The 121,896-nt window shown below is 38.4% G+C and overlaps 3 protein-coding genes and 2 non-coding genes across 5 annotated transcripts; 1 reads left to right on the plus strand and 4 right to left on the minus strand.

The window, feature by feature from the left end:
• The first annotated feature begins 68,258 nt into the window (after positions 1–68,258).
• mrps5 (mitochondrial ribosomal protein S5) lies at positions 68,259–101,116 on the plus strand. Its single transcript, XM_085296303.1, has 12 exons — positions 68,259–68,326; positions 69,915–70,067; positions 74,016–74,141; positions 74,673–74,786; positions 75,234–75,353; positions 78,362–78,396; positions 94,819–94,909; positions 95,544–95,590; positions 97,238–97,295; positions 99,137–99,199; positions 99,386–99,522; positions 100,522–101,116. The coding sequence occupies exons 1-12, from the start codon at positions 68,278–68,280 to the stop codon at positions 100,744–100,746; spliced, it is 1,218 nt and encodes a 405-aa protein (XP_085152429.1). The 5' UTR covers positions 68,259–68,277; the 3' UTR covers positions 100,747–101,116.
• Positions 101,117–101,994: 878 nt separating this feature from the next.
• Positions 101,995–102,088, minus strand: trnai-uau (transfer RNA isoleucine (anticodon UAU)). The gene is made up of 2 exons: positions 102,051–102,088; positions 101,995–102,030 (listed from the first exon to the last, which is right to left on the minus strand). It is a non-coding gene; the product is annotated as a tRNA-Ile (tRNA).
• Positions 102,089–102,429: 341 nt separating this feature from the next.
• trnai-uau (transfer RNA isoleucine (anticodon UAU)) lies at positions 102,430–102,523 on the minus strand. The gene is made up of 2 exons: positions 102,486–102,523; positions 102,430–102,465 (listed from the first exon to the last, which is right to left on the minus strand). It is a non-coding gene; the product is annotated as a tRNA-Ile (tRNA).
• Positions 102,524–103,773: 1,250 nt separating this feature from the next.
• On the minus strand, positions 103,774–109,709 carry LOC146560820 (myelin and lymphocyte protein-like). Its single transcript, XM_085296309.1, has 4 exons — positions 109,566–109,709; positions 106,268–106,435; positions 106,049–106,171; positions 103,774–104,586 (listed from the first exon to the last, which is right to left on the minus strand). The coding sequence occupies exons 1-4, from the start codon at positions 109,656–109,658 to the stop codon at positions 104,512–104,514; spliced, it is 459 nt and encodes a 152-aa protein (XP_085152435.1). The 5' UTR covers positions 109,659–109,709; the 3' UTR covers positions 103,774–104,511.
• Positions 109,710–111,311: 1,602 nt separating this feature from the next.
• LOC146560821 (myelin and lymphocyte protein-like) lies at positions 111,312–119,976 on the minus strand. The gene is made up of 4 exons (XM_085296308.1): positions 119,849–119,976; positions 115,202–115,366; positions 113,492–113,653; positions 111,312–112,850 (listed from the first exon to the last, which is right to left on the minus strand). Exons 1-4 carry the CDS (start codon positions 119,933–119,935, stop codon positions 112,776–112,778), a joined length of 489 nt encoding a protein of 162 aa, XP_085152434.1. The 5' UTR covers positions 119,936–119,976; the 3' UTR covers positions 111,312–112,775.
• Between the last annotated feature and the right edge of the window lie 1,920 nt (positions 119,977–121,896).

A 121,896-nucleotide genomic window follows, 5' to 3' on the forward strand; every position in this document is an offset into this window, starting at 1 on the left:
TTGTACCACTGTTCCCCTTGCTGAGCTTCGCCTGTCACAGTTCATGTTCAGTGTTTCACAGCATCATACTCGCCTAGCTTGACATTGTACATTTCATACTCATTTGCTATAGTCTCATTTCTAGCTTTAAGATTTGTAACCCTTGTATTCACCTCGTCACAGTAAAGTACGTAAAAGTAAAGTTCTTGTTCACATCATTCTGAGCCTCCACTTTGACTCTGCTTTTGGGTCCACATCATGTTCTGGCCTTGACAGATACAGTTTAACATTAGAAAGATGCATATAGTCTAATAAGGAACCACATACAGTGGGGCAAAAAAGTATTTAGTCAGCCACCGATTGTGCAAGTTCCCCCACTTAAAATGATGACAGAGGTCAGTAATTTGCACCAGAGGTACACTTCAACTGTGAGAGACAGAATGTGAAAAAAAATCCATGAATTCACATGGTAGGATTTGTAAAGAATTTATTCGTAAATCAGGGTGGAAAATAAGTATTTGGTCACCTCAAACAAGGAAAATCTCTGGCTCTCACAGACCTGTAACGTCTTCTGTAAGAAGCTTTTCTGTCCCCCACTCGTTACCTGTATGAATGGCACCTGTTTGAACTCATCATCTGTATAAAAGACACCTGTCCACAGCCTCAAACAGTCAGACTCCAAACTCCGCCATGGCCAAGACCAAAGAGCTTTCGAAGGACACCAGGAAAAGTATTGTAGACCTGCACCAGACTGGGAAGAGTGAATCTACAATAGGCAAGCAGCTTGGTGTGAAAAAATCAACTGTGGGAGCAATCATCAGAAAATGGAAGACATACAAGACCACTGATAATCTCCCTCGATCTGGGGCTCCACGCAAGATCTCATCCCGTGGGGTCAAAATGATCATGAGAACGGTGAGCAAAGATCCCAGAACCACACGGGGGGACCTGGTGAATGACCTGCAGAGAGCTGGGACCAAAGTAACAAAGGTCACCATCAGTAACACACTACAACGGCAGGGAATCAAATCCCGCAGTGCCAGACGTGTTCCGCTGCTGAAGCCAGTGCATGTCCAGGCCCGTCTGAAGTTTGCCAGAGAGCACATGGATGATACAGCAGAGGATTGGGAGAATGTCATGTGGTCAGATGAAACCAAAGTAGAACTTTTTGGTATAAACTCAACTCGTCGTGTTTGGAGGAAGAAGAATACTGAGTTGCATCCCAAGAACACCATACCTACTGTGAAGCATGGGGGTGGAAACATCATGCTATGGGGCTGTTTTTCTGCCAAGGGGACAGGACGACTGATCCGTGTTAAGGACAGAATGAATGGGGCCATGTATCGTGAGATTTTGAGCCAAAACCTCCTTCCATCAGTGAGAACTTTGAAGATGAAACGAGGCTGGGTCTTCCAACATGACAATGATCCAAAACACACCGCCCGGGCAACAAAGGAGTGGCTCCGTAAGAAGCATTTGAAAGTCCTGGAGTGGCCTAGCCAGTCTCCAGACCTCAACCCCATAGAAAATCTGTGGCGGGAATTGAAAGTCCGTGTTGCTCGGCGACAGCCCCAAAACATCACTGCTCCCGAGAAGATCTGCATGGAGGAATGGGCCAAAATACCAGCTACTGTGTGTGCAAACCTGGTAAAGACCTATAGTAAACGTTTGACCTCTGTTATTGCCAACAAAGGTTATGTTACAAAGTATTGAGTTGTATTTTTGTTATTGACCAAATACTTATTTTCCACCCTGATTTACGAATAAATTCTTTACAAATCCTACCATGTGAATTCATGGATTTTTTTTTCACATTCTGTCTCTCACAGTTGAAGTGTACCTCTGGTGCAAATTACTGACCTCTGTCATCATTTTAGGTGGGGGAACTTGCACAATCGGTGGCTGACTAAATACTTTTTTGCCCCACTGTACAATTTAATATGCATTATTTTTCCTCGCTTCAGTAAAAGTAATAACATGTCATGATTGTAGCAGTCTTGAAGGTCTGTGTGTGTTTGGGTGACTCAGAGAATACAAAGCAGTAGCGACTCTGGGCTTGTTCTGTTCTGAAACTGCTATCACAAAATGTGTTTGTGTGATGTTTTAATTCAGTTAATTGTTAATCTGAACATGTTGATTTGCTTCATTGCTACATAGCCTGAAGTAATATACTGCTCTAAATTTGTTTTTTTCCATCAGAGTGCAAAGACTCTGAAAGGTATGACTACAGCAAAAAGGCTCAGAGACTATGGAGCTGGTAAGATTATACCAGTCCTATTCTCTGAGCACCACCCACTGATAGTGGGGGATATTTCTTTTTTTTATTATTATTTATTGTGCTGATGTTCAGCAAATCAGCAGCAGCATTCAGAAGAACAAGGCAAACATTTTGGTGGGAAAGGTTACGAAATGCTTGGCTGCTGAATCAAAATGCCATGGTTGGGTGCGCGAGTACTATTTTTTTGTATTAATATTTGAATTCCTTTTCAGTTTTGTATTCTTTCTGTAGTGGCTATTACTTCATGATTATATTAATCTTGAAGTTTTATTAGCTATGTTTGCTACCTTTCACATTCTGAAAAAAAAAAACAACACAAACAACACGAATGCCTGCGACATGGGAGGTTAGCAGTGGATAGAAAGCAGATAAACCAACAACAAACAGAAAGACACAGGGCTTAAATACAGAGGGATAACAAGGTAATAAGGCACAAGAGGAGAGCACAGTTGGGAGCAATTGCAACTAAGAAGACCAGGCAAAGCAAAACTTAAAACACAGGACATTATCATACTCTCAGTATCGGGACTTTTCTAAATGCATGATTTCAAACAAACTTTGAAATCCCTTCATTACATTTTCTTCTTTTCCGTGTTATTCTTAAGAAAGAAAATTCCATTCCATGTAAACACTGAATACAACTTTCACTCACAGCCTCCAAGGCCAGACTCTCAGCGAGAGGACTGTTTAGAATCATTATTATAGTCTTTTATCCATTATATCAAATTAACTCTAGATAATATTCTGAACAATATTAAGCAGTTAACCATGATTAACTATCAGCAAAATCACGTGTCAATTATGATTTTGTGTTCAACAAGTACATCATACTTAATACCATTTCTCTTATTCAGAATAGCTCAATACTTGTTTAAAGTAAATCTTTAGCGATTTAGATTTTCACAGACATTGTAAATGCAAGTCAGAGAATGCCCATGAACTTAAAAACATTCTATTATGACAGCCAGTCATCCGTTTTTAGATGTGTAATGGAGGCAGTAATGTCTAAGGCCAAATGCTGTCCATTTTCAGCTGATAAATATTGTGCGAATAGTGTTGAGTTTGAAAGCTCTTATCCGGGACTCCACTAAGACTTTACCTTTCTTCTGTGAAAATACTGGAACTGTTTTTTTATGTTGCTCTGTGACACATTACTGCGAAGCTGATGTGTGTGAGGAGACAGATAAGAGTCTTCAATCAAGCGTCTGCTTAAGATTTCTTCCTTTCTGCCTCTATTACATGTTTTTTGTCACATTTTATGGGACTAAACACTCTATATTCAAATACGCATTCTGTCACGTGACTATACATTGCAGATAAGGTACCAGTATGAATCGATGCCTACACTATGAACGCTGTTCTCATGATCATATACCTTGACCAATCAGTGAATCCAAAATTTGCATTTAGAGCTGCATAAATACATCCCTGAGTTAAGGTGACACATTTGAAGGCATTCAAGAGACATTGCATCATAAGAGTTGAATGTAGATACAGATGGCTGAACCAAGGACCGGAAAACCTAAAAACAGTACCACAGCCAGTGGTATGAAATATTATGTAGGTTAAATCATTTACAATATTTACAGGAAAAGATTATGTTACCAGTAATTATCACTGTCGTTAAAGTCATTCAAATAACAGCTAAGGCCTTTGTGTTGGACTTTGCATGTTTTCGATTTACATAGATGAGTTTCTTGTGGGTGCTTCCTCCCACATATCAAGGACATGCATGTTAGGTTAAGATTAATTGGCCCTACTAGGATGAGAGACGTCCAAAAACAAGTATTCTCTTTAACACAATGAAAGCTCTATAATGACTGTAAAAAAAGAAAAAAAAAAGAACTAACGTTAGCCTAGTGCAAGTACCTTGTTATAGTTGTGGTAGCTACCTGGGTTATGTGCCACTTCAGTATCTTCGATGTACTATTGCTGTGTGATTTATTACCATTACTGAAAGCTACTCGCCACCAAGCTAACATCTTATGTTAAGATGTCTATTCAGGGAGATTCGGGCTTAACAGGCAATTGGTAGAGAAAAAACATACAAGAATTTGCAGGATGTGATTGCATTCATGTAGTTGTAAAAAATAAATAAATAAATAAAAACACACATGAAAATATATTAAGTAGTCCAAAGTATTCAGAATGTTACTCACATTGAGTAACTTAACAGAATATGTTACAAACTACATTTTGGGCCATGTATTCTGTAATCTGTAGTAGAATACATTTTAAAAGTAACCTTCTCAACACTGCTCATACTCAAAACAGACCAAAACACTGAAACCAGGCAAATGCAGTGATCCTTTGTTGACTTTAGCCATTAGATCAACTTTAGAGTACAGATACAGATGAAAGAGAGGGAACTAAAAGTCAAAGAAAAGTTGCAGAACTTTGATGGGAATCACACTGTGTATCCAACAACTGCAGAGGTGCAGATGAATACCTGTGATGTCTGTTGTTTTGACAGCAGACAGATGGGAGACTTCCTGCTAATTGGCCAGATGTGTGTAATAACACATTACATGTTGTTGTGTGCGTGTGTGTTTACTTTCTGCTGGCCCATTTTTTAAATATCAAACAATAGAGACCAACCATAGAGATAGAAAGCACGCCTCAAAGACACATCATACACACACGCAACAAGAACACATGCAGAAATAATCACACCACCGGCAATAAATTGCATGTACTGTACTCACAGCAGGATACAATCAGGGACATCAGTACACACATAGGCATACATCACAGTAAGAGTTCTTCCCACCATCTCTGCAGTTAGATAAAATGTCAAGCATGTGATTCTCCTCCCCGCAGTATGAGACATATGGCACATTATACTTACAGTTTACAAACAGTAATGAAATTAAAAAAAAAAAAAACAGCACCAACAAGCAGCTAATGCTTTCAAACATACTTTACATTTATCTTCAAGTCACGTGAAATTTAATGAAGTCGCAATTATTTAAACTGCATTTTGCTCTATTAAAACTTATCATCTTTGAGATAAACAGGACTGAAATATGCCTTAACACTTCTGACTCACTATCAGCTGAGTCACACTTAGACCCGCTGAGATCATTTTATGCAGTCAATGTGCAGAGAGACTTTATGAAAGACAAATTGAGTGGAATCATTAAAAAATACTACCCCGCTGATGGTCATTAATTTGATTCACAATGGTCATCGCAGCTCATGATTTAATCTTTTCTTTGGCCAAAGAGCTGAATGGATTTAAGATTATTTCATTTTATTTGTGTCAAAAAAATCCCAGAAGGAAGGAAAATAAGGAAACTGGGAAAATCTATCTTTTAGTATTTTAAAAATATATATATCCTTTCACTGTTAGTAGTGTATATTAACAACAGCTGGTGAGAGTCGTTCTTAGCAATTGCAAAAATTCGAGTGTCAATAGCCAACTATGGTTATAACATTTTCAGCATTTGATACATTATGGGACTGAATATGTTTGAGATGTAAGGAGAGGGAGAATACTTTCACTTTGATACATTTTAACTGCTCATTGTTTTTAGATTTAACTGGGCAAGTACTGCTGCCTTTCTTACCTTTAGCTGTAGTGGCACTCTCAGTTGGTACTGGCTTTCTCTGCAGGACAATAAATATTCCTGTCACGTGAGGTGCTGTGGCAGGCAGGATAAGGACCCAAATGCAGGACTCGGAACACAAGAGGGCTAAACTGAGAGAGGCAGCTTTATTGGCTGTGGCAAAATCTCGAACATTACAAATGGGAAAAAACAATACCTAAAGTGGGAAGCTAGGAACTCAGAATTAAACAACTAGAAAACAATAACATGAGGTGCTCGGAATCACGAGGTGACACAAGGACCACTGCAAAAATACACATGACAACAGAAAACACAGGGATTAAATGTACAAGGGAGTAATGAGGGAATGAGACACAGGAGGAGAGCACTGCTAGGAATAATCTGATATAACGAGACAGGGAGCAAGGAAAACTGAATACACTTAGCACAGGACAAGAAACTATCAAAATCAAACAGGAACCAAGAGACATTCACATAAACATAGACTTGACACTGAGACATATACACTTATTGCATTGAGCTGCAGGTAGAAGGAGTAAAGAATGATGTATTTTTTTCCTCTGAAACTTTTCATCATGACAATATACGGCACAAGCAGTACTTTGCCCATCTAAGTCTAATTGCAGAAAAAAGCAGTGGCTGTGCCATGTGTAGTAATCATCACTAAATGACCCTCACAGCGAAGACTACTGTCAAAGGATCTCCAGCTTTTACACTGCCCATTATCTTCTAAGAAAATTGCAAAGTAGTATGCATGCTTGAGGAAAAATAAATAAATGTGAAAAATGAAGTAAGCGCTTACGAAGCAGCGTATTAGATACGTCTGCTATAATGATGACACATTACTGTTAGACAATGTTATGTGAAAAATGCATCTGAATATATTTTCTAATGTACAAAGAGAGGCGAAGGCCTAAGGCAAATTAAGCAATGCAGATGTCTCCTGCCTTCACAAGCATCATACAGCAGCTTAAATGGACATTAACTTCCCCATAAGAATATCCAAATGGGCAGACAAGACACCCACAAAGAATATCTGTAGCACTCACTTTGCTGTGAAAACCAGATGAATTTTACTGACTGTTAGGAAGCTCAACTAAAGGGATTATTTTAGGGTAGATATTTGCTGTGCTGTGTAGATGCACTGTAACATGCAGAAAACTGACATGTATTGTACTGACAGTGATGAATAGGACACCACCAAGTCAAGCCCTTTAGGTTGACGAAGTGTGCATGCAAATTTGACATAATTAATATAATATATACATATATATATAAATTAGTAATATTCACTAATATTCATATCGTTAACACAAATAAATTCTTAATAAATTCTGGTCTTACCCACAGCAAAACAGGACAAAATCTGTTGCCTAAACCGACCACATGTTGTACTCATTCAGTGCATATGGTATATAATGTTTTTCATACTGAAAAAATAATTGCCAGGCAATATGTAGGCAGCAGCTAAATTACAAATGAAAATTTATTGATTTATTATTCTAGGGGAAAGGTTTGCTCTTGTTGAGTTTTACCTTGAACAGTTTTAAAAGACTAGAGTATGATGCTGTCGCAAGGGTGAAGTGAGGATCAAAATGCAGATGCAAGAAAGCAATGAATGACCTGAAAGCAAACTTTTACTGGACAATGTAAACTATTCAAAGAAAGAAAAATCAAACAGGCTGTACAAACAGAAATTCAAACAGTAACATCAAAGTCAGGAGATCCAAGAAAAACAGGGATACACAAACAGGAACATAGTGACCATTAAAAACTCAACATTTGCATTTTCACCGTCTTAGTTTCAAAATACCACTTATGGCACTAGAGTCACAGGTCTGACTATTAAACTGCTCTTAAACAACTTAATCATAAGTCACTGGTCATTGCATGCTTGGTCAAAATCCTCCAATTTGAAATATAGTATGACCAAAATGGACATAAGTTTTATTACCACAAATTAATTAGTATGCAGATCATACTAATCTACCATATTATAACAAAACACCTTGATTATATAGAGTATGGTAGGATATAGTCATGAAAAATCTGAACTGTCTTAAACCCAGATATCAAAAGTGTAAATAAAAGATGAATGAAAGAATGAATAACATATGAATATTTGAATGTTTTAGCCAACATTTACATCTCTAGCCTATAGGGCATGGAAACAACTGATACAGCTGGCCGTGAATTCCAGCAATCACATTTATCTGAGTGGGAGGTGAAATTTCAGTGTTTTAATATGACACTTGTAATCACCTAGAGGCCTCATACATATACAAACACTCACACGCACAATCTCAGAGACACCAACTCAATCCTCAACACTTAAGTGGCCACCCACGGGAGGCTTAAATCACACAACACACACACCTATGAGTCACTGTTTGACCTTGGCAAAAACCGCACTGCTGACAGTGTAAATCTGCTGGTTGCCTGATGGAACACAGATGAGAAGGGAGAACACAAGGCCAGTTACAGCCATTTTCTAAACCAGTTAATCACACCAGAGATTCTCCATATGTCATTAGGTAAATTTATTTACTGATGTTAATCAAATTTATCTTTTTATTCCTAAAGTGGTGTTCAAAAATTAAAACGAACCTTGTGACAACCAAACCCTTTCGCATTTTCTATATTTACACTTGAAAAAACCACTAAAATAATCAATAATCAATTAATCTTCTCTAATAAAGAAATAAAAAAGAAATGCAAGTTTATGTTTTAAATAGATTTTATAGACCAGGTGTATGGACCAACCCATTTGTATGTATAAAATGTGTTTCATATGAAATGTTGCCTCCTCTGAACATGATGCAAACAGTCTTTTGCCTGTACAGCACAAGTCTTGTTGAGCAATTGCTCCTGGATGAGCGCAGATGTGCAGTGTTCATTAGTTGTGGCTGCCTCTGATGAAAATGTCAACCCAGCATGTTCCAGACATGTTCAATACTAGACATATTGGGACTAAATGTCTGCCAATGACATGTCTACATATGCTTCTCATCCAGAAAGACCTGCACTACTTTGGCAAGGTTGAGGCCCACATTCAAGAACAATCAGATCAGAAATTGTGCTCCCATGAACATGCAAGGCTACAGCAAAAGCTTGGACACACATCCAACATCCAGCATGCCAGTATGCCTCAGTCAGCTACAATCAGTCATGGCACTGATGACACTGTTATGCATACACTGAAATTTATGTTGCAGTAATGCAGTAAATCGAACCAATTTTGATGTGTACAGTTGAGTTAGTTTGTAATTGGAGAACAAATTACTAATGTGCCATTTACCAAAACCCATTAACTGAAACCGCAAACTACTTATAGAACATCTCTTGATGCATGCTCAATAGTCCATGTAAGGAAATCCCAAAAAGTTGATTATGTTTATCTGGATGTGACCTTTTCATTGGGAGAAACGTTTAGTCTCTCACCCAAAATGACGACTTCAATCCCCCCCCCCCCCCCACTGAGACTAGAGAATCTCTTAGTTTCAAAGCACTTCTGGGGGGCTTTTAATAAGACTAGCCTACACAAATAGATATTGTTAATATCATGTCATTATTAAACCTGATAGATTTTTAATCAATGTGGTATCACCATTTTCCAGATCTCCCAGATCCATGTGGACAAAGACTCTCGGAGCTGTTAAACTTTTCAGCTGGACACCACACTCACACTCTGGGCAATCTAATTGGAATATATATGAAAAACACGTTTTCATAACTGGCTTTTGGCCACAGAAAATCACATAAATAAAAGGATTTTAACCAGGGCTGTCGGCATTAGTTACAATGACGCGGCATATCTCTGCTAACGAGTTAACACGGATCACCCTTTGCATGGGGCTGGACGGCGTCAACGCGTTAGCGCGGGTAGCTCGATTAACGCATTAGCGCCATCCAGCCCCACACACAGAGTGATCCGAGTTAACTCGTTAACGGAGATATGCTGCGTTAAAGCGGTTTTGGCATTAACATCATTTTAACGCGAACAACACTGACAGCCCTAATTTTAACACAGTTACATGTGTGCACTGAATTTCTGATCAAATTGACCAAGCCGCATATTCATTTCAACTTTCTGCTAAAAGACTTTCATAGTTTACACAAGTTCTACACAATAAAAATGTCCTTATACCATTTTCCCTTGTCTGCTGACAGTTAGGATTTGCAAGACCAAGTCAAAACAGTAAATCTGATGACGTCTGGCAGTATGAGTGCGAGATCATGACCAGTCATCCTCAGATGATGAGCTTTCTTCCCTTCGTGTATTGGAGCCCTTAATAATCTGGTGACCTTTCTCTGACATTTGCACATATTAGCATTACTCTAAATTGTCTCTGTAGGCATTATATGGAGGGTGATGTATATAGGATGGAAAGAGCTACATGACATGTACATGCACGCAAGTTTTGACACTGAAAAAGAAAAGGCACATGAGTCATGTCTGTGTCAGAGTTTCATAAATAAAAAGTAGATGAAAAAGATGTCGACTGAATGCACCAGGAAATGATAATCTCTCTTTCTCACACGTTCACACACTTGACCTTGCAAAATTTGCTCTGCACACAACCCCATTATATAGGCTGGTGTAATTAGATAGGTCCATCCTGTGGGACATTTACTCTCTTCCACCCACCCACACACACACACACAGAAACAATATACTGCACACTATGTCATACAGTAGATGCCCGCATTATGGAACACATGACACAGCAGATATCTACAAAGTTAAACTTTAACCAAACACATGCAGTCATTTGTTTTTACTTTCCTTTATTCTATCTCTATTCATCTATGTGGTAATACAGGCTGAAATGAAGACAGTCCAGTCCTGTCATTAACAATATCACACGCTGCCCAGGGACAGACCACATCACCATATTTTGACAATTCTTTCTTAATTTAAAGAAGAAAAAAAACACACATGCATGATTCAGACATGTTTGTGTGTTAGGCAGACCACCATTCATGTTCACATTCACACCGACAGTCAATTTAGAATCACCAATTACTGTAACGTGCATATTGTTGTTAGTTAGAATACCCAGAGAGAACCCACTCAGGCACAGGAAGGACATGCAAACTCCACACAGAAATACCCCAGGCACTGTTAACAAAAAAAAAGATTTTACAGTGCAAAAAGTCTGCAGTGTCTAAGCCTTCAGGTAGTTACTAATTCTTTATTGATTTCTCCATCAACAAAGAATTAATAACACTTTATTTCTGCTAATGTGGTGTACTTCTGTAGATAGAATGCTGTTTTCAACATCGATTGCTGATTACCCTTGAGTACTGCCTGAGGGGATCCTTTGTCTCTATACAGAATGTTTCCAAGTCATATAAGGAATGAACTGCAAAAGTTGTTCTCTATGATGTTATGTGCTTTAGAGCTGAATTGTATTTGACACAATTGATGGATAAACCACAAAAAGACACAGAACTGAGGGGAGGTTGGAGGGAAATCCAATTTCGGAGGACACGGGACATTGCTTGTCACTATCCGTCAGCATTTTATACATTTGGCCTCGGAGACAGCAGCAGTAGGAATGCTCGTCCTCTAAGGCTGCGCCAGTGAAGCTTGTATTTCAACTTCATAATGTCCTGATGGCAAGAGAGCGACATAGACAAGAAAGAGTAGAGATAGGGCACCAGTTATAAAGTGGCTGGGTCTGGGCCATCTATCTGTCTGCATGTCTTTTTATCTAGCAACTCTATTCTGTCTGATTGACTTGATTTAAGGCTATATTTAAGGGCTAAGACAAAAGCCTTATTTGAATTTAACTCTAACAAGCAAAGTTGAAAAGTAAATGGCCAGAACGAGTTTTAATAAGGGGCCATTAGCTATAATTAAATGTTGGTTTGCACTGTTGGCTTCATTAGAGCACCACAAGCTTATGTAATGGTTATGATGTTGCATTAATGCAAGAATAAATGATGAGTGGCTACTAAGCACACCATCAAATTGAGTCCACAAAGGTGAAAGGAAACTGTAGCAAACACTGAAGGCTTGTTAAGGTAATAATGCACAGCCACATTTAGAAATCTATTCTTACAAGCACATTGCACTAGTACTGGTGTAACTACTGTATGCAGGCCCAGCTAGGAGAGAGTCTGGCCTACCTATGATCCTGAAGTGGATAATTGGTTAAGTATAAGATAACTGGTTAAGCATCTAACAATCTCTGTGCTTCTTTGTTTTGTTTGTTTGTTGGATTTGAGGGGTGGTTGCATGACCTGAAGCTCTCAAGCAACCTTGTCTGTATCTGTTATCACAGCAGCTGTATTACAGAGTTATCTCTTCATCATCCTTTTTGGATGATATTGCACTCAAAAACCATGAACCCGTTTCAACTTGTTCATCAACCAGCACTGTAGTGTTTATCATCTGAACTGACGTCTCTACTGGAATAAAGCGGTGAGCTGTTTTTTAATGCAATTCTAGTGTGTCTAAGTGGTGCATTATATATTTGAAAATATATATTATTTGCCACTTTAAATCAAACAGCCATGATTGTCCTGGAACATGGAACTTACACCTGAGCTGCTGAATTGCCAAGAGACCAGGCAAAGGTATTTATTTTGGCAATTTACTGTGTGCACATGTTTGCCAAAGCTGGGCTATTTTTCCAAGGTAGAATTTATTGGATACAGCTGAATAAACACAGCTTTTTAAACCATATTATTAATTCACTTTAAATCATATTATTAATGCTTCAGTGCAACAATGTGTGGACTCCTTTTATGGTGTTTTTGTTTTACTCACTATCACTACACTTCCTGTATTCCACTCCTGCTTGTAAAGTGAAGGTTTTCAGTGCAAAATTTAATCAAAGTACATGTCGTTTTTTCTCTAAATTGTAATTTCTCAAAGGTAACAGATAGGTGTCGCATTGGGGTAATATGCAATGCTAAAATTCAAGGAAGTGAGGCTGTAATGTAAAGCCCCCGCATGGCTTTGCTATAGCGAAGTATTGAGTAATGCAGGCTGGAGACCAATGCGGCCATGACAAATTGAGGCTGCTTTTGAATTCCTTAAACCATCAGCATCTCTGAATCAGGGGAAATAGGCCTGTCAGACTTGCGTGATAGATTAAAGCAGTCTATATATATATACAGTATATGTATTTACTGAGATACACTTGGCTTCCATTTTATAGCTGTCAGGCAGTGGGTGTATATTAACATGATAATTTGCTTCAACACAGGTTTATGCTCATTTATGTGTGGGTCCACATGTGTAAATATATATGCACTCTGCAGCGGTTAACGTGTGGATGTGCATGCATGTAAGTCTGTGTGTGTGAGAGAGGGAGCATGCTTGACATGCATGAGGAGAACACTGGCACAACACCTTTAGTTACTGCTATCTTACACATGCACTCAGACCAGGCAAGCTGCTCATGCATTTATAGATGAAAGTAAGGTTTGAGGCTGGCTGAAGACAACATTGTAGATGGAACAGATGTGTTATGAAGACATGGTGTATAAAGCAGAACAGTAGATATTGAAAAAATTAATGAAAAAGAGAAAAAATGTAGCGATCAAGTTGTTCAGAGGAGGGGAGAAAGAAATCAGATTAAAGAGGAAAAAAGATCATGTGAAAAATATAGATTTAGAAAGTTTCTAATGACAGGACAAGAGAATAAACAACATTTTGGACTGCATGAAAAGACTTAATGTATGCAGGTTTATCTCTTAACAGACACATGATTTTCCATTACATTACCATACATGTTCATAATGGTTGATTTCAAAGCTTTACACACGATATACTTCAAAGATGTATTAATGCAAAGCCCCTGAAAGGATAAAAGGATGCAGGATTTCCACCAAGCAGCATCAATTTGTCGACTATCAACTAGCAACTACAACAAGGACAAACTGCTCAGTGAAATTATTTATCTCCTGGATGCTGATTTTTTGACAGACTCAAAACCCTCAGGAATGTCAAGCAGTCATAATAGGAGTGGTGGGGTTGCCCGTTTATATAGTGTCCTCAAATCAGGGCAACATGCCTAAAAAAATTATATAAACTGAACATGGTGGCCATGAGATGTAAGTAAATTATATAATGCAACATTGAAATGTAGGGAAACAGGGAAACGTAGAACAGAAATTACCTTTTTTTCCCCCATGATTACTAGATATTAGTAAAGATACATTTGCAAATAAATAAATAAGAAGAAGAAAAGACAGGTGGAATAAGAGCAAGGGAGAGAGTTGCTAAGGAAAGACAATAAATGACAGAGAAAACACAAGAGATAAAGAGCAAGAGAGAAAATCAATATCTAATTCTGCAGGCAAATATCCTCACAAACAGAGCTGAACCTTGAGAGGTGATCCGGTTCATTGCTTCAGCCGGTATTTGATGTTAAGTGTGAATATTCTACACTGTGCTCTCTAATTGTTCCAGAAATGAACATTGCATGATGGATTAATTTTTACTCACCTTCCTGCATCTCTGACCATTTTCCTTTGGCCTTCGCGGATTAAAATCTGTTGGTGATAAGTGGCAATCAGAGAAATCAGATGAAAGGACTAATGAAATTAAACATTGCTTCAGACTATATCCAATGACCACATATATTATAGTGGCTAATTTTGAAAAGCTGTACAAGTAATTCTTTTCAGTGGAAGAAATATCAAAATTATGGTATTAGCCTGACATTGTGCTTTGATTGGAACAGTAGTATCCCGGTTCACTGGCAGTTCTGATGGCCAATCTCCTTGTTGAATAAACTTGTGCTCCATCAGGAATATAAAGGTATTTAAACCCATAATAAAAAGTGGTATGATCTCTTGTTCTCAAAACAGGTAACATTACACAGACTTTGGATATGTTGAATTGATTTCTTTTAATATAAATATCAAAGAGAAAAAAGAATGAGGAGTTTACTATTTGTTGCATCATCCCTATGTTGCACCAAAATCATTTTGCTGGGTGGAAGAATGAACAAATAAAGCATCATAAATAAGTATAAAGTGTAGAACTTTAAATAAACAGAAACAAAACAGAAAACAGAAACAAATATAGTAGCATCATTTCAGCATATTACAAATATATCTAGTATTCTTATGAATTTTTATGACAAAAACTTATCAATATCAACTATATACATCAACAATGAAAGGAACACTTGACATTTAACTCTTAGTATACCCACAATAGGCATGTTAACAAACTAGGTCACCATAACTAATGCACACACACTCCCTTGCTTGCTTTGGAATTCATATGAGTACATATACATTTAAACCTAATGTGTCTGTAACAGGTATTACAATTAAACAACATGAGATATGCATTAAATTATTGTCTCAACGACTTTGGACCAGTATCAGAAAGTTCTAGGTAAGACTATGGAGCCTTGAAAGGATCAGCAGAGAAGGAACCACACAATGATAGAATAGATGTGATTTGAGTAGAAACTGTATTGAAAGTTGTAAAGTTTACAAACCCTGCCTGTCTAAAGCCGGCTTCCTACAGTGCACAAACGCACATTAAAGGGCCCAAAAATAAAATCAAAACAATATCCTCTTTAAGGAAATTCTCCAAAGAGTTTCAATTAAAGAGCTTCCGCTCCCGTTGCTCAGTCCACTTCTCTTTAGAAAGAGAAATTAGAGTTCCTTGTGTGTGTGTGTGTGTTTCTGTCCATTGGTTCGAACACTACCCGGGTAGATTTTTAAAGTGTTAGTCTTATCTGTATCAAGGAAGGTAGTAATAGTCCTGAGGTTCGCTGAAGATGGATCCCACGGCTGGCCACACCGCACTCGGGTCCGTCGACAGTCACTCTCTCGGGATTGGCTCGCCACTGAACCCACAGGGTTCAGATCTCAAATGATCCAGTCCTGGTCAAAAACCAATCGGAGCTCGTGGTGAGATAGCTCGTCCAGCTGACGCAGCTTCCCACGGCCGTATTTCACAGATCTCAGATCCAGGATCTTTCAGCTAATTTGGCGGTTGCCTCGTGAGTAGCGGTTGCCTCGTGAGTAACGGTTGCCTCGTGAGTAATGACTTCCACAACAGGAAATGTTGACTAACAGAAAGTCATCTCAAGGCATACTCGCCTCCTAGCGGCGGGGAGGGAAAATTACACCTCCAACCTTATGCAGCAGCACAACCCACAAATCTGATGTGGGTTACACTCTCCCCTCCTGAACTCTTGCACGTCCCTGTGCATGACAAGGTTCACACAAATGTTTCTTGGGGGGAAAGGCAAGGGAAGAAGCAGGTGCTTCACCTTCATTTACCATGTCATTCCACACATCGGTCAACCCTTGGAAGAAAGACTTCACCACGGTGACAATTGGTTTCCCCAATTCAGTGTAGTCGAGCCTCATTGGTGGTTGACGATCCAGCTCAGACCTCCTGACATGGATATCAGCGTTAACCCGTTCCTCTACTTCACCACTCGCCTCTTGTCCTTCAGTTCCAGGATCATTCATCACATCCTCCAACCTGTCCGGGAGGACTGGGATCTCTTTAGGTTGGTCCTCACTTAAATTCTTGGCCTCGTTAAACAACTCATCTTCTCCTGAACTGCTATCCAGCGGCATCCTTTGTCCCTCAGATTCAGTGGATGCACTATCATCCATCTTTGCTTCTCCCACAGATTCATGGAGTTCAGGTGCTGGTACGTCCGCAGCAGGAGGTGAGGTCTGACCATCATCTGGAGTCTGCTCATCGCCACATTGATCTGTTTCATGGTAAATTGATGTGGCATCAGGCATAACATTGGCACCTTCCGGAACATCCGTTGACTCAGCGGAGATTGATGTCAGGTTATTTTTGGCGTGACTGGAACCTAGGTCTCTTGGGACATTTTGCCTTGCAGCACCCCCAGTCGTCTCAGAGACTGGTTGTGTTTCGAACCAGGCAATGGGAACAATGTCCTCCTCGTCTGAAGACTGGTCAAGCTCCGTTGTGCTGTTGGGAGTATTCTGACGTGTCCTAGGCTTTCTAGCTCGTTTGGGCTGAGCACGCTCCTCCGTTGGTGCGGCAAGAAATCCGCATGGGAGTAAGAGGTCACGATGCAGCGTGCGCTTGGGACCCTCGCCATTCTCTGGTCTAACTGTATAGACTGGGAGATCTCCAGCTTTCTTTACTACCACATGGACTGTGGACTCCCACTTATCAGCGAGCTTGTGCTTTCCTCGAATACGCACGTTTCTGACGAGTACTCTGTCGCCAACGCCTAAAGCAGAAGGACTCACTCGCTTATCAAACCGAATCTTATTCCTCTCAGCTACCTTGGCAGCAGTTCTTGTGGCAACTTTGTAGCTCTGCTCAAGGCGAGATTTAAGGTCTTGTACGTATTGGGAATGTGACTTGTGTTGCTGTCCTTTCACTGGTAACCCAAATGCAAGGTCGACAGGCAACCTTGGCTGGCGTCCAAACATTAGTTCATATGGTGTGAACCCAGTCACCTCACTTCTGGTACAGTTGTACGCATGGACCAACGGCTTTACAAAGTCCTTCCAGTGAGATTTTTCTTGACTTCCCAGAGTGCCAAGCATGTCTAATAGAGTGCGGTTGAAGCGTTCCACCGGGTTGCCCCTCGGGTGGTATGGTGTTGTTCGCGTTTTGCGGATGCCCGCAATCTGACAGAGTTCCTTGATCAACCGCGACTCAAAATCAGGACCTTGGTCACTGTGCAGCTTCTCTGGGAATCCATAATGGATGATGAAATTGTCCCACAACCACTTTGCAACTGTTCGAGCCTTTTGATTTTGTGTCGGTCCAGCTACAGCATACTTGGTGAAGTGATCAGTGATCACGAGGATGTCCTTTGTGTTGCTTCTGTCTGGTTCAACAGACAAAAAGTCCATGCATACTAATTCGAGTGGTCGCGTCGTTGTTATATTCACCAGAGGTGCAGCTCTCTCGGGTAGAGCTTTCCTGCACACACACCTGGTACACGTCCTTATTTTCTTCTCAATGTCCAAAGCCATTCTTGGCCAGTAGAATCTAGCTCTGACTAGATCCACTGTGCGTTCCTTTCCCGTGTGACCCATGTCGTCGTGCAGACTGGTCAATACCACGTCCCGAAGTTCCTCAGGCAAGACTAACTGATGTTGTGGGTGTCCCTCTTCTAGGCGTGTTCTATAGAGGATGCCATTTCGGAGCTCAAACTTGTTCAATTCTCTCAACAAGAGAGGCAGATCTGGAAGCTCGGTTCTTAGACTAGATGGTGGTTTCACTCCGTGCTCAATCTGGGAAATGACATGCTTAATGCACTGATCAGCTCGTTGCTTGTCTCTGAGGTCCTCTTCTGAAAGGTTTGGGATGATGGGTAGTCCTCCAAGCCCGTCCTCATGACCAAAACTGTCAGGCACCGCATCTGCAGAAATGGCCAGGCTTTCAACCAGGGAGATACTACCATCACAGTCCATTGCATTGTCGGCGCAATAGACAAGTTGTCTCTCACAAATGGCTTGAACGACCTCTGGATTAACCATTTCAATGTCTCCTGGGTCAGATAGGTGATGTTGAGTGAAACGACGTATCCTGTCCCACTCTTTCTGAGATGGTAGGTCATCACGCAGATTGCCGTGAGGGCGTCTCGACAATGCGTCAGCATCTCCATTTTGTTTCCCAGGGCGGTACTGGAGCTTAAAAGAGAAGGTGGAGAGTGCAGCCAGCCACCTATAGCTGGTTGCATCGAGCTTGGCAGAAGTAAGTATATAAGTGAGAGGATTGCTGTCAGTGACCACCGTAAACTGATTGCCATACAGATAGTCACTGAACTTCTCTGTCACAGACCACTTTAATGCCAGGAACTCAAGCTTGTGAGCCGGGTAGCGGGATTCACTACGTGATAACCCTCTGCTAGCGTAGGCAACAACACGCAGCTGCCCCTCCTGCTCCTGATACAAGGCCGCTCCGAGGCCGGTGGAGCTTGCATCCGTGTGTAGGATGTAGGGCAACGTGGGATCTGCAAAGGCTAGAACTGGGGATGTTGTCAGTTTGTCTATAATCATTTCAAAGGCCTGCTGGCAAGCGGGTGTCCAACGGTCCAGAAATGGTTCTTTTGGGTGGTAGTACTGCCCACTCTTGTCTTTTGACTTGGGATGCTTCTGAACAGGTGGGTACCCCGATGTCAGGTCATTCAGAGGCTTTACTATGCTTGAATAGCCTTTGATGAACTTCCTATAGTACCCGCAGAATCCCAAGAAGGCTCTCAGCTCTTTTAGGCGGTGAGGAACTGGCCAGGTCCTTAATGCTGCTATCTTCTCTGGGTCTGTTTCCACTCCCCGCTCCGACACCACATGTCCCAGATAACGAACCGAAGACTGGAAGAACTTGCATTTTTTTGGAGACAGCTTCAGCCCGTACTCCTTCAACCGGTTGAGAACCTTGATGAGTCTGGCTTCGTGTTCTTCTAAAGTCTTTGAAAAGACTATCAGGTCATCCAGAAAAACTACAACCTCCTTCAGGTTCATGTCGCCCATGCACTTTTCCATCAGCCTCTGGAAGGTACTTGGGGCGTTCGTCACTCCTTGAGGCATGCGATTAAACTCCCAAAAACCAAGCGGGCAGACAAAGGCAGTCTTGGGCTTATCAGCTTCATCAACCTCAATCTGGTAATAACCAGACTTGAGGTCGAGAACACTGAACCACCTGGAACCAGAGAGTGCTGTGAAAGTGTCGTCCATCCTTGGGAGTGCGTACGCATCCTTCACTGTCTGCAGGTTCAACTTCCTGTAATCAATACAGAGGCGAACTTGACCATTTTTCTTCCTGACCACAACAATAGGAGATGAAAATGGAGACTCGCTCTCACGAATCACTCCAGCATCAAGAAGTTCTTGAAGATGTTTTCTGACGGCTTCCACATCATTTGGGTGGATTGGCCGGGCCCTGTGCTTGAATGGTGTTTGGTCAGACAGCTTGATGTGATGCTTTACTTTATCTGTCCTCCCAAAGTCAATATCATTCATGGCAAAGACTTCAGGCATGCCATTTAGCTTTTCCACAATTCTGTCTCTCCACTCTGGAGAAATGTGAGATTCCCCAAAGTCAAAGACCAGCTTAGGTTGATCAGGGGACTTGGATCCAGGTAGCTTGGTTGGCTCCTGACCCTCCGTCGCACTCTGTTTGTGCGGTAGAATAGCCTGGATTGCATTGAGCTCAGCAATCACGCTCTTGGCCGGAATAGTGATGTCGTGCTCAGACGCATTAGAAATCACAACTGGTAGCCTGCATGGGGATCTGGTCGGTATGTTAAGGAGGCAGGTCTTTACTAGAAGTCCTCCAGGCAGAGATGATGTAGGGTACTCCACAATGGCACACTTCTCCGATTGGAGTCCCTTGACTGCTACAGTTCCCTCTAAAACAACAGTTTCTCCAGCCGGAACAACCTTCTTGTCTTTCCCATGCATCCTCACCACTCCAATGTTACTGTCATGACATTGTTCATGTCGCAGTTGTAATACTTTCAGCACAGTCTTGTAGCCATCTGCTGAAGTGTGGTGGATCACTGGACCTTTCTCTTTGTGCATGTTATATGCCACATCAAGGGTGTTAGTACCAATCAGTACATGAAAGCCAGATGTTCCACTGTCTGGGACCACTAAGGCCAAGGTTGGGACATCACACTCCTTCCCCAGGAATTGTTCTGGGAAGGTGATGGTGATTTTAATGTAGCCCAAATAAGGCACGGGTAACCCATTGGCACCTTCAACTTCCAATAGATCATACAGTGGCTCTATCTGTGTTTTGAACAGATGTTGATCAAAGAAGGACTTGGTAACCGTAGTCACTTGTGAACCTGTGTCCATCAGACAGTTAAACTGTTTATCTTGGATCATCACTTGGCATGTACTCTTTGTACCTATCAGTTTTGGGGAAACCTTCGAAAGGTGTTTCCTGACATTACACTGGTTCAAAGCAGCACTTAATTTAGGTGTAGCGTCTTTATTAACAGGGCGCTGGTGAGTTGCTACAGCCTCAGTTTGCCCTACAACTGAGGCTACATCTAAAAATTTTCATTGGGAGTTAGATGGTCGGTTGCATCCCAAAGACGCTGCTTTTCTTTTAGCTGACTTCTTTTTTCATCAACGAGAGTGGGGTTTGGTTCGTTAGTGCAAGTTGAGGAAATGTGGCCATCCTGACCACACTTGAAACAATACCAGGCTTTTGGCCTTGCATTCTGTTTTGGGTTGGATGACTTCCAGCTTGGTGCTCTAGGGTTAAGTTTAGGTGGTAGTGGTTGGCTGGATGTGTGCTCAGCGCTCCCCTTGGGTTTCGAGGTCTTTTGGGGTTTCTTTGACATCAATGCGGTAAGCTGGCTCTGAAGAGATGCGACCTGCTGTTTGAGTTCCGTCAATGTGTTGGACTCGGATGGGATCACTACTTGCTGGCTGCAGGCACATGTGCTTTGCGAGCTAGTAATGGCCCGCTGTCGATTTGAGCCGAGGTGCTTCTTCATGCGTGTGACTTTGGCTGCATGTCTATCCTCTTCAGTACGGATCTGTAACAGGAGCTCTGCAAACGCTGGAGGGTGACTTTTCTTTTCTTCTAGGTTGAGGTCAGAGAGCAAGATGTTGTCCCAACAACCGCGGCAGAATTGCTTGAGAATATATTTGTCTGCTTCTTCAGCAGCAATTCCTCCCCTCTTAACAGCAAGGTTTAGAACAGCCTGGAGGCGGCAGAGGTAAGACGAAGCCTTTTCACCAGGATCCTGAAGAGTGTTCATAAACTGGGCGAAAAGTTCTTCGCCATCTTCAACAGTTCCAAAGGCTGCATCCAGCAGTTGAAGGTAAGTTTCAGGGGTAGCTTCAGGACTTAGCCTTTTAACAATATCTGCTGCAGGGGAGAGCAAGCTTTCAACCATTTTCCGAGACTTCTGAAGATTGGACAGAGTGGGATCTTTCCTGAGAAGCTCAGCATGTGATCGCCATGTGTCGTAGTCGGTCTCATTACTGGGTCTTGGGGTTTTTCCTGAAAATGGGTGGAGCTTGATGGGAAAATGTGGATATGTGTTACAGTCACTTTTCCTTACAATGTGTTCAACGATGACCTTTTGAACTTCAGGTAGATGCAGGTCACTCTCCCTGATGGGTAGATTTTGCCTCAGGATGGTAGGTGGCTTTGGTTTGGGGCAATCCTGACCGGAATCTGTTAAGGAGGGACTTCTGAACATCCGGTGCTCTGAGGTTTCAACTGTTTCAAGAGATGTGTCGAACGGTTTGGCTACAGATGCCTCATCAATGCTGTCTGTTCCAATTGCCTCACTGATCTCTGACATCATGTCTCTCAGCACTTCTTCGTAGTCTTTCCCACTTAATTTTGCCAATTTCTTTATCTCATTGAGGTAGGTTTTGGTAACATTGCAGCCAACCTTCGTAGTGTAAATGCTAGCCAAAGCTTGAACGAGATACCTGACACTTGGGTTCTCTTTGAGTTCATGTGTGTAAGGCAAAAGAGAAGATAAGGCTTCAATGGCGGCACCATCTTGATATTCAATAATCAGGTTTTTATAAAACTCTGATTCAGCATCAGTTACTGAAACAAGCCTAAAAGAACCAAATTTCTTCAGAAAGTCTATAATCTCCTCATCTTCTGGCGATTCAAGCAACCCACTCACAATCACTGCATTAGGGACTTTGATACCTGAGTTAGCTATGAACTCCATCTTTGGCAATGACAAACAACTTTTAAACAACTTTTTTTTCATACAATTCCCCAAACTTGAGATATGTTTCACTGCTGACACTTAACTAGGCTCCTGGCTGGCTCGCCACTTTTGTAACAGGTATTACAATTAAACAACATGAGATATGCATTAAATTATTGTCTCAACGACTTTGGACCAGTATCAGAAAGTTCTAGGTAAGACTATGGAGCCTTGAAAGGATCAGCAGAGAAGGAACCACACAATGATAGAATAGATGTGATTTGAGTAGAAACTGTATTGAAAGTTGTAAAGTTTACAAACCCTGCCTGTCTAAAGCCGGCTTCCTACAGTGCACAAACGCACATTAAAGGGCCCAAAAATAAAATCAAAACAACATCCTCTTTAAGGAAATTCTCCAAAGAGTTTCAATTAAAGAGCTTCCGCTCCCGTTGCTCAGTCCACTTCTCTTTAGAAAGAGAAATTAGAGTTCCTTGTGTGTGTGTGTGTGTGTTTCTGTCCATTGGTTCGAACACTACCCGGGTAGATTTTTAAAGTGTTAGTCTTATCTGTATCAAGGAAGGTAGTAATAGTCCTGAGGTTCGCTGAAGATGGATCCCACGGCTGGCCACACCGCACTCGGGTCCGTCGACAGTCACTCTCTCGGGATTGGCTCGCCACTGAACCCACAGGGTTCAAATCTCAAATGATCCAGTCCTGGTCAAAAACCAATCGGAGCTCGTGGTGAGATAGCTCGTCCAGCTGACGCAGCTTCCCACGGCCGTATTTCACAGATCTCAGATCCAGGATCTTTCAGCTAATTTGGCGGTTGCCTCGTGAGTAGCGGTTGCCTCGTGAGTAACGGTTGCCTCGTGAGTAATGGCTTCCACAACAGGAAATGTTGACTAACAGAAAGTCATCTCAAGGCATACTCGCCTCCTAGCGGCGGGGAGGGAAAATTACACCTCCAACCTTATGCAGCAGCACAACCCACAAATCTGATGTGGGTTACATGTCCATGCATGAATATACTAAGTGAAGTTACATGCACAAGTACACATGGACAAAACATATAGACACATGGTCAAATCATTCTAACACCTGACTCACACATGTGCACATGTACATATACAGGCATAAAATTGCATTGTCACATAATCCCAGCTGCTACTACCCTGTTACTCCAAAATATTAAAATTCCATTTTATTCAGCTATCTTGTTTGATCATTATTGAATCTATCTAGAATATTCAACAAGTCCATCTCAGTTATAACTTGACGTGGAGAGATGGTGACTGAGCCATGTAGCATGGCAACAGGAATTTCAAAAGACTCAGTGCTGGGATTATTTTTCCTCCCTCTGTAAAGAGACAAGGTCAGATATTGTCACATTTTTCAATTCTTATTCAACTGCTACCACCTCTGCCTATAATTTCCCCACATCATTATAGTTTACCATTGACAGCAGTAGCATTGGTAGGTAAGGTGTGACTGAAAACACCTTTACATCCAATGGGATCAATCCATTCTTCCATTCTGACTACTCTGCTTCTTTTCCACTGGTTCTCCATCCTGTTCACAGCGGAGAGATAAACTGGCCAGCTAAGTCAGCAAAGCAGGGCTCTCTTAACTTTCCTATTAGCATGAGAGCAAACCTTTTCACACTGCTTATACATTTAACTGATGAATCACACTATTCTAAATACTGCCTTTTGGGGGGTCTAATCCAATTCAACAGACTGTGGGTACATTCTGTTTTTACTTTCATTCCATTCATTATTCTTCCCTGTACCTAAAAATAACACAGGACATGAAAGCACATCATTTTTATGATACGAAGAAAATCTAAACAGTCATGTTACATTGCTGTACATGATTTTAGTTGTGTGTTTGTCAAATTACACGTAGCTTTTGTGTCTAGTTATGTTGAATGACAAAGTAGCTCTGGACAAAAAGATCATATACTATCCATTACTAAAGTTCTTCTGAAGATTTGGCAAAGTTATTTGGGAAAAGTAAAACGTTACTAGTACTTACAGCTTTCAGCCTCAAATATTATCAAATAACTATCAGAAAAAAATAGCAGTAAGAATTTCAAAATGTCAGTGAACATGTTAGAATCATTTATTGAGATTCTGATTGCACAGAGGAGGTGATCCTGCACACCTCACCTAATACACATGCACTCAGTCAGAGATGCTGACTGTGAAATGAGTTGAATCCACTGTGACTGAAGCAAGCCCATCAGGCTTTGGAAGGTTGACTCTCTTTCATTTTTTTCTGCTGAAAGTCACATGGTAAACCGAATCTCTGCCACTCCAGCTACCTGCTTGCGTGTATATACTGAACTGTGTAGACTCACCAATTCTTTGTGTCTGAACAAAAAAGACAGTGAGTGAGATGTGTGTGGGTGAGGGTCAGAGCTGCAGTGGGATTGTTTAACTAGGTGGGAGTGCATGTACTTTTGTATACTGCAGATGCGTGTGCGTGTCCTGTGTGGGCTTTGCACAGCTTCCTTCTGCCCTCTACTGATTGCAGCGCACTTCCCCAGTCTTGTCAAAGAGTGAGATGACTGACAGTGGTGGCTCTACAAAAACAGTAGAAGTATATACATAAATGAAAATGTGTGAAAGCAGGCGGAACCTCTGATCTGAGCCAAAGGGACAGTGAGAAGGGAAAGATCATTAACGAACAGTGCATCTGCTTTTTGGTGATTGATGATTAATTAGACTTTTCATTTAGGATCTTTTCACACCTGTGCAGTTTAGTCTGTTAAAATTGAACTTTGATGTGGGGTTTTTGTTGTTGTTTTTTTGTTATGGCTTGTTTCTGTAAATGTAATTGCATTCGGATGCAGATCAAAAAAGCCACAATGTGACCCTTTGGATAAATGGCCCAGTTCCAAATGAACTCAGAGTGGTTAATTTATGATAAGAACATGATAAGGACTTGATCCAACTCAACTACCAAGTGACTAATGGCGCAAGTTTAAGTATATGCCTTCACGTAGCCGAGCATTATTTGCATTCTACTATGCAGCAAAGCACCGTAGATGTATAGAGTACAAAAACTATAGCACCTACTGTGTCCTAACAAATGTAAGGAGTAAATTCTTCATGATATTCACTACCCCAGAGCACAGCACCTTCTTCCTATATTTACTCTAGCTCCTCCTGTTGCAGATACATCTGAGCAATAAAATAAGGAGAGATCATTAGAAAGAATACAGAATTCAATTAAGCTATTTGGCGATTAGACTGTCATGGCACATCACAGCAGAACCAAATCCCAGTGGGGATAGGAAATGGGGCAATTCGCTGACCCTTCAGAGTCTAGATACTGGTGGTGGAGACGAAGAGGCTTGGATGGAGCTCGAGTAACATAGAAGAGGCTGAGATCAGCAGGAGGTGGGTTTAAAGGGAGAATGACAGATGAGATTTAAAGTACGCTAAGTGGAGGTTGATTGCCCTGAAGAAGGCAGACAGAAAGATGATTGGACTAGTCCAGTGATGTCGCAATCAGCTTGACAGCATGAGAAAGTGGATGTGCCGTCCCCGAGTCCAGTCTGGAATGATTACAATAGAATAAAATAACTAATAAAGATCAAATAAACTATGACAATCAAGTGGACCAGTATAGCAAAAGGCCCACTTGGGAAAGTAAATCTGTTGGGCATTTTTCTTGGCCTTCAGACAATAATTCTGATTGCTACAGTGCCAGACAGGACACAAAAAAAAAAAAAAAAAAAAAAAAAAGAGAAAGTGGATGTGATGTAAAGCTTAAATTAGCCACCAAAAACCCGGAAAGAAGACAGATGTGTTATCACAGATCTTCGTTACTGAACTTATGCACAAGCTTCATTAAGCAGACTGATGATCTAGAGACACATTTTGGTTGGCTTAGAGTTTTGCTTGTGTGAAAAGAAACCAAACCATATGAAAAAGCAACAAATTTTGATCAACTGCTATTTGTTAATGGACCAAACCATTAACAAATAGCCTTACCCTCACATTTTTGCCTTTCTGATTAAACATTCACACAGCTTCCTGAGTTAAAACTTAGCAGATGACTCCCCATCATGCCTTGATAATACTCATGATACCAAGTGTGTATGTGATGTACAGTTACAGGAAGTTGCACATTCTTCTGACCCATCTTCCAAAGTTTAGAAAATAATCATCTAAGGTGTCACAGACAAAATAGTATGAGCTGGATCAGTCATTAACGACCACAAACCACAGAGAAGCTTCACAAAGCTCAACAAGAAACAGGAACCTTATTTTGAACAGTGACAGAACAAAGTACACCTGAGCAGAGTTGTTTAGAGTTGTTTATGCTTCACATTATAGCAAATCGATGTAACAACCTCAGCAAAGCAAAAGCAGGGTTTTTATTTCTCTACATGTGCAACAAGAACACAGGCGGTTATATTAAAGGGTCAATGGGTGCACCCAAAGCTATAGTTGTACCCAAGTAAAAATGGCTATTGCTGCAATACGGTTTCAAATTTTATTTACAAAAAGAAAAAATTCTCACTCACAACTCAGAAACTTGAGCGACTTAAAAATGTGCAACCTGTTAAACCCTAGATGAGCTACAGAGCTACTACATCACAGGTCCACATTAGCTCTTGACAGCCAAAAAGAGACTTACAGGTTCTGTTCAGAAAACTCAAATTTAAACTTTTAAAGCAGCAGCCTCACAGTATATTTCATTTCTGCTTTTTTTTTTACCAAATGTGCAGCTACAATAATGAAGACAAGGCTAGTGAAGGCAGATATCTTTCTTATAATTAACAAACAAAAGTCCCTCATTAGAGGTATGTTGTGATCACATTACAGGACAGCGTGTGACAGGGAATGACAACACACATAATATTAATTAAATCACAGCAAGGAAAAAAGGAACTTGATTGGAGGTGGAGAGGAGTTGCAAATCAACCTCCAGAGGTAGCAGCAACTGTAGACAAGCAAAAGCAATTTGAAATGCATGGCCACCAGAGTAATTACTTGAGCTTCCATTCAGATCAACTGTTATCAGGATTGCAGGCTAAGCTTGACTTTGTAACTGGTTTTGGTGATGAGATGCAAAAGTTAAGGTCACCCTCATTAAACTCATGAACGAGCCTGCATTGCATTGCTATTGGCAATGGACATAAGTTGTGGAGAGCATAACTGTCCAATACGCTTGTAAATCTGTAAATAATAAAGCACTGGATTAACACCATGAACATTTGTTTTCAAGCCATCTGTCACAGTTTCTGTGCCAGTTCTTTTTATTTTTTGCCAGTCTGCCCTGGTCTCCTGCCACTCTCCAGCCTTCCGAGTCCAGATCATTGCATCATTAACACTCTGCATTTTGTTTTGTTCTTCCTCCCTGGTACAGATGTCTGTCCAGCTGTAAGCTTTCACAAATTCTTTAAAAAGTCAGTTAAACAAATTCTGCTGGTCTCCATCCTTAATTATCCCAAACAAATACACATTACCCATTAGGGCACCCCAGCTGTCAACCTTTCGACAAGATAGTGACAGGGGAACCAAATTTTTTCAGTGGATGTGTTTTTAACACCAATCCTGCAATCATTAGTATGCCATACTTGAAGTAACACCATGTCTTGGGAAGGTCTTCCATCAAAACATATAAACATGATACATGAAAACTCATGGGTGTTTCATCAAATTTTAAAATGTATTCAACCCTCTGTAAGATTGGAAGCCATTAGTGAAATAACATTTTCTGGAGATAAAACACTTTTTATTACCGTCAGTCAGTAATGCAAAACTGGTATTTCTTAGTCCTATTGTTGCACATCTGATTCCTGCTACATTCATTATCTTGGTCCGTTTTATTGTATTCATTTTGGTGTCCAAACTGTCAGATCTGCACAAACACAACAAACCAGCATATAAAGCCATCGCTTGGCACATACTGTAGATTATACATATTATAGTTGATGTCATCAGGGAAACAGCAGGTCTGTTTTCCATTTGTCTGTCAGAGCTATGTGGCTGAGCTGCCATCTTTTTAGACAAATGACTCCAAAAATGCTGAGGAAAAAAGAAAAACATAAAATGCAGATCCCTTCATCCATATGCAACCAGGTAGATGATAGATGGGTCTGTTTACACCCTTGGAGAGAAGGATGGAGGGAGATGAGGATGGATGTAGTGAAAAAGCAACAGACAGGAAAGCAGGGGCAGAGATAATGAGACAGAAGAAGGAGGAGGAAGAGGTGAAAAATCAAAGAAGGACAGAAAGATGAAGCAGAATCTTCACAGAGAGATGGAACAAAGGGGAAGCCAAAAGAAGAAAAAAGTGAATGAAGAAGTGATGGAGCATAATAATTGAGCAAAAATGTTAAAGAAACAAGTGAAGTCACAAGTTGGAGTGAAGATAGGATCGAGATAAAAATGGTTCTGCCAGCAGGAGGTGAACAATAGTGCTCGAGTTAGGTGACGCACGCATGACATAAAGAGGAAGACAAGGACAAAAAATGAAGACTGAGAGAGAAAGGCAGATAAAGAAGGATGAGCTCAACCATTGTGGCAGTTGATTCACTTCATCCAAGGAAACTAAAAACTTATTCTCAAGTCAGGTTAAATTTAAAGATTATAAGATGCATTTCTGCTAATGGCATGGGCTTAAATTCAACAAGCAGGACTTAAGCATTCAGTAGTTAAAAGTGTCACTCTGTATATGTTTTTGTTGCAACTTTTAGACATGCCTCTAAAGCTTCACATGTTGGTTTGATTTATTTTCACATTTTTGATCATGCTGCCATACAATGTTTTTAAGTGTACAATACATACGTATTCACATGTTATTACACTATTCGCAAAAGTAAGGATTTATTTTGTTTGTTTGTTTGCTTCTTGTTCTAGCTTCTGTTCTGTGCAAAAGAAAATCTTAAGTAGAGAACATACAGAAGCTCAGTGACACTGTCCCACTAAATGACTTGTGTAGAAATCACACATAAAGTCCTACAAGGACCTTAACATGATTGTGATTCTGTCACATGAAAAAACAGTTAATATTGAAAGCACTTTGACTAACAATGGCTTGGAAATGCTAAAATAGGAATAGGGCCACTATTGTTGGAGCATATAGCCCCAAAAATATGATGACTTGTTAAAGAAGATATTGGAGTTTCTGCCTGTTGATGATTTATTGGCCAAATAATATGACTCAAGCTTAGGCACAATGCCACAAATCACAGAATATAATAGTAATAAACTTTGGTTAGATCCACTGTTGAGTTAATTTAGAGGGGCACTAGCCTCCAGACAGTACCTTTGCATCATTCAGTTTAAAAAAAAACTTGTAATCTTGTAATCTCCTTTAGTCAAAATCAAATTTAAGTGCTTTCTTCAGGCCAGACGTGTTCTTCTAGATTGTTAGCTGCCTCAGTGGCTGTCAAGTAAATCTGGCTTGTTCAGATTAAATATTAAATAGCAACCCAGTTTTTAAGGTGTCACATTTCTCAGCAAAATATAGATAACGACACTGCATGAAAAGTAGCCAAAATCTGCCGTTTTTTTTTGTTTTTTGTTTTTAAGAGGTGATCTTATTGTATGTAGGCATGTTAGAACAATTCAAACTGGTTGAAAGAGTGACGCTATCTATCACGACATGATGGCAAAAACTGCACCACAAAGGTTAGAGATCCAGTCAGACCACAAGCAAGGAATATTAATGAGTTTATTGCAATGAAGAAACTGAATGTATGCATTTTTGTTTTTCAAAAATATGACATTTAATTGAGAACTAATTTAGTTAATAAATCATAGTAATTTATCAAATAAACAAATAGTCACCTTCCTTTCCACATAGATTAGTACTACCAGACTATGTTTATTCATATAAGAACCATTTTTAGCTATTTATGCTTATATACATGTAAATTCTGTGTCTTCTTTTGCATGGTACATTTCATGTGTCTGGATTGTAACAGCCATTACCCCTGATGTCAGTATTATAAGCCTGTGAAATGGTGCAGATATTTTTTCTTGGCATTCTTACGCTTCACTCAACACTTCACTCTGTTTTTCAGTGAGTGGATTTTCAAAATACTTGCTGATGTGGTTTATCCTTAAGGTCTCTGTGTGTATCTTAAGATTAAAAACAATGAATTGGAGTTGAGTTTGTATTAAACTAACAAAGACCAAGTTCTGATGTTGCACAATACCAAATGTGATGATGTTGGTACATAAGATTAGATTGTAATGGTGTTGTTTGTCATTTATATTAACATTTATAATTTCTAATATGTGATTCACTGCATTTAATTTAACTAAGACTAGACTGTTTTACAGAACACAAAGATCATATGGCATTTTCTCGTTTATTTCTCTTCTCTTTTGCTGCTATTGCCCTTTCCCCTCATTGACCTGGTTATCCTGTGTTGGCAGATGGAAATCATAGGACCTTTGAGCATTTTTTCTCCTCTATAGCAAGATGTCGCTTACTGTATTTTTAACACCCTAACAGTTATTTGTAGAAGGAGGTGAAGGCCTTAAAGCATAAATGGACTGGATTTGTATAGTACTTTTTCATGTCAAGTGCAATTCTTTGAACAGTCTCTAAGACAGGTTACAGACTATTCAAAGGATTTTACTTGACATTTATTTTGCATTCATCCAGTCACACAGAGCAAAATTACAATATATGTTTGTTAGGTACAACAACACAGAGGTCACAAAATGTTGAAGATCTTAAGATCAAATGCAGAACATTTTACGATTAGACATTAATCTGTGACATGCCTGAGAATGACCCAGCCTGCCAGAAAGCATTCATGTAAAGGCTTTTGTTTAAGTATTAGCCACACAAGAGTTGTGTACACAGCAAAATGTGTGCTTAATTATAGTTTTTACACCTATATTTACACTAGAAATTGTGAAACTCTCAGTCTTGCTTTTATTGGGTCATACAGTAACTATGTCTGCATGCACAGATTTCTAAAGAGACATGTAGTTCACAGAAACCCTTTTTTAATGTTTCATAAGAGATATTCAAATTCATTTAAACCACCCAAGCCACAAACTTTCTTACCATGCCACAGCAACTTTCACAGTTAGCAAATTTACTGGACTGGCTCAAAGATACTTGACTACAATAAAGAGCCAAAGAATAAGAGTGGAAGGATGTTCTGTTTTATCTATTTTCATGCTCTGTCTGCTCGCATGATGATCGACAGCACACGTACTGTTCATTAAGTTCAGCCTTGTTTAACAGAAAAGCCATCTGTTAAACCAAAAGTAGAAATTAATGGCATGAAATTTATTGTTTACACAGAAGTTATGATGTGAATTGTGCAAGAAAGCAGGTTTAATCTATTTCATGATGGTAGCAGGTCAAGCTTTAAATTAAACTATTGAAACAATAGGTAAAAAGTGGATCTCATATATATCAGATCTTTACCATTTATCATTGATAATTGATCCTAATTTGAAACTTGTAGATGGTAAATCTAAACAAAACCCCATACTCTTTTCTCTCCCTCAGCATTATTCTTCAGCTGTACATGATGAATGAGGGGGGAATTAACCTTTCATTACTTCCTACCAATATATTTTCATTTGTATAAATAATGAATGTCATTAATGTATCTTGACAACTGTTTCAGGCAAATCTTGTTTTGGCAGTGTTTCTTTTTTTCCCTTGGAGGGAACTTTGTGAACAAAGGGGACCCAGAGCAGGTTTTATAATGGATAGGTCACTAGAATGTCAATCAGTCACTGTAGAAAATTCACATTATGCTAATCACCTTTATGCTAATTAACTTTATGATAATCCTCTTAAAGTACACAGGCTTAACCAAGATCAGTTATGAATGTGTAATTATTTGTGTTTTCAGGTGTATCTTTTGATGCATGTATGGAGAACATGGATGCCATGTGACTGGGTCAAAGTGTGTTACTGTAAGCATGTTTGTAGAATTAAATCACTCTGCATGAAACTTTTCATTCCCCTGTGACACCATAGCCTATTCAGAGAGCCAAGATTGGCCTACTACTAATCCTAAGGTCTTATAAAATTATTAATGTGCTTTTTTCATTTCCCATGTTGTGGGGAACATAAAGTACTGTGTAAAATCACTGAGCCACTCCCATTACTGTATAGTTTGCTTCCGGGGAGAAAGATTTTGATGACAGTATAAAAGGGCACCTAAATCAAGATGAACCAGGTTTTTTGGACTAAAAATGTACATCCTGGCCTTCAGTTGATTCAATTCAATTCAGTTTTATTTATATACTGTCAAATCACAACAACACATGTTATAAGGTCAAGACCATACAATAATACAAAGAAAACATCTGCTGATTGGCAAAGCCTTATCAGAAACGGTCTCAGTTGAAGGGGTGCTGTCAAAAGCTATTCATACTGTAGGGAAACAGGAAGAGAGGGCTGAGGTATTCCAAATTACAGAGGAACTGGAATGAAAATCGGTGGCAAAAGGTCTTATGGAGTGATGAAGACAAATTTGAAATATCTGATTTGAATCATCGTCAGTATGTGTGGAAAAGGCAGCCAAAATATAGAAAAGGACATGAAAGCACAACAGTTAATGTCTACAGCCACCTTTACAACATGGTGGAGGATTTTGGGCCACATTTCAACCAGTGCTGGTCAAAGCTTGTCAAAACTGATGAAATTATGAATACAACAGATTTAATTTTCAAAATGAGATGAAACCGAACGCACTGTCAATGCAGTAAATGTATACCTTCATAGAAAAACTAAGCTACTCCCCAGAGCCCAGCACTGTTAAAGTGCGGGATCATATTGATAAAGCAAAAAACAAAAGGTGGTCAACATCCAAAGAGTTTTAAATGTCCTTCAAGAAGCCTGGAGAACTATTTCTTAAGAGTTGCTTGTTAAAGTTCAGTCTTTTAGTGAATTACCATTTTGAATTTTCTGAGCAAAATATAAAGAAAAAACAGTTGTCTCAAAAGTTCTCACAGTACTGTGTACATATGTACACATATGGTGAGGAGCTTCCTCACCTTTGGGGATATAAAATAAGACACCATAATGTAAACCATTAGCACTGGGAAAACTGAAGTTGTGATGAGGTTAAGAATAATGCAGTGTGGTTGTTGGGAAACATGATTTCTATAATACAGATAGACATTTTTTGTCTCATTTTTTGGCAACTCAGCCCACTGAGAATATAATTTAGGATTTATTATTTAGTCTGATTATTATTTAGTCTGATTATTATTGTGTCTGATTATTACTTAGTCTGATTTACTTGAGGGTTGAGTTTTATATCTCCTCTTTGTTTCATAAATTTTAAATGTGTTATTTATATACTTCTACTACGTCTAGAAGATATCAGGTTTAGCATAAATGTAGCTTTCGAGCCTAAAAAAGAAAAAGAATTGGTCTATTTTCATAAGAGGCATTATTTAATTAATCTTGAAGTGAAAAACCTGCAATAGTTGACATTCAGAGGCTAAAACTTATCTCTCATGTCATTGTTTCCTCTGCATCAATACTGTGAACCAATATTAGGGAGGGAGAAATGAATATTTCACAGTTTGTCTGTCTACGAGATTAAATTTTCACCCCTGCAGGGGATGGTGACTATTAAATCTAGAAAAGCAACTGGGAACAACAACACAATCCCAGGAATAAAAATACTTTAAAATAAAATCCAAGGCAATAAATTGGTTAATTCCATTAAATAAGATAATTACAATCAATTTGTGAGTATTACATTGTTCAGAAGGGAATTTCATTCTTTCAGTCAGTCTTACATGCACTGAAATGTGGCTTTAGGGACAGGAAACAAGTAAGTCTGCTCGAGTATGTAAAAATACATCCTGAAAATGACTGGTTCATCACCTTGGTTTATTTATTCTTGCAGAATTGCAATATCCTCTGGGTGCACATGAATGTCCAAACCAAATTTCATGCAAACCCATCCAATTCCCAAAGTTATGGAGACATTTTCCTCAAGGTTATAAATGAGAATCTCATATTGGCACTAGAGGAAAATTAATTTCACTACAGTTCACAAATAAACCTTTTAGTGATATTAAACATGAAGTTGACTGAGCTTATCTTTTATTGACCCTAAACAAAATCTATACAAATTTTAAAGGGATTCCATCCTATACTGGAGGAAATATAGTAAAAATATTACAGTCTGCACTAAAGTACCAAACTGGTAGATAAGACTACAGCACTTAAATCGCTTTAGTCACTATGTCCCTAAGTCCCTACCAAATATTCTTCCCTGCACTACTCATTAGTTTATCCTCTGTTATCATACTTGACAACCATTTAGTGAAGCATGACAGCTGATTGAGATTTCATGTATAATTACAATAGAGATATTTTTCCCTTGGTCTGACCAGAATACATTCATTAGCAGCAATGAGCTCTCACATAGCTCCATGCTTACCACAGAAGTACATTTACATGGTTTTATAGTATATGAAGACAAAAGAGCGGTAGCAAACTGCAATAGATCACATAACCTAATCTTTCAGAATTACAGCATTTCTCAAGCTGTCATGATTAATAACCACTCAAAATGTCCTGGTTGTACAAAGTGAGATGATAAGTGATTCTACTGGCTATAAAGACTGACAGCAGATTTTCATGGGGGGTTTTTTCTTCTTTTTTGTCAGCACTTCTATCAGCATTCAAAGGATATCTAATCACAAACCAAAATAAATGTTCTGAAGTTGTCACAACAAAATAACGATGTATGTATAGATAAATTTCAAACTTTACATTTCATGACATTTCTCAGTATGTAACATATCTGAAAGCAGAAAGTAGTTAATATGCAAGATTATACAACAAATAAGCCAAATGTGTTCCACTGCCAGTCTGAAACCATTAGATTTAAATTAAGACTGGAGGTTATTCAGATGAGTAAGATATATCCATGATCCTGTGTGCACAACCACACCTAAGAAAATAGATCATTAGCTTTTTATTCTGTAGCTGCAGTTAATTGTGTAATTTATATAGACCTGGGCTGGATGTATTTTCATAGAAAGAAAAGCTTTGATAGACACTAAATAGATCTTTCAGACTCACAATGAAAAGATCAGTTTTTAATATTACAAGGCTGCAAACATAATGTTCTTCCTCATTTGAAATAGTTCTGTATAAAAACCACATATACTGTGCAGCACAGCCTACAATAGCTCCACTTATCATTGAGGTGACAGGCACATAATAACATGGCTGTATGGCTAATGGCTCCCACACACTCAGGGCTTAAAATGTATTTCTCTGACTATGTAACTCCTGCCCTCCTCCTTCTCAAACATGATGGGATAATACATCCAACAAAGGCAATGATTCAGGGGTAATGACTTGCGTCAGTGTAGATGGACTTTTTCTTACCCTCCAGCTAAAACCTTTACAAAATTAGTTTTATGCTTTTGTTTGCTGTCAGATATATTTTCATAAGCGCATAGATTTGTAATTTGTTGTGCAGGTAACAACTGTAATTTAAATCTAGTGTCTATACTGATTGTGTTGCTTTTTATCAATATATAAGACCAAATCACAACAGCAGTTGCCACAAAGGGGCTTTAGACTTTAAGGTAAAGACACTGCAGTATCCTGGAGAAAAAAAGGACAATCTGCCTTTGAACAGAAGAAAAACTCCAGGAAAACCAGGCATAGGGAGCAGCAGCCATCTATCCAATTGAGGTGGGGCAGGGGCAAAGAGAAAAACAAATGTGTTTAGGTTTCTGCAGGTTATAGTTTTTGGTTTCTTTTTGCACCTTATTTTTCACATTTCTGCATTCAGCCTAATAAAGCTTGCTTGTTGGTAAACTTATCCTGCCTCCACACTTATGATACATCATCCTCATACCCTGAAGACGCTGATGTATTTTTTTCAGGACATGTGTGCAGTTTAATTCACTGGTTTGTGTCATCCAACGTCATAGATAGATATAGTTGGGCATCATCTGCATATTGATAAAAATGTATGTATAAAATACAAAAATATTGGTCCCAGCACAGAACACTGTGGAAGTCCGTGGCTAACTTTCATGTGTGGAAAAAGACTCCCCATTTATGTTCACAAATTGCAGTCTATCAAAAAGATACATTTTAAACCACTGAGGTACATTTCCTTTAATAACAACAGTATTTTCTATTCTGTGTAGCAAAATATTGTAATGACATTGTAAAGGACAAGCACACAGAGATGAATGCAGTGTCATGGGCCATAAGAGCTTTCACTAATGCTGTTTCTGCGTTAAAATGCACTCTAATTCATGACTGAAATGTTCAAATAGCTTTGTTTTTCTGTTTTTCAGTAATAAACAGTAAAATGTCCAAACTTTGTAGATGGCTTATGAGTTCTCTGCCAGTAAGAAATGGTCAGGCAAAAGAGACCTTTCAGGAAGACTGTTATATGATCAGTTTCTATGCTATATGTCAGGACAACATGCAGAGAGTGATTAAAACAGCGGACCAATAGAGTCTAATGATAAGGTAAATGCAATGTCGAGGCTGTCATTTTTAACATATATATGAATGGTAAAATCATCCACTATATTTATTTTATCAGAACCGAACACTAAAGAAAATAAACAGTCTAAGAACTAGGTGATAGATAACAAAGAAAACACATTTTTTTTCAGTTAAGGCGAACAAATGTAAGAGTGAGGCTTTCAGATGAATTATAACTCTGTCTAGATCTGTTTTTATTACTAAGCTAGAATGAAAGATTACTACCACTCCTCCTCGGCCTGTGCTATGAGCATTCTCACAGTTAGCACAGCTTGAGGGTGTTGATTCATTTAAATTAATTCTGTTGCAGCCAGATGTGTTAATGCAAAATGAATCAATACTTTTGATGAATTATTAAATTGTGTGCTAACCAGGACTTAGAAGAGAGTCACCTAATGTTTAATAGTCCACATTTAATTATTTTGATCTTAGTTAAAACTGAAAAAGTTATTTTTCCCCCTATCTTTGTGATTTTCCATGATTAAAATATTTTGATGATAATTCATTTATTTTTAGGTGGTCTTAGAGCAGATATAGTCTCTCGGGGGGTTGCGTTTTGGAGGTTATGGCGGCATTCTGTTGAAATATAAGGTTTTGCAATCTTAAAGGCAGTCTTACAGTTGGGCCAGCTACTTGAAAAATGATTGTGTGTGTGCGTTTTGTGAAATTTTATTAATTATCTTGATAATTAATAAGACTGTAAGTCAAACTGTACTTAGAACTTAGAAAAAACATATTGAACTCAATTTTTTAACAACAACTGATCTGGAAGCTTAAAAAAATGGAACAAAAACAAATTGATTTATTTTTCAACACCTTTCAATGATTCCATATTCCCTCAACCTATCTTTTCATCAAGTCTAAAGCTTGTAACTCACTTTGATCTCTAATTTACCCTCTGAAGACTTCATTCCAGGATTGATAATAGATTTTACCATTATTCCAAAGTGATTCCTTCAACTTTATCCACACACATGTGCAAAAGTCCTGAGTTACACCTAGTTACCTCCGCCAAGGAGTTTTGCTAGTGTTTGTGCGGTTGCATGCACGTATCTGTCGTGTGTACCGTCAACATATATAAAGTACCATATAAGATTTTAAATATCATATCATTTATAAACTCTGACCTCTCCGCCAAGGCCATGAGATTGATCTTAAGGTTAAGGTGATAATAATGCTATGTGAACGTATTTAAAACAATGTTGCATCCAAATGTCATGTCACAATTGACATCTCTGATCTCACTTTTAAATTGAATATCTTCCTGTCTTTCAAGTTAACTCCAATATGCAAAGGCAATGCAAATTCAAGAGAAAAAGAATGATCTGCCAGGCTATTTAGAAATATACTGCAGTGTAATATTATACATTTATAAGTTCAATTTATGCATCAATCGCTATCTCTTATCCATTACCTACTCCAAGATGATGTTTGTGTAACCAAAGTAAACATCTGCCATGCTATCCTTGTCAGATTTTTACTGATCTATAAAATTTATAACATACATTTAAACAGAATGAAGAAAAGGTAAGAAAAGGCAGAGGTTTGTGCTCTCAGTATGTATGACAAAAACTGAATTTGTACAGTTCTAAGGAGCCAGAAAGTCTTGGGGAATAGTTGCCCAAGCTTCTCGAAAACATTCCGAAGCTATTCTTTCAATGTTGGCTGCCAGCTGTTACATGCTGATGATGATTTGAGCCAAACATTTGGTTTCATCACTACATAACACCTGTTGCCACTGATTTTCAGTCCAGTTCTTTTGCAATTTGGCATGCATTGGCCTTTCTTTCCTGTAGATGGATCAGCTGAAGGGTCAGATGCATCTTTCAGGTCCTGTGAAAGACATTTGCTCGATTTCTTTTCTGTTTCTTAAAGATGTGACATTTATATACTGTTCCTCTGCTAAATAGTTTTTTAGGCTTGTTTTGTCCACTACTTTTTAAGGACACACTGCACAATAAAAAGATTGGTGTTGAAGTCATTACGTCAAATAATGTATTACATATTGACCGTGCTTTTGTCCTGGCAGCCCCTAATAACAATCCTCCTGCTGCTATTCGCGCCTCTGATTCCATTCTTTCATTTAAATCACGATTAAAAACGTACCTGTTTGACCGAGCGTTTTTGGTTAATTAGTGCATATTCCCTATATTTTATCCCTATGTCATTTACCTTTTATTGATGTTACACTGTATAAATTCCCCCACCTTATAGGTATGAATACTCAGTGATTTGATCTCCCAATTACACTCAGATGTTTTATTTCGTCTTTTACCTCTATTGCTTGTCTTCATAGCGTTTCTTAATGTTACTTTATTTATACTCTGTTATGGTCTTATATCTGTTATGTTTTAACCTGTTGTTTTGATGTAAAGCACTTTGATGTACCTTTTGGTTTTATATGTGCTATATAAATAAAGCTGTATTGCATTGTATTGTATATTTCTCATTACTATTCTTAAAGGTAATGCAGTAAATTAGCCAATTACTTATTGGAGAACATCATTCGTTACACTACTCATTACATTACTTTCATGTTGACTTGATACAAATAGAATGTCCTTAAAAAAAATGATCAATAATTACTATTTACCACTATATAAACATTTCACTACAGTTCTGCACAACAACACAAATCCTATTCTAACACAAAAATCACCCCAAAGAGACAAAATGATCACCAGAGTCATTCTGCCCTGGTGGCATTTTACATGTTCTTTCTTGCTCATATCCACCACTCAGACGTTGTAGACCACTCCACAATTTTCCTCCTCCTCCTTCAAGCAAACTGAAATCTCTAGAGTGCAAAATCCAATGTCCAAAGAAATAATTTGAAAGACCTTGAGAAAACCTAGATTCCACAAGACCACTTTAAAATGATATAAGAATTTCAGGATCTTTGGCAGCATTAAGAAATAGTAGTTAAAGAATTTTGCACACTGCTGTATGGTGGTGGCATCACTTCTTTGCCTTTAGTTATCGATTAAGCAGAAAGCTTTTCTGTGCTTGAGCTGCAGATATGCTCTAAAAATCATTTGATCAGTGAAAAGCTTTGTTTATGAACATACTGCTTATAGTATGTTCATATGATGTATTTATGACTGTATTGTGTTTTTACCTTGTAAAGCACTTTGTGACACATGTCTGTGAAATTTGCCATATAAATAAACTTTACTTACTACTCACTATGCTGCTACCTAACAAAAGCAGCAAACTACAAGAACAAAAATCTTCTGAATCAATATTGTTCACATCAATGTGACAGACATTGAATGAAAAGACTATTTATTCAGACAGAACGGAAACTGTGCCTGAGGTTTATGAAAGCGACAGTGAGAGAAGGACAAAAAAGAGAAACTGCAGGGAAATTATTTAAAAAAACTGGCATTTCTGGCAAGTTCTAAGGTGAGTCAGAGATTGAGCACAAAGCCACTTTCTGCTAAGTATGAACAGACCCTGAATCTATCAATTCAGAAAGAATTTGCTTCTACTGTATACAAAGAGGGGAATAGAATAGAATAGAAAGTACTGTCTGCCATGGAGGAAAATTAGCTTTATACACCAATAAAGTGCACAAAGGGAAAAGAGCTGAAAATGCTACCAGTCACAACACCAACAAGGAAAAAGCTGCTGCATTACAGTCTAGAGCAAAAGAGATGACATGGAGAAAATAATTAACTGAAGCAAAGACTGTGAGCTACTTCATGAAGCTTGAACTACAGTTTCCAGGCACAGGTACTTAAATTGCATAGTTATCTTGTTGCAACACAGTTCCAATGCACCCTTTCAATCATGGAAACTTATATAAGTTGTCAGTGACGTGTTCTCTTTGCACACTATCCAGAATGTCAGTGATTTAGTAGTTCATCTAGATCATGATACATCACAGTTCACAAATTATTGCTCATAAAAAAACTAATGTGATTTGACTTGGACTTTTTGGGGTAAAAACCCATTACAAGATCGTCAGAACTGAGAGGTAACATAGCAGAAATACTTCAGTGCAGTTCTTAAGTAGAATGTTTATTTTTCCTTTTATTTTACTTTACTCCCTAAATGTTAACACAAATGTTCTCTCTACTACTTTCTAATCTTACATTTTCAAAACAAGCTTCCAAGTTTTGATTTAAGACATTTGAGGGGAGTTATTTCCTGGCACTGTAGCTCTTCAAACACCAAACCAAAGCCAACCTAAACTGGGGGAAAATAACAAATAAAAGACAATCCCATTGGTGTATCCATTGTTGGTGCTTATTGCACACAAAGAGATAAAAGAGGCAAAAACACATGACCCGTGTATTAATTGTGCTATACTCAGGTTAAAGATGGGCAGAACTATCTGGAATACCATTTATGGTTCAAATGTCCTCAAGTTTTGGAATATAGTACTTCAACATCCAGCCAGAGCTGCAGAAGAGGAGCAAGGATAAAGGGAGAAATGTTTTTTAAGTGGCAGGTAATTTAAAATAAGTCTGTAACAGCTCAATAAATATAATCAAACACACAAATTATTTCTGTACAGTGTGTCACATAATGTGTCTGCTAGCAAAAGGTACAGCTGCTTTATTTCCCAGAGGGAGAAGATAATGTGAGATAATTTAGATAACTCAGAGATGGAGACAGATGTAAGAAAGAAAGGAGAGGAAAGGGTTTACTGACTTTTTTGCTATCTAAAGGTTACATGATGGTACAAAGTGTAGCGTTACATTAGTTAGTTTGCAACATATCGCTGGAATGGAGCAAAGAGCTGTGGCAGTCAATGTAAGTTTGAATAAATTCCAACGGTACTGTGTTCTGAATGATGGATGAAGGGGTGGATGACAAACATCCGCTACATGGTCCTTCAGTTGGATGGGCTAAAAATGCCTTTTATCAAAGAAACCTTTGAATGTGATGCATGTAAATGTACAATGCATAATGTGGCTTTTATCATTCATAAAGTCAATGTGCTCGATCGATGGCATGAAAAGGAAAAAGGTCAGGCTACTTAGTGGTAGTTAACTGCAATCAGATGTTTTCCATACAGAACCGAGTATCTTAACACATCAATCACCATGCTGCCTTTTAATGCCAGAACCCATTTATGAGCACTGGTACTTCCAAAAAGCAGCTGGGCTTGTTAGTTGTCATGCAAAGGTACTGGCTTCAAAGGTTGCACTGAACCCAGGACATGATGACACATTAGAAACGCTCTTGATTTGATTGCTGATTTCCATTTGGCTGCTGTTTTGAATACTGTTGCTGTGTCACACTGTCACAGCTCACTGGAGGTCTCTTGAAGGGAATTTTAAAATTTGATTCTTACTGTGAACCACAAAAATACTGAAAACTGAAGTTGTCATTATAAGTTGTATTATCCAATTTTACGATTTGACAATAAGCTCATTATACTGTACATACCATTAAGCTTGCACATATTTTTCTAAATCAACACAGTATGTATAAAAGACTCCTGTTGTCCTGTTGTGCTGATGTGAATACAGCTGGTAGGTAAACAATACAACTAGCTATCTTACAAGATTTTCTACAGTATGATAGCTGGGATTGGTTCAGACAGTAGGACTTTCTTGTTGGAGAAATATATAAAATCAAGAGTGATATATATACAAAACAAGAGAAAGGCACAAAAGAGAGAACAAAGTGATAGAAAACAGTCCTATTCAGAGCTCTTTGTTAATGCAGACTCACCAGGAGTTCGAATATTTGATATTAGCATGTTCTCTAAATATTCATTAGCGGGAATTCTGTGACTGAACTAGACTTCAGGGGATAAAGTTGGATGGAAGCAGCAGATCTCTATCAAAAGAGGAAAAACTGGCCTCTCTGTAAATTCAGAATTTTGCCATTTAGTTATCTTTTGTATATTTTTAACTGGTTAGCGAGCCTATTTCTGCCCTTTTTTGGGTGGGTAGGTCATTTTTTTTCATATTCTTTTGTCCTAGCAGCATGTCCACAGAGATGTTTCTAAAATATTTCTAACATTTTATTAGTTTTATCATGCATATACTTCTATACTTCTGTCTTTGTCTCTGTGCCAATCTGTGTGTGTATGAGTGTCTGTGGATCCTCTTAGTGATAAACTGTATAAATCGCTGTCCCCATTGATTGTTTGGATGTTTGCGTGATAACTCAGACATGCTACAGAGAGCCATAAGAGCCATAAAATCAAGGGGGAAAGATCGTGTATGCCATCAAAGGAACAAGGTTTCAAAATGTTCAAATGCAAATGCAATGAATGTATACAAGTGCATGTGTATCTAAATGTTTTTAGATTTAGAAAACCTTTGGGGGGAAAGAAAGGAGAGGGTTAAATTATAATGTGCATTTTATTAGGACATTAAAGGTTTGCAATTCTACACTTCTTCTAAATTTACCCATATATGGCAAGCACATACCCCGTCATGCGCATATATAGAGCAACACGATGTGTTGTGGTCCACTAAATCTTGATATTATTACGGTGTAGTGAACATGAATTTGTAGGTCTCGTATACATTGCTTACTATTTAAGTGTATGTGTGTGTGTGTGTGTGTGTCTCCGTGTGTTAGATGAAAGTAAAGGACATCTTGCCATTATCATGCTGCACTGAACCGTGGCTGTGCCCAAAATTGCTCAAAGGTCAAATTAGTTCCATTTGAAAATAATAAGGAATGAGAAAAGCTGTTTGGGCTTTTTGTTAGTGTGTGCGCGCGCGTGTGCGTGTGTGTGTGTGTGTGTGTGCATGTGTGTGTTTGTAAGGGAACCAAGAATCTTTATCACCTCAGTGTTAATTCAAGATGTTTTATGGCATCCATAAAGCGTCAGCAGATGGCATGATGGCCTCCTCTCCTGCAGTTCACTGTTTACTGTCCTGTTGGTTAAAATGGCTTAAACCATAAATGACTAATGATGATGGCTGCATATCTGTGTGTGTGCTTACATGTGTGGATATTTGCTTAGTTAAGTGAATGAGCTGCTGGGCACAGTTTCAGCATTATGACATCATTTGCCCTCAGCTAGACAAGAACATCCAAAACTGATTCCCTGGACCGATGACGAAACATCATTTTTGTGTTTGTGTCTCTTAAAAGGTTATAGAAGACTGTGTTCCTCATCAAGAGACTGATGAGGCATGACTTTCAATATATATGTGTAGGTCTATATGGGATTAAAGTAAAATATATGTTTCATTGAGTTTATTCAGTTGTGGCTGTAGTTACATCCACCCTTAAAAATGAGAGATGAAAGCATGTTTTTCAGTCTTTATACAGGGACTACAGCCCCAGTTGGAGACCACTTTGAAAGCCGATTTCACTGTCTATCTGAATTATGGGTTTGGGTGAACAAAAAGCTTTAGTTGGTACAAATGCATTTCAGGATGTTTCCTTGACAACACAGTCAGAGTTCAGTACCTGTGAGAGGAGTTTAGAGAAGGTTATGCAAAGCAACAGCTTTAATTCAAAAATCAGTGCAGAAAGACAGTGAATCCAGTAGAAAGGCAATATGTAACAGTGTGGTTTGAAAATCAAGAGACAGTATTGACATTTTGGAGAAGTCAAAGGAATCTTAGCACCCCTAAAAGAGGCCTAAGCTTCCTTAGTAGTAACTTTAAGCGTTATTAAATACAATAATGATTATGCTGCATTGCATCATGCAAAACAATAATAATATTTGTAATTAATGATATTAAAGGTACATGAGAGTGCCTGCTCTCATCAGTACAACTGGTTTAATCCTCTATCTTTAATCTATAACAGGTTGTATAAGATGATTGTTAAATCATTTACCATCGTTTCCCAATCAGACACCATTGTGAAGCAGACTGCCACTTTGCCATCCACAAAAAAAGAAAAAGATTTCAGAATAGAATGCATATGACGAACATCTTCCCACTCACAAGGCTCTGATCTTTTCTTTGATTTGTTGAACAAGACAAACCCAACATATGAAAGATTATTTTCCTGTGTTCTGATTATTGTCTTGAGAGATTATTTCTATATGTTGAACACCAGTGCTACAAAGTAGGACTCCACTTTATTCAGGCAACTTTAGGGTTAAAGGTGGTTCCCTCCTTGTCCTATAAAGGCACCATATTGCCATAATGTTTTATGCTGTAGGCTTTGTAGCTCTGGAGCAAGCTATGTTCCAGATTAGAGATCAGCTGGTATGAAATCACTCCCTGCTGGCCAATCAATTCCCCAAAGAGTAGTGTCACCATTCCTGGAAGAGCCCTCAGATCTCTCTAATACTAAACTACAATCACACTGCTGCTTTGCAGATGTGTTGCTTACAGTCTTTATTCAGTCTTTATATCTTCATATTATGTTTTTTACCTGCCTTTGTAAAATTAGACACTCTGCTGCCAGTTGACATCAAAAAATGTAATTAATCAGATGATGCTAGCCAGTATTGGTCAAGTTACATGAAAAAAAGTAATTAGTTACTAATTAATGATTACTTATCCAAAAAACGAATCCTGTTACTTTACTGATTACTTAATTAGATACTTTATTACTTAGTAACTTTTTAAAAACATGATACACAACTTGAATACCTAATAGAGCAATAGAGCTTTCAGCCCAATTCTATTTTTTCTGCATAATCCATCATATAAAATGTAATCAAATGAAAAAGTCTCTTTTTAAAAATTGTTTTATTAGTTTTAATCTTTTAACTTTATGCACATTGCATCTAGCAAAAATTAAATTATATGGAAGAAGAAATTTGTTTAACATTTAAACCTATTTTCTGCATATTCCAGCATATTCAATAAAATAATTTTTTGTGTTTATCTCGCTCTTTCAGATTGATGCAAGTAAAACACAGCAAAAAATAAATAAAATCAAACACTCAGCTGCACTGAGTCTTGTTGCTCTTAAATCTATTTTCACCTGTTTAACAGGAGTGGGGCAAGTGGAGGTTTGCCCGGTGCCGCAGCAGTCATGTCAGTGAATTTCACATTGCCGTGCCAGTTTGCTAGATGCTTGCTCAGATTTGAAGTTACATTTTTTGCTGTAGAAAGAAGTTTTCCTCCCATGCTGAGTACAGCGGACGCTAATGTTTTTGTAACTTTTTAGAGAATCAAACTCTGCATGGTTGCACTCCATATTATCCATATGATCCATTGTTGATCTACACACGTCTGTTGCTGCAATGGACGTCACACGCACTTACATCATTGTCATGAGACTAACAAACAAAATAATGGTTTAGAAATGCAGTAGCACAGCGTGCTTGTGGGAAAGCAACAGTAATCAAATTATTTTTTTCAAGTAACGAGTAAAGTAAGGGATTACTATTGCAAAAAAAGTAATCGGATTACAGTAGTGCCCATCTCTCATGCTAACACAACTCCTTGCATGTGAATGTGTGGAGGAAGCCCTGGGATAATTTAATTGATAACCAGCTTGGTGTGACCCTGACTGCTGATGGTAGGCTCACTGAATGCAGATAATTGAAAGATACCCTTGATATGTAAGCTTGTTTCATAGTGTAAGGCCTTGGCCACTAAGAAATCCAGAGCAAAAGATAAAGTAGACCTCTTAAACATTACATATATATGCTGAGTAACAATCTAGTTTTTGTAGCCTGAAACTTTGAAGAAGCTTAAGTGCTATAATCAAAAGCACCAATTCAGCAATTAATTTCACTATGTAGTCTTGTTTTTCAATGTCTGTTTCAGGGATGAACTTTGTCAATCAGTCCAACTTAAGCCAATCAAAGTTAAACATAAAGCTCAGTTTAAGTAGGGAGCAGAAACGTCCCTCAGCAGTTGTCCCATTGTCAGTGCTAATTTTAAAGGTTGATAAAACTGTTGCTGTTAAAACCCCGCCTGAAGCACCCCCTGTGCCAGTAACACACAGACGCTGACTTTCCCTGTGCAAATATAGTTTTGTAATGGGAATATATCACTACAAGCCAAATTCAAAACCGCAATGTCAGAAGTTACATGACACGTGCTCTCACTTGCTTTGTCCCCACCCCAGTGTCTGTTTTAATGATAGGCTGTGAAGCATTAGCGCCAAGGGTGTCAAAGTTCTGCTCGGCTGTCAGAGCTCCTCTGTGAAAGTGTAGATAGATACAAAACGTGACTATAATTACAACACTTGTCATTTATGTAGAACAAAGCAAACCGGGGAATGAGAAGAAAATTGAAACACAGAAAGAGAGAAACCCAGCTGAGATGGAAGAGATATTCAGGTAGAAGCTTATACTATTGTTCCTCTTTGTAAACAGCATTATGAGCACTGCATATGTTCTTTTAATGGCAAATAGATTTCAAATATGCACATACAATTTACTAATTTCTGGATTTACACTGCTTAGTTAAATTAGATTTAAGCAGATGTTTGTAAGTTGTCCAGATTGATTGATTTTGCAGCATGTTTCACAGTATGAAAAAAATGTAATGTCACATGTAAAGACCCAATATCTCATTTAAAAACATGAGGACTTACATATAAGCTTTAAATTTCCAGTTTATCAAACACCACTGAGCCGTTCTCACCTTTTAATACAACCTGTCTTCTTCCTCCTTCTTTCTCCATCTCTGAGTGAAGTTAGCTGTTTTTTATTTTCTCTCCCTGTGAAATACAGCAGCTGGACCTTTAAGCTAGCAACACACTGTGCGACAAATTGTAGACATAGGCTGTGTGTTTGCTGATGTTTGTTGAGCTGAGAACAGAAATGCTGTGTTTGAAATGACCTGCCACTTAATAAAAATCATTCCCTGGGCTCAAAGATTAGTGATGATTACAAGGAAAGTTTCTAAAAAATAAAAAACAAAAAACAAACATGAATTTAAAACCATGGTAATGATAAGTGATTAAAACAAGCATCAGAATCTGGCATGAAAATGCTAATGAAGTTTAAAAGAATAATATGGTAAAAATATGTCAGGTGGGAAAAAAAGCTGTCATGGAACACATGTTTAAAATATCCAGTAAAAAAATAAGATACCATCCATATTCTCCCGCTTGTCGACCATCATCCTGTGCTGCCTTCATCACTGATTGACCTCTAACCATCCAAAGATCCAGCCTCTCCTGCAGAAAGTAGCAAGCCTTGCATACTGAAAATGTTTAAAGTTTTTCAAAATAAAGTTTTAAAAGAAAAACAATGTTAAAGCCAGCATGATAACTGGAAGTTCTTTGAGCAACAATTTCACTTTTACAAACTGTCCTATCAAAAATAAACAACAACATGCACTATTGTAATTTATGTATAAATTAAAATAATTAATTAATCTTTTTCCATTTCTGTCCAAAATAACATATTGAAATATTTAATGTCTATCATTATCACTACAAAATTCACAGGGGGTCGTATAGCTATATTCTGAGTACACCACATCTCCAACACCCTAAGCTAAATTGTTGAAAGTAAAGTGCTTAATTTGGAGGCAAATACTCTAAATATCATTAGCCACATATCTTATTTTGAAGTATAACTAACTATATCTAGTTCTCTATCCATATTTACAATAATAATGGGCAGCTTATTTCAAGACAACCTTACTTTTATGCAACCCTAATTTTCACAACTACTGCGAGTATTATTAGCCAAGCTGACATTAGCTGCTAACCTACTGTTAGCTTCTCTTTTAGTGGTTTAAGTTAATAAGTAGAAGAGACACAGTCCTAAATGTACCAAAAGGATTAAAAAAAAGGTTTTTACGTATCTTGCAGTCCTACAGTAGTAAGTAGAATGTGTTTGATTCAAGATATAGTGTGCAAGCATGGATCCGCAAGCTAAAAAGGAGGCAAATGAAGGCTAAAATTAGCAGCTGGCGCCCCACTTCTTCTTTGTTGAGGGATAAAATTGAAAGTGCAGACTCCCAGCTTTTGATTCTGAATCATCAGAATCAACAGCATAGTCATATTTTTGGTGGAATCATTGAGACTTCTACCACTCACGCACAATTTTCCTGCATGCTTGCATGTCTCTCAAAAGTGACTACACTATCATCAAGAATGTGACTAAATCTCAGCAACCAAAGCTTCGATTTCTCTAAAATAAAAAAATAATAATGTCATAGAATACGAAAATAACCTAAACTTTCATAAAATCTAAAAATCAAAACTTTTATATGATTTTTTAGACCTACATGACTTTGGAGATCCACCCAGGGGTGCTGCAGAGCTCGAACCCTCAGCCTTCACTAGCTCACGCATGCGTCCTCCTAATCCAGTTTGTTTGAAGACTTCTGTTCTTTTTAGATTGTCATAAACCAGATACAAGGGGAAATGTATGCTGAATAACACTATGATGTGGTATCCACTACCAAATAAATAGGAATGATTTTTTTTAAGCACAGCGAGGTTATTCAGCCAACATGTGCATTTTTTCACCATTATTAAACAAGCGAATCATTCCCAGTATATTTATATAGTCTTTCTTCTTCGTAAGAACACAATCCTGGGATCTGATGTCTGAAAATGTTGCTGGCGGTCCATGACCCTTCACTGTCCCTGACCCTCAGTAGGGGAAACAAGCGCTTCCAGCCAGGCTAACAGACAGATGGACAGAGACAGCGTAACAGGATTATTTTATGGTGGATGTGGTTCACTGATCTTAATTGTAGTGTACATGGTGTGGCTCACAGCTACATTGCTCCATGTCAATGAGAATTAAAGTTACAGGAGTTCAAAGTAACTTTAATGTTCATCTGCAGTGCCCTCAGCTCCACATGGTTCCACTTTTATCTGCCTGCTAACTCTTCTCAGTCTGCATGGATTCCACAGCAGGCCACAGTTTACTCATTACACTGTTTACTGAGCAGGGCAAACATATTTAGAAAACATTTTCTTATGTTTAGGGGCACTTGTGCCCATAAGCATAGCACTGACCTTCCACCTGTTTCATTGGAAAAGCTCAATTAAAGGCTTGATGCAGAAAGGACTCAAATTAAAGAAAATCAGGAGAAAACAGAAACTCTGATAATGCATATGTACGTACATAGATATGCATGTGTGTATGTATGCGCCTCTGCTGGGCCTTTCCCTTTCCCATGCCTTTCCCTGCATGTGTCCCTATATTTTTGTAGGTTCGGTTACTCCAGCTTCCTCTCATAATTCAAAGATATGCATGTCAGGTTAACTGGTAATTGTTTTCTGCAGTTGTGTGCGTGAATGGTTGTTTGTCTCTCTTTGTGTTAGCACTGAGATAGAGTGGCAACTTATGCAAGTTGTGCCCTGCCTCTCGCCCTGTAGCATCTGGCACAAGCTCCAGCAACCCCACGACCCTGAATAGGACAAGCGTGATGAATGGATGGATATGTGTGGCTAATATAAACCTAATTCAATTCGATTCAATTCAATTTATAAAGCGCCAAATCACAACAACTGTTGTCCCAAGGTGCTTTAATTAAAAATAGATATAATACAATGAGTTGTGAGTGTTGTGGAATCGCTTGAGGGTTAAAATTGGTCAAGCTGCAGAGGAGAGAAAATGGCGTGAGGAAGGGATTTCATGAAACGTGACATCACAAGTGGAGCATTCCCATAAAGTTTGCCCAGTGGCAACACTTAAGGGGTGTTTCTGTCAGTTTCATGCTGACATTACAAGCTATTGAGGATCATTCTGCTCTTGCAGAGAGGACAGAATTTTTCATGTGAGGCATTAGTTCATTCTTATCTAATAAGTGAAGATGCTGACAGTTTGGTTAAACCTGTTACAAAGAGATACAATATGCCGCACAGCTCCCACTGCTTCGATATTACCTGAAATCACAGAACAATTGGCAACAACAATGGGAATAATTTGTGCATAATCATGCCATGTGTGAGATTTTTAAATAGGCTCTACTTAGGAACTCCTTTGTTCTGCCAATTTGCATGAAGTTACCATGCAAGAATCACCCAGTAATTTGTTGACAACCATTTTGAATTCTCAGATTTGGTATTCTAGCCCTCTGGGTTTGGAGCCAGTACCATACGGTGAGTTTTGTGTTCATCAAAGTAATTCATGGGGAGTTTCTTTAGCCACAAAGCCCTGCATTTTGACACTGGTGATTCTAGCTAACTCTCAAGTGGCCACATAAGGAATGTTTTTCACACTCCCACATTACCTTTATATTTTAGCCCTGAGGGTTGCACCTTTGTTTTGAAATAAAGAAAACTGCAGTATTAGATTAATGCTTGTGTTGAAGATAGTGCAGATGTGACCAAACAAAGAGCCACATCCAATCACGGATACATTTAGGGTACAAAAATTAATTTAGGTTTACATTTTACACTAGATCTGACTATGGATGAGAAACAACTATCCATATCTGACACTTAATCAGGAAAAAAAGGAATTGTTGTCCAGGTTTTTCCCAAGACCCAAGTTTATCATATATCTATTAATCTGTCTGCTATGGTTGAGATAGATCCTGATTTGCTGATTTGGCTATAATGTATAATGTAAAACTTAACAGAAACAAAGCATCTTAGATTGACTGAGGCAGTAAAGCAATAGATTATAAAAGAAACAATTATAAAGTTTTCACTTCATACAAATACAAATTTAAATGGAAGCATCCTAAAATGGAAAAAGGTGGTAAGAATTGCTCTCCAGCAAAACACTTGTGCATTAAAATTGGGCTTGGGATTGCACCCATGCATTTAGATGTGCTTGTGAGGGGCTGGAGAGTCAATCAAACATGGCCAATTTATATTTGCCAATCAACCTCCATTTATAACTGTTTATTTCAATGTTATTATTGAAATACGAGCTTGATAAGTCCATTATTCGAGCTGCAGGTAGAAGTGTTTGGTTTTGAATACACAGAATTACAAACTGTAATGCTATGAAGATAGAAAGCTTCTCCAAAAATTCTTAATTTACATCCTCATCTTTGAAAGCCTATTGCCACTTTCAGAGAGTTCAAAATAGATGCTGTTACTGGAGAAAAAGATCATATTTTATCTGAAAGGATTGTGCTAAGAAGAAGTATGTCTGCAGAGGACAAAGCACTCGGACTGGATGTAGAAAGCGTTTCTACTTAAGGGAAATTATGACTGCTGTAAAACATCCTCTCCTGTAGCGCAGCGGCTATTAAGTGTTGGATTCAGTCCATGTTCTATGAACAGGATGCTTGAAAAGACCGTTGGTGTATGCGGCATGACTCATTCTGGATGGATAGAGAAACATGATGTGAATTCTGTGTTTAGTATTGATCCGGTTTCACCGTGACCAGATTAAAAATATCTCTGGTTGCTGTGTGTTGATAGGGTTTGTATGCTTTTTTCCCCCTCACCATTGCTGCTTTTTTGCTGTCGGATTTTAAAACGGTATTATGCATGTAATCTGACGTTGGAACCATTTTTTGTGACCACGTTTGTTGTTTGTTCCTACTGACTGAAACGATATATACAGTAGAGTGTCCACATTTAAAATCTGTTCTGGCCACTCCAACAAAACCGCTGAAAAAGCCTGAGACTGAGTTGCCCAAATAAATGTTGCTTCATACAATAACTGCCATTTTTAAGCACAATGTTTCTCTACAGCCATGAACACATTTAAACAGCACAGTGACAGTTTTATAATTACACAATTAGCTTTACTGAAAAACACCAGCAAACGTTTTCATGGACTTATTGCTACTAAAGCCTCTTAATTTGAAATCTGACTATACGTTGTAAAAACAGGTTGCACAAATTACCTACGGAGGCGATTGTTGTGAGGAGAAAATTTGCACAAGAGCACCCATAATCAAAGATGGTCTGGTGTATGGTAGCATTAATTAGCTAATGAAATGTGTTGCATTTAGAATATGAGATCACAAGCTTTAATGGTGGGGCTAATTAAAGATTTTACACACACTGCCGCGCTTATTTTATCCTAAACAGCCACCGACTTCACAAAATAATTATGCTTGCAACAGCAAGACATGAAAGGATATTAGCCCAAGTGACAGTATGTTTAAACATCCTTAGAATTTGAAGGGGTTAAGTTCATTCTAAAGTTAATTTCTTTCTCTTGTTGCAGTCCTCTCTGACTGTCAGCTAATTGTGAGCCAGCAATTATAACACGAGCCATTTTTATCTCATAGTAAATAATTCATCAGCTTACATTATTCAACAAGTGTAATAAGTGCAAAATACTGGTTAAATTAATAATTGAATGGCAATCATTAAAAAGAGCACATCTCTCTCTCTTTCTCGTTTTTTTCCTGTCTAACTGGTCTAACTTTGCATGACTGCAGGGCATTTAGGCTGCTCGCTCGAGCCGTGCTGTTTGTGTTCTACTTGATGCTGCATTACTCACTATAATGATATCGATGTATTCTCTGCTAAAGCTCACAATTAACTCCTTTGCACAAGTGTGGAGTATAGAATATGTACATTTTGGATCTTCTTTCTGTGTCATTTGAAAATAATGACAGACACGTTCCCTGAGTTAAAATATTCACAAAAATGACACCACAGGTATTTTATTTGCCTGCTAAATATGAAACTATCAACTACCAGATGCCAGAAAATTGGTACATAATGTTTTAAGATAAAAAAGAAAGAAAAGAAAAACAGCGAGAAAGTTTATGTTTTAATATTCTGGGCATTTTTAGATACACTTTAAAATAGCATCAGTTAGATGCTGATCCTGATCTTTTTCCCTTGTAAGGTAACTACTGTTGTTCCATTGGCTTATCTCCAGAATCTGCTTATTTTATATGTTTATGACAACAAAGGGTGCAGAATAGCCCACAAACAATAACTTTACACAAAAATAAAAAGCCTTTGTGCCTTTTCTAATCTGCAAGTAAGCTAAACTTAGCTGACTGTGATGTAACTGTAATAAGTAAGATCTTTTCAGATGAGCCCAAACAGTGTCTGGCTGTGTCATCCCAGTGTCAGACAGAATGAGTAATTATGAATAGTCCTGGCCATGGCCAGCTCATCATCACTGCAGGTGAAAATGTGACACTGTCTCCAGTTTTGGCTGCTTGGCCCTGCTCCTTTTACCACTCTGTGCGATGACACAGTGTGTCTGACATTAAGATAAGTCGGCAGAAAGAGACAAATAGTAGATGATGAACAGATGCCCACAGGGAGGGTACTGTGGCAGAGTGAGGTTCAGATTAGGTTAAATGTTGAATATATTTGGATGTCAAGCAGTAAGATGTCGTGCGGTAAATGAAAAGCACTTATCTGAAGAACAGGACAACTGCAGCTAATATAAGCAAAGCCAAAGTACAATGTTAAGCTGTTCAAACTCTTCAAAATGTTTATCAGGATCTAGATGACATAAAGACTGAACCAATGCTTAAGTATACGGTGTGTAAGTAGTACAATTCTCAGCTGATGAAATTCAAATTCAAATTCAAATTTTATTTGTTACGTACACAGTCATACACAGTACGATATGTAGTGAAATGCTTGGACAACTGCTCGTGACCTAAAGAAAACAAAAAAGGAAAAGGCTATGAATAAGATAGGAAATAAATATGAAAAATTAAAAAGGGTAAATTTAACTAGGAAGGAATAGAATATAAATTAAGGTTAAAAATGAAATAACTGTACAACACAAATTAGATGATGATGAGATGATCTTACTAAAGTTATACAGCAGTTAAATCATGCATTAGCTGCAGTATCCACAACACCAGACCAAAATAAGTAAAGCAGCAGAGGTTTTCTGCTCCACAAAGAACTGCGAGAGATCGACTGTCAGCAGCGTGATGTAGAATCTAATAAGCTCCAACACAGATGTTGCCAAAGCACTTGTTTCTCTTCAAAAAAAAAAAAAAAGAAGAGGATGGACCCTGAAAAGTGAACAAAACAAATTCAACAAGAGAAGGCTTGTAACTTTAAGTTCCCCTCTTTAGCATATTTTTTGACAGAGGTGACACTCACTTTTGTCTCCTGTCTTCACCATCTTTTTTCTAATTTTTTGACTTAGCCTATGATTCATTTGTTCAGACGGGGATGAATGTTATATAACTGTAAGAGACACTATGAGTCCTTGGGCTTTAAACAGGGGGGACTCTTAACCATAAAAAAACTGAAAACTAATACATCTCATCACACAAAAGTGGAGAGCTGCTGATGTGTGTGTTTACTGCTCTGTAGTTTCTCTTTCCTAAACGTTGTCTTTTGTTTCATGCATTTTAAAAACTGAAAAATTCCCATTTATCTCTCATTCTTTACTCAGTGCCTATATGATTTTCAGCTTATATATTCAACCCCTTTGTCTTCAGCACTTTATGTCTCATTAACTTTGTGTTGCTTTTCTGCTTCTCTGGCTTTTCCTCTTCTTTTTTATATGGTCTTAAATTATTTTCATTTTTTTAATCTCTCTGGGGTTTTTTTCAGGTGTGCAGACCATATCTGCCTGAAAATATATGCTGGCTACCTTTCCAGCTAGCATGTGCTTGCTTTTCTCCTATGCCCTTTCCTTCTTTTCCTCCTCCTTCTTTCATTTCTGTTGCGCTTAAATTGTTCAACCTCTTTATTTCTTTTCTTTTTTGACATCGTCATCCTCATTTTATGAATCACTACCTTCACCACTGCCCCTCGCTTCCTTCGTTCTTACAAATTTCTTTTCATTTACTGTATTATCTGAAACTGCCCTATCCTCTTTACTTCCTTTGCTTCATCCTGTCTTTTATACTGCCCTTGCCATTTTTGACATGACCATGGACTGACATTTATAGAGCTTTTCTGCCTTACTGCCCCATCAAAGAGTTTTTGTTTCCTTCACTCATGACTGCCACCTGCCTCCTTCTTTTTTCTTTTTTCAACATTTCCTCCCTATTTATGTCTTTATAATCCCTATGTTCTTTTATAAGTCTATTAATTTCTCCTGCATTATCTCTTCCCCGTGATTGTGACTTCTTCCTTACAAATAAATAAACTCCTTTCCAGTTTATTTTGCTCACATTGATTTTCCTCCCACATTTTCTCTGCCTTTCAGTTCGCTTACTCTAACTTCTCACTTGGTAACTTTCTGCATTTTTCCCCATTTCCCACTCACTCTGTTTACTCCTTTCCATCTTTGCTCACTCCAACTCTCCCAAATTGAGTCTCCATTATAGTTTTTACAGTACATGTATCTTTTCCTTCTCCACTCCTTGAAGACAAATGTTGAAGTGCAGTGAATTTCATCAGATTCCTCCTCTCCTCCACCACCTCTTACTAAGCCTCTCTTTTCCTCATTTCCTCTTTCTGGGAACAGTAATGCTTTTTCCTACTCACTGACTCTTCCAGTTCCAATCACCTCCTAAATAACAGCTTTATCAGAAAACCTGTCAAGCTTGTCAGCAGCAAATAAGAATATTCACACAATTTACTTAAAGATATCCTCTCTCCAGTTGTTTTTGAGTGCTAGATATCACTTGCTTTCACTGAGGGCTTTTCAGATGAAATGTTACATCTTGCAGGAGAGGTCCTCTGTGAGCTTCTGATTGCCTTCATTTCACAAAATAGCTTCTGATATTAGAACAATTTAGCTCTGGGCTTATTAGGTTGAATCAGATAGTCATAATAGATTTGAGTCTGCAATACATTTTAGGATACTTTTGGAAATAGAAGTTAGTCACTAAACAAAAACACCATGTTATGGATTTAGAAAAAACAAAGCTACTACAATTGTTGCTTCTGGAGATATCGGTAAAAGGTCAAGTTGCTTACATCAGGCCCTTTTAACTGCATTTAAAAAAAAACACCATGGACCAAGCCAGTTGCCGGGCAGGATAAAGTAAAAACTATGAAAAACTGCAGATGTTAAAAAAAAAAACATTCAGCTTTCACAGTAGGAATTATGGTAAATAATTATCAATTCAAATAAAATCAAATATGCAAAGCGACCCTGAAAGTAGCTTACTGTTAAATCTGGCATTCCAAAAATCACTTAGAGCAGAGAGTACAATGCATTTATTTGCTCTTCAATTAACATAGTGTTAGGATTTGGGGCAGATCTGGGAAATCTTTGTCTGTTTAATTTTCCCCTCCCTTGTTCTCTCTCTCTCTCTCTCTCTCTCTCTCACACACACACACACACACACACACACACACACACTTTTCTTAGAGAGAGGTGGGCAGATTACCTGAGCCTCCATCCACAGGCAGAGCTGCCTAATCCTTGGTCTGCTCTCTCACACCTGTGACTCATTGCGTTCATCGGTAAGGTGTATTTAAGTACACACAAAGACTTACCTGGAACCGAATCTCTTTCTTTCACCTCTGAGCCCCAGCCTGCTCACTAGCTATCACTCTCATGCTTCAACACACTTCACTGACAATTAAGGACTCAAAGTTTAAATTGATTGAGCAATTGCAGCCTTCCTCTTCACTGTCATTTGTTAACTACCTCTCTCCGTCTTCGCAGACTCTCCTTGAACACTTCTTAGCAATCGTTAGGGTAACCACCTGTCCTCTATTCATCTTAATCCTGGTGTAAATAAGACTCTGTGAGCCTGCTCCTTGGGTCTCGTCTCTTTAAAACCATGACACAGCATATGACTTTCTTAGAGGCAAACAAGCTCTAGGGGGAGTATATTCATTCAGTTTCTTACAACACATTGTTGGTGATTTAAAAAAAAACTACTGTTGGTATTTACAAAGAGAGCACAGTGACAAGATTGCATGTAAAAGGTGGGACCTCAGAGATTTTTGCAACCGACCCGCTTGCATATGCATTTTTCAGATTTCCTCTCTAAAGGTGTAAAATATATCAATGTATAAGAAATAAAAATAAAATAAAGTACAATAGTATTGCATTTGAATAAAAGTATAGAAATATAGAATACAGAAAAGAATAAGAATCAATAGATTCAATGGTACACTTGTCAGTTTATTTGGGATATTACACTAAGATGTGACGAAAACATACAAATTACCAAGGCACCTCATCTTAGATTTGCTTTACCTGGAACCTCCAACCAAATGGAGTCACATAATATGAGCAGTAACAAGGTTTCTGTAACGCTTCAATTTTTGGTGTCAGGTTCTTTTCAACAACTGTGGCTGGAATTTCACAGCCTTCGCAGTGGGGTCCACAGTGAAATGAAGTGAAATGGCTTAGGGCAGAGGGATGACTACACTGACTTTAGACCCTATCTGGAAAATAATCTGGCCTTTAATGGACATCAGGCACAGGTCTCAATATTAGCTCTTCATTCATCCTGATGTTTTAATTGGCTTGATAGCTGATAGCAAATGCAGATCTCATGAGATGTGCTTTTCTGATTAGAAGCTGCTCCTGTCGTGTTAATAAATTACCCGTAGTTGAATATATCCCTTAGTTTGCAACTTTATTCTACATAGATTTCCAAAGTCTAACCCAATAAGACGAATGAAATTATTCTCCTATTGTCTGATTTTGATGTGCCCATGTGAACTGTAGCCTTAGTTTACTGTTCTTAGCTGACCATAGCTAAGAGTGTTTGTGGTCTTCTGCTGTAGTAGTCAATCTTTAGCCTAAAGTTCAATATGTTATCCATTCAGAGATGCTATTCTGCACTTAGTTGTAATGAGTGGTTATGTAAGTTTTTGCCTCCTTCCTATGAGTTTGAAGCAGTCTGGCTATTTTTCTCTCACCCCTGGCATCAATAAGACATTTTTGATCTGAGAACTGCCACTCACTGGATATGTTCTGACCATTCTCAATAAATCCTATATGGTTGTGCAGGAAAATTCCAGTAGATCATCCGTTTCCTACAAAGCAGTGCCTAATAAAGAGGCTAGTGGATAATTATTTCCAGTTGCGGTTTAATTTTATACAAGTATAGCATATTATGTCATGTACTGTAAGTGTGACATTTTCTGTACTAAGAATAAGAACTGAGGAGCAGTCTAACTATTCATTTACTTCTTTTCTAGCAAGGAAGGGAATGTTTCCATTACAAATGTTGTAATATTGTAACACTATTGCAGCAATAGTATAAAAAACTAACATATAGAGCAGAATACTGACAAATACACTGAATAGTCATTTAATACGTAGTTAATTAGTGAAAACATCTTAATTTAATTTACAACCAAATATAAAGTTGTTGTTTTTTTCTATTCATATCAAGATAAAAGAAGAATTATTGGATATACTGTGGAGATAAGAATGGACGACACGGAGCTCTTAGTTCTCACTCCTTCTTTATTCCTCCCCACACATCAACTGAACACATCGCGCCGCAAAACACAGCAACACACTTCCTCAACACTGGGTGTGAGTGGAGCCCTCTAGTGGTCCACCACAGTTTTAAGAACCCACGGTTTAAGAACCCTGTATGGCCCATCATATGGTGGATGCAGCGGAGTCCTTTGGGCATCGTGCCTGACGAAAACAAAACGAGCAGAGTCCAACGACCTCAGAACAAAAGTGTCAGGCAGGCAGTGGTGCCAGGAACAGCAAAGTCCTGAGTCCTTTGGGGGGCAAAAAGGCAGCACAGATGATATCGAAACACGGGGTGGGGGCTCTCAGGTAAGAATTCTCCGGGGAACCGGAGGGGCTGGCCGAGGACCAGTTCAGCCGGGGAATCCCCGAGGTCTTCTTTAACCGCGCTACACAATACCAGCAAAACCCACGAAAGACGGTCGACCCAGTCGTCATCCTGTTAGCTTGCTGTGGTGCAGTGGACCTTGACCCCCAGGCCGTCAGCCATGGCAGAACAAAGCTCAGAAACAAACTGGGGGCCCCTGTCCGAGGTAATGTCAGCAGGGGGACCGAAACGCGAAACCCACGTTGACAAAAAATGCTCTGGCCACCGTCACCGCTGTCGTGGACGCCAGGGGTACCGCCTCTGGCCACCTGGTCGTGCGGTCCACCACAGTCAAAAGATGCGTGAAAGCCTGCGACTGTCGCAAGGGACCAACCAGGTCCACATGAATGTGATCGAAACGCCTACCGGGGACGCAGAAATGTTCAAGGGGTGCCTGCGTGTGCCGGTGGATTTTCGAGCGTTGGCATGAGATACAAGCCGCAGCCCAGTCTTTCACTGTTTTGCAAAGGCCCGGCCAAACAGACCTGGCGCTAACCAGCTTGACCGAGGCCCGGACGCCTGGATGAGAGAGGGCATGCACCGAGTCAAAAATACGACGACGCCACTAAAGGGGAACCACCAGGCGGTGGCAGCCGGTGGAAACGTTGCAAAGCAGGCGCGGACCGCCGTCCCACACGGGGGTGTCCTCCAGCACGAGGCCCCTTTTTCGTTGACTGAAGGGCATGGACGTCCGGGACAGCACATTGCTCAGTGGCCATGGCAGCATAGTTGACGCCGACATACACTGGAGAAACCAACACGCGTGAGAGACAGTCAGCGACGTGATTGGACTTTCCAGCCACATGCTGAATGTCTGTGGTAAACTCCGAAATGGCCGGCAACTGGCGCTGCTGGCGTGCACTCCATGGGTCAGAGACCTTGGACATGGCAAACGTCAAAGGCTTGTGGTCAGCGTACGCAGTACAGTTGCCACCCTCGAGGAAAAAACAAAAATGTTGTGTCGCGAGGTTCAGGGCCAGCAACTCCCTGTCGAAAACACTGTACTTGTGTTCGGCATCCCGGAGCGTACGACTGAAAAAGGCAAGCGGTTGCTAGAGACCTGAAACCCGCTGTTCCAACATGGCACCCACTGCCACGTCGGATGTGTCGGTGGTCAACACGATCTCCGCCGATGGAAACGGGTGGGCCAGCAGGGTAGCGTCAGCCAGCGCAGATTTGGCTGCGGAAAACGCCTGGATGCGTTCCGGCAGCCAGTCAACAGGATCTTTGGCTGTTTTACCTTTTAAGGCAGCATAGAGCGGCTGTAGCAGGTGGGCAGCTCTGGGGAGAAAGCAGTTGTAGAAATTGATCATCACCAAGAACTCCTGCAACGCTTTAACTGACGTGGGACACGGAAAAACCAAAACGGCCTGGACTCTGTCGGGCAACGGAACCACACCCTCAGCGGAAATGCGGTGCCCGAGGAAATCCAGAACAGGCAACCCAAACTGGCACATCAACTGGAAGGGTTGATGATCAGGCCGTGCGCTGCCAAACGCTGGAAAACCTGGCGCAGATGGAACTGGCGAAAAGGAGCTCTTAGTTCTCGCTCCTTCTTTATTCCTCTCCACACATCAACTGAACACATCGCGCCACAAAACACAGCAACACACTTCCTCAACACTGAGTGTGAGTGGAGCCCTCTAGTGGTCCACCACAATACCTTCGCTTTGTCCTGAATAGAAATGATTTTCAATTTGACCTCAATTTAAAATGACAACACATTTAAAAAGAACAACAATAAGAGCTAGGAGCAAAAGCTTTCTATGAAAGGCTACCAGGGAACTGGTAGAGGCAAGGGAAACAAAATATTTTAAGAATTAAGCAAATTGCTTCTTAGTTCACATATTTAAATTAAATAATTAAAATAATTAAATTTAATTAAAATATTAACTGTTCAGTCAAAGACTTTTTCTTACAACACTACTCCATGCTATTTATCTCTATTAGAATCAGAATCAGAAAGGGGTTTATTGCCAAATGTTGAGCAGGTTTACAACATTAGGAAATTGCTGCGCCTCTGGATTGCAGCCCATCTTGCATCCAAAGTTCACTTAAACCAAATGAGTGAACAAAAACATCTACAGCCAGATCTGAATATAAGGTGCTTTTCATATGTTTTGTGAGAGATTCCCTGCACTAAGAAGAAGATTAGAAGAAAGCCAGGAAGGATTTACTGACAGTTGTTAATTGGTTTGTACTGTTAAAGCCAGGTGCGATGTCACCTCCTGTCTGTGAGAGGAAAGGAGCAGGAGGAGCAAAAGGCAAGGAAGAGGTGGTGTCAGAGAGGGGACAGCAGGGAGCTGGAGTATCGATCCACGTCACGTTAAGATGACCTACAGACAACTCCGCTGGGAGAAGCTGTCAGCTCACTGTCTAAGTATATGCCTTCTCTTCCTGTTTGCTGCTAGTTTGGGCTTTTGCTCTCTCTACCGGTCTCTGACTCCTTTCTTGGGGTAAATTCAAGGCTCTTTTGAATTTCCTAAAGTGTGAGTCCAAACTATAAATAAATGTATTTGTTCAGCTATTCAGGACCTTCGCCGTTTGCAATGGTTTATTAGTTCTGTACTATTGTAGAAACATGATGTTGCAACATGGCAAACTGTAGAATTTTTGCTAGTCGTAGTTAAAAAATTTTGATCTTAACACTGACATGACTAACATATGAAGGGATTGCTAACACTAGCTGCTTGTTTCAAACAGGGCGTAGCATTGTCTTGCTAAAATATGCAAGGCCTTCCCTGAAGAAGGTACTGCCTAGATGGGAGCAGGTGTTACCATATATACCTTTCAGCACTGATTGTCCATTTCCACATGTGCAAGTGGCCAGTTCCACTGCACACCCATGCAATCACAGAACCAGTGCTGAGTACTGATAACAAGTCTAATGGCCCGTCTCCTCTTTAGTCCAGAGAACCATGTTTTCCAAATATTCTGAATCATGTTCACTTTTCACGGTGGAGCTTTAATTAACCTAAATTGGTTTGCATAATGTTCCTCCAGCTGTTTCTCTTCAGTACCACTGAATTTTCCAGCCTTTTGTGTTGCTCTCACATGAGCTAATATTTTTATTGAAATGGTGGATTTTCTCATTTTAAACATTTGATGTGGTTTTTATGTTCTATTGTGAATAAAATGTGGTTTGCTGAGGTTTACAAGTCTTTGCATTCTGTTTTATTTGCGTTCTAAGTGTACACAGTGTCCCAATTTGAGATTGAGGGTCACTGAATATGAAAAACTCCATGCAATCACCAAGCAACCACCATTTCCCCCTTTTTTTGTGGGATTGACACTTGACAAGACAGCACTATGTAACATCCTGAGAGCACGCGGAACATTCAGCAGACATGAACCAGCCATCATTCTCATTGACTGCCCATCCTCACCTCATCATCCTTTTGCAGACTTTTCTTTGCTATCACTCTTTTAATCCAGATGAATGGGATTCTGGAACAATAGCCTTCATGTCAAAACTTGAAGTCAAAACAAAAAGTGCTTTAAAATGTAACAGACCCTCACAAATCATTTAAAGACTTTGGAATGAGACTGTTTGTTTTAGCTGCAGGATTACGGAGAAACATCAACCGCAGGACTCCCAGAGTAATGCTTAACTTTCAAACATTGACTTCGATATTGTTATATTTTTGCTTGCATTGTTTTATTTTTTTTTTGCAGTTAAGGATTTAATACTTGGCTGCACTACTGTTTCTTACACTACAGTGTAAAAGGGGTTATAAATAAAGTTTTGTTGGGAATTTACTTTTTCTGACACACACAAGCAGACTAAAATCATTATTCTCACACACAGGCATCCCAACTTCTGACTCCCTGCCAGAGGGAGATGGGAGTCTTTGACAGGCAATGTTATATATGTCTAATCTCCAAAGCCAACCTGGGAAAGATGGATGATACTTTTTTCTTTCCTCTCTCGCTGTGTCTTTGTGCTTCTGTCTTTGACCGCCATGCTCCTCCTTCCTCAGGCTGTTTGTACTCAGTGTTTCAAGTCAATGTGTGTGAGCATGTTGTGTGTGTCACCAGTACACCTTAGAGGTCTTTAGATGAAAGTCTGTTCATTGACATTTTAAAGGCCAATTACTAAAGAGCTTTCTAAAAAAAACAATTCTACTGTGCTTTGTATATATTAAAAGCGTGGCAAACACGCTTTGTAGGCTAAATAGGTGTAACGTACTGGCTAAGTTACAGTAACAGATTTCTAGATATAGCCAGTGCCAGTCAGTACTCTGTGTTTAAGGATAATATTTGTTGCCACACAGCTCAACACAGATTTTAATCGTCTCAAGAGGAAAAAATGACAGGAGCATTGAAGACTCCCAGTTAAAAAAAACTAAGCCTAACTTAACAGTGCACAGACTCTGAAAACCCTTAAAGTTTTTCCTCTCGATTCTGTTTGTAAATAATGTATTCTGAATTTAAAAAATAGTAAAACTTGATTTGAATATTGATTTTCCTCTCAGGTAAAACCCGTTTTAAAATGTTTTAAAGAAATTTGGTAGCCAGTACAAACATGCATGCACTCTGAGATATTTTATACACACCCGCATGTGTTTTCACTTGATTGGTTTGATTAGGCTCCTTTTAGAGGCTGTGTGGGCATGTACAAATTGGTCTTTCTCCTGTTGCACCTGTTTGCAATCTTAAGCTATAGACTGTGCTGAGTTCAAAATGACATATGCAAGGGTGGTTCATGACTATCTTGTACATTTTAAAGTCATCTTAAGAAATAGTTCTTAATGCTTTCTGGAGGCACCTAACTGAAAGCACAAGCCAGTGTTGTGTTTACGCATATAAAACACATATATTACGCATATATTATTAAATAACCAATTTTAAATTGTATGTTTGGGCACTTTCTTTCTAACAGCCTGTTGCAGAAACATATCATTTGTTGCTATTTTTTTCCAGTTGAATATGAAAAATGTCAAAGATACATTAGCACAGGGATAAAAAGGTAGTTTTGATCCAACAAGGTAATTTGCAAAGAGCTATCAGCCAAAAACTTAGTATGTCATGTGATGGCGTGCAGTTTGTCCTGTGTATCTGCAGCAGAGAATAGCATCTGAAATTAATGTCCTTAAATAATAGAAAAATAATCCACCAAAGACCTGGCACAAGTCCTGAGAGATACATCTTGCCCTTCGGTTGATCCATCAGCTGTTCAATGAAGCCTCATTAGGAATGGTCTCAGTGGAAGTATGGCTGTCAAGAAGCTATTCTTAAGGAAGGGAAAGAACAGAAACAATTTTGGGAGCTTGTTAAAATTGTACTGCTTTTGCTTTTCATACTGTATTTCAATTCAGTTTGATTCGTCTCAGTAAATAAAGGTAAACATGATGTAATATATAACCTTCTGTTGCTGCTATGAAGAAGAAATGAATGAGAGGCTACATTCAGAGCTCTACTATATGAGCACCTTTTTCACCTAATTCCTGTGAGATTATAATATTATTTTATGCCATGTTATACCCCTAATTAAAGTTTGTGAATTATTATGTAGTTTTAGTTTGCATTATTCTCCTGAATTAGAAGGTGGTAACTATTGCATTTGTTAAACTGATTTGCATTACATTAGACTGCTGATTTATTGTGAATGAATGATATTGTTTTATGATGCATTATACTGCTGAGTTATAAGAAATACTGTTCGCAGAAAGTCATCGCCTTATTTGTCTGATTAGAAGAGAACAGAACATACTGGAGTTTTCTGCCCCATCTCAGCAGGAGCAGATAAACAGGGAGCCAAGGTCGTAGCTTAGACGCTGTGTGAGAGAAAGCATGTGAATGTTTAGGCTTTTATGATAAGGTGGGGGCCACTAGAGGCTATAAGAGTTTGATCAATGCTCCACCATTTTGAGATCTGATGCTGTCTGCGTACGGTGTCCATCTCCCACGCGTGTGATCATTAAAATCAGCGTTTGACTCAACCCGGCCGGACCAGTGTTGTTATTGTGGTTTTTCCTCTTGTATCCATCCCCAATATTTGAATCCGTAACATTCCATTAAAAATGCTTCAAAACATTGTAGAGGTCCAGATGAGCCTTATTAGTTACCAGAAGTAAAACCTAGCAGACAAAGATAGACTCTTTATGTGCATGCATAACTGTCAGTCAAATGCAGGCGCACACTGCTTTAAGCTTTAACAGAATATAAATAGGTATAATAGGTATGAAAAACTACAAGGCTATAAACATAATAATTTTATCTTTAATTTTGAACACGTTAACATAGCAGCCTGTGAGGTTTGACTTGTTTTTGCAGCCAGATTGAAGTGACTGTTCAGTTCAGTCTAATAGCCTGCTCCATATAGAAGACGATGCTGACCCTTCTGCTCTGACAGGAACCAAATTACATTACCAACATTTAGCAGAGCTTGTGCATGACAAACTTCTCTTACTTTGACTGAAGTTGTGCTGAACTCCAGCAGCACTGTGTTTACCTCAAATATATATATATTTTCCCACTCTTCACTCCTCCGCTCTCTTGTACAAAGCCAAGAAAAGTGACTCACTCTTTTACATAAAACCCTGGATGAAGCTGTCATTATGGGGCAATTATTATAGAAAAACTTACTGTATGAAAGCCATTGATCCTTTCAACAGCAGGGAGCTCCCATCTCCTGCTGACACACAGCTGGACGGCTGTCCTTTCTTCAGCAGCTTTTTGATTGCAGATCTACGGGGGAAAGGGCTGTAATACTGAGGAAATTATGTTGAATAAGGTGAAATTGAGATGCATACAGGATAATTATCAATCACTCTGCTGCATGGCAATCATGGCCAAAGGCACGAGGCACTGATTGGTGGCCTGCTGCACATGCTTAGCGACAGCTGTGTGTGTGTGCGCTGTAGGTGCTCGCCACATGCTTGCATCATTATACAAATGGCATGCTTGCATGTTCAAATGGATCAAGCATCACTGCTCAGTTTCTGTTTCTAGATGCTCACATACTTGTTGAATGATTTGCACAAATACACTTCAAAGAAATGGGAAAGGTTTGGGTTAACGACAACAAAATTACAGTGCATACTGACATAATATGGGTATTAAGGTACGATTTACAACCACTCATAAGATGCCATTATATATACAGTAATATACAGAGTCATGAAGTTTTGATATTCTTTTTCCAGTGACCGATATTTTTTTAAACCATGTCTAGATATTTTCTGACTGTCAGAATGTTAAACTATGCATTTCTTCCCAGGAGAGTCCTTCAGATTGCCATTGCAATTCATGCTGTGTGCATCATCGACATCCACCTCCTTTTTCCTGTTCTGTAGACAGCATTTCATTCCTCCCTCTCATCACAGTTTGTTCTCATGCCTTCCTCCTGTCTTTCTACCCACAGCTACTTCAGCTCTCTCCTGCATCTTTTTCTCAGCTTCTCAACATTGTAATTACCGTGTTTTCTCTCCTCTCAATGTGAAAATTAATATCAAAAGAGGAAAAACTAAGACTTTGTTGAGTTTCATGTGCAGCCAGCAGACATCCTCATTGGAAAAAAATCTTGTTTGTTTTCTCCTTCTTCTTTCAGACATAAGAGCTTACCAGAAAGCCACAAACATATCATTAATGTTCAAACTCTTCACTGAGTGTCTTTTTGAAACTGAGTGAGATTGCTTGTTAGACTTACACACACAGTTATAAAGAGAGCATAGTCTTTTTGGTAAATAAAGGAATCAAAGATATGATTACGTTATTTACAAATAGAGAGCTGTGCAAAACTCGTGAGCCAACACGGTTTATATTTTGCTAAGAAAAATTGGTGCACCAATTCAATGAAAAATGCAATTATGGCAATTTGGTATACAAGGGAAAAACAGAATGTAGGGTTTGAACAAACCTCAAAGTCAATATCTGGTGTCATCATGTTTATTCTTTAACACCTTACCTCTCTTAGGGAAACTGTCTTTAAATTTCTTCAAGCAGCCTTAAGGAATACTTCTTGAAGGACATTCCAGAATTCTTCTTTAGATTTTGGATGCCATTTCTTTGGCTCTCTACTAATACAATCCCACACTGCTTCAATGGTGAACTCCAGGCTCTGGAGAGGACAATTCATGAGTGATAGTATTTTTATATTTCAGTGTGTTTGGCTTTATTGTTATGTTGAAAAATGAAGCTGTTGCCAATCAGATGCTTTCAAGATGACACCCTATATTGCCAAAGGCTTTTGCTCACCTACCTTTGCTAACATATGCGACCCCATTCTTTATCCATAGGATTTAATATGATTCCAGCCCACCACACACATACACCAACACACCATAATTCTCTTTTCCACCAAACTTTACACATGGCACAATAAAGACAGACAAGAACCATTTTCCAGACTGTGAAGCACGATTCATCACTCCAGAAAACACGTCTCCACTGCTTTAGAGTCCAAAGTACTTTACACTACTTGATCCGGCATGTTTTATTATGCTTGGTGATGTAAGGCTTGGATGCTCAGCCATGGAAACCCATACTATGAATCTCTGTATGTACTGTTCTTGAGCGAATCTGAAGGTCACATAATTTGAAGGTCTCTAGTGATTGACTCTGCAAAAAGTTGGCAACCTCTGTGCACTATGTGCCTCATGTAACTAAAAGTTGACAGTGGAATATTTGTAGCAAGGACATTTCATAACTATTCTGAGCTTCATGCAGAGGTGATATCCCACTTTAAAAAAATATATATATATATATATATAAAAGTCTGACTCCTTGTAAGCAAAATATAAAGAAACAAGATCAAAGATCATTACAGGAAGAAAATTATACTCAATCACTATGAAATGGAAATTCGCTGTATTTTACGATTTTTCAACAGGCATCGTAAGACACCCCCAGTTGTCCTGTAAGAGGTCCTTCAGAATTCCAAGATGGCGGCATCCATCGGGGTGTGCTGTGCCCTCCGCATCACACTTGGAGGTGAATTATTTCTCCCTTTTTTCTGTTTCACAGCTTTTTAAACATAGCCCATTTTATAAAGTGCAGTGTATTTATTGTCTTGATGTTTTTGAATTGTTACTGTTTTGCTCCGGTTTGCTTAGTTGACCCGGAAGAGCCTGTCATCATCACTCACATCGTGAAAATTGCTCACTTCAGCCAAAAACCTGAACTGCATTCACTAACAGCAGCATCCAGGGAGTTAAATTGAAGACATATTCAGCAAATTGTGTTCATTTTTGGGTGGTACTGTGTCTGTGTTGCAAGTTTCGGGTTACACGTACTCCACCATTGCTCCCTAATCGATTTTGCTATGCCCTAAATATTGATCAAGTAACAGAATGTAATGGTTTAAATGTGAAACTGGTTGTTCTGAGAATTATTTCTGCGAAATAGACTTGAAAGAATAGCTGTGTGCTTCATAAAGTGTCGCCTTTGTTAGGTACACCTTTCAGGTGTATAATCTAGTGTTTGTAGCCTTAAAGCACTTATTTCTAAGCCTGTTTGATTCTGCACTGCTTATTCTATAATTCTTTACCGTACGTTTAATTGTATGGTGTTTTCCAGCTGTTATTTTTATGCATACTTCAACTTTGGTATTTTACTGTTCTTGGGGGTCTTGAAAGGCGCCTACAAATAAAATGTTTTATTGTTATTATTTATTATAATAATTTCTGACGATTAAAAAAGAACAAAATGTGATAAATAACATTTTATCAGTGATTGCCATTGCTGTTTTAACAAGTGTCATTGATGACAAAAAAGAAAGAAAGTGTCAATCTCTTGCCACAAAGTGGCAGCAACATTATATCCAGTGACACAGCATAGGACAAATATGAGCAGAAACGTAGCCCAGGTAGTGTTTTCTCTGGAAATCCTACGTGAAAGTAGAGTGTAACTGCTTAACAATAACCAAAGTAACTTCACCTTGTAGCTCTTCAGGAGTCTGCACAGTATTGTCACATATAAAAACTGAAAAAAAAAAAAAAAATTTCTTTTTAACCATCTGCTTACAGTTCACCTTTTCCGCCGTGCGACTGCATCGGTTACACCTTTTGCTCTTACTGTTATATGGCATTTAACTAGCAAGTGCTCCAAAGATGCTTGAGTTGAGTGTTGAGTATTTGTTGTGTGCCTTCATAACCTGATTGTGCTCAATGGTCCGCTTTTGCCACGAGTGGCAGAACATGTCTGCTGTTTTCACTTTCAGCAGAAACAGTTGTCTCGTATGTTTGTAAAGTATTGTGTTTTGCTGAAGTAGCTCCCTTTTTACTAAAAAATTGTGGAGGCTGATGATCTAAGATATGCCTGGACTTGTGACTTTGCTGTGTATGCTAGGGAAGTAAACCCTTAGCATCATATTTTTTATATCATGTGAAAATGTACCTAGTGAAATTCTACAACAACTTGGTGGTTTATATATCCTCATTTAATGTATTCTCTTTGGTTATTAGCCCAGCTGTTGACTTGAGTGGACATACTTTCATGACTTTATCTTTGCATGTTGTCATCATGCAAGTAATGCAGTTTTAATAAGATCTGCCTTTTCTTTGGTGTCTTTGGTCTACAGGTGCAGCATCTCTCCGTGCTGTAGGAGGAGTTGTACAGGCGTCTCTCTTGGCAAGTCGAGCCTCAGCTGCGTCTCTGCAAAGACACCCTGCACTTTCACCGCTCCCTCCAACAACATCGCAGCAAACAAGACACGGCAGCTTCTTCAACAAGCGTAAGTTTATGAAATTATGATTTTGAAAACTCTTCTCTCCAGCCATCATCCTCCCACTATAATATTAAAAGTACACCATAGCATGACTTGCAAAAGCATAGCTGTTTAGAATGTTTTAAGTTGTCTCCTTATATAACACAGGTTATAACAGGGATGGCCCTGAGTTTCAAAACTTATCAACTACTCCATTTCAAAAATGAAAACAGTAGCAAAGCACAAGTATAACAAATCCCAAAACAACAAAAATGAAAAACACAACAGTTCATAAAATGTATTTTCCTTAAGTGTTGTGAATTAATTGGATCAGTGGAACATATTAACATTATTAACACTTACTCATGGTCAGTCTGAATGGGAGAAAATCTCAGCAGTGATGTTCTTCAGGCTTTGCTTAAAGCCTGTACAACAATCGAGACAGTTACAGGTGATTTCTTGAAACCAAATGTTAATGGGTGTAGGGCTGGGCCATATCATACCGTTCACGGTAATACCGGTATAATGTTGGGCAACGACAAGAAAATGAAATATCGCGATAGAATGTGGGTAAAACGCGCATACGCAGTGCCTGTGTTTACATACGCACATGGCTGCAACGCAGAATGAGAAGAGCGAAAGTGGATCGTTAAATGAAGCGGATGAACCAGAATGGGTTTGTAATAATGCTGCAGCTTCAGTGGTGTGGAACTAGTTTAGCTTTCGTCCGTCAGATACACAACAAAGCACTATTTTTGGTAGAGCATGCTAGCGGACCATCGTTATTACTGTGTTGTTTGATTTTAAGTGTGCCGTATTTTCCAATCCTTTGATTTTTCTGAAAATCGACAGTGCCCCTTATAATCCCGTGTGCCTTATATATTAATTCTGGTTTTGTTTACTGACCTCGAAACGATTTTATGTCATACACGGCGCTCGAAAATCTGTCCAATGTTTTAGTACGACTTTGCTAAGCTACGAACCTGCACCACTTGATGGATTGTCGGAGCATTATGGCTATCGTAGGCAGGAGCCTCGCGGAGTGATACGTACTGTGCTTCAACATAATATTACCGTATTGCGTGTGTATAACCTCTTTTTCAGTTTTGTGGATATTATACATGGTTATGCTGAGGATATGTCGGCCAATTTCCACTGGAAATGCCTTTTGGTTAAACTGTCAGCGAGGAATTTGCATTTGCACTGTTAAATTTTTATATAACTTTAATGCACATAAAAAAAACAGCTCCTTGTTTAAGTGAAAATACATTGATGGGTTTTTTTGCCCTAATAAAATTGTGGAGTTGTAAAGTATTTTGTCTAGAGATGGACCGATCCGATATTACGTATCGGTATCGGTCCGATACTGACCTAAATTATCTTTTTCTACGTAGCTGACGGCTGGTAACTGTGCAGGGGCGGATCTAGCAAAGTTTAGCCAGGGGGGCCGATAGGGCATTAACAGGGAAAAGGGGGCACAAAGACATACTTTTCTTTCTTATTCTCATTTAAAATGTCTAGCTTTTAATAAATAATTATCTGACACCCAAAGTTTTAATTTGATGTAAAATGAATAGAAGTCCATTACTGTATATAGTAACTATTAAGTCTAATATATATACCCTAGTAAGCTATAGTACTTTTTCCTTTGGGAAGGTACCATCTGTGCAGTCTGCAATTTTGTTGAAGAAAGATGTTGAATCTATTTAATATTTCTTGAAAAATAATTGATTTCTGTGCATTTTTTTTCACACTGCATCAAATTAAGGTTGATTACGTCAATTAAGCATCATGAGGTGGAGCGTGAGGGGTGGTTCCCTATTTTTTATTTATTTATTTTTATTGTTGCTGGGAGTTGGAACCCTATTAGTTTGGTTGCTTAATATTTACGCTAAGTACTCTTTAAAATACCAGAATAGGGAGGATGGTGTAGGTTTAAGTTTATTAGATTGATCAGTATTGCTGAACTATGAAATATTTTTTTTGCATACAGGTATAACAGAATAGCTTTAGTGTAGTTGTGGTTTTAAACTTGAGTATGAACTTATACAAAATGCAGCAAGATATTTAAAAAAACAGTTTTGTTGATTAAAAAACACTATATCGGATTCATATCGGTATCGGCAGATATCCAAATTTATGATATCGGTATCGGACATAAAAAAGTGGTATCGTGCCATCTCTAATTTTGTCTAGTGTCAATTACATCGTCAGTTATATCGTTATTGCAAATTTTCAAATGTATATCGTGATAAATATTTTTGGTCATATCGCCCTGCTCTAAATGGGTGCATATTATTATAGTGTCCGGATTCATCTGGCCATGTTCAAAGGGATGTTCTCACTGGTAAATGCACGTTAGCAGAGCTTGTTTGGAATTCATGTCAGGACTGATGACAGTGTTTGAAGTGGGCATATATGAAGCTGTCAAAACATCTCTTTTTATCTCCTGCTTTCTCTGCCATGCTTCATCACCCGCTTCATAACTACTCCTTTTTTCAGTCTTAATCATTTACAGTCAATGCCTCAGCATTTCTCGTGTAATTAAGAAAATGTTGTGCCTGTCAACACGTCACACTTTCAGTTTGAATTGTGATTACATGAAAAACACACTGTCAAACAGCCTGTCGCGTTACATTGACTCTGTCCCTGGCTTGTATTTCTCCAGGAAGACTCTTTAAGTATTCGCTTATAAATATTTAATTGGGCTATTTAACTTTTTATTGTGCATGTTGCTTACTGATTTTCAGATATGTCTGAATCAGTGGATGTACTGCAGATCCTTACTTGGGCCTTTGGTGATGAATTACCACTTTACAGTGATTGCTGTATAGCCACTGCAAATTTATTAGCTTTTAGTTACGGTCCCTGGTGCTCCCTTATGTCACTTACTGAACATCCTTATTTGTGGCTTTTAAAGGGGCAAGGCTCCAAGCATTCTCACATTACATTAGTTAGATCTTACATTGTGAGATTACTGTTTAACATTTTTATTTGTCAGCTCTGAGAGGACGGACCCAAATTCTGAAATGTTTATGATTTTTTGACTCTTAAGTGTTTTGACTTGGTGAGTTGAGCGAAATTCAAGGTGAAGGTGTGGCAGATGAGTAGTTAAATCTACTCTGCTGGCAGCATTTTTCCTGCTAGCAGAAGAGACACTTGTTTTAATAAGACTGTTTCAGGTGTGTCTTATATTTTAATCTGTTTCAAATTGTTGTCACTGCTAACAGTCCTCTGGTATTAGCTCACTCAGTGAGGTGCTGAAAATAACTATCGTCTTGTTTTGTCTGTCCAACAATTACAGGAAGCCCCAAATACAAATTTACCCCAATGTGAGACCAAGAAAAGCAGTGAATTCTCACATTTGAAAACGTATTTAATATTTTCATTTTTTAATCAAAAGTCATTTAAGTGATTTATCAGCTGTCAAATACTAATCATTTAGTTTTATCTTTCGTGTATGAATTGTTTTAGGTCTCAAGTAATCAGAAAAACAAATCTGTCATTTACTGACAGTGAAATTCTAAAACCTTTAATGCATTTGGAGAAAAAGGCTAGTTTCATACAGCTAATCTGTAGAAAACAAACATTTAAAGCCTTTTTTACATTTTCATGTAAGAAAAATAAAACTTTTAAATATGTGAACCATAAAAGATGTTGAGAAAAGACCTTGATAAGAGTGATAAGAACTAAACAAAGGTAAAATCACAAACAGTCTGAAAGATGGTTGTAACTACCGGGACTTTAACCATTGGTTTCTGAAGTCTCTAGATTTTCACCACCATGTTAGTCATAAAAAGACGGATGTGACAAGAGGTGTGGCTTGGACTGTGAAACCGCTTCTTCACTGCCTAACGGCTTGTCAGTCATAACTCAATAACCATCCACAACCATAGATAACCTTTATTCTCAAACATGGTATGACCATTTTTGTTTAATGTGTGTGTGTTTAACTGTGAGTGTGTGTGTTTACAGTAACGGCTGAAGAGCTATGGAGAGGTGTGTTGGCTGAGTCCGGTGCTGGAGCAAGAAAGGGTCGAGGGAAGCGTACCAGACGCAAACTAAGGAGAGATCTGAACCGAGGACAGACCATTGGAGAGGGTGAGACTTCCACTGCGTGCCTTTCTTTAATTCACTTCTTGACAGAAGAGTAAAGCTGGTAAAACACAGAAAATCTAATTCCTATAATTTTCTCTTTAAATAATACAATTGAATTGTCTAAATGATTTCCTTTGTTCTGAAGTGCATACATTTCTCCTGCTCAGCTGTTAACACAAGCGCTGCCAATCACACACTGACACTCACGCTGAAGCTAAGAAGCAGCTGATGAGGATGACAAACTAGAATATTCATTACTTAGTGTTAAATTATTAATGCTCTGCAAGAGAGCATCCATCATTTTGGAATCCCGCAGAGCTCTCTCAGGTATGGAAGATAATGGGAACAACTATTTTCACTCGGTGTCCACAGCTGTCAACAGCTGTTTTTATCCACACACTGCAAGTATCATGGCCTTAGATCCATATATACAAAGAAAATACAAATGTTTGCAAAATAATTAGTACTAATTTCTCTTCCTCTCATTCTTTATTCCTGTAATTGATTTCCTTTTTTTCTCTTTTTAACCTCCAGGTCGTGGCGGTTTTCTGTGGCCTGGACTCAACAGTCCAGTGTTGAAGGATGGCGCTTTGCAGAGCATGAGTCGAAGAGGCGAAGCTGAGCAGCAGGAGGTTCAAGCTGAACTAGGTGAAGACACACAAATATCCCATCACATGTCACTGTTATCTGCGCAGAAGCACAAAATGATCACAAACCTGTGCAACTTTATGAATGCACTGACATTTTGCCAGCTATGTTATCCAATATCACAGCTGTCCATCAGTTGTCAGCTTATATTCCGCTTCTGAGCGTTAGAAAAGCCAAAGAAAAATCATTTTTCTGGAAAAATAAATTAACTTTTCACGAGCCACCAAGAAGGAGCGGTGGGGGTAAATGAGGTCTTAATCTTGAAAAACAAGCGCCACTGTTGGGACATAGAAGCCGCTAATTTGTCTCCACTGTGATCTCATTTGTTAATAGTAATTACACAGTTAATTTGACATTGACAGATAGCACCTTTGATGTTTATCGTGTTGTGCTCCTTGTAGTCAGCTGTGACCTCTGCAAAAATTCGTCTGTTGTGTTTTTCTGCAGTGCGTCAGAGGGATGAGTGGGAGAGAAGGAGGAAGATGAAGGTGAAGAGGGAGAGAGGTTGGACAGGAAACTCCTGGGGGGGAATCAGCCTGGGGCCGCCTGACCCTGGACCCAATGGAGGTAAATCATACCTAAATGCTCACAAAGTCTTGCTGTTATACCGTTACACTGTTAAAATTAATCAACTATGCTCAAAAAGTATTTCAACCGGAAAACCTTTTGTCATCTTAATAATGCTATATAGAGCTATTTATCACTTTGACTCTCAGGTCAATCTGTTGACAGCAAAGGAGAGGTCAGAGGTCAATGATATTTGAAATCGTCCCACAGTACTGTAGTTAATTATGTAGATATAGTTTTAAGGCTTTTTGTCAATTTTCAACTCTAAATCAAGTTGTAGACCGTGGTGGATGCAAGCCAAATTTTAATGGATTTTTAATATGACCCCACTCATTGCTCTACACCCATACAAAGTTTTATCAGAACCTTTCGAACTACTGCGTTTACAAGTAAAATGAGCCGTAAATGCTTTCAAAAACATGACCTACTTGGTTTAGGTAACAGTGTCCTTCAATTTGCTCCTTGTTGTATTTACAACAGTCTTTAGTGAATCCAGAAAAGTAGCAGAACAAAATACAACCAGCTTGAGCTGACCGTCACAGTGCAGACATCTCCACCTCACTCTCATGGAGTAACAAGAGTCTAGATCATGACACAGCAGGTCTCAGAGGGGCACCTCACTTAGATATACACTGAAAGACACAGCGAGACGTTATGATGACTATAGTGATGGAGAGAGATGAGGTGGATGAAGCAATACAAGTGTAATAAGAGGCATGCTGGGTGTGTATGTGTGCGATAGAGAGAGAGCAGAAGGAGGTCAGCATGGGGGCTCACTGCTAGAGATGAAAATGAGAATTTGACAAAAGTGTCAAATGGGACAATTTCCTAATTTAGAAAGACATCCCTCTCTTTTTTGCTCTCTGTGGCTTTCCTGTTCACTCTTTGTCTTTTTACCCCAGATTTCTTTTCCTATTCCCATTCCTCATGTCTTCCAGTCATTTCTCAATTCATTATTTTCTCTCTTCCATTTCCTTTTCCATCACCCTCTCGGCTTCTCTTGTTCCTCCCACGCTGTTTGCCTTTTCCCCCCCTGTTCCTGTACAAGAAACCCAAATGACCACACTGTTACTTTGCAATGAACCATGCAGGGCTGTTGGTCCATCACACCTTGAATGGAATGTCTTATAACCACAGCCTTAAAACTCAATTTACAGCACACCACAGCTGTAACCTGTAACCTGATGTGCCACTTCCCAGAAATGTGACTACAAATCACAGTCATGTGGACCATGACAGCAATGATAGGTCCTTATAATTGGTTGGGACAAGGATAAAGTCTCTGTGAAGCAAAATGTAACAGACTGTAACTGTATGTAGCTTGTTCAGAATGCTAACACAAGCACCAGTATTTTCATCACATTTTCTTGGTATAAAGTTTGTATATGAAACTTGTTATTTTTAATTCTTTTTACAGATCCAGATGTCAGTCTCCTGACACATTTTTGCCTAGGATTCTGTTGTTTTTGTTGTTGCACATTATCTCCCGAATCAGTTGCCTCTCTGGTGCTTTTTGAACTAAAGGAAAAGTGATTATTGTAACGTTTACATTATTTTTATGTAGACTTGGTACCGACTTTGGAGTTATCCTACTAGAAAGAAATCGCATAATGAGTGTCATGAATTGCCGATAGCTTTAAAACATCCTATTGTGATTGTTCTTGAAACAAATTTGCTTTTGCTGATCATTTAGTGGGTTTAAAATCCATCTCCAACCCCTTTTACAGTGGAGCCCATAAGACTTTAATTATTGACAACTAATGATCAATTAAAACTTATGAAAGGTAATTTAAAATCTTTCACACAAAGTTTGGTCAATATATTCCACAGTGACTGTTGATGTATTCTTGCTAGAAACATAAATGCACTCTTATTTAATAGAAATAAACTAATTTTGTGGAGATTTTTAAACCAAAGAACTCAGTGACAGGATAATTCAAAAAGTAAACCGCTGATGAAAGTTGGGAAAACAAATATATTTATATCTTTTGTATGAATGTCTTAAGTTTGTATCTTATCCTGTGTCTGTGATCATCTGATTTTATTTGCTTCACGAGTGATTAACAAAAAATCCAAAATCATTGGAAAATGAATCTTTTTCACTGGCCATACGATGTACATGTGTCATGCATCATAGTCCAATGATCAAAAACTATTTTTAGAGTAAAAACTTAATATGATAATGTAACCAGCTGTTCGGCCAAATGCCGGTGCATATAGAGAGCTTTGCTCTGAAGCCCGTAGTGTTGGGCTCCTGCCCAGTCAACTCTTCATCTGAAACTCTGAGGAACACTGTTGGCTAATTCCGGCTGATTCACTGATGAAGCAGCTAGCCTCCTGTTCCCAGCCTCATTATATCTTTAAACATTAGTCTTTGCTGGAGTTGAGCTTGTTTACCTCGAACCACAAAGGATGAGGGAACAAGATTCTGCTTGGTTCACATCCTCCTTAGTTTTATATCTCTCTTCCCTTTGCACTTGCCTCTATGCTAACAAGCCCTCTCACACCTTGACATACACACCTTCCCCCCTGCATGCCCGAACACCTTCTTTCACGCGCTGTCCTGACGTTGTTGTTCTCGCGCTTCCAAGGATACACTCGGGGTTTGGTGAATGTGATGTGAAGGGAGCTGGAAATTGATTACTTCTCTCTGATCAGCTTTGGTCTCCTACAGATGTTGGGTCAATATACCAGCTGTGGTGGGAGTGTGTGTGCGTGTGTGTGTCCTCCCCTTGGAGCCTTTGAGTCAGCTCTCCTTTGTTTGTTGTTAATTGGTTAGAAGTGAACGGGGTGCATTTGGGAGAGTAACATCCTTCAAAGGTCACTGACAATGAAAAGTGCAGACCCGTTACGCTGCTGCAAGGGCTTCTGGGTATTTGTTACGCTCGCCTGGTTAATCGGTTTATAGTGTATGTGTGTACGGATGTGTGCGCTTAAATGCATTTGCGTGTTAAAGCTTTGTTATCTGAACTTCTTTCTTTCTTTGTCTTTCTTTCCTCTGTCCACAGAAACCTACGAGGATTTCGATTCACGTGTCATCGAGGTTAGTGTCTCTTGTCCCTTTCTGTTTACTGAACGACACACTCTACAACGTTTTCGACAATGTTGATTAACAGTTGCGTTTAAATTGTTTCAAAAATGTAAAAAAGGCTGTATTGTTAATAAATGAGGATGATCCCTTGTGCAGCATTGTCATCAAATTAACAGTTTTCATCAAGAGAATACGTTTTTGACGGTTTAATTGTTTCACTTCATTTTAATTGCTGGTTTATTACCCCAACCAAGTTAATAAGAACCGTTTCATCTCTCTGCATTAGCTGACTGGACAAAATACAGCTGTACTGATAGCCCCCAGACTCCTAGGAACTTCTAGCTTATTTTGTTTTATGTGTCATTTTCTAAATAAATCTGACTGTACATTAAAATATTGCAGAAAGCCTCAAAGGGAGCAAACAGTTTTCAAGTATTTCAAAGCAGTGGAAAATCCAGTGTGGTGTGTACACATGGATGGTGATAGGGGCAAATTTGCTGAGCAAGGGTAGCTCCATTTGAGAACTAAGCAGCAGCATTTGAGCAGTTGGACTGGTTTAGCACTCCCTGAAGTCAAATAGTGTAATATCTAGGTCACGTTTGCTTCATGTATGAAACCAAGCATACAATTAGCCCTAAAGCAAAGCTGTTCATTCAAGAGTTTGGTGGATATAATTGCAGTTTTTTTTTCTTTTAGAATTTCACACAGTATGCAGTTTATTAAGATCACAATTGACCCTTAAAATCCTGAAGACCATTGGAGGTTTTTAGTATTCCTGAAACTGTCTTGCAGTGTAACTTTTATGCTGTCAATATAAGGCAGGGGTGGGGCAACCCCAGGCCTCGAGGGCCGGTGTCCTGCAAGTTTTAGATGTGTCCTTGATCCAACACAGCTGATTTAAATGGCTAAGTAACCTCCTCAACATGTCTTGAAGTTCTCCAGAGGCCTGGTAATGAACTAATCATTTGATTCAGGTGTGTTGACCCAGGGTGAGATCTAAAACCTGCAGGACACTGGCCCTTGAGGCCTGGAGTTCCCCACTCCTGATTTAAGGGATATTTTAATTGTAAAAAAGCTCAGTCTCTCCTAGTTAAGTTATGTAATGACTACTTTTTGAAAATAACAGTAAGCTGGATAAAGAAGAAAATTTGGTCATTTTAGTTTGACCTGACGATGTCACATGCGTCAGTGGAGACATAATAACAAAGAAGAGAGTTACCATCACACTAATGATGGCACTGCGGCTGGATGTCAGGTTCAGATTAGAGCAGCGTTGTTTTTGATATCAGACGGTTTTGATTGTAGTTTCTCGCCAAAAGAATGTCTATGAGACTGTTGACGATTAGGAATTGCCCTTTAGGCAGTCATTAACTAGACTGTAGAAGCTGAACTGGACAAGAAAAAGGTAAGACTAGTACCATTTTGTGTCATTTGTCCCATGATAAGAGAACTGTGGAAGGAATGAAGTTGTAATATAATCAGTTGCCTTTTCATTACTGGTATGACATTTTCAGGCCAAATTTTCCAACCGTTGAAGTCAACGATCCAATAAACAAACATTCTCCTTTAGTCTTGAGTGTTTTACCCAAGACTGGAGAAAATGAAAGTGGCACCAAGACTTCCTGAAGCTGATGCAAGCCAGAAAAGTGTTATATTGTTTCCATCCAGGTGATAAATAGTATAGGGTTGTGCAATTAATGAGCAGCATGCTAGAGATCCAGTGAACTGCCTTTATTTCAGTCCAATAATTATAGCTTGAAATTAATAAGCTGCATTTACGTCAAGGCACCTCGAGACTTGACTTCAGGATTGCTTTGCTAGAATGTTGCATTCAAATACAGTTTGTAAATTTACTGAATTGGTATTTATTATTAAGATGATAAATTACTGTGGGACCAGAATAGACAAAAGGAAAGACAAAAAGTGCATTTATGTTATTCCCCCAGTTTATTTACATGTGTTTAATTGCAGCGCGATGTGACAGTCATTACTGCATAGCATGCTACTGTCATGGGCTAGTGTCTTGCTCCATGTTTTTCTGTGGGTGCACAACCTCGTACATTAAAAATGGAGCTAATGAGTAGAGCAGGGCGATATGGCCAAAAATATTTATCACGATATATATTTGAAAATTTGCGATAACGATATAACTGACGATATAATTGATGCGAGACAAAATACAACTCCACAACATTACTAGCGCAAAAAGACAACCTATCATTTATTTTCACTTAAACAAGAAGCTGGTTTTTATGTACATTAAAGCTTTATAAAAATGTAACAGTGCAAATGCAAATTCCTTGCTGAAAGTTTAACCAAAAGGCATTTCCAGTAGAAATGGGCTGACATATCCTGAGCATAACCATGTATAATATCCACTGAAGTTAAAAAGAGGTGCTTTGCAACATTAAACTGCAGTGTGCAGTACATATTTTTCGGACCGTAAGGTGCACGGGATTATAAGGCACATTAAGCGAAACAAAGCAGTCAGATAAATCAAACTTTATTAAACTCATTCTTCTTGCTTCCTCCACTTCTGTACCATTGATTCATTAATGTTGAATTCTCTGGCAGCTGCTCTATTCCCATGTTGTTGCAGTATATTAATGACTAACCTCGTATTGTGGATGGATTATCTCAGTTGTTCTCCTGACTGAAGTTTGGTCCGTTTACAGCATCCTGCCATGTGATTGCATTTGTCTCTAACCATGAGGAACCTTAACGTTAACTTTTATAAGTGGAAAAGTGTTAGTGTTCGTCCTCCAGCTTCACTGTTTATGTTATGCTAACATAGCTGTGTCGCTAGCGATCACGTAGCACATAATTATATACCAGCTAGCCCAACTTCAGTAACCCTACAAACGTCACTGCTGTTTAGTTTCCTGTCTTCATTTATGTTGGAAGTGATAGCAGAGCTGTACGTTTGATTTTTTTCAGAAATCTCTCAGTCAGAACATGCAATATCATGCTTAGGTAACTAGCGAGCTAACTTCCGCTAGCTTCCTGCTAACTTCTAACTCCGTTAAATGTAATACATTTTGTTTTCATGGATGCCTGGAAGTTAAATTTCATAGTTTCACCTGGTAAAGCAGCAATGCTGATCGTTTTATTAAAGATGAAAGAATTTAGACAGTTTTTAACTCTTAGTGATGCTGCAGTGTTCGTTTGACCTGAAGCATACGGAGTTTAGGACCCAGATTACTCCCAGATTTAAGGGCATCTTAGTCCGACGGCCGCTTGCATGTTCTGCAAAAAAAATGTGCTTTGTCGTGTATCTGATGGACAAACACCAAACCAGTTCCACATCACTGAAGTTGCACCATTTTTACAAACCAATTCTGGTTCATCTGTTTCACTCAACAATCGGCCATGTGCGTATGAAAACAAAGGCACTGCGCATGCGCGTTTTACTCATATTCTATCGCGATATTTCATTTTCCTATCGTTGCCTAACATTATACCGGTATTACCGTGAACGGTATAATATGGCCCAGCCCTACTAATGAGACACTGGTAATGTGAAGATAACAGCAACTGAGTTGAAAGAAACAGTTATGTTAACAGGGGTACAATAAAAGCTTCCTAACAAGCAGTAAAAGTGATGTAATATAGCAAGAGGCAAAGGAGTCTTTCTGTTTCTTTCTGTTTCAGCTTTTGTTCGTTTTATTTCACAAACTAAAGAATGAAAGAAAGAGGCAAACATGCCGTAATAAATGCATGTTTGCCTTTATTACGGTTTTAGCGTGTGGTGGCACACACGCTAAAACCCTACTAAATGCTGATGTAGCTGAAAGTACCTGCTTCACTGCTGACGAGTGGTGTAGTGAACATAGAGCAACATAGAGTTAAATGGATTAAATTGTCCTATAGCCTTATAGCATGTAGTATATCCGTCTCCACTGAGAAGATTAATAGATTTTTAAAACTTGATTACCGCTGATGCTTAAATCTGAATATTTCAGCATGAAAAATATGGCCTAATACTACATGTAACTTGTAAAAGATATGAGGATTCATGTTGAAATCTGGTGAACCTGGTAGCTAAGTGACACTTTGCACTGCAGTCGTGTGTGCTTCAGGATAAAGAAAAATTGTATTTTGAAGGCTGTGTGTGTGTGAGAGAGAGAGAAAGAAAGAGAAACAGAATAAAGCTACACTGCATAGACAGTTCATTTAGATTCTGTCTTAGTGATCCTGGAACTTACCTTAATTCAATTAGTGCTAATGGACCCTACTGAACTAATGGGGGTAACACTACAAGGTCACATATGCAGGAAGACCCAGATGTGCAGCAGAGACGGGGGTGCACACACGTGGAATATCTGATTTTCATTGAATACCTGTTTGTCTATACCTTAAATATAAGTTATATATTTTATATACACACATGTATGATTTTTAATTTTTTAAATGTGACTGTTTCCAGATCTATTCCATACACACATGTCATTAGAGTGTGAGTGTGTGTGTGTGTGTGTGTGTGTGTGTGTGTGTGTGTGTGTGTGTGTGTGTGTGTGTGTGTGTGTGTGTGTGTGTGTGTGTGTCATTGATAGTCTTCCCTACAGCTCCTGTCTGCATAAATAAAAGTGGTGTCACAGACATTAGGCTTCCCCCTGGAAACCGATGGACGCTTTTATGGTGCCATCGCCTTCTATAAATATACCCTCTGTGCGTGTGTGCGAGAGTGTGAGCGTAAGTGTGCACCACTATAAATCCAGGCCTAATGAAATGAAAAAGGCTTACTGGAATAAAAGGCTCGTCTCCCAAGGACGATCATGCTGGCATGCCATTAGTGAATACATCCAGCAGGAGGGAGGGAAGAGGAGGGAAAGAGAAAAAGTGTAAGAGAAGGAAAAGTTATGAAAGTTATCTTGAAAGTCGAAAGGTGAGAAGAAGGGAAACAAAAGGCTGGAGCTGTGTAACATTAATAAGACTCATTAAATGTAGATAAGAATAAGTACATACTTTTGAATGTAATGGTGAAAAATTTTTAAAGTTTAAAAAAATGTATGTTTGTTATTTCACATTTTATTTTAATAATAGAATGTAGATGCATACATTCCACACATCCTTTTATTGTTATTTTAAGGTTGTTGAAATGAACTTACTCCTTGCTGTCTGACAGTATCAGCTCATTTCAGTTGATGTTTATGCCAAGAGAAATACTTAGAGATCTACTCATCTCTCCTTCAGTATCTGCTAAGTTATATCTTTGTAGGCGAGTCTTTACCTGTCACACTGTTCATACTGTCTCTTTTGGATTGGATTGGATTGTATTTCCAGTACGCGGTGCTTCTGGCAAATTACAGACTGTAAAAATACATAAAGATCTCCTGGCAAGCCAAAAAATAGGTGCAACAAAATTCATCCATAACTTAAAGGTTGATATTTCAGTTTAAGATGTCCACATTAAGGATGATAAGAACTGCTTTGTTTAGTTCAGTTATTTAGATGTATTAATCCCAAAAGTCACATAATAGGCACGGTGACAGCAAATTTACACTGTTGTACAAGCTGTACACTGACTTGTACACTGACTACTTTACATTGTATCAATGTGTCATGTCTTTACTGTTCTCCCACGAAAAGATATATAACAAAATATTTAAATAAATGTGAGGGGTGTAGTCACTTTAGTGAGATACTGCATGTGCTTTATTTATTATCAAAGCAGGCTATTTTTGTAGGCCTACATATTCATTGTTTTTGTCCTGTAACATAGGGCTGCTCAATTAATCGAATTTTAATCACGATTACGATCTGGGCTTTCAACGATCATTAAAAATGACTGAGCCGATTATTAGCCCCTCCCTCATGCTTTACTCTCGCGCTGCTCCGTGTGGCAAATCAAGCGCACTGCTCTGCATTTCGAATACTTAAGAGGACCCGAAGGAAGCTCGGAAAGCTAAGCAGAAGTTATTTGGAGAGGAGAGTGACTGCCGTTGGTTGAAAAGAGAGGTAAAAAAAAAAACCTTCAGTGGTGTGGAAACATTATGGGTTCGCGGAGTCAGACGTGGATCAAGTAGACACAGTGTGTAAACTTTGCTATGGTGTCGTAGCTGCACCACAGAGCAACACTGCAAAGTTTACATTTTTCATTTATTTCTTATATTGCAAACATTTGCACTGTTATCAGTATTTGCACACTATTTTATATTATTTTTTAAAGTCATTATTCAATACATTGTTATTGTTAACCCTTTAAAGCCGGTCAGAGCAGCATGCTCGTTTTGTGTAACTATTTTTAAATCCCTGTAGAACCTGAACCGCTAAGCTAGCACAATAAATTTTTCTCCATATGAAACCAGAGGAGTTGTACTTACATCTTATGCCATCAGCTTGTCCTAGGTCACGGTTTCCTTCCACATATAGCTTTGCAAAAATTGCATAAAAAGCGCTTGCAGGAACAAAAACATAATATTCCAGAAACAGGCTTTGCCGATCCGATCAGCTGTTCATAACACTTCCCACATTGAAAAAGACATCAACGGGAACTATCGCAAGTGACGTCATTTTCGCGGAAAATGTAGTTTTTTACTTGTAGGCCTTAGAACTCGAATTGCACTGCTGGAAATAGTTTATTTTGATGCACATGCACATTCTTTGCAAATTTGCATCATAGGATTGTTTTTTTTGTTTTTCCTGCAGTGTATATAAAAATTTATGTATCTCCAAAAATAAAACTATGAAGACACTCAAAATAAATTTCCTGTGGTGGGAAACTATTTTTTGCAAGTTTTTTGTATTTAAAGTTTTGAGGGATAAACCTCTTAAATTTCTCCAAGTAGAAATATATGTAAACAAAACAAAAACGATTTTCAATTTTTTTGTAGTTTATTGCACTTTTTTGCAATTAATGTAGTTACTATGGACTTAATACATACACATTTTTAAAATATAGGCTATAACAGTTGTATTGATGTATAGCAATTTGAAATGCTCCCACAAATGGCACTACAGCATGTAAAAAAAAAAATAATATAAGCTCTGGCGGACTTGGTTCTATGGTAGATCTTAAAGGGTTAAATAAATATCGTCAAATAATCGTGATCTCAATTTCAGTGAAAATAATCGTGATTATCATTTTTGCCATAATCGAGCAGCCCTACTGTAACATAATACATCCAACAAAAATGTGGTATTAATATAGGGAAACTAGAAAGTTAAATATTAGATAAATATCAGTTAAATATCAAATAATACTACTGTAGAAAGTTTACATGTTGTAAAGGATTTTATTTGTGCTTGTTAGTAATATGGAAGGGAGACTAGGCTTTATTGCCTTCACTTTAAGGTCCAAATATCTTTTGTGGCTCCATACAGACTTTTAGGCAAAAACTGTTCAAAATACGTCTTTTGGTTGCAAAGCAAAGGTTGCTTTGTCCTATGTTGACTAAAAGTAGTGACAAACCAGTGCTGAATTATCCCCTGACTGTACAGCTGCCCTCAGCTCATAGGCTCTTTTTAGTACACTATTTTGGTCTTCCTGCTGAAAACTGTACTACTATTGTTCAGTCTATCCACCCTGCCTTATTTTAGCCTGCAGCTCTTATGAAAAGCTCTGAAAAAGCCACTTTCATGTTAAGACTGGGCAGTTAATTTAATTTAATTTTTATTAATAAGGCTGGCTTACAAAAATTCCAAAAAATGAAGATAAAATGATCACTGCTGCCCCCCCGCTTCATACTCATCCGCCTCCCCAAGCAGTCAAAAAATAATTTGTGCTCGTATGTGAGGACATGCTATACAGAGAATCGTCAAATGAAAAATGTGCACCAAAATGCATCTAAATCATCTAATCCAGTACAATTACACTAAAAACTACAGCTTCAAAAATTCCCATTAAGTTAAAGCACACGGCTCTGGCACACTCAGTGTGATGAAGAATAGAGCTAGAGATGACGGAGAGCTGAGGTAACTGAAAAAAATGGAGAAGAGTCAGAGCGACGCAGACAAAAGTGATGTTCATGGCCTCTCTCCAAGTACAGCACACACTTGGACAAGACTCAGTGATTTCATTAACGGAGATGGAGTGTTGTCAGTGTCAGAAGAGGGTTTCTTTTTTGCTTTATACTCCCTGAAGTCAACAACCTTGAAAGTTTTGTTGAAAGTAAACTAAGAGTAGGCTGGATGAACTTTGTAGGAACTTTGAATTGGATTAGAGCTGTTTACTACACTGAACTGTCAAGGCATGTATTCATACTAATATCAAAAGTGAAATTCACAATAAAGAAGTCAAAAGCTACTAATGCAGGTTTATTTGTTTCTTAACACTACAACTACCAACGTTCTAAACCCCCAGAATCACTGCAACAGCACCAGTCTTCTAGCTGTAACTATGACTTTACGAAATAAGTACTTCAAACAAGAACTTTTGGGGGTTTTATTAGATTTACAAAGAGTTTATGTGATTTCATATTATTTCATTACAGATCATAAAGTTGAAATATGTTTAAGAATCCACAAAGGAACAACAAACAACAATAACTAGAGAGTCCATAGAAAGTGAATGATATTTAGCAACTCCAAGGAATTACTGATATAATAACTACTGGTGATGCAAACAGAGAAGGATCCATGATAAAACCTTTAGGCAAATTACCAGTGAGAGTATACTGTTGAAAGTGAAGCAGGTCATTGCCTGTAACTTACTATACACCACACAGTTGGCCACAATAAAATAAGAAATGCATTTAAATAAATTAATTGCTGTAAAAGTCGATCAGTGAGTGTTTATTATGTTATCCGAGAGCCTTGTTCAATCTACAACACCACCCATCCTAGTGTGCAGCCTTCCTCAGCATTGACGTTCAACTCCAAAACCAATCCAATTTGGCTGCTCTGCACCACATTTCACTCTTTATTTGCTCAGATTAGTTCTCCACTCTCTGCGCTGTGCTCTGTTTGGCTTCTCTACATAGCCAGCAACCTGCTTGCTTCTTTATATGTTTCCAGTCACACACTCCCTCACCTACCCGACCCATTCATCTTTCTACCCATTTTCTTCCACTTATCCAATTAAGAATTGTGGTTGACTGTCCCTGCTACCATAGGGTGGGTGGAGGTGGGGTACACCCTGGACAGAGTGCCAGCCTGTCACAGGGTCAACACAGATAGACAGACAACCATTCATGCTCAATTTCACACCTACAGCCAGTTTAGAATCACCAGTAACCAAACCCCACTAGGTGTAAGTCTTTGGACTGTGGGAAGAAGCCAGAATACCCAGAGAGATTCAGTCAGTCGTGCAATAATTCTTCATTTTTTATTTTAACTGCACTCCACTATATATTTTCTATTAGTCACATCCAGAGTCATAATTAGCCAAAGCATTGGTGACATCTAGCTACCTCTAGGTTATTATATAGCAGCCTTCATGTACGAATCTCTGTAAACAATACATGTTGCTAGCCAACTGAGCATGCCACATTGTTGAGCGCAGCATTTCCCATTGATTTCTGTTGGGGTTAATATAACTCTGTTGGCAGTTCCTTTTTATCCCATGTGCTCCAAGATTAACTACATTATAAATAAATTCATTTTTAGAAAAAGTGGTGAAATGTTAGATGATGGAGTTTCATATAAATTGAGTGATTTTTAAAATGTAAATTAGTCAAAATGAACCTTTTGGCAGTTCTAGTATTTATTAGATTTGTGCTGGTGAAAGTTCAGCACTGTTATTTTCATTTACAGTTTAATATTTTCACAGAAATGACAATAAAGAAGATGAGATAATTTTGCATTTCTTCGGGTATTATTACATTTGAAAGTAAAAGCTTGCAGTCATACATCACCGAGTTATTTTAAAAGTTAATTTAGAGGAGTTAGATTCTTTTAATTGGGAACACAGTGTTCACTGAAGTTGACCCAGCAACACATAGTTTATTAAACCTCATCCAAAAGTTGGATGTTGAAGAATCCTTGGGGAACACATTTTTTATCAAATCTAATTTAAAATATTGCCTTCAGTTACTGGATCAATTAATATATCTCCAAGTGCATTTTAATCTCATGATGGTGGCTTGTATCTGAATCAACCATGATGCCAAGTTGTAGAGTAATACATAGTACAAATGAAAATGTTCTACATTAAGGAAATGAATAGGAAAGCAAATTTTTCACTCGCCCTATATGATCAATTTAATTTCCAAAAAATACTTTTACAGTTGAATGTGAATTAAGTCCTATTTTCGTCCCTTCAGTCTCACAAGCACAAACATGCATGTCTGAGTCATTTGCATGACTAACGCACAGTTCCCTACACTGTTATAAATGTTGTTTTCTTGCTAAGTCTTTAGACAGCAGTTTGTCATCTCATTTGAACACACATTAGTCCAGAAAGGGATTTTAACTCTTTCCTTTTCTCCTTCTCAGTCACAAATATCTGAAAGATTTTTTTTTTTTTAAATTAAACTTAGTGGAGAGGGGCCAAAGAAGAACTTGACACTTGTGCTATAATATTCAAATAGCCATCTACCATAGTGTATGACTGCACTCTCTTTTCACGATTAGTTATTTCATTATGTAAAAGAGCTGATTACCTTTCGCACCACTGTTAGAAAAAAACAGGCCTGTGAATCTAGCGTTTTGCTTCAGATATGGCCATCTGGCTCTCAACACATCACATGTCACAATTACACAAAGAAATCTAGCAGAGTTTAAATTATGCACCAGTATGACTAATTATGGCAATTGTAGCTATGCCTGAGCAAATAAAAGCTGTTAACTATTCACTTGTTGATATCTTTACTCAAGATACTCGAGAAAAAAAATGGTGTTTCTATGCAAGAGCAAGTCAGAGAAGGCATTTGTAGTCATGCAGTACCTTCTGGTTTCATGTGGTTAAAACTCGTCCCTTGTACTGCAGCATATAGACTGATGGAGACAGGAAAACGTGCAGCAACAGATTGAGAAAATAAGAGATTAAACAGAAGTGAGAGCGAGTTAGAAGCATCCTCCCACTGCCATGCTGTTGCTCATCCGGCAGAGAAAAACTCAGCCCATCTGCTCTGCTGTGAACACTCCTCAAAACTACTGCATCTTCACCTCAAATGACAAATGTAAAGCCCAGAACTCAACATCACTGGAGGCTTTTAGACACACTTCTAATTGAAACTGGCTGCGAACAGCCATAAGTCACGCTGAAACTTGAGAGTTAATAACTTGTTGGATTTTGATTTACAGAAACGCTTCATGTGCCATCTGGTCCGCACCTGGCATAAAGAGCAAGTTTCGTTACACACTTAAACTTGACAGTAAGGGAGGATATGTTGCTGCCTCCCTTTAAGACCTGCTGCCACATTGTGCAGAAAAAATGTCCATGCATTTATTACGGCATGTACTTTTTGGAGCATTATGTGTGTGCACCTTTGGTTTGTAAAGGCTAGTGCAGGGCAAAAAATATGTGAGGCATGTGGAGGTGTCGTTAAGTCACTGTTTTTGTGCATCCATGTGTTTGCATGTGTCCTTGGGGTTGTCTTTTCATTGTTTTGGTGTTTGCTTCTGCTCTGACCCCAATCCTTGTTCTGTGGCCCTGCAGTCATATTATAAACCCTTTACTGAAGTGTATGTTACGTAACGAGCGACGCTCAAGGCACATCTTGACTTTGAAGTTCCCTCTGCTGGAATTCAGCACTATTTTATCACTTGCGCTCTCTGACAGGGATAAAAGCCTCAAGGTGAACTGTTTTTTGGAGGTGGTGTGGGGTTAGTCCAATGAAAGGGCGCTAGTGCAAGATCTATTCGCAGCTCATAGGAACAACATAAGGAAATGCATACAAGCAGGCAGGAAGTACTATTCATATTTCCAGGGATCAATGTCCTTCATTTCTGTGATGTTTTACCTCCCTTTCACAGTCACAGCTGAAGGTGTTTTGAATGCATTCTGTCAGAAACAAGTTGGTGCTATGTAGTGGCTCCTATAGACTTCCATTTCAAAGCGTTAGCTTGACTCATAAATACATTTTTCCCACCAGTCATGATATGCCCTTTAGCTAAATTCACTCTTTCAGTTTGCTGGTGTAGAGAGAGATGGAGAGACTCAGAGAAAGAGAGGTGGAGCATGAGGGGAGGGAGAGAGAAGCCCCTTGATGAGGCAGGCCAGGCAGGTCCTTCACTTGGGATTGAGTTGCATTCACTCGTATTGTAACAACTGTTTTTTTTGTTGCCACTTATCACTGGAGTATGGAATACATTTACATACTCAGACAATTTCACACTCGATTGGCTTGTTTTTTATTCAGTTTTTAGCTCATAATTATTATGGCTTGTTTTCATTTTGCGTTTTTTTTTTCACTTTGTGTTTCTTTATGTTGTCTGTGGTTATCTTTATGTGAAATTCTAATACATAATATGTATTATCATGTATATATGTAGTATCATACCTTGATCTTTACCTAGCACAATGATAATCATGTACAGCCAAGTCTATAAGTATTTATACAGGGTACATAGTCCACCTTTTTGAGAGGCATGAAAGTCAGTGAAGAGTTGACCAGTATTTTGACCACATGAGGTTGGTTCCCTCATAATCTGGCAGATGAAAGAGCTGGAGTTGATTCCATGTGTTGAACTTAGGTAGTTATTCAGTTATTCAGATCAGCAACACCAAAACACCTTACAAGTGCTATAAAACTAAAAGTGCATGATGACATGAATCATTTCCCAGAGTTGTTTAAAGTCAATAACAAGAAGATTCAATTTGCCAGAAAACAGCTGAAAGAACTTGTAGTTCTTGGTGAACAAAGTCTTGTGACATATGAAGACATATGAAAACAAGATTAATTTGCACTAGAATGATGGGCTTATGAGCTGAAGAATACCAAATCATTGTCAAATGTGGTGTAGGCAGTGTTGTTGCATAGGCATGCATGGCTGCAAGTGGAACCTGGGCATTCATGTGTATTGATGATAGCATAAGCATAATAATGACCCAAAGTACACAGCAAAAGCAACCCAAAAGCTCAAGGCAAAGAAATGAGATATTCCTCAATGACTTTCAAGCATGCATTAAATGAAGGCAGCTGTAGTAGGAGACTTTGCAGGGAGGAAACGCAGCATTTAGTGATGTCCATGGATTCTAGACTTCAGGCAATCATTGGCTCCAAAGGATTTTTTTCCAATTACATTTGCAAGTTTAATTTTGTGTCTCTGAAACTGCAGTAATAACAGTTAAACCACCTGAATTAAGCTTAAAATGCACTTCAGTCACGCCCAAATTCTTATGCTAACTCTGAGCCCTAACTCTGAGCCACAAGGTTTGAAGTTCTGGTTCTGGCTCCAACCTGAAAAGAAAACTTTACTATACTACACTCAGGCTGTGGTGGGAAATACTGTAAATGCATCAGTGCTTAATTGTTGGCTCTTTTATTGAACATTTTTCTTGTCTGTTTAAAATCAGCTGAATGAATTTTGTCCATTCACGTTCTTAGTTTTACATTTTTTGTACTATTATTGTTCCCCTCTCATTCACACTCGCACAAAATGAGCAAAGGAAGCTTTAATATTTGATTTTCTGCCTTTACTAGAGAATAAATAAATATTTGATGGGTGTTTTATTGCTGAATGTACAATCGCTTCTTCACTTATCTTTCCACCTCAGTAATATTTCTGTATTTGTGTGTATCGTTGAGGGAATACTTTTAAAGCAATATCCAACTGTGGAGTTGAAGAAATAACCACAGTGTTTCCACATCAATAAGACAGATACTAACACAAGTGCAACATGAACACCACAAACCACTGCCATACATAAGCAGCAAAGTAACACAAAGTGCCGCCAATGCTTAAACCAGTATTGAACTGTCAAAATACTGTACATAGATACACAGATTTTTCATATAGACCTTGTGTGTAAGCAGTTGTGTGACCTGTGTGTGTCTGTATGAGAATTGTCTTATAGTCAATATTTAAACCCCTCCAACTCAATACCTGTTATTGGAAATCACATCATAGCTATTATATGCTTAAAGCCACAGGAGTCATTGTTTTTTCATATGAACAGTGAATTATTGAGTGATTTCAATATGAAAGTGGATTTGGCAGTAGTGCCAAATTGCAGCTCTTCAGTATGTTAGCATCTTTTTTTGCTGCAGCAGGCCCTTTTTTCAGTCATAAAGCTTTCCATAAGCGTTTGATGGACATATTCAGAGACAAGCTGGTGAACACAGTACAGCATTTAGCTAGTAATAAGTCAGATATTTTCCTCCTTTTGAATCCAAAAATGGCTTAAATGAGAGTTCCAGGAACCAGGTCTTAAACTAGACTCTAAAGTACCTGTTGTTCTATTTTTGCAGCTTGTTGTGGAGTTCAGTGGTAAAATGAGCTTTTAATTTAGAGTAATCCTAAATGAACATTTTATTAATGAAACATACTGTGAAAGGTGCTATGACAAAAAATATTTTCTAATTAGACCAAAAATATTTTCTAATTAGCACTATAATTATCTTAATTAAATTTGCTTAATGAACTAGTCGGGATCGCTGGTTATTCTGTATCACTTTTCACTGTGCCTCTTGGTTTTGAGCTGAATTTATTCCGTGTGCATTTATTGTAGTTCTTCTTGAGGCTTCTTTGAGTGTTGGTACTTTGCACATCTCTTATTAAGACAAAGATGCAGACACATCCGTTTTCAGATGTCACACACACAAATGAATGTTTCATTTCCACACATTCAGGCATTTCATCAGGATTTTTTGAGTCAGATTTTAGAGCATTCACAACAAATAGATCTTTCACCATATAATCATCATTTTTTCTTGTTCTTTGATTTTTAAATGGTCACTTAGTCTTGAGGAAGAATCGGTTAAACTTTGGTGGTCAAAGGTCAAGTTCAGTGTGATCTTACAGAGCATGTTTTTGACTATAATGCGAATACATTCACTTATTACAAGATTTCACACCAATGTCTAATAATATCAAGTAATGAAGTGATGACATTTTGTATGAAAAAGGTCAACTTCACTGTGTCGTCATAATGTTCCACAAGAGCTCTCGTCAGGCCATAATTCAGCATCATAACTGACACAGAATAGGAGGCTGTGACGTGATCGCACATTTGATGAGATATTGAATTGGTGACACTAATCCTCGGTCCCCACATATTAGATTCTTTGAATTTGAGAGTTGTCACTACATTTATATCTAGTCTAAACTGCAGCCTTACACGCTGGATCTGATTCTAGTTTCATTTGTTGTTGTTCTCTTTCTGTCCCTTGCCTTCTACCCCTCATCCGTCACCTCTTTTCCTCCCGCTCTTCTTTCAAACCTCTGTAGTGGATCTATGCTGCCCCCTGGTGTTTCAAAATCATATTGCCTAGAGTTGATCAGCCTGTGTGGATAGGATATGTGTGTGCTTCTGAGATAGATAGATGACTGCCGCTTTTTTTACATAACAGATCAATGAAAGTCACTTAAATCTGGGAAGGCATGCGGGTCTGGATTGACCACAAATGCACAACTAATAGCTTTGTTGTGGTGCTATAGCTGCAGATGTTTTACTCCACGCATTTGTTTTTGTCGGTTCATTAACTTGTCTGTTATTGACTTGAGCATAAAAGCCAAAATGCATAAAATCAAATGATACTACGCCGAAGTTATACAACAAATGCTTGTTTTCATTCATCTTTTGAGCTTTGGAAGTTAATCTGTGCCATAAAAACAGATGACAGTAGTTGGCTGATTTGTTGTCCTGATATTTGATCTCAGTATATAAATTAATCTCAGTATGTAATTGCAAGAGTTTATAATGAGCAATAACAGTTGTAACATATCATTATGTCATTATTATCTGCTGCTGCTTATCCAGAATGTGGCTGCAGCTGCAGCACACTAAGCAAAATAGCCAGCTGGACTGATCCTTGGCCACTTGCACCAGGCTAGAACGGATATACAGTCCCTCCAGTATAAAAAGCCTCTCTAGGGAGGTTAGATGCGCAAATGTATTCAGCTGACTTCTTTTAATGCAAAGGAGCAGCATTACTGCTCTCACTCATCACTCCATAGCCCATGTGAGGAAAACTAATTATGACTTTCTGTGATCTCATTCCTTTTTCACTGCCCAGACCTCACAGGTAACGATGGGATGGTAGATGGGCTCATAAATTATGAGATTTGCTTTGCCTCTCAGCTCCCTCTGTCCCACCTAAGGTACTAGAACTGCTTCACTTGAGGTAGAAATTCTCTTCCAGACTGCAGGGTTGTTTGCCAGCAGAGGACTTCAGTTATAGAGTTGCTTATCCTCATTCCAGCTGTTTCATAATGGGCTACAGAAGGCTATACAGCATGCTGGAGCTCACAGCCAGCAGAACCACACTGACTGCAGCACGTCTGCAGAAAAATCTCACATTTTTATTTATGTTTATATTTGCAGTGTGTATGATATAATAGCTACACTAGAGCTCAAGATAGTGTTTGTTTATGATTGTTGTTTTGTAGGTGAAGAGTGTGTTCAACATGACAGCCAAAGAAGGCAGAAAGAGGTCCATCAGCTGCTTGGTCGCAGTGGGAAATGGCAACGGAGCCGCAGGTTTGAATCTCTAAAAAATAAATAAATGAATGAATAAACTCTGGAAGCAACTTATGATGATAAATCCAATCTATTAAACGTTTTGTCCCTGATAATCACGTTTATTGAAAATGCAAGGTATTATAGTGTGAGGAAGAGAGATAAGAAACATAATTTAACATGTTTTGAATTCTGTAGACATGACACAGAGCCAAAATAGATTTTGACAGTTATTTTAATTGAGCTTTTCTAAAATGCCTCAGCCTCTGCCGATATGGGGAAGTGCAGGAAATGGGTTTGACACTTTTCATCCTCAAGCAGCAGCAAAAAAAAAGGAAAAACTGCTGACGAAACTCTGCATACTTTCCTGAAGCTCGCCTACACTTAACCTCTTATTATAGAGTGTGTCACTGCTGCTTTTCAAAAACTTCATCATGTTATTGCTCATTAGCATAAAGACTCAGTCATTAGTTTAATAACACGGGAAAAGCATCACAAGCTGTGATTTCTTCAAGAGAATCTTGTTTAATTTTTAATGAATCATACTATGATGAATTTTACATTTTCTGTTACACTGAGCTTCACAAGCATCAGTGACTACTCAACACTCTGCACTCAGAGGTATTTTAAGACCAATGTTCTTTCCTCCTTCCAGGCTTTGCTTTGGGGAAAGCAGCAGACAGGAACACGGCTCTGAGGAAGGTAAGACCACAAACCATATATCAGTGTAGCTTCAGATGCCGTTTATAGGTTTGGGACAGCTTAAGGTCACATATCCTGCAAGTGTTTTGTTAAATAACTGTCGACTGAGGTTTTCGACTGGTCTTGGCTAAAAAAAATCTCCTAAACGAAAGATTTTGGAGATGTTATCGCGTCATCTGCTGGACGTCTATCATAGACTTTGTACCAGAAGGTTTTGAAAAGGATAAGCGACACATGAAAAGATTCAAATTTATGATTGACCTCGCATTCTGAAGCCGCTGAATAAGCAAATACAAGTGACATCAGGGGGTGATGATTGTGTCAGTCCAGACAAGTGGCAAACACTCAGTGTGACAGAATCCACATCAGCATATGCAGAAATCTGATGTTATCATTTTAAAGTGAGCATCCAGTCTGTGTGTGTGAAGAGGACCTGTGCACGTAGCTATGTGATATCCCCGTGCTGGTGTCATTCCTGCATCATCATAATGATGTTGGTCCAGCATCAACACTGGAGCTGACCAATAGTGTTGTAATATTCTAGTTTTATAAAGTGGAGGAAAATGGGGAAAAAATGTCTTTATTCAATTATTCAGTTATTTTCTTCATGAATGTCTGCAAGATAACAAATATATTATCAAGTTAGGCTGGTGATAGCTTTTTGTTGTAGCATTAGCTAACTTGGCCAAACTTAACTGAAGGCTCAGGCAACATGATAGGTACACTGCAAGGTTGATACTGGAACCAAGATTGTTATGATGATGTAGAAACAAGACCAACACAGGGATATCAGATCTGATTACAACCATATAGTAAACTAGTCTCAATAAAATGTTGTTATATTTTAAAAAAACAAAAATAAACAACAAAACAAAAATGTGCATTTCCTTTCTTTATTGATATGATCATAGTTCTCACGTTGTAACAGACTGCCTGACCAGACCACTACGCTTCCCAGGAATAATATCTATAATAATAATGGATTGCATTTATATAGCGCTTTTCGAGACCCTCAAAGCGCTTTACAATTCCACTATTCATTCACTCTCACACACTAGTGGAGGCAGCTACAGTTGTAGCCACAGCTGCCCTGTGGCAGACTGGCAGAGGCGAGGCTGCCATCGGCCCCTCTGGCCATCACCAGTAGGTGAAGTGTCTTGCCCAAGGACACAACGACCGAGACTGTCCGAGCTGGGGCTCGGACCGGCAACCTTCCGATTACATGACGAACTGCCAACTCTTGAGCCACGATCACCCTATCTATCTATCTAATCATCTACCATGCAAGTTTTTAACTTTTGACTAGGGAAATAACATTATATTTCAATATTGTTATATTTCAACAGTGTTTTCTGGGTAAGTGCTGTTGAAACCTGCAACATAAACAGGTTTTCAAATCAAATCAAGCTTGTTTAAATAGCACATTTAAACTCACTTTATTATGGTTATACATTAGATGATTAGGTGAGCTAAATGGCATCTAAAGAGACAAGACTCAAGACTTCCTTTGATGCGTTTCATTATGTTTATAATAAGGACTTTACTACACGGCCTTTTTCTACTAATAGTATTAATATATTTTCCTATATTAATGTAACTGCTGGATTTCAATCTGTGTGTCTTTTGTCATGTAACTCTTATTTGCAGGCCAAGAACAGAGCCATCCACTACTTGTACTATATAGAACGATACAATGACCACACCAGTAAGTGACTTTGAATCTTCGTTTGTCCTTTTGTTCTTCCTCTCTTCCTCCATAAAACTGCGGTCTGTTTATTCACATTTTAAATTTCCATCTGTTATTATATGCTTATGTTAACTTAGTATTACATGCCTGCCAGCCTTTGTCTCTGTAAACAGAATCTGATGAACACGATACAGAACAATCAAAATTTCATGCTTCATTCTACTTTGAAAAGGCTATCTGATTATAGCCTTAGTTGGGGGAGATTGCTGCATAAATTAATTTGCATGTTAACGAGGAAACTCATTTCCTGAAAATTGCTTTTACTTCTTAATGCCACGTATGCAGTATGCAAAGACAAGCATGATGGTGTGAAGAAGTTTAATTTAGTGTAAGTTCTTATGTAAGTATTAGAGGAGCATGGGTGAAGGGTTTAACTGAAGAAGACATGAGTACCAGGAAATTTAGAATTACATCTCCCTCTTCTCCCACTCTTCTCTGCATCACTTTCATTCAACGCCTTTATCTCCATGTACTCCTCTGATTCAACACTGTACCCTCCCATTACCTGCTGGTACTCATACAAAGGATATGATCTATAATATTCATTTGTAAAGAAAGGTTTGGGAGTTAAAATGCACTGCTTCTCCGTTCTAATTGTAAGACTTAATTTGGCTTCTTTGGCCTTCTTTGGAGAGCAGAGCCTGAGAGATTAATGAGCATGAGTCATCGGCCTCCACTGGCCCACCGGAGGAGAAAGTTAGCTTCCAGCTCTGGTCTAAAACCAGAAGAACTGCATGTGTGTCAGTGTCTTTGTGTGTGTGTGTATATCGTTGGTTCTGTATTTCAACCAGCTTGAATTGGAAACTGAGAAAATGTTTTTAGGCTCATGGAAAGATGATGCTGCCACATGCCAGCTCTCCCTATGTGTCCATCTGCAACCTGACAGTGTGACTCATTTGTTTACTTTCTTGTTTTGAATGTTATAATTGTATCAAAGCTCCAATTATGCCTGGATAAATTTAACTTTCTGTCGCCTTTGTTGCTCCATCGCTCAAGTTTTATTTGCTGCAAGGTTTTAGCCAATCTGTTTGTCTGATACTCAGTGAGCTGCACTGATTTTACAGTGGCTACTGTTTGAATTTGAATTACTTTAAAGCCAGTAGCGAGTTTGGTTGTGTTTGATTTAGGTACATTTTTACCTTTGTTGTAAGAGACCAAAACATCCTGGGATGATATTACAGTCAATTCCCACACTCATTTTAACTGGTTTGAACTAGGGTAGACTTTTATTTCAGTGTTTCAGTTACTTAAGTATAGAAAAGTGTTTCCGATGTGGGAGTTAGCAAGATTTCTTTCTGCTCTGACTTTGTCACTTTGACAGAAAACAGCGGGACCTCTTTCAGCTGCTACAAATTAGCTCTCTCTACATGTGATCTGATTATTCTCCTCATCTACAATGTCCTGTGAAGTGTGTAAAAGTGCTTTAGCGCAAGAACAAGATTTTAACCTGAAGCTATAATATCGGCTTCATTCAGCAGCACACAGTTCCCTCTCAAGGACTGTGTGTCACTGAATAACTAATTAGCCACAGCTGCTGCAGTGAGCAGGCAATACTGGCATGTGGAAGGACATCTGGTGGGCAGGTAGAGAAACAGGAGACCTGAGGGAGAGCAGGGGAAAAGATGCATAACAAAACACAGGTGCTTTCATTCAGAAATGGCACAAAGCTTGTAAAAAAAAAAATTTCAATTTTCTGGCATCATTTTGGTCTGATTATTATGTCTCAGTACAGCAGCTTGTTTTCTCTCTGCTCTGCAGCCAGTTAGTATAATTAAGCTGTTGTTCTTCTCTTCCAATAGTTTACCATGACATTGATTCCAAGTTTAAGAGGACGACGCTCTGCATGAAAAAACAAAGCAAAGGTATATTTCAGTTTCCAAAATGTCCTCTTTTATTGCACGATTTTCTAAAGTCTAAAAGAAAAAACTTTACATTTTCCACCAGCCTTAGTTGCAAGTACAGTTGACCTTTCAGCAGAAAGATACCTGTTTGCACATTCAGCAGCAGTTAAGATATCCGTGGTGTCCTGAAAATGTCTGTGTCTGCAGGTTACGGTCTGCACTGCCACAGGGCGGTCATCACTCTTTGCAAGCTGATCGGTATAAAAGACATGTATTGCAAAGTAGAGGGATCAGTCAATCTCCTGAACATCACCCGGGCTCTCTTCACCGGATTAGCCAGTCAGGTAAGAAATGTTTGGGGGCGTTTTCACAAATTGGTTTTATGGTTTTGGAAAAGCATACAGGTTTTAGCAGGAACATAAACTTTCATGAAAGCATAAGAGCTCAGATTCTTATTAGCTTTCTTAATTTTATAAAGATCATTTTTGCCATTTGTTACTCCACTGTAACAATAAAGAGAAAGAGAGAGCAAACATGGGGAAAGAGAGCAGTGGATGCAGCAGGCTTGCAGTAAAGGTCTCTGATGGAACTGGACACTCACCGCTGATGTCATTTGCACCATATCAGGTGGCCTTCTGAATGCTGAAAACACAATAGTGACATATTATCACCTTGTAAGTACAGCTAACCTCCCAGCAAATGGATGCCTGTTTAGACAGGGGTTGTATTTGTGTCCACCTGAGTAATGTTACTGCAACATTACCTCCACCTGTAGCTTTTTCTCAGTTTATCCCTGAGGGGAAATATCTGGCTTCTTAATAATTCTGGCCAACTAATCTTATTTTACTTTCAGTTATAATTTGGGGCTTCAGTGGTGATGAAAACAAGACATTTGAGATGAAGCAGTTATTGCATTTATTTTTCCAATAGTTTTCTTGTTATGTTTTCTGTTATAAATCCAGCACATTTTCTAAATGGCTGTTTCACCCGAGCTCTCTCAGTGCAGCTGTAGGTATCATTATTTTGCTCTTCACAGTCTGAACCTAACTTCTCTTTCTTTTGCTATCTCCACTTCACTGGTCTTCGGTCAAAATATATTTAGATTTCAAGCAACTTTTTAACTATAAAAATGTGATGCTTTAAAACTTTATGAAAATAATGTTTAAAAAATTGTCTAAATATTGCTGAAAATACTCATTTGGATTTTATTTCCCAAGTCACTAACTTTGTAGTTCCAAAAACTAAAAGTTTATGGAAAAAGTTTATATTATAGAAGCTGCTAAGTTCATAGCCCCAGTAGCAGTTTCCATATAAAAATGTCTACCTCTTCTGTTTCTCCGTAGGAAACCCACCAGACTCTGGCTGACAAGAAGCAGCTCCATGTTGTAGAGTTTCAGTCGCAGCGTGGCCTTCTGCCCATGGTGGTGGCGAGTCCCAAAGACGGCGCACGACCCAACCCAGAGTCAGAGGATGAGATTCCCAACACCCGGCTGCACTGGGATGACGTACGAGCTGCACAGGGGTTGAAACGCTCGATCTGGGCAGGTGTCAAACGCACCATCTGGTAATGCGTGGGAAGGCTGATGCTTGGATAAGACCAAAGGAGACTTGAGTGGACTGAAGGAAACCAATAGTGTCAAATGGATTATCTGACTTGTTTTTTTTCTAGTAACAGTATGTGTGGAACTTGTTTGCTAGAATTTTGGTTTTTGTTAACGTCTCAAAATGTGATGGACTCTGTTTGTAAGAGTCCTCAACTGAGGACTAAAGTTCAGTGCTTTTCAGTATAACACCAACTTCATTGTCCATATCAAACCTATGATACTGATGCAGTCAATGTTACAGCAGAAGAAATTTTTTACATTCTGACTCTTGAGAATTAATTTTGAACTGTTGCAAAACATGTGCTAATAATAAATTTTAAATCTATTAAAGTCATTGGGAGTTTTGTCCTTTTTGCTTTGGATATATTTAGTAATGCATGAAATTCCTGATTAGCTGAGGCTGATGGATACCTCTTATGTTTTACTGCAACTATGGAGCAAAGAAATTGAAAAGTGTTGAACAAAGGTTATATTTTTGTCACTTTTGATGTCCGTTGGGCAACAGTGCACAGTAATATATATTAATGATAAAAAATAATGATAACCGCATGTTCACCACGAAACCTACAATCTAAGTGCCACCTTGTAGTCATAGTAGCAACTTGTCATGTATAACAAAGCCACTCCCTAAAGCATACCTGTCTTTCTTTTTCTTTAAATGGAGTCAATGATTTGCAAAGTTAAAATGGTCATATTCTTAGAACTACAGATATAGGTAGTGATAACCAGGTGATATAAACTGAGCTGCAAAGTTTAAACTAGGGTTAGATTGAACAAAGTAATTCCAGAAATCCTGACTCATTTTGCAAACAGAGGAGTCGCCTACTGCTGGCTGCCATTGTCTCGGTAGTCAGATTTTTACACAGTTGATTCCTAAATGCAAGTTTAATCTTTTATAAAGCTGAACATTTCACTAGCTAGGACAACATCCTCGGTAACAATGGGGAATGAGGAAGTGTGAACTGGTGCTGCGGTTTGGGGAAGGCCTCGAAGGAGACTGGTGACGGCTCCCGGGCCCAACAGATCCCCATGTACTAACGAGAAATGAATGAAGGAAAGTAAGAGAGGGGAAAATGGGGGGGGGGGGGGGGGGGGAACAGCAGGTATTTGAAAAGGGGGTGTCAAGGAGGAGTGGTCCCACTCCTGAAATTCAGATGACATTTCCACTAAAAAGGTCTGTGCCTCAGCAATTCAAAGACCATGAAGTCAAGATGCTCCAGGTGAGGCTTGAACTCACAACCTCGGCATTGCTCTACAAAGTACTGTCTTATAAGTACCGCGCGCTGACCGATTGCGCCACTGGAACTTGTGTGCTTGAGGCATTAGTCAAGTCTAGATTCTGACGTCTTCTTACAACTCAAGTCACTGCTGGCTTCACTTTTTTGACCCAAAACCTCAGACGTTACTGAATGTAGCTTCCAGGTTGATAAAGCCAATACATAAGCAGCGACCTTTTTTACATCAGTTTTAGGGGTTATTTTGTTTTGGGGGGTGAGGGGGTGGGGGAGGTATGCAACCAAGATGACGACAGTTCAAAGCGAAGCTCTCATCGAGTCTTTCTTTAACACTAGTGATGCCTGTTCTTATCGATACCTGGACCTAAAAAGAGCTCAGATTTCTATCAGAGGAACTACCAAAGAACACATTTGCTCCAGGTGAGGCTTGAACTCACAACCTCGGCATCGCTCTACAGTGCACTGTCTTATAAGTACCGCGCGCTGACCGATTGCGCCACTGGAGCTTGTGTGCTTGGTGTGCTAGTTATGTCAAGACATTCTTACCAGAGGATTCAACACTGGCTATTAGAGACAGTTGCCAACAACAACAACAAAAATGCCCATGCATGCGCCCATCTTTGTAAGATCAGGTGTTTTTGTTTAGTTTTTTTTTTTTTTTCTTGCAACCAAGATGACAACAGCAAAAACCACAGGGTCCATCTTTTACACTGATAATGTCACTGGCTTCACTTTTTAAACCCTAAACCAAAAAATAAAAAATAAATAAACATTGGAAAAGTCAATGCAATTTGCCCTCCCTTGTCATATAAGTTATTTTACAACCAAGATTGCAAAAAATGAAAGCAGTGCCGTCTCAGTATTCCTTCTTTAACAGTGGTGATGCCTAAGTGCAAGTGGAATCTTTTATATAACTCAGCCTTGACAGGTCTCTGCCCTGGTGTTTCAAGATGAACTGAGGACATCTGCTCCAGATGAGGCTTAAACTCACAACCTCAACATTGATCTGCAGTGTACTGTCTTAGAAATACAACACGTTGCCTGATTCCAACACCGGGGGAGGGGGTGCACACATCCAGAGGGTTTATACTGGTAATGTAGAAAAGGTCGTTCTTATCCAATACCTGGACCGAAAACAGTCTCAGAGAAAGCAACCCTCATGAGAGCAGGTGGGGTGCCGCAGTTGAGGTTTGAATTCTCATCCTCGGCCTTGCTCTACAATCTACTGTCTTATAAGTACTGCGTGCTGACTAATTGCACCATTGGCGCTTGTGTGCAACTCATGCTCATCAAGTCAAGACATCCTTACCTCCGGAGTCAATGACGATACATTCATGATGCCTAAATGCAAATTTAAACTTTTATATAACTCTGTTGTTGTTTTATGTGAAGACAAGTAGTCATTTGATATTTCATTTCTTTTGACCCCCCATGACTAGAGTATTTTAAACACCGTGAAATCTCTTATTCTTCTTTTAATTTTAATGTGCATGGTTTTGCAATAAAAGGAAAGCTGGTATTCAAAACATCAAATTATGTTTGATGTTGGTACTGAACATCAGCTCTGAAGAAGAATAAGGATAACAGCAGTTAAACCAAACTCCAATGAGTGCAAATGCCTCTCACAAGTAACTCAAAGATTCTTTTGATGTTTTATAGAGAAAATGGAGCACATAATGAAAGAATACAGACGAGTGTAGTTCATTTTCCTTATTTTAATAATCTTCAGAATACAAAACTATAAAAATTTAATCCAGCAACATTAACTCTGTTCCTCTTATTTTGTCTTTTACTCTTTGCTTTTTAATTTTTTTAATGACATGCATGTATTTGATTTCTTTAATAAGTCCAGTTATATTATTAATATTTCAACACAGATAATACAAAGGGAGAAACATAAAATATAAGTATGCATTTAATGTATTTAATGCTACCAGCTTTGTATGTTTGTGATGAATTTTATTCTACAATAACAGTATTGACACCATATTCTCTAAACTGTTGAAAAAAATGACCCATTCTTTTTGTGAAGATGTAATCACTGGCTCGACAACATTATTCTGAGGTTTGAGGTTAAAAGAATATGACTTTTGTCTAGTTGATCATTTACTCTTTGAATTTTATAGTTTATAGAATATAAGTTTTGATTTGTTTACGTCTTTTCTCTGCTTTAAAATCTATAGTTCTCCTTTACAAAGTCGTAACCAATTTCACAATATACTCTGTTATGCCAAAAAAAAGGATGGGATGCAGTTTTTCACTGTGACCTCAGGTATGTGCTGTGTGAGTTTTTGTATGTTAGAGTATTTGGTATTTTGATAATGTTGCAAAGCAAGAAAGTCATGCTCTCACATACAGTGAAGACCAATTCTGACCAATCTAATGTGACTTAAATGCATTATCCAACAGACAAAGACACACATAGACAGTCAGGGACATAGATGTGCACAGCAGATGGAGTGTATTACTTTCTTGCAGGTCTGCTATTCACTCTTCAGAAATATTTCCATCGGATGGCTGAGAGAATGGCATGGATGAAGTACAGGAGTGTGGCCACGAAGGCGAACACCTGAAACACAAACAAACACAACCAAAGAACATACTTAAAGCCAAGTCCATCCTTTGCATTATTATTCCGGTTTCAGTTTTCTTTTTAATCCAATTCTGGGAAATCCATATTTGGTTTATTGCCAAGAATTACATGGAATTCTAGGTATAAACGCCAGTTAGCTTAGCTTAGCATAATAAGTGAAAGGAAATTCACATGAGGTTTCCACCTCTTTAAGCTAATAATCAATGTGTGTTCATAAGTACCCTTGGCTCCACCCAACCAACTAGGTCACTGATTAATGTTGTTCTGCATGTCCTGTTTGAATTGAGCAGACTCACTGGTTTTGGGTCAGGTTGAATTAAAAAAAACATGTTGAAAATCTACTTCTACCTGCTGTGGTTTGGTTCTTTAGATGATATACTGTTTATAGCAAGGCCTCGAGGGCCGGTGTCCTGCAGGTTTTAGATGTGTCCTTGATCCAACACAGCTGATTCAAATGGCTAAATGACCTCTTCAACATGTCTTGAAGTTCTTCAGAGGCCTGGTAATGTGTGTTGACCCAGGGTGATATCTAAAACCTGCAGCACACCCGCCCTCGAGGCCTGGAGTTGCCCACCCCTGGTTTATAGTTTATTGTGCAATCTCTGATCACTTTATCTCAACATTAACATACTGTCCAAAAAAATTAAAGGAACACTTTTAAAACAAATCAGATTTCAATGGAAAAAAAACCATTCTGGATATCTGTATTGATATGACCTAGGTTATGTGTTAGAAATGAAAGGATGCCACATAATTTTCAACCTAAAGATGGCTGAATTCAAAAATAATGCAGCAGCCTGGTCCATTTTTCTGAAATTTCTTTGCAGCAACTCAAAATGGAACTCAGTATTTTGTGTGGGCCCCACGTGCAGACGCATGTGCTAAAGATCAGCCTTTTTTCATCTGTGACAAGCACAGTGCACCAGTGGACCAGACCAGTGGCGGACCTGCCAATTCTGATATTCTATGGCAATTGCCACTCGGGCTGCACAGTGCTAGGCAGTGATCGCAGAGCCAACTAGAGGACACTCAGATCTGAGGCAGCTGTTGTAAAGTCTGTTTCTGATTATTTGATACAAGATATGCACACCAGTGACATGCTGGAGGTTGTTTTTTAGGGCTCTGGTAGTGCTCATTCCTCCTTGCACAAAGGAGCACAAATGCCAGTCCTGCTTTGGGGGCCCTGTCCAGTTCTTCCAGGATAATCCTGGAATTTCCTCCATGCTCTTTGACTGTCTCCCAGACTTTGCTGGAAGACAGTAAACCTCTGACTATGGCATGTATTGATTAGCCATGCTGGAGGAATTGGATAGGTATATTTCCTGAGTATTCAAAAGAAGTCAAAATAATTTTAAATAAGTTGATTAATTAAATATATTAAATAAAAATAAATTTGAACAAATATTTTGGACAGCTCTATTGGAGTTATTGTACTTACCACAGCAGAAATGTAAGTCCTGTAGATTTTAAGGTCAAGGTCTTTCATCCCGATGGTGATGATAGCCAAATCCACCCCTGCACTTAGAAAAAAGAGCGCTGCCAGGCCATGGTAAGCAAAATCCTTCACAAACAGAGATTAAAACATTTTTACAACAAGGTCATAACCCATTAATTTTTCTAAATTTTATTCCCCGTCTGACTCTTGCGTCGCTCTTACAGCAGCAGCCCAGTGAGAACTGTTTTTATGACCTCCGGCAGCGAAGATGATCATCCAGAGGAAGGTCATGACGAAGCAGAAAACAGAGACGAACATCACCCACCCCAGAGGGTTCGGTGGGGTCACGTGTGTCGATGCAACTAGAATCCAAACCAAACCACCAAATACCTGCAGAGATGAAGAAGAGAGAGCGTGAATGGAGATGGCACATTGAATTATAACATTTATGAGAACTAATGGGAATCCATCATATTCTTTTTCTAGTGAAGAGTTGGACATATTCAGTGAATAGGAATCTACAGCCAGCACATTTAACCTTAGTTTACCTAAGCTTAGCTAAGCTGGGCTTAGGTAAGCAAGAAGACTAGAAACAGTAGCAATGGTAACAAAATGTGAGCTTTCTAAAAAAAGATAAAATATGTAACAAAAAAACAAACAAAAAAACAACACATCTAACATTAACTTGAATTGAATTAAAAACAACTAAATTCATTAGTTTGCTAATTTATTAAACATTACATGGTAAATTATAAGGAGGCTCTGTAAAAGCCATTTCAATTTTATTTTAAACTAAAAATAACCATAAATATGACCTAAGTGCATAATGCAAAACACATGACATGCTTAAAATAAGTTACTCTTGCATAAAAAGCAACCAGTAATTAAAGACTTTAAAACAGGTGGTCGTGTGGGATTTAAAATATAACATTGTTACTCTAAAAGAGCTTTATCCTGTGCTTACTGTGCAATATGGATTGTTCCTTTAAGCCAAACTTGCCATAGAAAGAGAAATTACATCCATCATTTAAGGATTTCTGTAAATTATCTGAGTATGAAGAAGGGCCACAGTGCTCAATAGCTTCAGTGATGTCATTTATTAACTCACAATGTTGGCATTGCTCTGCAGTGTACTGACTTATAAGTACCACACACTGACCGATTGTGACACTGGAGCTTGACTGATGTGGAATTTATAATCACGCTAACTCATAACTTGCAGTTATTTCAGATTGCAATCTGAAATCCTAAATGAACATTCCACGTGTTCATTAAAACAAAAAAAACAAAAGCCACAACTGGGACATCGCAGAACAATGATGTCCACAACTGAAATCCAGGGGAAATCTAAAATTGAAATCTAAAACAGACTTAGCCAGCAGATGGTGGAAGCTTTCTGATATTACAACATCATAAATAAAGCAATCACAAAATTAGCTTCAACTTTAGTGTACTTTAGAGCATTGCTAAGGTTAGGAGTTCACGACTTACTGGGAAAATGTTTGTTCCTCTATTCAGACAAAACACCTCAAAAGAAATACAAGGATCAATGTTTCAATTTTGGGCTCATCTAAGACTCATGGAAAAAAATATCTGAAATACACACTTAAGGGTTTATTTTACCACACTTAATAAACATTGATGGTAATGTTGATTTTCAACAGCCCATTCAAACACTAATCTCTGTCTCTACTGTTTCTATACATTGCGTTCACCTTATCAGTCAAGCTTGCCATCATTAGCTAAGCATAACGTTCAAATATGATTGTTTTTATTTACCTTTAGTCTAAACTTAATTAAAGTTCCTTCATAAGTCAAGAGCTGTCTTTTAAATTCTAATATCATAACCAGGAAATAAGAACAGGCAACAGTGCATGAATATAAATATCAAAAATATTTATCTGACTCATCGAATATAAAACACAAGGACATTTCACTGACAGCTTAAAATGGGAGGCAAATGGGGAGTGTAGTCTCTCTGTTCATTGTGCCAGTAGGTCACAGTAAACAGAGGTATCCATAAATGTATGGACATGGTTAGCAACAAAATTCAGGTAGGATGTGGTATTTTAACAATTCTGAATTGGTACTACATGTGCTAAGAAACTATCATCCAGACTTTTACACCAACAGGAACCTAAACTGTTAAAACAATGCAGAATGTAGCCATGTTTAGGCCAGATTCAAAGCTTACAGTAAATTCAAGGCTCCTCGGGACACACAGCACTTTTGCCGTCTTCTATTGTCCAAATTTGGTGATCCTAGCCTGGGTTCCCACCAAGTATGGTACTCTGCTGCTTGTCACCCATACTTTACTTCGAGGATAGGCATTTAGAGATGGCTGGAAAAAAAACGGCTATTTGACTTACTGTTGCTTCAGCATGAAAGAGTTCTCTGGCATTTATGTTTTTCTGGCCATTCTCTATAAACCCTAGACATTGTTTTGTGGGAAAATAGCAGCAGATTAGCAATTTATGAAATACCCATAGGAGCCCATCTGGTACCAACAATCATACCGCACTCAAAGTCACTTAAATCACCTGTCCCCATATTGACACTCAATTCAAATTTCAGTGGGTCATCTTGACCATATCTATGTGCTTAAATCCATTATATTCCGGCCACACAATTGGCTGATTAGTTCATTAATTGTTAAATGAACTGTACACTTTGGAACAGGTAAAATAACTTGTTTATACAGCAAGTGTTTCCAGTTCAGTTTAGTCATTGGTGAACTGAAACAGTTCATAAAGGGCTTCTTACTGCATTCGCATTTTGTGTTCGAAACTCATCAGTCTTCAAGATATGAAAATGTTCATGTTTTTAACTCATACAATATAACAGCATGACTGGCTGAGCGGAGCCAAAATAAACAAACTAAAACTTTAGCGAGTGTATTGGTTGTGAGAATGAAAGATCTTTATCCGTGCAGTTTTGTTTTTTAGTTGTTATACGAGTGTCCTTTGTAATCAGTCAGGGTGAAGAAGAGTAGGCTGCATTCTTTCTTATTAACAAAGACACAATATAAGTGAAATGTGAGATGTGAAGAGAGATGATGCTCCTCCCACATGAAGAATTATCTCCACTGACTCTCTATCTCCAAATTGTGCATTTTTATCCTAAAACAGTGTGGCTACTATATGGAGATATAGGCCCACTGAGATATAGGACCACTAAATTATCAGAAATACCAGCAGGTAATTTATTTTGGTGAAAAGAAGTTTGAGTTTTGTTCATCCTTAAACTCACACCCAATACATAGCACTGTTACCAATTGTCGTTTATCCTGTAAAAATAGTTTAGGCATCAATTTTAGGCATCATATGAAGTATTTATATGAGCCGAAGGCTTATTTAACTCATATATATATATGAACTTGTTGCCATGGCACACCTTAATGAAATATTTGTCGTATTTAAAATACTTTAAAATGAGAACTATAAAATTGTAACTGCATCCTGAAGAGAATACTTAATGACCTGAAGATCATAGTCATTGTTGTCTGTCATTGCCCACTTACCAGTTCAGGTATGTAAAATATATCCGGTGCAGTGGTGCATATTCCCAGTCCACTGGGCAGGCTCCCCATGGGCTGAGCAGTTGTTGCAGCCATCTCTGCCTCTTCCTTCTCCCAGTGCTGATTTAACAGTGAGCACCTTGCTCTTTCCTCTGGACTAACGGTGCGGCAGCAGGTGTAAATGACCCTTTTAAGAAAGTCAGGTGAGCAGTCAAACCCGTTCTGCTATTGTGGGGGAGAGATCCCTTCCCACAACAGCAAACCAGACACACCCTTCACCTTACAGCACTGAACGCTGCCTGGAATTTAATGTGAACTGGTGACTTGTGACGGGGCTTTCAAAAAACTTGATGAGAGATCTTGTGGCCGCAGGCTAAGTTGAGTCTACTGATTTAATATCTTTGCTGTTGCTATTGAGTAAAGACACACTTCACTGACTTTTCAGTTCCCACTAACCTATAAACCCTTTCTTTGTGTTAGAAAAATGCCTCAAGCCTCTATTTGTATTGCACACAGAGACTTTAACAGGTTTCTTTTCAAAATATAGATTCTAATGATTGTGGGTTAAGACAGTCTACTTTGATCTCACAGACACAAGGCTTCGTTTTGAGCTGCACTAATCAATAATTAATTTCAACAATGGATCAAATGAGCATGTCCAGTGTGAGGGCTGACAGGCCTCGCATCTCCCTTTAGCATTTATAGCAACATGTTTCTAGTTGCTGTTTTGGCTTATGAGCTCAAAGTGTTAGTGTTCTACATCATTACCTCCCCTGGTATCAGTTTCCAGCAACAGTAGGCAAACAAAAAACTTTGTTTGCAACTAGCTGGTGGTGGAGCATTTAACTGCTAACATTGGATATTTTTCTAGGAAATGAGTTTCTGTTACATCAGCTCAAAGCAGTCTGGTTGTTCTTCTCTGACCTCTGGAAAATCCCAACAGATCAGCAGTTTCTGAGATACTCAGACCAAGCCATCTGGCACCAACAGCTCTCAAATTCAGTTAAATAAACTTTTGTCCCCATTTCTGATGCTCAGTGTGAACTTCAGCAGGTCGTTGCCTAAATAAATAACCAATAATTGATTGGTTATTTATGTTCACCCACAGTTGAACAGGTGTACCTAACAAAGTGGCCAATAACATTATAGCAGTCCCACACAAGGGACCATTTTTAAATAGAGCAAAATGTAATATTGGATTACAGTGTTAGTTAAATTACAACATCCAGTGTCTCTTTATCAGGCATCAGTTTACTGCTAACTTCAAAAGCATATTTCCTGATGCTGCGTATTACTAAAACAACTCACCTTACTCTATTTTATTATGTAGGTGAGTGATAAAGGGAGAACAATAAACCAGTGGGATGGTTTACTGACTCCTTGTTCTATTTTATAAAGGGTACGACTGGTATAAATGTTCTTGGAACATTTACATCTGTATTAAAGCTGTATTTTACACCATTTGATTGGACAATCTTCACCAGCCTGTAGTTTTAATCAGTCAAGTCAAATGGGGATTGTATAAGTTTTTGTTGTCTTTTTTATCTCTGTGCAATTAGAAGGTTTACCTGACAGCTCAGGTCTGTTGTTACATAGTATTTCATTGTTCGAAACAATGAAAACAATGAAATTGACGCTGTTTGTTTTCTCCCACAACATGTGATCTCTGACTCATTGCATGACATGCTGTCAGTCTTTGCTAATGTTGACACCCTCAACAAACAAAACACATAATATTCCAATGTCCAATTCTTTTATTTCACAATGGAGATTCCAAGACAAAAGTGTGAAGTGAATCATCTAGACATTTACATCATCAAATTTCAAATCGCCAGCCATGCCATGCATAAACACCAAGCCTTTGAAAAAGGCACAAAATCTAGTGTATTGAAGTTGGTTTAAAAGGCTGTCAGCAGGAAGCGTTATCTCCTTTACAGAAATGAAGCTCTAATAGTGGTTACACTGCAACACTACACTGCAGGTAACTGCTACATCACTCTATGATTGAAAGAAATAAGATGAGAGCAAAGAAACAATGAAACAAATTAATATATCTATATAAATAAAACTCAAGTGTTGCTAATCCAAGACAATTTAACATTGTAAACACAGTCACTGCGGAACTATAGACAACAACACATGCATCTGACAATGCCTCTAGTGTCAGTCCAATCATACCCTTGTAGCGGCTCTCATTTTAGCTGAATAAATGGGTAGATCACCATCAAAGTGATCATTATTTTAGCTTGGGCCATCAAGTTGCAACAGATGAAATATAGAGCCCATTCCATTTATCGTTGGCCTTGTCTTCTGTAGGAACTAAAGTCACAATCTTCCTGCTTTTCCTGCTTCAGTTTTATAAATGTTTTTTGTGAGAGCAAACTAAAAGTCTAACTGTGTTAAGCTGTAGAAGTAAGTTGTGTGACAAATGTTGGAAATATTTAAATGCTGTGGTGCTGGTTTAGCTCACACGATGAACAGGTGACTGTATGCCACAAGGTTAGATGCAATTCTGTTAAACTCTAGCCTAAGGCTGTATGTCTTTCCCTTTTTGTCCCTTCTTCTCTCCACTATCTAATTCAGGCAAAACAGATATATAGCAAATATTGAAATTTCAGCTATCATATTCTAGTATGGTAGATGCAGAAAGATTTGTCTTTAAGCCAACATCATTGACGTGGTTTACTTACAGAAATTGAAGGAAACATCTTTTTTTTTTAAATGTCTCAGAAATATATTTAAAGAAAATTAGGACAGATCTTGAGTTTTAAAAAATGCATTTGTGTTTTTTTGTGTGTGGGTGTAAAATTTGTGAACTGAACTTTTAAATTGTATACTATTGAAAGTTACAGTGAAAAATCAAAGAAATCAAAAGTTATGATAATATCATTCCTGCTTCTGTTTAGATTAGTAATTTCATTAGTTATTTACACTCATCCATCTTCTTTAAACAACATTTAATTCTGAAAACTTGTAATTCTCACTTCACATGGATGGATTCTAAAAAACAACATTGAAAATTGTGAGGTAGGCTAATGTGATAATGTAATTTTTGTTTGAGTGTGTTTTCCACTTTTTCATCAATTTGATGTTTGGGCATATTGATTCAAAATAAATGCATAAAAATAATTTTCTTCTCAATGTATTTGTGAAAGCTATGTGATTATTCGTTTTTTTGTTGTTGTTGTTTTCCTCTTGAGTTGGTGACTTGTTTTAGGACCTCTTCCATCGAATGGCAGAGAATATGGCATGGAGGAAGTAGAGAAGAGTGGCCACATAGGACATCACCTAAAAAACAGACAGAAACACAGATGGATGATGGAGATGGTCACTTTGAGGTACAAGACTTTAAAGATTTTAACTTAACTTATAACTTTGATTTGATAACTTTCCTTGTTTTAGCAATTACAATTTGAGACACATATACTTTACTTGCATATTTTCAGTATCTTCCATAATTACATTTTCAATTCCTTGACATTAGAGAAATGTTTACACATCTACATTTGTACTGCTCAACAAATTACATTGTTAAAACATTTTAAAGCTGTGTTCTTTTACAACTACTTTAAAAATTACCAAAAGAGTTGGATAATTTCAGTATGTTGTGCTAAAATTGTCCAGAATAAAGTGAATTTGTCAGAAATACAAGTACAAGATTCGTTATTTCCACTTGTTTTAGTAAATAATGATATAATATTACCATCAAGCGGTTCATTTATTATATAAGAACTTATCTTATTTCATATGCTACTCAAAAAATCATAAATAAATAAACAAATTAGGGAACAGCAGTCATTGTAGAACTGACATATTTTTAATCCAATTTCAAAATATGTCAGTACATACTTTTAATTTGGATATCTCATTCTTCAAGATCTGAGAGTTCCCTTAATGTTTTGAACAATAAATTTATGTGTTTTACGTACCACTGCAGAAATGTACAGTCGGTATATTTTGAGCAGTTCAGCTGGTAGTAATGCTAGAACTTGTGCAAGTTTAACTCCTTGTCCAATCCCATAGGTAACATAGGCCAGATCCACTGATGCACTGAGGAAGAAAACCACCGCCACAAAATGATAGCCTGCATCCTGCAAATTGAAATATAGAGAAAAAATAAGAAGAAGGAAATTTAAAAAAATAATAATAATAATAATAATAAATGGAGAAGATACTATAGGGCCTTCGCACTCTCAAAAAGAGGAAGGGGAGCAAAAGGGAAAATTTTCAAATAAAGTGGGGACAGGTTGATGGACTGTGTAAAACTTGTGGGAAAGTATCCCCCAAAACCCCAATTGCCACCCTGTGGTACCTCATTTTTAAGAATATTGCCAGGTAATAACCCTTCTTTAAGATAGGCCCTAAAAAATGTCCTTAATTGTCAGGTTTTCTGCTTATCGCTGCATTTTTAATAGCAACATTCAACAACAGTGTCCATTTTTCCTTAGTGGCAACAACAAACACCAAAGGTTAACTAAGACTGTTTATTGTTTACACTGAGTAAAGACAGTTCAAATTCTCAAATGCAAGTACCAATTTTACTTTAGTAATAAATTAAATTTTCTTCTTTTTGTTGTGGTATTTTTTCAGTGTTTGATGTCTAATATATTGGTGCACATTTCTCAATGTCTACACTACAGTCACATGAGAAATGGAATTACACCTTTTATTATTTATTTATTATGTCTAAGTTTTTATGTAACAAGACATAAAAGAAATCTGGTCCTGAGCAGGTTCTAAAATAATTTAAATATAATCTCAGATGAACAACAACATATTTATTTATCAAAAATTAAGCCTACTTTTAGCCCCAGTAACTAGAAGTCATCGTTTTCTGTATGACTTTATCAGTCTTTCATATCATTGTGGCGGAATTTCGTCCCAGTGTTCTTTTACAACAGCTAATTGTAAAGAACAGTGGGCATTCATTGAGACTGGTATGCATTCCTTTGTCTAAAGTCCAACACATTTCAGTCAGATTAAGGTCTGAACTTTAACTGGTGATTCCAACTCTTGGATTTTTTTGTAGATTTACTAATGTGTTTGGGATCATTGTCCTGTTATGTGACTCGTTTTCAGCCAAGCCCTAGGGGTTGGACAGATGGCCTAACATTTGACTCTAGAATACTGGTATACAGAGAAATTCACAGTTGGCTCAAAGACTGCAGGATACCCAGCTTCTGTGGCTGTAAAATAATCCCAAATCATCATTCTTTCACCACACATAAAGTGTTTGTTAATGTTGTGTTTGGTTTTTACCAAACACTTCATATCCCGCTAACACATAACAATGCTCCGGACCAGTACACTTCCAAAATGTCTCTTTTTCCAGAGGTGGCCACACTTGCTGATGATCAATCGATCAACGAATTTTCATTACTACTTGCTCTCTTAATTCCTATAAAAGCATTGCTTTAGAGGAGCATACATTGCCTCTGCATTTTTGCTTAAGTTCTGTTAAATTAAAAAAAATACTTTTTAATATGTCAAGCATTGTTCTTCATGTGTGGTTTGATTTACATAACTGTAAGATCTGCTGAGCACAAGATGATTTGGAATTTAAAGAAGGTTTACTTCATCGATCCATTATTAACTGCTTATCTAATTAGGCTATTAAGCAGTCAGTGGGAGTGTCTAACCAGTGCTGGCCAGATGCTGCTCTGATTGCCTCCGCAGAGGAAGATGAAGAACCAGAGTGTTGTCATTACGAAGCAGAAGATAGACACAAACATCACCCAGCCCAGAGGGTTAGCCGGATCAACTTTAGCCGATGCCACCAGGATCCACACCAAACCACCAAACACCTGCAGGGTCACACAGAGGAGGGGAAAAGAGACAATGATTGATGATATTGCAATTCAGTGGCTTGGTTTCCACAGAGAGGGAATTCTACACACCCACTTTGTAAAGTTTTTTATTAGAAATTTATAGTGTTGAGTGTAAGCTTTAAGCTATTTTCCAGCCCTCTGAAAGGTTGTTCAGAGCTTCATGTAAATTGGTACAGTGCCCTTTAAACTAAGGCTTGGTCACACAAACACACACATAATGGCCATGTTGTCACTCTTGGGTGTATTGCCTCAGCCTTTATATCTCCTCCTTTGGCAAACATTATGCTTGAAAGAGTCTTTGGTATTTAGATGGAGCATGAACCTTCCACCATTTGTTCCTTGATAAGAGGCACATTAAAATGCTTTACCATAGGTCACAGATAGTGTGCGCAGGAAAAACATTTTTATTCATTGTCATTCCTTATTTTTAAATAAGCAACAGAAATTTTTGACTGTTTCATGTTAGGCCATCTTCACAGAGAGACGCCAATGTAGGAAAGCTCAGGTGTAAATAATAACATTTCTACATTTTATTTAGCACATTCAGTTTCGAGGTCCTAAAGGCTTTCTGAGACACACTCTAAGACTAAACTTGTGCTTTCACACTAAAACAAGTGAACATGTCTGCTATGAAAAAGATCTGTTTTTATCCTGTCTTTATATTAAAGGCTTCATCCAGACACTCTTCAAGCCAATCAGCTTCGAACCTTCAAGTATCAGGTGCGCAGGAGCTGAGCAAGAGGAAACAGCAGCTGAGGCTCATTCAGTCGAAACTGGCATCTTGGTGTTCCAGTGAGGACATTTTACACAAGCGCCAAAAACAAAAAAGCCCTTCTGCTTCTCAATAGCTCAGTAGTATATCATATCTTCTGGGAGATAAAACAAAAGCCTTTTTCAGTTTTATACTTTTTCTCAGATGAGTATTTTGGGAGGATATCTGTAATAATTTTTATTATTTTATTAATAGTATATACCCAAGAGAACTTTAGTCAATTTATTTTAGGTGAAGATCTAAAATGAACATTCTCCATCACTTATTTAATCTTCTGATTTTTCAGTTGCTACTTAAGGAACCTGAAACAGGTCTGTTTGTATTCAGAACTGCTCGAGTCTCCTCAATCAATTTGTCTAGCAATCATTTTTATAAATTTAGCTGGACTCAAGTCTAGTTAGGTTAGTTCGGTATAACGTAATAAAAATAATAAGAACTAAAATAATAATCCTTCCCATAAAAACAACAAAATCATGTTCAGTCAGCTGTGCAAACACAGAGAGCTCAAATTATGGACAGCCTATTCCTAATCTATGTATTTTTGTTTTTCAGTGCCCATGAAGAACATGCAATGTCCTGGATTAAACACTGTGAAAGACAAACATTGCTCTACTCTGCTTATTCATCTCAAATGGTATATTTAAAGTGAGACATGTCTCCTCCAAGTAAAATAAATAAAAATAACTGCATTTACTTCCATTTATGTAGTGCTTTTCTGGTCTTGGTGGCCACTTGAGGTATGTTAGAATGCTTCTTAGCTGTCATTGTCAATTGTTGTTTAAACAATCCACATCACAAAAAAGAGTAAAAAGATGAATAAAGAATACACAATATTCATGATATCATTTTTTAAATGCAAAGAAGTTTTGGTTTATTCACTACTTGTGAATCTTATTTGTACAATGTCAGAATATTTTTTTAATTGTCAAAATGTGAAGTAACAACTGCCTGTTTTTTTCTTTAAACCTTTAATAGGCGAAACTCTGGCGAAATTTCTGACAGTGAATCATGAAGGAAATGGAGAACAGAGTAGTAAACAATAGGTGCTTCTACATACAAAAATTGTTTTAATATATGGACAAATATTACACAAGCCTTATCGCAACTTATCTCATCTAAAACCACACAGGTGAAACATATCCATTTTATATCCATTCCAGGTAAAAGGGAACGCACCGTGAATATACAAATTTATACAAAAATATATGCCAAAAAAAAGGTGGGTGGGGCTTCTGTACTCGCAGTCAAAGCTTGACTGTTTACTCTGACTGAAAACAACAGGAAAAATGTTTATAATGGAGCATTTAAGTCAGTGTGAAGACTTAATCTATGACTCAATATTTTTATCAACCTTTTTCCATCTTTAATGTGATAAAATTGCTTGTTCGCACAGAGGTAGGTTTGGATAGATTTAATTCCTTAATACATGAAATCATTATTTTAAAACTTTGACCAATATTAAAATTTGTTTGATGATCTGAAGCCTTTAAGTGTGAAAAATGCTTTTTTCACACAACAGTATGCACACCTGAATGGGTGGCTGGCTAAACCTAAATTAGGTATACTAGTATTTTTTAGCATCTATATCTGTTGTGGCAAATTTGTTGCCGTGACTGAATCACAGCTGAAATCCACTGTTGTCAGTCTAGACTGAATATAACTGCTGTTTCCATGCCAACAGGGGGTGGTGAAAGCGTTTGAGTGGAGTATACCTTTAAATCAGCTGGACGTGGATCCTACAGCCATGTGGTCTGAGTTTATGGTCTCGGTGATTATTTGAAATAACTAAGCTTCAAGCTGAAAACTAGTGTTGAATATGTTTGTGTGTGATGGTAAGTTAGCTTTGAGGCACAATTCATTTGAATTTCAGTAGTGGGACCACACCTCACACACTCCCCTTCCACTCATATATCGTGAAATGTCCTCCTGCCCTACTTGCAGTTTGTTCTTATTTCTGTGCCCCACCCTCCCAGCTCTTGTCTTATGTCTCACGTCTCACGTAGATACCAAGAGTGCTTTCTGCCCAGAGGGCCCTGAGGCCCTCACCAAATCGACAACTTTGCTGACTCTGTCCACCATTTTCTGTCAATAAACACTGTCCAGTGAAGTCTGATCCCTGCTAGTGAATTGTAGGTTTAAGGACAGTTTCAATTAAAAAATGTTAAAAACATCAAGCATCTTAACTGTTGAGGAGATTTTCAATTCATTCCTTCACTTTATTGCCATTGCTTGCCTTGTGCAGGTGTTTTTGTTCTCCAGCGTTTCCTTTTTTTTTTCCTCACAGTCCTTCACAGTACACAGTAATTCCAGGAAAATGACTTGGTTGCCAAAAACTAAGCCAAACTCACCCGTATTTGCCTTTTTTATCCGTTATCAGTTAAATTTACACTGACAACAAGAGTAGGTAAACTTTATCAGTAGATTTCCATTCTTGTGCAGCAGCAAATAATTCTGGCACAACAATGCAGGAGCTCCAGCAACACTTAAAAGGAAATAGGAACAACTTTATTAACTGACCAACGCGTTTTGGCTTGTGGCCTTCATCAGGCTGGTGCAGCATAATGTTTCATGAAAAGTGAAAGCCATCCAGTGATCCATGAGGGTTTATGACTACTTTGATATATACTTTACTGCACTTAAATCTAAGGGTTACTGGTGCCTTTCCACGTGTTATGCAGATTTAATCTGTGTGTTGCATGCATCAAAAGAAAACGTAAAGATAAAGCTTGGGTTTGGTATTTACAGCTTTAGTGCTATTTTAATGAGGAGCATGCATGCCAAAAAAGGTGACAACTTGTTTGCTTTAATTCTAAAATGTCACAGAATACAAGGTTTTTTCTTTGTGGTTTGAGCAATACAGAGAATGTATTAGATAACAAAATGTCTCTATATGACATTATAAGCAAATAAGAAGTACTAATACCTATCCCCGCACTCTCACATTTAAAGTAATAGCTGTTATGCAGGTTTAAAGATATTGCACAAACTTTTTTCAGGATACGTTTATGAAATATATATTTTTAAAAGTCAGTCCTTCTTCATTAACAGCTCAAAGTTAATACTTTTTTCATCCTATTATTTTCTGGATTGAAAAACTAAACAAAGCCTAATAATCTTCACTTTTCAATATAATACAGTTCAGTCCATCACCACCTGTTACATCCAAGTGAAAGTGAGGATGCCAGTGACAACATAAGTATTGTGCAAATTGCACAAATATTTTTTTTATTCATTTTGAGGGTATAAAAGTAGAACTAATGGCTGATTAGTGCAGATACTGCATCACAGATGTTTTCTGACAAATAAAATGTGTGTTTTTTTGATATTTAGGGTTTTTCTGTTGCTATGGAAACAAATTATTTTCACCAAAAAGGCTGCATTTTATTAACTCCAATTATCAAACAGTGGTTCCAGCTGACCAGCAAAACAAGATGAGAAAAATCTTATCAGAATGGAGACCTGCTCCAACAGAGAAATGAGAAGAAGAAGATGCTACTTTAAATAATGTTGGCCTGGTTGAATAAGGAATGAAATAAGGAAAATGTGTTAAACAAACATATGAAAGAGAATAAAAGAAAAGGCTGTGCAAAAATAAGACATGTCTGAACCACAAAAGAGGGTAAAACTCAACATGGAAAAGTAACACATCCCTTCTAACAACACAAATTACAAAACAAGAAACTCACAAACTCGGGGATGAAGAATATGTCAGGAAAGCTGGTGAAGATCCTTCCGCCTGATGGCAGAGCATCACCTAAGGTGGTGGAAGCCATAGTCCAAAACAGTGTGCAAACACGTATGAGGTGTCTTAGAGAATGAGATGTGTAACCTGTTTCAAGGTGCCTTTAAAAACTGTCTTTCTGTCTCGTTTTCCCTCCTGCACCTCCCTCTATTCGTCCTCTACTCCACCTCCCCATCCATTCCTACTGTTCAAACTACCAGTTTGACATGTGGGTTTCTTTTTGTTTGTGCAACAGGATGATGTATCATGACCCTCTTTGCATGTATGTGGTTCTCCGTACAGTTTTTATGTGTGAGCCTCCATTTCTGTGGTATTTGTTGATGGTTCTCTATTAATAATATCAACCTGTTTACATGCACACAAAAAGGAATAGTGAAGCAACTCTAAGCACTGTTAATTCTGGATATAAAAGGAGTTTCAGCTGAATGTTAGAGTAATGCCGGCTTTACTCCAGCTCTCACTGAAATATGATCACTTCATTTAAAAAGAAAAAACACACACACAGTGGAAGCCAAATGCAAATGCTGAGGCTTCCCAAGCCAGTTGGTGACATGGTTGCTGCTTCCATCTATAATCACTTTACACTTCTAATAACATTTTTAACTGTTGTAGGTAATATTAAAATAAACTCTTATCCAGCTAGTCGTCATCTGATCAGCCTCAAACCATCAAATGGGTTCCAAAATTTATTCTGCAGTGTCACAACAACACCAAACATACAAACAAGAGAATTCACTGCTTAAGAAGAAAAAGCTGTTCTGACCGCCACACAGTATAGGTGGAGGTCAAAATCTTGCAGCCAGACTGGGATTACAGAATATACATAAGCATGGTGGCAGTAGCATAGTATATGGGCATGATGCTTGGAAGCTCATTGTCAAGTACATTAAACATGAAAGTCAATTTACATGTGATTTGAGGATTTTTTTAAGGCTCTGATACCATTTTATATGACTGACCTGTTAATCATATAGTCACTGACATCTGAGTTAATGTGTGCTTTTGACTTTATGTCTTAATGTGTTTGTGTAGGATCTGACTGAAGTGCATTCCTCTTAAACTAGTGTCTTTTATTAGCTGTCTGCTGAAACTGCAGAAGTTTAGGTCTAAAAGACTGGGCGAGGGATGCATAGACTGAAGTTTTGTTTGGTTTGTTAACATAAAGTGCACATGAGTCTGAACAGGAAAAAGTAGAGACTTAAAGGATCAAACGCGCAGATAGATAAAGAGGTCTGAAATGAAACAAGAGAACAAACGTGAGAATAACCAGCGAGAAACAGGGAAGTTGGGAGTGGCAGGAGTTAAATTGATCAATTGTTACATCATATGTTTCCACTTGGCAACATTTCAGCACTTTGGAGTACAGCACGTTTGTTCCTCTTCCTCTATTTCTTTTTTCCTTCTAAAACAAAGTAATAGTTGCTGTAGGTTAAGCCTTAGAGGTTCTAGCAGGTGAATTTCATCACCTTTAACTCTTTAAAGTCACTAAACTTATATGAATCCTTTCAACTAAATCAAGTGACAACCCCAAACTGTGAAGTTACAATATATTGAGAACAAATAGGTCTCTTTGTGCTTTCATTTCCAAGTCAAACTGTCAAGCACAGTGTGACGGTTTCCAGGATGAGGGATTAAAACCCTTTACCATATGCAAAACATCTTGTGTGAGACAAGCTCAAGACCCTTCCACCTTTTTTAATCATTGTCTGTAGTCACCAAACCTGTTTTGTTACCACAAAATAAATAACATAAACAGCATATGAATTTAAATTATTACTGCTACACATGCATCACATGGGTGATCCATGAATTTTACTTCCTATCATAGATACATTGATTAACGGTGAATAATCGTTTTGAGTTGTAAAATCTGAAGCCTAAATATATCTGAAGAATTTTAAAAGAATTCTGATACACTGTGTTAGTGATAATTCAGATCAGGGTTGCAGGTGGGCTGGAGCCTAAGCCAGCTACCATAGAGCAAGAGGCAGG

Source organism: Mchenga conophoros, linkage group LG13 (genome assembly GCF_057382185.1).
Source record: "Mchenga conophoros isolate Kocher_MC1m ecotype Shallow Benthic linkage group LG13, M_conophoros_male_GT1.1, whole genome shotgun sequence".
In the NCBI taxonomy this organism is placed as follows: Eukaryota; Metazoa; Chordata; class Actinopteri; order Cichliformes; family Cichlidae; genus Mchenga; species Mchenga conophoros.

Coding starts and splice junctions, on each gene's coding strand:
- mrps5 (XM_085296303.1), top strand. CDS start 68,278: ATGGCGGCATCCATCGGGGTGTGCTGTGCCCTCCGCATCACACTTGGA. Junction 94,910..95,543: donor AAATGGCAACGGAGCCGCAG/GTTTGAATCTCT, acceptor TCCTCCTTCCAG/GCTTTGCTTTGGGGAAAGCA. Junction 99,200..99,385: donor CATGAAAAAACAAAGCAAAG/GTATATTTCAGT, acceptor CTGTGTCTGCAG/GTTACGGTCTGCACTGCCAC.
- LOC146560820 (XM_085296309.1), bottom strand. CDS start 109,658: ATGGCTGCAACAACTGCTCAGCCCATGGGGAGCCTGCCCAGTGGACTG. Junction 106,436..109,565: donor TATTTTACATACCTGAACTG/GTAAGTGGGCAA, acceptor TCATCTCTGCAG/GTATTTGGTGGTTTGGTTTG. Junction 106,172..106,267: donor GTTCTCACTGGGCTGCTGCT/GTAAGAGCGACG, acceptor CTGTTTGTGAAG/GATTTTGCTTACCATGGCCT.
- LOC146560821 (XM_085296308.1), bottom strand. CDS start 119,935: ATGGCTTCCACCACCTTAGGTGATGCTCTGCCATCAGGCGGAAGGATC. Junction 115,367..119,848: donor TATTCTTCATCCCCGAGTTT/GTGAGTTTCTTG, acceptor GTGACCCTGCAG/GTGTTTGGTGGTTTGGTGTG. Junction 112,851..113,491: donor GACTGTACATTTCTGCAGTG/GTACGTAAAACA, acceptor TCTGTTTTTTAG/GTGATGTCCTATGTGGCCAC.